Genomic DNA, 144,179 nt, shown 5'->3' on the forward strand with positions numbered 1-144,179 from the left:
AACAAATAAAGTTTAGCCATTTGAACAAGGCTTATTTTTTCAAAAATATAGTTTTGATCCAATAGTGTTTTATAAACTGGTGAGTTTGTATTACTATCTCATGACCAAAATTCTAAAATAAAATGCATGAGATTGTATTTGTGTGTGGATATATGTTTACATCCATTTGCACATATGTACACTGCATTTTGTTATATATTGTGTCTACATTATAAAAATCTGATGTAGTTAGCCAGAAATCCCTTAAATAATTTTATTCAGATTGGCAAAGATAAGTGAGCACTCATATAAAATATATAATAATAAATAAGCTGGTTTTTAAATTATTTTATTTTGTAAAATAAAAATTAAAATGTCTTTAAAATTGTCAGCATGCATTTTTGCCTGGGTTTACTGGTTGGACAGTTTTATATTTGCATCTTCAAGATGTTTTAAGGTCAGAAAATGATAAACCCAGCCTAAGTCTTTTGCTTACATAAACACCTAATATTCACAGACTATAAAAATGCTTAACCAGGAAATAATTTGAATTAATGACTAGCTTAATCTAACATCTCAGTTTTTATAAGTATTCTGGGTAGATTGTTAAAAATAAATTAGGTAAATGTAAATGGAATAAATACTTATAAATAAAATTTAATGTAATTTTAAGTATTAAAGCTATGTTGTGTTAAAATGGTACTCGCTAAATGTCTGGGTCACTTCCAAATAAGATTACAACTGAAATTACTGAACATAAATATGTTTGTTCTTCACTTCTAAAACTTTATAGATATCTTATATATATTTGGGTCTATTAATACATATACAAATTATGTTATGGAAAAACATGATTCTCCAAATTATTAACAGATTCTCATAGAAAAATTACTGGTATGCGACAGACAGTTCAAAATATCTTGCTTCCTAGATTGTCACTAAAAATTAAGATAATACTAACAGTTAAAATTATTGTTAATATATGTAATTATGTATACAAAGTGTGCCAAAAAAGTAAGATGTGTTTTGATGAGAAAATTCAAAATAAAGGCAAAAAAAAGTGATGATTCTTGAGAATTTTTTTCCAATTTGGAGGTTTTTTAAAGGTTGTTTCAAAAAATAAAATTAGAAAGAAAATAGAGACAATATAAAAAGGAATAAGTGAAAGAGGAAATTATAAAGAATGTCATAGTTATTATAAAGACATATTTTTGTTAAAAAAGTTTAAAAAGAAAAGAGAATAATTTTGTCTGGAAAAGAATCCTGTGTAGTAAATCTTTGTGTAAAGTAAAATGACTGGTTATTTTTTTAAGAAAGAGGAAGACAGAACAAAGCAGAAAGACTAAGCATAATGTCAAGGCTTTGTGCAGGTCACAAATGGTTTGTGAAGGATGAATTGATAAAAAATGTTGTGTCCTCAAGTTGGGTATAATTAGAAGGGAATTTATAAATCTTTCTGAACATTGAGCTTTGATATTGAAAATGTAGTAATACTGAACTAAAAATTTGATTCCCTCTGTAAGAACAAGTTTTTCTTAAAATATTGGTTTCAATACAATTAAAAGAATTTCTTTAGTCTAAAGAGATTTTGACTTTTAATTCTCTGCAACTTTTTTTTTCTGTTTTACAATCACTAATTTCTTTAGTTTCTGGTTAGAAATGCTGTCTTTTTCATTTAAAATTATAATTTCATTTCTCAAGGTAGAGTTTTCCTTTGAAAACTTCTCAGATTCCTATTTCAGAAGTTCGATGTTTACTGTATCTCATCACCTGTAATTTTCAGGTTATACATCTGCAATGGTTAATATTGAGTGTCAACTTGATTGTATTGAAGGATGGAAGGTATTGTTCCTGGGTGTGTCTGTGAGGGTGTTGCCAATGGAGATTTCCGTTTGAGTCAGTGGACTGGGAGAGGTGAACCCACCCTCAGTCTGGTTAGGCACTATCTAATCAGCTACCAGTATGGAATGAGACTTCTGGCCTTTGTCTTTCTCCTGTGCTGGATGCTTCCTGCCTTCAAACATCAGACTCCAAGGTCTTCAGCTTTTGGACACTTGGACTTACACCGGTGGTTTGTCAGGGGCTCTCAGACCTCAGGCCACAGACTGAAGGCTGCACTGTCGGCTTTTCTACTATTGAGGTCTGGGCACTCAGACTGTCTTCCTTGCTCCTTGGCTTGCAGACGACCTATTGTGGGACTTAACCTTGTGATCATGTGAGCCAATTCTCCTAATAAACTCCCTGTCAAATGTACATATATCCTATTAATCCTGTTCCTTTAGAGAACTCTGATAATACAACATAATTGCCTTCAGCTCTTCCTCTATTTTCTCTTGAGAAGGACTGGAATGATAACTCTCTCCTTTAACCGTTTTTCTCTTCTAACTCTGCTGTGATGACCTGATGCTAAAATGTTTATATTGAAGGTCTAGAAAAGCAATCTTTTTATCCAGTATAACTTGAGTGTGTACTTGGCTTTTCTTGTTGTGTCTAAATATTTCCATGTAACCAGGAAACTTCCCATGCTGTTACTAAAAACCATGCCTTCTCCTGCTCAAAGTACTGGTTTTCCTCTAGAATGGTGTACACTCATAACCTTGGATGCACTCATCCTGTGTCTGATTAAATCCAAGTAGTATTTTCAGCAAGTCAACTTTCAGCTTATTGAAACAGGCTTCCCACATGGAAAAGCAATCACTTATGAAGGTTTCTCTCTACCTTTTTGGAAACTGGCCCGAGAAACAAATATTTTATGTTTTAGCAAGGTAATTTTCTGTGTTGTTTTTATTAGGTTTTTGATTATTTAGGAACATTGAGCTTTAAAAGGCCTAAGGTTTTTACATCCATGTAACCTTCCGTATTACTTTAGAAATCTCTTGATTGTCACTCTGGCTAAATGAATGACTGTGATTTCACAGTGATTTGTAATCCTGTTTTGATGAAGTGTTTTAACCTTTTTGCATCTTTGACAGGCTTCTCCAGTGTCAAAATTGTAAATTAAGTCTTTGTGACCTAAAATTAATTTTGGGATTTTCCTACTGGATCCCTCAAAGGTCTCAAAGAATATATCTCTCATCTTATAGAGATATGAAATGACAAGGCTTATCTGGTAAACTGTATAGAAAAACATTGTCAAATATTAAGTGACACTGTGTCTTCTTCAGTTAGGTTTATCATATGTTATTGGTACGAATGTTTGAAGTTATATATAATTCATAGAAATCTCATATATCATCCGTCATAATTCTGATTATTATCTTATATGCCACAAAATAACCATATTTTACTGTTAATTGCTGATTATAATGAAATTCCATTAGATTTCTAATAATGGTTACTGTAAGTCTCTGTCTTCCACAGTTTTGATTTTCTCTAAAGGCATCTGCAATCAGATTCATGGAAAAGACATCAACAAACATTTTAAAATATGATTCACTAATAATTTAAAGATCAATGGGCTAAATTAAAATTTTTCAATATGCTAATGAAGAAACTAATAAATTCATAAAACTGCTAATGAAAATCATGTAGAACAGAAATGTATCATATAAGGTTAAATAACTGATGGAGATTTTTAAATAAATTTTATTTGATGCATTATTGGTTATTTACTTAAATGTTGTTTTTCAGATATTTAAAGCTAATCTATAGCTAACAATAATTGGTAAAGAATACCTTTGGTAACAAAGGTGAAAGAATTTGCTATTTCTTCCTACATACTTTCTCAAAATTCAAAAAGTATTTGTATTATTATTTTTATAACACTATGGTTATTTGCATAAGTTCTATAAAAATGTCCTCTCTTTATAACAGGATACAATTAAAAACATTGATTATATTATCAATGCTTTGACTAAAATGACGTATTTGAGGATGTGCACAGAATGCCTGGCTTCAAGTTCTCCCAGTCTGAGTGGTGAATAAAATTGCCAATTCATGGCAGCATCAGAAATCTTAAAACTATAGGTAGAATCCAAAGTCTGCCTTGATTTGGCCTCACCGGGTTTTAAAATCTGAGATTTTTATGCGATTAATGTGGAAAGAAAAAGCTATATTTCTAAAATATTCTCTAGTACACCCATTATCAGATTGTAGCTCTGTGAGTTTTGGTTATCTACACACAGACTAACTTAGATCTCTGAGTTCTAGATTCCTCCAACTGCCTTCCATGAACTTACTAAAAAAAAAAGGAGCTGCTCTGTTCCTAAAGCACTATAACTGAAACTAGGTGAATTTCTATGAGCAAGTGTCCGATGTATGGGCTGCACAGAAAGTTCACCAAATCACCCAAAGCCATTACCACAGACATTCAAGCTGCAAACCAGGACGAGAAGTTGATGTTTCCACACATTTTCCAAGATCTAAGAACAAGATTCCAAATCACAATAAGATACTTACCCCTCTTAATTTCTACTCTTTTCATTTGAAAGAATAATAGTTATCTGACTCGTTCAATTGTTTGCCTTTAAGACTAGGTTCATGGCTCAAAACCATTAGGCAAACTGGAATTATTATATTGCTATTAACTTTATTTTGCATTTTTCCCTTTTAAACTTTGTATCTGTTACTTGTTATATTTTTATTTTCTTTGTAGAAGTACAACTCCTAACAGAATAATGCAGGCCTAGTACTTTGAGATAATAGCAAAAGACTATAGAATAGACAAAATTGAACTTAAAAGTGGATTCCAGGTAGACTTGGCCTAAGAGCTGTTCCCTTTAAAGATCCTCTGTTGCTTGAATGCAGCTAAAAGAGCTTTGACACTGACTCTTAGCTACCATTGACTCCCTCTAACACAAGACCAGACCAGCAACCCAGGACAAGAGACATTCAAAACCTATTATCGATTGATCATTGGTGCTTTTGGAGAGAGATCTTGATCAAAAGAGGGAAATGTGAAGGTTGCTAGAATTGAAAGAGATCACCTGTGTTGAAAAAATCCCTGACAAATGGAGCTCGGGAAGACCATGCAGGCAGATTCTCATGCATAAATGCCTGATAACAAAACTATCACCAAGGACTCTGCAAAAACCACATGCTTGCACAAAGGCAGTCCCAAAATCATACAATAAATACTTCTGTAAGGACACTGGACCAGCAGCTTGCTGTCCCATCTCAGAAGGTTCTGTCCTTGCTATTGATCCTCATAACCAGGCATAATTATCTCAACATAATTATATAATCCTCCTCATTTTTCCTTTAGAAACCTTTGTCTTCCTTTACCTCCCTGATTATATACATAGCTTACTATGGCACATGTATTTCCATTACAATGCCCTAATTTCAAGTAAATGTGAGTTTTTAGAGATCCTTTGTCTATTGTTTTAAGATCGACAGTATTACATACATGCACACACACAGACATACACATGCATACACACTCACTTACACATGAATGCATGCATGCACACACACAGACACACATACATGGAAACACACACAGTCTCCCATGCACACATATATGCACGTATGCATGCACAAGGACATTCATTCAGATTACAAGATCTTTTGAAAAAAGAAGCAGGTTGTGTTATGAAAAGAATTTGGCTTTAAATTTAAATCCAAATGCATAGTACTTAATTATAATAGATACAGAAAACTAAGACATGCACATAGGAAAGGAGTTTGAACTCTGAGTAAACCCCACTATTCTTACAATGGTAACAGAGCCACTGTTACCAGTCAGAGAGCCCTAACCGTGGGCTCCAGTCTAGGAGCCTTAACATCCTTCAGCTGCACATACTTGAGCGCCATGTCAATGGATGGTTAATATGGAACAAGACCCACTTGGTCTCTTCTTAATGGAGCTCATGGTAACTAGGAGATGTTGCCCAGAAGGCATCACACTAGCCCTGTGATGTGCACATGAGGACCTGAAACTCAGGATGAAAGGCCTTTGCTGGCGACCACACAGCTATGAGGTGCTATACCAGGGATTCAAACTGAGGTCTGATTGCTTCAAGCCCCCAGTTTTCTCATTATGCTGAACTACTTTTCAGTCTGAGGGAAGGTGGCGGCACGTTAATTGCTGAGCACTAATTTCCCTGTTGTGCCTCCCATGGCCGTTGTGATTTCCAGCACATGTGGAGCTCTGTGCCTGGTCCTGGGCAGTGCATATGTGACGACTCCCCTTAGATCAGAGCCCCCCTTTTTTCCTCAGCACTATTAACACATCATCTGCAGAAAATTTATACGTTCCATCTGTTTTCACTTCGGATTCTTTCTCAAAATCTGTTTTCACTTCAGTTTCTTCCTCAGTTTTAATACCTTCATCCTTTTTAATGGAACCTCCAGGTATCTTTCCCAGATGACTGGTCACAGTGAAATGCCACTACCCATTCTCTTTTTCATCATTAAACACTCATATGTCAAAGTGGCTATTTAGATGAGGAGCCTCAAACTGACTTTATCAGCTTACAAATGAGCTGATGGGAGTGGGGAGCAGAAGACCAGGAATACAGACCAATCCAAGCAACTTGAGAAACTTTGCCTGGAAAAGTAGCCACTCAGAGGAAAAGGGCCAGTTTGCACCCATTTGTTGGACACTGAAGAGTCTCTGACTCATAGAATGATCTTCACTAAGTTTTGAAGGAAATGCTCTAGTAATTGACTGACTGGTTCCTTCGTGGGGGCATCACAGCCTCAAACGGCAACTGGGGCACCGGCTCCAGAGCCCCGCTGCCCGGGTACAGAGTACACGTCTGCTCTGCAGAGGCTGAATGACTTGAGATAAATTACTTCCGAGTGCTTCAGTTTATTCATATCTAAAAAGGGGGTCAGAGTAGCTACCTTGTAAGAGTTTGGGAAGAGGCCGGGTGTGGTGGCTCTCGCCTGTAATCCCAGGACTTTTAGGAGGCCGAGGGGTGCAGATCATGAGGTCAGGAGATCGAGACCATCCTGGCCAACATGGTGAAACCCAATCTCTACTAAAAATACAAAAATTAGCTGGGTGTGGTGGCACATGCCTGTAATCTCAGCTACTCGGGAGGCTGAGGCAGGAGAATCACTTGAACCAGGGATTCGGAGGTTGCAATAAGCTGAGATTGCGCCAATGCACTCCAGTCTGGTGAAAGAGCAAGACTCTATCTCAAACAAACAAACAAAAAACAAAAACAAAGAATTTGGGGGGGGGAATAAATAACTTCGTCCATGAAAATGCCTGGCGTCCCGTGGTATTCAATGCATGTTTGCAGCAGCAATAATTGTTCTATTGTGAGGAGGTCCAGTAGAACAGTGGAGGGTACAGGGATGGAGGGTGTGTTGGGCTGATGGCACGTGACGCCCTTGCAACTCCACATCTGTGGGTCTGTGAAACAGTGTGTGAAATTCACGTCTTTTTCCTTATCAGTAAATTTATTATTGTGTGTGTAATGCACATGGATTAATGTAGACTGAAGGAAATGCAATCCTTGGCCTTCAGAAACTTCCAATTTTATGTCAGCAGTTTCAGAAACACTTTAGCCAATTGATTTAGCTTATAATATTGTATCTTTCTATATACGGGATGGGATGAGAGGAAAACTATTAAATTATTTCCCACTGCCTTTTTGCTGCCCCCATCCCCTGTAATCTGATAAGCTGATGTGTGGGATAAAATCGCGCTCTCTCTGCCTGGATTTCCCATCGTCACCCCGTGCGTTTGCACCAGAGTACACTACAGAACTAATGACTTAAGCCATTGCCAACATCTCTCATTTGTCCATTCCTTCTGCAAGGATACTACAGAAAGGCCAAATGTACATTTGCAAATGTTTCTAACACCAAACCCAGACCACAGAGGCATAGTTGTAAAATGATGCACTCAATTCTTTGGCTTGAATTTAAAGGCTATCTGTCAGCTCAGTCTGGATGTATGAGTGACTTATTTAAGGCTGCAAGTGGCAGGGCTTAGAGAGGAGGGCGGCTGATCAAGTCCTTAGAACATTTACTAGGAAGTCACACTTAGGCCAGTGTGAGCACAGAACATATTTTCTTCATGCAATGCTGATTACTCACAGCTATAACCATAGCTACTATTTACCGAGCGCTGCTCTATGCCAAATGCTTAGTCATTATCTCACTGCATCCTTCCCACCATCTAGGGAGGTTGTGTTACTTTCTCAGTTTTATAATCAATAAAAGTGAAGTTCAAAAATATTAAATGGCTTTCCCCAAATCAAAGAGCAACTGAGTGTCAGAACTGGGGTAGGTGGCATGTTCAATCACTGTTCGGTTATTCAATCATTATTTCTGAAGGAAGAATAAACAACAAAAAAGGCCAGGTCTGTATGATTTTGAGCCTTAGCTCTTAATAATTCATTTTGATTTTTTTATATGCTGAAGGTACTTTGAAGAAATGATGGCCAACATATTTCCTCCAGAGAAATCCGGGTGAAGACATGGTAGGTTCCAAACTCATCGTATTTCAAATAATTTCCACCTACCTCTTACAATTACAGAAAATAACCAAATTCAGGCAACGGAGACAAAAGTTACTGAGATTTTGTAACGTCTCTGGATTGCACTAAGTTGTTCTATTTGCCAAAGTGGTTTTGTTTCATCGTTCCTGTTGAAGATAATCAAATATGATATTCCATATTAATTTATGCCATGAATCTTAAGTGGTCATTGGCCAACTAGAGATACACTTATTGTTTTCTTGGCTAAAGTCTCTCTAGAATTCACTCCTTACCTAGAAGTAAAAAAAGAGGACACACTTTTGAACTGCTCACATGACCACACCATCCTGCAGGGACGTCACTGTGTTGAGGGGAGGTCTGAAGTCCACGTTAGAAGATGCAGTGGCTGCTCCAGCTGGTGGGGAGTGAGGGGTCCCCGGAACTCCAAGCGCAGATGAACTGTCGGTGGTAGGAAAAATGGTGGGCACATTTTTAGAATGACAAATGGGAGAAGCAATTGTGACAGCTCCAGGTGGGGGAGGCACTGGAGGAAGAGGGTGTTCTCTCGGGAAGTTGCCTCCTAGCCTCTGGCGAGCACTTTCCCATCACAGCTCGTTCTCTTCTGTGTGCAGAGTGGATGCTGCGGTCACCCAGGAAAGCCGGTGCACACCACGCACACAAAGGGGGTCATCCTCGTCTCATTCTGACTCACGCGTGTGTCTTGATCTTTAAACTCAGAAGGGCAAAGCTTTTGGTTGTCCATGAGACAAAATGGCTAGTTTTTGGAGGATCTGGGACATTACATTCTGCAGATTAAGATTTTTGCCCGATATTGGCCAAGTCAAGAAAATGGATGCTATAAGTGCCCTGAAAAACCACAAACTACTGTTTCTGTGGGAAATGTTTGCCATGTTGAGTCAAACTCAATACAGAACAGTATTGCTAAATCTGCTATTTTAAAAAATTTTGCTTTTGTAGCTGGTTGCCTTTCTTTGGAAAACCCTATAAAATTCCTATGTAAAATGTATTTATTTCTTTTAGAAAGAGATTTTGCCACAATGAATTTCAAACTGTCTACAACAAATTGATTTATTCTACAGAAATTTCAATAAAAAAGAGTTTTTTGCCCCTTCCATAGCTATAAGAGCTATACTGTAAAACATAAATATCTCTGAATATTTAGAGTAGGTTTTAAATGAAATCATTGCACAAAAAGAATGTACTTCCCCCGCGCCCCGCCCCCTGCAACTCTTAGGAACAACGGGTTTTACATCTTTTTCCTGGCTCTCATTTTAGTTCCTAACTCAAGATCTGGGGCTTTTCCTAGCTCTTATGAACCCAGTGATTTTCAGCGCTTTTTGCCTGCCTTAAGCAAAGCTCTGGCCTTCCAACGAAGCTTCCAGCAGCCTGGAACGTCGTTTCCCTCAGCTGGGCACTAGGTATGGGTTCTTCATGATCAATAAAGGCCTGCAATAATTCAAACTGTGTTCTCTAATTATTAGATCAATTATATCCAATTTGCCTGATGAAAGCTTATGTTGTAAGAGAAATGACTCTATTCACGAAAGGCAGAAGGCTGACATTTCAACATTTTAACATTCTTAACATTTTAAACCTCAGCCTAGACATCTTACTAATACATTTTTACTGTTGTCTTTTGATACAACTGTAAATCTAGAAAAATCATATGACCTTACACAGAAATTGAAACACCCCTTTACAACAGGAATGTAAAAGTTTCAATCACTTTGGTCTATCTCTACTAGAATGAAAAGTAGCCTATTCAGAACGTGCTTACCAAGCCATACGGGCTGATGTTTCTGGAGGTCTTTATGGTACACATATCCATCCCTGGGGAGAAGAAGCCATTGACAACAAGCTTTACTTTACTTTTTAGGCATTGCTTATTTCCATAAGCAGAAGAAGCCTCTCTCTCCTTTCTCTTTGCTCTTCCGGACTTGCTTTGCCTTCACATCTTGATTTCGGGATTCGTCTATGCTCTGCTGTATCTGAGCACTGAGGGGTCGACAGCTGCGTACTCAGGACTCTCATTAGCCTGGAATCACCATTAAACTGCAGGCTTTCTTTATCATTCCATCTTTATTAAACCAAAAATGTTTTAACTGAATGTTAAGCAACAGAGATGATGTGGACTAATTCTTTTCATACTGTATTATTAATAATTTTACAAAGTAACTTACAAAAACAAAACAAAAAATTATGACACCCGATTAAGCTGTTTGAGAGTGTTTGAGTCCCTTAGAAAATAAAATGATATATTATTTAAAACAGTAATCTCTAGTTAGTTAAAAATTCAGTGCAAATTCAATGCAATGAAGATTTATTGAACACCTCTTTGGTAGCTGCAGGGAGGATGCAAAAAAATAAGAAGTGTGAATAGCGACTGCCTGCAAGAGTGTACTGGAGCAATGCAAAATTTACAACATCCCAGAGAAAAGTGCCAGCTGCCATTTTAATGGTGTGTGTTAGGACCCAACAGTATGATCTCGTTTAACCTTCACCGTACAGGGATGGAAGCCCTAGTTTTAGTCCCATTGTACAGACAGGACATGGAACCCTATCTGTAAAGATCTGAGTTGGTGCCTAGTGGAGCTGTCCCCTTGCTGCTGTGGGAGACAGGGTGGAGGCTGATCACCACTGAGCTCTGTTAGAGGTGGGCTGTTCCACTGCCATGTGGGTGGCGTTCTCTGCAGTGGAGAAAATGGAGGAGAAGGCACAGAAGTCATCAATTAAGCCGTAATTTCTCCACATCTCTATATATGTACCAAGGCTAAAAAGTAGTGTTTATTCATTTCCTTATTAGGAATCAATTTTACGTGATGCTTATTGGCTGAGTTAAGTTATTCGAGAAGCTAAGGTTTGAAATTCATGGCTTTCGTTCTTCACTTGTACTGAAGCTGGTCTCTTCAGAGGCTGTGCATTTTGTTGGTTTTAAGAGTGACAGGTTCACAGTGAAGGATGAAGGAAATAGACTTTGTTCACCTAGAGTGAGATTTCCTGCAATCCCTATGGTCCTTGACCATTTTTTTAGGAGGCAGGAATTTAACAGGCAAAGTTAAAGGGCACAGATGAGAGGCAGTATATTCTATACTTCTGATTATTTTGAAATACTGAAGTCATGTGGGTTTAAATATGGCTTAATCCAACTTGCCTTAATTTTTCTATAATTTTTTTTCTTTTTAAATTATTTTAGAGACAAGATCTAGCTATGTGCACAGGCTGGTCTCAAACTCCTGGCCTCAAGTGATCCCCCGACCTCAACTTCCTAAAGTGCTGAGGGTACAGGTGTAAGCCACCATACCTGGCCTTGTCTTGTTATTGTTACAATTGTGATTACCCTTTGTAAGTAAACCTTTATGGTCTGTACCTTTGACTGGCAGATTTGTATGCCAGTAGTGCTGGAACAAAAGAATGAAACTGTGGAATAACTGAATCTTCAGTTGGCATTCTCAGTTTGTCAAGACATTCTGATGCCTCAATTTGATTCAACCAAAATGTGCTGTCTGGTGGCTGCACTTTGGAATCAGAAGGAAGACTTTAAAAAATGCAGATGCCTAGGCCCACCCCCTTCACCCCCTGATATTCTGTTTTAATTGGTCTCCTCAGATGATTCTAATAAGCAGGAGAAGGTGGGAATCACTGGCGTTAGAAACAGAGTCTCTGCCTTTAAGGAGCTTGTAATTGCAGTGCCCTTTCTTTGAAAAGGATCCATTTTCATTTTCTGAAAACAGAAATGTGTTTTTTTAAAATGTAAATTATTTCTGCTCATATACATTGCCCACTGGATATCAGGAAGACTGTTGATGCAATTGATTTTAGGGCAGTTAGGTATTAAAAATCTTGTGGAAATAAATGAAACCAGGTTACAGAAACATTTTAAAGTCACTTGTCTGTAATGCAGGTATGCACTAGAGAAGCCTACTAGACAGTGTCTAAATGGCTTCCTTTTCCCGGCAGTGACCTGAAGGGGTGTCTTCTGGCACGTGCTCCCTCTGCTTTGGAGCAGTAGTCGCACAGATTCTTCAGCGTGGCCGTCTCTGCCTGTGGCATGCATCTAGCCCCTGCAGGGCCTGTGTATGCAGTGGAAACAGGCCTCCCTCCACCTGGGCACATGCCGCACAGCACCAGGGTGCAGGCCGAGTGCCAGCGGGGGTCTGGACCTAGGCCCACTCACCTGGAGATCCCACGCCCTGTGCTGTGAGCAGTCAGCATGTTGGGCCCTCATGCTTGGTGTGGTGCATTTGGACTGGGTCACCTTGGCTAAGCTGGGAGGATGCTTCCTGGGATCCCTTTGGCTGTATCTTTCTAGGAAAGCAGGGCCCAAAGCAGCATCTGTGCAGTGTTTGGAGAATGCCAGTGGCGAGGCTGCTGTGTCTGCAGCGCAGCAGACCTGGTGCTCACCGTGCTCCCGTGTCAGCAGCAGGCCTCCCAGTCCCTCCTCCCTGGCAGGCTTCTCTGCAGCTTTTCCCACTGCTCAGCTAGGTGCATGCTTGGGGGAAAGGAGGCCAGCGTGCCTTCAGATCACACATCCCATGAGGTCAGGGGCCGGGAGGTGTGAGAGACCACAAAGGCCCCAGTCCCCTGTTGTGTGTTGTCCTGTGCCTCGTCCTTGCTCTCCCACCTCTGGCCATCTTTCCTGTGACCTCAGGCCCAGCAGGAACCACAGCTTCGTACAGAGCATAAGCAGTGCTCACACCTGCATTAGGTCGCAGCCCTAGAATAAATCCGTCATTGTACGTACGTCCCAGTGCATCTGACGCTGATGGAAGGGCCCCTGCTTGCCTCCCCAGCACGACATCCACGGGGATGACACACTGTCTGTTCACCTGCCCACTCTTCCTGTTGCCACTCTTTCGGAAATCCAGCGTGGCACCCGTCATAATGGGCTCGAATTTGCTGCGAGTAAGGCCAGGCACTGAGTTGTTACTGCTGTTTGCCTGCTTTTGTGTGTTGGTTGGTTGTTTTGTTTTCAGGGAAGGGACCATTTTATGATCCCTGGCACATAGAAGGTGACAACCAATAAATGTTTGTCGAATGAGTATGTGTTTGCCTTGTCAGGCTCAGATTCACTGAGATGGGTCTGATGCTGTGATGTTACATGTTCAAACCACACTCCATTCTTCGGGGTTTTACCTGCATTTCCCTGAGGGGTTTGGAGTAGGGTGTGGGGGAGGCACTGAGCTGCTGAATTTTTAAAGAGGGACCTTCCCATTTGACTTCTTGAAAGAGAATCTTTGCCGTTTGCATGTCCCTTATTCTAGTTCTTGGGTCGTACCAGGCCTTCAGTCAAGTTTTTTCAGTGAGTTCATATCTGTGCTTGTCGCAAAAGTCACAGGGGAGAAGAGCAGCAAGTCCCTGTGACGGCCCCGGGCTCCACAGCGCTTTGGGATAATCTGCCATTTTTAAACAGCTCTCAACTGTCTATTAGCCCTGTTGGCCTAACCTCAGTCTCTGCTGGCCTCAAACATGGCTTCTTTTTCCACTTCCCAAATAAATGAGGTAAGGAAACTCAAACAATTACTCTGGAAGGCTCCTCTCCTGCCTCTGCAGAAGGCTTCCCTTAGAAGCAGGAGCACAGACCCAGGTCAACTTGCACAGCCAGTTTAGACCATGTTCTTTTCTCTCTTCAGGGCTGCACCTCAGATCAGTGATGTCTGTTCTGTTTTAAAAGATGTTTAGGATGTGGGCATTTGAATGGAGCTCTTTGAAGTAGAAGCACCATATAAATCTAAGAAAAGAAATGTAAAATGCAACTCCAATCATCTGCAGCTCTCCTCCTTCGCTGGGGAAAGAAACCCCATCTGGCAGTCATTATTCTTCTTTGGTTGTTTTCCAACCATAGCTTCCTCCATTTCATCTAACACTAAACTCCATCTAGATCAGTTGTTGTAAATGTACATTGAAAATATAGGAATGCTTCATTTAATGAAGCCGCTGCGTTCTAATGAGTCATGACTTTTTTGAAGTCATATTACAGAAGTAGAAGTAACACAGAAAGCAGAGAGATGCAGTCACACCTATCAATTAAGGGATGGAGCCAAGGGCAGAGACTTGATAACTCACGAGGAATCCGCTAACTGGGGCGCCAGCCTGCTGTCAGCTCCAGATGTATGCCCGGGAGGGAACCTGTGGCTGGAAGCTCTAACCTGGGCTCAGGTCAGAAGACAGGTCACAGAGAGGCCATCGCTGGAACTGTCCCACCCTGGAGCTGTGCTTGGACATGAGCACACTGTTGACACTAGAGAAAAGCCAGTGAGAAGCTCATCAATTCTGCCACCCTCAGCAAGCCCTGGACATAGCCTTACTGGAGGTATCTCCTCCTGCTCCTCTGACCTGGGGTGAGGTTGTGCAGAGCTGGTTCATTTTACTGCTCCCCACAAAGTCACTTTCATATATCCACTCCAGGACTGGTGTCCTTCTGAGTTCTCCAGAGAGGTAAATAATATTTAAGTACTTTCTAAGCATCAGGCGCATTATCTCATTACATCTTCTCAACAATCCTGTAATTTGAGTGTGAGCCACAGTGTTCTATGCAGGGGGACAGACGCGAGAGTTTTAGGGTGCACAGCTAATGAGAGCTGAGACCTGAACCCACGTCTGCTGGTCTTGAAATGCAAGATCATTAGCTTCCCTTGAAAGAAACCTAAGCTTCCCGCAGTAATTCCTTCCCCAACAAGTATTTCTCCACTTATTTGTAGATGCCTGATGTTTCTTTTACTGATATCAGAAGAGGAAATTTCTGTTTCATTCCACGGAAATAAAACAAAAAAATAAAATACAGATTAAGTTAAGGCAGTAAATAAAAGCAAAATTTAATTCAGCAAAAAGTGCCAGCACCCCTAGAGACAAATACCTACTACTAGTTGTTTGCTGATTCCTACTGAGGGTGGACGTCCTTGGCGAGGGAAGGAGGCTCAGATGAAAAGGGGAAAAAAGGCAAAAGAAACAGATGCTGAAACACAGACTTTCTCTGTGGGCCGTGGCCAAGAGAGGCTGCACCTGGAGTCACCCACTGTTCTGCTAATTGCTGTGGTTGAACCTTGCAGTAACTTGCATATGAGCTACCGTCTTCAGTCTGGGAGACTCATCAGTGAAGCCGGACACTGAGTTTGCTTTCTGCATTTTCCTTTTGCTCTTATGGTGTTGCCATCGATGGCTGTAGAATAATTACGCTTTCTAGATGACGAAATATCCTTTAAAGCTGGATCTGAGAAACCCAGCTTCAGTCCTAAGGTTCCGATAGACCTAAGTACATAGAGTGCCAGCGTAGACCTAAGATTCAGGAAACTGTTTTTATGTGCGGGAATCTGAGCAGTTTCCCACACTGGATTTCCATGTAACGGCACTGCAGGATGGCTGGCTTACGGTCCATCCCAATGCTTTCGCAAGGAGGAGTCAGGTGCAGACATCGGATTGGTGTCGTCAGACACAAGAGAGTGTTTGAACACAGATGTGTGTCTGTGACTGGATTTATTTGCCCCCTTCCATGCATTTGTTTCTAAGCTTGAAGTAGGGTGGATCCTTCTAATAAAATTCAAAAATGTTACTTACATTAAAATACTTTTTTAAGTGCAAGAATGTGTAAGAGTGTAATAATTTACCTGACGGGAAGAATTTTTTGACCCTGTGTATTAGTCTGTTCTCACGCTGCTAATAAAGGCACACCCGAGTCTGGTTAATTTATAAAGACAGGCCCTTTCCAGCTCGTCTTGGGAGTTTCCGTGGACCCTTGTAGAAGTGAATACACTGATAATCAAGGTCAGTTTGAAGGTTTGCTCATTGCTGGCTCACTTTTCTTGGTGAGGATGGGTCCCTTAACACAGAAAACAGCAGTCAGTGGGCAGGGAAGCCTTCAGATGCTTCTGGTACCCATGTGCAGTCAGCTTCATTCAGGAATGGGAGTAAATGCTACCTTTAACTTGGCTGCTGGGGTTATATTGAAGAGTTGAAGGTTGGTCAAGCTGTTTCCTGATCGATGTGTGTTCAGGGGCCTTTGCCATATCTTGAAAGAAACAACGTTGAGGGCATGACAAACACATTGAGCCATTGATTGACTGATTGTGGGGTTCAAAGAAGTGCTTCACTGTGGCTCACCAAGCTGGAGAACATGAAGTTCTTGGAGGTACATCTGCAGAAGCACAGCCAATCAAATATTCAAGTATTTTGATTTCACAAGTGAAATTATCACATTGCCGAATGCTTTACCAGTGGCTTTGCAGAGCTGATCCGAAGCTGTTGGGGCCATCCTTAGTTCCGTAAGAGGACAAAAGGCAGAGCTGTGGCTGGAAACTGCTTTGTGTGTGAGCTACAGCTCCTCTGCTCAGCACCGGCAAAAAACCACGCTCAAGCCTCTTCAGAGTGGACCGATTTATCACAGTCCCAGAGGGTCACATCATCAGAAGAGGAAATTGTCAACACATTTTTCCAAGGTATTTTACAAGGAAGTCTGAAATTGCATGGAAGGTGCCATTGCGTTTGAAGCTAAAAATGGAGTTTTATTCAAAGGAAAAATATATGAGGCGCTTCAGATCCAATTAAACAAAGGACCCTTGATTCAATTGTGCACATGCAGTGTCTACAGTTCTGGTACTGAAGACTAATGCTTTGCAGGCCCATGTAAATAATAATTTTAAATGCTTCCACCAGCATCTCACATCCATCAAGGCTCTGTCTGTATCTTGTAAACTCTCCCGTGGGCTGTGCTCAAGCCACACTGGCATGTGACTTGACCAGGACAGCAAGAAAGAAATCCATCCCCATGATCTGCTCACCTCTAACCTGGGTTCTTGGTTATGAGCCCCGCCCAGGTGTTCTCATTTCCGACCTTGGCTCCAGGCGCTTTCTTCTCCTTGGAAGATCTTTTCTTCTCCCTGGCCTTGCTAACTCCTCTTGATGTTTTGGGTCTCTAGATAAATATCTTTTCTTCCAGAGAGCCTTCCTGGACCCTCAGGGTCTGGTGGAGTTGCCCCTAAAGCACCTTCTCATCAGAGCATTAATTATACTGTACTGTTCAGTGCTTGAGTTTCCTGTCGGCTATAGGGGCCTGGAGGTAGGGGCCATAATGTTCCCAGTTAGTTACACTGAATTCAGACAGTAGACATGTATCACAGGGATGGTCTACATGCTCACCCAGTAGTTCTCCTATTCAGAGAACATAGGAGGAATATATTTTCTCAATGCATTTGTAGTTAGGTTGGGACTAGGTTATGAGCTTTAGTCAATGGAGTGTGGGTAGAAGTTACAGAAACTTCTTCTAGCTTGGCCAGAGAAACCTCTGCTCCACTGTCCTTCTCTGTCCACTTTTCCACTGTGATCACGGAGGCCAGATAGGTGAGGCGGCAGCACCGCAGGTGGGGAGGATGGAAGGAGATTCCAGTGGGAGCTGTCTGAGTCACACTGGACTGTGACACAAGCAAAACAAACCGCCACTTTCTTTAAACCTCTGAAGATTTGTAGGGGCTTGCATTTGACGGCAGAGTCTCACCCATCGCGACCCATCCAGGACTCAGTGAATATCTGTTCAGTAAAAGAATGAGTGATGGCTCAGCACCATTGCTCTCAGTGGTCTGCAGGACCCTCCCTGAGTGTGATGCACTTCCGTTCACGAGCGTGGGGAACTTCCTTCAAGCAAGGGGCATGTGGATGCAGGAAAGTCACCAAAGACACCTAGGAAGTGTGGATGAGCAGTATGGACAAGCCATCCTGCTGTGTCACAGCTTGTGTTTTGAAGGACATTGTTCACACTTCCTCTAATTATTCGTCTACGCCTCCGGGGATGGTTTGGCTCCTTGTCCCATTCACATGTCATGTTGAATTGCAATCCCCAGTGTTGGGGAGGGACCTGGTAAGAGGTGATCAGATCATGGGGATGGATTTCTTTCTTGCTGTTCTGGTGATAGCAAGTGAGATCTCCTGAGATCTGGTTGTTAAAAGTGTGTGGCACCTCCACTTTTGCTCTCTCTCTCTCCTGCCGCCATGTGAAGAAGGTGCCTTATTCCTCTTCACCCTTCCGCCATGATTGTAAGTTTCCTGAGGCCTCCCAGACATGCTTTCTGTACAGCCTGTGGAACTGAGTCAATTAAACCTTTTTCTTCATAAACTACCCAGTCTAGGTAGTTCTTACAGCAGTATGGGAATGAACTAATACACCTCCTTCTGTTGGAGTTAAGGAGCCAATAGAAGGAAGTCCTCTGTTTCTATAACTGAGGCCATGGGGTCTGGGCTATGCAAAATCTAGAAACCACACATGTACCAGAAATGGTGCTAGCTGGAGAGTCACACTGACCAGGTTTAAAGAAGCGTGCTGCCTACAGAACTCTGTGATCCTGGGCAAGTGACACAACTGCATGAAGCTTGTGAAGGAAGGAAAAGTTATTGAATAAGGTATGTATAAATCTGCACAGTGGGGGATAGTGGTATCCTCCTTGTGGGACTGATGTGAAGATTAAATCATTAAATTCTTGTAGAGGTTATTGGCGTGCAGTGTGTATGGTCAATAAATACTTGATATTTGTGGGTACAAACTATCCATATTAATGCTTTTCTTCTTGGCATCCCTTGGTGCTGATTTAGGGTGGAACTTGCAGATTTGACTCTGTAAAAGGTGATCTATGACTTGGTCTTTCTCCGTCCATTTGCTGATAACCCTGACCAACAGCCAATGCAAGTTAACTAAAGGATGCTTCTAAACTGTTCTGAGAAATTTTGAGCACTCTGGCTTATTGTCTGAGACCATAATAATATTAATTTAGTATAAGTATAAAAGATCAATGCTATCAAGATGCTCCTATAAATTGTCTGGTCAAAGCCTTGCTCCCCCAAGTTCTACATGTATGACTACACTTTCATTGGCCAACCTATATTTAATAATGTCATTCTTATGTCTTTGTCAATATCATAAACTGATTGATTAAGTCACTGCTACTCAAAAAGGTAGCCTCTGTTTCTACCATGTCCAGAGTTCTCATTAAAACATTCTCATAAAAACAAAACATGTAATTAGTAAAAACAAATGAAATTATGTAGAATCCTCATTGTTTTATATACCACTTATGCAAACTCTTATTTTTTAATCTACTTTGCTGATAGAGTGCAATTTTCTTTTTTTTTTGAGATGGAGTCTTGCTGTGTCACCAGGCTGGAGTGCAGTGGCACAATCTCGGCTCACTGCAACCTCTGACTCCCTAGTTCAAGTGATTCTCCTGCCTCAGCCTCCTGAATAGCTGGGATCACAGGCATGCACCACTACGCCTGGCTAATTTTTGTATTTTTAGTAAAGACGGTCTTTCATCATGTTGGCCAGGGTGGTCTGGATCTCCTGACCTTGTGATTTGCCTGCCTCAGCCTCCCAAAGTGCTGGGATTATAGGAGTGAGCCACTATGCCCAGCCTAGAGTGAAATATTTTTGAGAGATGAACATATTGTATATTGTTTTACCAAGAAGAAAGTTTTTTTTCCCTTCCACTATTGTTTGGAAGAACCTATCCTGAAGTATCTGATCTGGAGTCAGAAAAAAGGAAATGAAGATTGCTAGCTTCCAGATCTCAGCATAGGCTCACAGGCAGTGCCTCCTGTGCACTGATGGTTTCTGATGAAATGTAATGCAGAATATGGGATTAAACAGCCTGAGTTTGTCATTTCCCTATCACTTTCTTGTTATGTGAGCTTGGGCAAGTTATGTCTATTCTGTTCCTTTTCTCATTAACTATGAAAAGGAAATAAAAAGAACAACCTACCTTATGTGATTCTTAAGAGGATTTAATGAGATAATACATTCCAAGTGTTTTAGAACAGAGCTAGGCACAGTGTAAGGGCTGAATGAACATTAATTGTTAGTAACTATTTTTCCTCTTTCATAAACATTGTAATAACAAGTAACTTTTGCTCTGCTCACAATTTCCAGTAAAAGAGCATTTGGATAATCTAACGGAGTTCTACATTTTATTTTGAACTATTTTAGCAATATTCATAAAAATTCCATCACAGTATGTACTATCAGGCAAAACAGTCAAATGCCAATCAGATTTAACAGCTAGTGGATTATAAAGTTTACTATTACCATCTTTTTCTTCAAATAAACAGTTGAATTATTGTTCTATAATTAAACTTGTGTAAAATGCTCCATTGATAATGACAGTTCCATTCTGCTTTTATGAAGCAATAACTTCTACCCTGACTTGATAAACTTTAAACTTTGGGGATTTCTTCTGTTTTGAAAGTGAACATTGCTTACTAGAACTATGCAATCTTGATAGATTCTGCTGAAGCCCTTTAGAACTGTGCTTAAGGAAAATGTCTAACATTTACACGATAATGCTAGAGCCTATGTGGTTGGATATGGAGAAGAGATGGGATTAAAATTAAAGAACAGGTAGATTGCCAGTGAAATCCAATTGAAAAAAACTATTTAAGAATCTAGACAGGGATTCACAGACTCTAAATATATAATTAAACATGTAATTAATACAAAGAATGTTTATAATTCTTCTTGAACTGCATGTAAATATATATCCATATTTATATTATATTGTGAAGAATCAAGGTAATAGAAAAAAGTCTGCATGAAAATTTAGTTAGTTGGACACTTCAGGGTTGCTTTGCCAGAAACCATAAACTTATTATTTACAGTGAATTAACCCCCTTTATCCAGAGGCACACAGTGTGGGTTTCACAGTGTGTCCTCATGCCCCGAGTAATTAGACGTGAAAATTAGGTGCCCATTCCTCCCCTACCTCCTTAATTGCAAGAAGATCCCCCTGGACTTGGCATCTCCTTTGGTTACATTACTCTTAGTGTTAGGAGGCCGAGAGGATGTGCAAACATCATAGATCTTTGCTCATCTGTAATTCCAAAACGAAGCTTGGTCCATTCGCTCTCAAGGCCTTTCTGTCAAAACTCACCCGGTTTGAGGTAAAAATGCTACTCTTTAATTTGATATACTTGATAACTCTGCTTTCAATAGGATTCCGGGTTCACAAAAGAACCTCTGCCACACCATTACCTAGTGGCCTAGAGCATAATCCTCTCAGTACGTAGTGTGGGGATGGTACCCTTTGGCACAATTCCTATGCCCCTCATCTGGAGATGCGACACGTGTAGCACTGTAGCCAGAAAGCTGCTGCTGGCTGCCAGACCATCCATGAGAAGTCTAGTTCTATGAGAAAACAAGTCCAACAAACACAAATATACTCTTTGAGGGAGACATGAAATTGCAACTCAATAAATAAAATCTCTTTTATGAAAGAAGTAATTATATGTATTGTGTGTGTATACAGATGAAATTCTAAACACTTGGCAATTGGTGTGGTAGAGATGCCAATCAGAGGCGTTGCCGGCTTGTAAACCACTGGGCTGGTCCCACTGGGGTTTGATAACCAAATATCCCCCATGAAGATGCATGACTAAGATACTAACAGCTCATGCAAAAGTGCTTTGGAGTACAAAAGAGGAAACACATTTAATTATGATTTGCATGTAACATTTGATGTAAACTTCATTTAATTCAATAAATCAAAATCTCTCAGAATCAAATTGCTTAAAAATACAAACCCAAGGCTTATTTCAAAAAATAATACATACTCTTTAGATAAGTGTAACAAACAGAGAATTTTAAAAATGTGACTTTCCTGTTTTAACCCTTGTGACATGGAGTAGGCAGCAGATCACTTGAAATCAGTTAGCATTTATTGAACGAATGCAGCAATGAAAAAAGGTATCATTTAGAATACAATATTTGATAACACAGCTTTTAAATGGGAAACAGTCTGTAGAGCTGGGTTTCTTTCGAATCATTCTAATTTCCTTCTAACATTTAAGGCGAGCCTAATATGATTCTGCACTCTCAGCTAAAATTAATCAGGAGATGATTTATTAGGTTTTTACAATGTTTGCAGGTTGCCTTAATGTTTAGTTAATGCTGCTTCATATACCTACATGCCTGCTAGTGGGGGAAGCTGCAGATATTGGGCCTTTGAGGAGATTTTGTAGGAGGCCTATCCACAAAAAACATAATTATTTATCTTGATTTCCTTTAAGGGAAATTCATTCTCTCTCCTGTACTTTAAGACTCCAGTAGTGTTGTGTTTTGGGTGTGAAGTGTTTGCTGCAGCAAGAGGAAACCTGAGTTGAGAGACCAGCCGGAAAGGGGTGAGATGCTTTAGATCCCATGGGCTGAAGATGTTCTTCGGAGTGTCCTGTGGGACTTTCTCTCTTCCTGCAAAAAAGGCAAATAGCCAAGGAAGAATGATGAGTGATTTTCGTGCAAAGAACAATACATCAAGAATAGCTAAATTAATTTAACAATTACAAGGAATATTCTTGGCCATATCAATTTAAGATAAGCTTGCAAGTGGGGAATGATTTTTAATTTATATATGTCATTCTGGTATTTCTTCAGTGGCTAGGGCCAAAAAAGAAGAGAATTTTCAGATTTCTGTTAAATTGACTCATAATAATTTTTTAAAATGGCCTTTTGTTGGCAAGGGTCATCTAAAGGTCAGGAATTTATCTCAAAAAGTGTGCCAGCCTTCTCTATGAAGTGAGCAAGTAATGAATGAAAGAATAAATAAATACATAAAATTTAGAAGTCAGTACAGTACAAAATACTATTTAATGATTGATTATAATGAGAAATGGCCATTTATAATATAATCATTTTATGGTAGAAATGATGACTGAAACGATGATCTGCTATAGAATGGAAATAGCATCTGTGTTTGGTATTTTGACCAGGGCGTGGCATGACCGGATGTCCTTTATTGGGGTGAATCTGTCTTCTTCGAGACAGTATCACCAGAAAGGCAAAAGGGAACCCTTCTGATTTCTGAACGATCAATAATTGAAGGTGGGATTTTGAAATCTCATGCTCTGATGGGTAATGTAATCACCACTGTGTATCATTTGCCAGGGCTGCCATAGCCAAATACCATAGACTGGGTAACCTATTCAACAGAAATTTACTCTCTCTCAGTTCAAGAGGCTGGAAGTCTGAGGTCAAGGCATCAATAGGGTTGATTTCTCCTGAAGTGGGCCCATTTTAACTTATATCTTTGAAGATCCTATCTCCAAATACAATTGGGTTCCGAGGTAGAAGGCATTAGGACTTTAACATATGAATTTTGGGGCAGACACAGTTCAGCCCAAAACGCATAACACATTGCAAAATAGCAAAGCACCAGAAAGTAAGACCCTATGGTGGAAGTCCAGTATAACGGCCTGTTTTTCATTTCCTGCTTGTACCTATCACAGTATTAAAAATAGATTCAATGTTTGTGTTCAAAACCTCAGTTGAATATTTAAAAATTGTCTTTCATTTGAAACGAGAGGTTGGGAGGCAGGGTCGTTTCCGTATGTAAGAGAAGAAGAGGATGTCAGTGCTGGAGGCAGCATGTGCATGCTGGTTTCTTTGTGTATTCATTCACTTACTGAATTCTGGCTGCCTGCTCTGAACTACGCCCTGTACTAAAGGCAGACACAACTTAAGACCCACTTTCTTTCCTCACAGGGCTCACAGACCAAGGTGAACATGTAAAAAATGGTAAAGAAAACATGGTACATATACAGCATGGAACACTATGCAGCCATATAAAAGAACAGGATTATGTCCTTTGTAGGGACATGAATGGAGTGTCGGCCATTATCCTCAGCAAACTAATGCAGGAACAGGAAACCAGATACTGCCTGTTCTTACTTGTAAGTGGGAGCTCAACGATGAAAACACATGGACACAAAGGGAAACAACACGCACTGGGGCCTCTCCTCTCTTACACGAATAAACTGTCTCCATCCTCTTGTTACAAAATAAGCAACAGAAGTCGTCCTTTAAAAAATACCGAACCGAGGCTTTGGGCACAAACCATCGAGTTCATTTTTAGTACTGTTCATTTTAAGAAATTAAAACATTAGAAAAATAATGAATGGGTTCTAGGCTTAACACCTGGGTGACAGAATAACCTGTGCACCAAACCCCTATGACGCAAGTTTACCTACGCAACAAACATGCACGTGCACTCCTGAACTTAAAATAACAGTTAAAAAAGAATGAAAGATGTTAACTCATTTAACAAACCTCTCATAACCGCCCACTGGGTATCATATCTTCTGGGGGCTTGGGACGTATCCCTACATGGGAAGGACATGGGGCCACTTGGATTCTCGCTGAGGGAGACAGTCGGTGAATAATAAAGGCCATAAATACGTATGCCATAGAGTGTCAGAAGATGTTGAGTCAATGGAGTTAGGAAATTGAGCCAGGAAAGGGCTGAGGAGTGTGACAGCACCGTTGACAGTAGGGTGGTCACAGAGTCCCCGTGAGGGGGTAACTAATGCAGAGAAACTTGAAGGAGGCAAGGGAGGTGAGACAGAGAAAGGAGGGGGCTTCCAGGCAGCAGGAAGAGCCAGTCCAGACGCCCCACAGGAGTGTCCCTGATGTGTCCCAGGACCCAAGGATCCTGGTGTGGAGGGAGCTCAGGGCGAGAGGGCAGAGGAATGGAAGATTGTCTAGGAAGTGATGGGAGTTCATAGCAAGCGGAGCTTTTTTTTGGTTATTGTGAAGAATTTGGAATTTTTTTTTCTTCTGAATGAAATGGGAAGTCATCGGAAGGTTTAGAGCAGAGTAGAGCTGTGGAATGAAATTGGCATTAAAAGGGTCCATTTAACCACCTATTGTGCTGAGTCTAGACTGGGGATGGGGACAGAGATGCAAGCAGGGAAGGCAGTGAGAAGGCACCAGCAGCCACCCCGGAGAGCGGCCTGGAGAAGCACGCGGGGTGTTGGGAGGGGAGGCGGGGAGATGTGATTGGATTCTTGGACACACATTGAAACAGAGTCAACCTGGTTTGCTTGTCGATTTAAGGAAGGGCAAGAGAAAGAGAGGAGCCAAGGATTATGCACAGGTGATTATTTTTTTCTCCGAGCAACTTAAATAATTGAATTTCTTTCAACTTAGACAGGAAAGTCTGTGTGAGGAGCAGGTTCAGGCTGGACACGTTCAGTTTGCAAATCAATTAGATATTTCGATGGCCATGGAGGGTAGGCAATGGCTAAATTCACCTAGAATTCAGGAGAAATGCCAGGGTTAGAGAGAGAAACTTGGAAGTCACTGGTCTTTAGATGGCATTTAAATCCGTTGAGATGTGATTGAAAGGCCAAGAGGGTAAAGTAGACACCAGCTCACTAAGGACAGGGCTCTGGTGAATTTCAGCATTAGGAATTCCAGGGGACACAGGGGAGCTGGCACAGGGGCCAGTGGGAAGTGAAGACGGTCAGTGGACTGGAAGCTGATGACAGTAGGTGATGAGAAGTGCTCGTTTGTTCTCATGTCAGGTAGGATGTGGGCTGGGAACAGACCTGTGGCTCCATCCACAGCCAGGCTGCTCTAGAGGATAGAAAATTGCCGTTAAATTAACCAGGTAAAGAACTCACTGCAGAGGCTGCTAAGATCCAAATTGTCTGGGGGTTTGCATTGCTCACTACCATCTTGAATTTAGTTCCCAGGAGGCAAAGGAACTTGTGGAAAGCACTCAGCTTACAGAATAATCTGCCGGCCCAGCCGCCCACGGGGGGCCTTCACGTGCCACTGTGGCCCCAGTGCAACCTGGACGTTTGAAGACATAGACAATTAAGTGAGGTCAGGATCAGAGCGAAAGCTTCCCATTGAAGGCCCTGTTTCACAAAATGATTCACCCATGGGCTGTCACAGATGTCAGGGACAGGGTTCCCTCCAGGGGAGGGAATGCATTAGGAAAATGCCTCGCTGGAAATATTGTCAACATCCTGACAGGTGCGTGCAGGGGCCAAACACAATAGATACAGAAGGAGAGAGGCCTTGTTCTCAGGGACAAAGCCCTTTTCTTGTGATTGCCTAAAGAACAGCGCTAAGATGGGGACAGAAACATCCAAAGGTGTTTCTTGGGTTTTATGGCCCTTAGAAGAAAGTGCCTACACGAGATGCCCTCGCTTTGTGCTGGTCTCCCACAGAGAAGGCTCACCAATTTTCAGATTCTCAAATTCCCCATGAAAGGAGTTATTTTTGTCAGAGAGGGAATTGTAAGTGGGTCCTTGAAGTCGAATCCGCCATTGTTGTTCTCCTCTGACCTGGCCCTGCCAGCAACGCTGCAGAAAGACGTGATTGAAGAAGGGGCAGGAGATCCCAGCACAGGAGCCTGTGTGTCTTAGAAGAAAGCAGTTTGGTAATGATTTTCAATTAGAGAAGTTTTATTGGACAGACGTTATCCTCCTTCACCTAGTTAGAAACTTCATGGGGTGTGGGTGAATCCAAAAGTCAAGGGAAATAGGAATCCTGCTTTTCCACTGAACACAGAATGGCCTGCGATTTCTATGACTTTGTTATGTGCTCTAAGTAGGGTCAATTATTTTGGTAACCACTATTTAGCCCCAGGACTTGAATAGCAATTGTATTTGTTCATTGTTGCATTTAGAAAAAAAAAATGCATTGGCTGGAATTTTTCTGTGTTTCAGAAGAAATGAGTGCTCCAGACCTGGGAATTGTTTGTGGCTGATGAAGAAATCGCTTAGATGCCTGAATTAATCTGTGTGGTGTCAGCTAGGTAGGCACGCTTTTATAAATCTTTATAAACCTTAGTCCTGAGTCTGTGGCCCCAGCTCACAGCCTGGATCGGGGTGGTGGCCTCCTCTGGCCTTCGCTCTCAGCCAGCTTATCCAGGGAGGAGAGACCATAAAACCAGGGGGATGGCAGGCTGTCCCTGCTCTGTGATCAGTGGTCAAAACACTGGGGCCTGACCTTCTTCTGGTGATTTATTCCTATGTGTCTTCGGGTCTGAGTTGTGGGCCTTGTGCGTCATTCCCTGATGCCCGGGTTGCCCGTGCCTGGCCCTTCTCTCTCTGGGTGTCTCCTCTTCCTGATTCTCAGATCTCTGAACTGGCTTGGCTACTTAAGTTTCCACTGCCTGCTGCCTTCTCTACCCAGCCTGGGAAGAAGATTACCTTTCTCCCTGGCCTCTGCTGCCGCCTGCCTCTCTCTGCCAGGCTCTGCCTCCTCCCTGCCTGTGTCTGCACTAGCTCATGTCACTGTCCTTGCCACCTCCTTTTCCACAATGCCTTTCTTGTTCTTTAGCCCACTGGGCTGTTGACCAACACCTGCTGTGATATTCCCACCAGAGTCACATCATACGGTGCCACCTTCAGCCTCACCTATAACATCTGGGGTACCATATTCCATGGCCTGCAGCAGCTGGGAGAGAAATGCTGATGGGTGGCCCTGGCTGGGTACGGCAGGAGTGGTAGACACCATGCTGGGGAGGAAAGAGTTCGATTCATCTAAAGGACACAGGATCTGGGGCTTTAAAAATGTTTCCCAAGTAGGAAAGTTGATCTACCTTGTCGGGGGAAAAAACGGTAGCTCACACGTAGATCAGGCTTTTCATGTCCTAGGCCCTGTTCTACGTCCTTTATGCATGTGAATTCACCTGACGCACACAGCAACGCTGAGGTAAGTACTTTCACGATCTTCACGCTGCCTGTAAGGCAAGCACAGACCACCTGAGAAAGTCACTGAAATTGCACATCTAGGGTTTCATCTCCCTGGGATTTCACCCCAGGTCTCTGGCTCCAGAGTGTCCTTCCAAGCCCTACCCTTTGCCAAGCTTTTGAGAGAAGTCAAATATGAGTATTTATGAGAAATCTAGCAATATTTGAACAATGTCTACAAATTTGAACTAAAAGATGAAACGAAGCATGGCTGACCACACTCGGTCCATGGTCCTGGGTTGCTACCTGGGTCATAAACCATTAGGGTCAGTCCACAAGAGAATCAGTGCAACTGCCAGTCTTCAGCCTCACATGTGTGGTGCGGAGGCGGACTATGTGCTTGTCTCTACCTCCCTAGCTCTTCTCCTGTTAGGCGCCGGCCCGGGCAGCCCCTCTCTGAGGCTGGTCTTCATGTGATGTCTATGGAGAGTGAGTACGAGCCCTGGGCGACCCCCTGTCTGTGAACTGCTGATCCAGCAGAGTTCCAAGGAAGCTCCTGTTTGCTCATGATTTATCTTCTGACATCTTCCACCAAGACCTGCAGACATCAACATCTCTTACATGTGGACTTTCGGGTGCTGAATTGTGGTGTCAAAGTGCACAGTCCACCTAACTGAACATTTTTTTTTCTTGTTTCTTTTTAAAGCTTCTTAGTGGCCTGTAATTCCAGCACTTTGGGAGGCTGAGGCAGGTGGATCACAAGGTCAGGAGTTCAAGACCAGCCTGGCCAAGATGGTGAAACCCGGTCTCTACTAAAAATACAAAAATTAGCTGGGTATGCTGGTGGGTGCCTTAATCCCAGCTATGTGGGAGGCTGAGGCAGAGAATTGCTTGAACCTGGGAGGCAGAGGTTGCAGTGAGCTGAGATCATGCCACTGCACTCCAGCTTGGGCAACAAAGTGAGACTGTGTCTAAAAGAAAACTTCTTAGAAAGCGATTTTCCTATAATTTGAAAAAGAGCAGTGAGTCAAGAAGTAGCTCTTACCATTAGAGACTTCCCCAGTCATAGGACTATTAGAGTAAGTCCCAGTTCTGTTATTTCAGAAGGTTCATTATTGGCGGTTAGCAGACACTTCTCAGGCTTTTTAAAGAAACAAAGCCAAAGAGCAATACAAGACCGGGCCCACTTCAATCAGCCCCTCAGCCCAGCTCGACTGAGGCCCCTCCAGGGGGTGCTCCCCTGGGGTCTGGGGGAGGCGACCAGGTTCCAGACACAGGCTCTGTGGGGAGTGAGTTTATGAACGAAGAACAAGCCAACACCCATGACATTGCAAAAGAAAAGTTAAATACCTTACTGGCCATGAGTAAAACAAGAACTTAGAAAGTCCGATGTCAGTGTGAGCTTGAATGAATGGTAGGGAAAGGCTTCTTGGAGGAATAGGATTGCTGGGATTTTTCCAGGTTGAGAGGAGAAGGCTATTTCTGTGGCTAGGGGTGGCCAGGGCTTCCAGAGCCCTGCTCGCCGCTGGGCAGCCCTGCAATGTTTGCATAGAACCTTGTTTCGGTGCTTCCGCCACACTGCAGGACTTGCCCGTTTTCCAGATACAATTCTCTGCATCTTCGTTTCTCCAATTAATTTACACAAAGCCGTACAGAAGAAGAAAGAGCAGAGTCATGGTTCCCACAGTGGGGTCGAGAACGAGCCAAGACACCCACGTGTGTCTGAGCTTTGCAGGAGGAGGCACCTGGCCTGCTGGAGTTGGAGGCTGAGCGGTGAGGAGACGGGGGAAGCTGGCTGCTGGTGTGGAACCTACTCCCAGAGGGTCTGAAAGGCAGGTGGTGGGGGGTTGGATGTGTACTTTTGAGAAGACAGACATGAAACCTGTTTAAGAAAGACACACCCATGGTATCAACGTGATGGGGAAAGGGACGGTATGAGGTTTGGAAGACAGCGAGGAGGAAATTATTGTGATATAGAGGAGGAGACACTTTGGGCTGGGAATGGTGATGGAAAAGGAGAAGCAGCCGGAAGACAGAAGCTGGTGACAGGCTGGGTGTAGGACTCACTGAGGGAGGAGTAGGAAGGGTGATTCCCTGGACAACTGAGCCGGGATGGGGAGTCCACTTGTCTGGGAAGCGGGCACTGCAGACACTATGTGCCTGCTCCCCCCCACCAGGCCCACCCCTGGGGTGCCCGCAGCCAGACCCCATGCACTGCACGGGATCTCTCCACTAGGAAGTTGTCTGGCTCAGCGCGGAGAGGTTGGAGATGCAAAGGAGTGAGGACTCAGGAGCAGCCCTCAACCCAAGAGGGTGGGAATTGTTAGATACCATCCCGAGTATCTGGGCCTTCCCTCCATCGTCAACTCAGAGGGGCCCCGGGAGGGGTCACCCCCTTCTTTTTATGCCACTGGCTGCCTTTCCCTTCCCTGCTCACTCCTCTCCTCCCTCCCTTGCTTCCTGGGATCCTAAGTCCTGTCTGAGAGTCTGAATTTGGAAGAACCCAATCTAAGAGAGAAGAGCTCCTGGTTAAGACATATGCAAATTCATGTTCGGGGAGTAAAGAGAATCCGTTTTAAATTTACCAGAGGTGTTTCCTGCTGAAAAGAAGGTGGTAATGATTCTCTATTCATCATGGATTTGCTTTCCTTTCCCTCCATCCTCTGCTGAGCCAGTGCAGGAGTGGAGAGAAAAGGTATTTCCTGAAGACATCGTGGTCTTATGCTTAGAGTTGTTATCCAAGGGAATTTATATATATTTTTAAGTAAGTGATAGAATGTTCTTTTATCTGCTTCCAATATAAAAAAAATTCTTTCACCTTTGGCTTCAGGATAGTCCAATCCCTTCAGAGATAAGCAATGTAGGACTTTAATGTTTGAGTTTTGGTGTATGCCTAACCCTGGTAGAAGAAATGAGGAAACCATGCTTATACTGATCAAGGAGCATGGCGTTTAGAGACCTTTCCGTGGCACCCCTATTTTATTTTTTTGAGATGGGGTCTCCCTCTGTTACCCAGGCTGGGGTGCAGTGGTGTGATCTCTGCTCACTGTAATCTCCACCTCCCGGGTTAAAGTGATTCTCCTGCCTCAGCCTCCCGAGTAGCTGGAACTACAGACACCCACCACCATGCCCGGCTAATTTTTGTATTTTTAGTAGAGATGGGGTTTCACCATATTGGCCAGGCTGCTCTTGAACTCCTGACCTTGTGATCTGCCTGCCTTGGCCTCCCACAGTGCTGGGATTCCAGGCATGAGCCACCGTGCCCGGCCAGCACCCCTATTTTATGCCTCTGGGTACACAATATTTACTGACCAGCCTGTGTGCTATATAAAGTTTACAGTGTGGTCTGCCTCCTTTTAAAAGGTAGTGTCTTTATAGAGGGAAAGGAAGTAGCTAACGTGGGAACTGCGAGTTCGTGGTGGGTTATTTTCTTTTCTCCACTCTTTCTATTGGAATGTCTCCTGCTCGTCAATGTTCTGGGAGAACTGTGGAGCTAGTTTACTAGGACTTTTGAAGCTCCTAGTCAAATCTAGAGATTTCATAACTTCAAAGTCAGATTCAATTAGACACAAGAGAAGTTAAACTGACTTAAAGTTTGGGGATTTCTTTTAACAGTAGTGATGTGTGTTTAAGACGTCTGTCATAACACATACAGCCTTAAACTACACGTGTTGTCTTTTTCTCCATAGATATGGGTGTGTCACTTTCTCTAAACCAAAATATGAAATAATTGAATAATGGTTGAGAGTCCTGTGTTGAAGGGCTCGGAGTCCTGGCTACATGTTCTGTTTGTGCTCCTGGTCACACCAAAGAGCATTAGCATAAATGAAAGGAAGGACCCTTTCAACTTTTGGTTACTAAGTCAAAACAGCCTGTGATGAACGTGGAAATTTTAAGTAAAATCATTGACTTGGGGGTGCCTGTGTGTACCCAGGATGTCAGTTTCTGAAGGAACACTTGCTTTACGAGTGTGTTGGAGGCCTCCAAGTTGGGTCATTTCTAGAATCTGTGCACTCATAAGAAGCATAGAGATGACAAAGTCCCCATAAGGATTATGGAACGCTTTATCCCAGGCTATGAGGACGGGGGCGTAATAAATGCGTGTGAAAGCCTGGCTTCCGAGTTTAACTTAATTTTTAAAAACCCAGGCCCTCAGTGTTTCTTGTCGGAAGGATCCTGTCATCTTTGAATGGTCTGCTTGTATTTTTTTCTCTCTTCTGCACTTAAATCCATTTATCACCATTACTAAGTTAGCTGTTCTTAAAACAATATTCTAAACAAATCACTTATACACCAAAGCCTCCACAAATTTCCCACTCCTATGTGTTTCACCCACGCCTCCACTCTGCCTCTGGTGACCCGCCCCCACACACCAGCTGGCCGCATTTTCAGCCACACTTTGTTTCCCAGGGTTCCTGTGCTCTAGTCCCACGGGGACTGACGGCCCCAAGGCACAGGCTGCATATTCCTCCCTGGGCAGGGGCTCCGCAGCCTGTCTGCCTGCCCCGCCCACCTTCCTCTCATTCTGCTCCCCAGTCCTGGAGCCTGTCATGTAGGTCTCAGACCGCCTCTCTGGGTGTGCTCGCACCCCCACTTTGAAGGAGTGCCACACTTTGGACCACTCTTCAGCTCAGCCAGTGCGACTGTACCCTGCAGTGTGCTGAGCCCCGGGGATGTGAAGTGGGTACCCCAGGCTTCCCACTCTGAGACGCTGGAACTCCAGGAGCGGAGACGTCACATGAGGCATCCCTGCAGCTCTGGGGGGTGGCAGCAAGCACTCACCGATTTCTCAGGGCTCAGGCAGATGGGGATGACCCTCCTGAGATGGCTGAGGAAGACTCCTGGGCGGGGGGCTAGCTGATGGTCTCTTAACAGCAAGATCAGTTTCAACATGAAGAGAAGGTAGAGAAAGAGAGAGACCAGAGGAGCGCAGGTGTGGAGCTGCACTTCCCACGTGGACGCTCACTGCGGGGAGGGCGGACTGAGTTGAGGTTATTGATATAGACGATCCATCTCCCCAGTGATCCTAAATTTTGAGGTCGGGGTTATGTCTGTGTGTGTGTGGTTAGCATCACTGTTAAGATGTGACCGAAAAGTCGATGAAGGAGCCTTTCCTAAGGTTGACTAGAGAGTTCTCTTTGACTGTAAGGTTCATGGAGATTAACCTGAATGTCATTCCTTGCTGGGGCCTCCATGGTTTCAAGTCAGCTGGACTTGGGCAGCAGGAGTCAGCAGACCTGAGTGGCAGCTCCTACATGGTGAGCCCCGCTCTCCTGGGCACCCTGTGGGGATGGGCTGGCTGGGGCTGGAGCAGGCCTGGGTTGTAGTTGTGAAGGTGGGGGTGATGTCTAAGGAGAGCTACTCAGAGATTCAAGGGAAGATCTGTTGAGACTGGGAAGGGCTTCAACCTAGATGGAAAATTACTTGTTGGGAAGTAGCCCCAATACCTGGATGTGCACAGCCACAGCCCAAGCACCGTCCTGAGCGTGGGTGACTCAGAGTCCTCCCCGAAGTAACCACACCCTGTGGTCCACCCAGGACCTAATGTCCAACTGCTGGGCACGGCACGCTGCGTGTTCTGCTAGAGCTCATGCTTCTGAAAGACTTCCACCTCCCTAGCGTCTGGGTTTCCCTGATTAGGACATGGCTTCCAGCTTGCCTGGGATTTTAGAATGGACCAAATGCTTTTCACACAGGAGACTTCATTTCCCTCCTCCTTACTCAAACGGGGGGCTGGAATCAAAGTTTTCATCAGTGCGGCTGGCGAGTCATCCGAGCTCTTTAGATGGTTAAGAGGACAGAAGCTGATGTAAACGTCCCTTCCTCATCCCATCACCCTCCACCAGAGGCTCCCTTCAGCACACATGGCATGTGTGTGTGTGTGCATGTGCGTATGGGTGTGGGCACATGTGTGGGTGTGTGTGTGCATTGTATCTATTTCAGAAACCAGGTCTTACAGTTTTACACACATGTGCACACACACATGCACACACATGCGTGCTCTCATATGTGAATTTAATTGAATGGACTTGATCATGTGAAGTTGTCATTTTGGGGTCTTCAGAAGAAAGGGGATGTAAAGCTCACAGAGGTGAAGGACACATGCTTGATCATGAAATAGGTTTGCTTAAAAAAACAAAGCAAAATAAACTGAACGCATTCCTTCCTAAGCATTTGAAGGCCCCTTCTTTCCCGGGCTGCTTGCAACACTGTGCCGCCCCAACACTGGGCGTTTGAAGAAAATCACAGAGTAATCCTTGGGTGTGGGCAAGTGTCCCCTAATGACAGGCATTGCATCTGCACAGAACCATAAATCAAATCTAGAGGCTGTTTCAAATAGGCTGCAGATGCAGAGGACACCGGCTTCCTAAGGGGCACTTTGCAAAGGAGAAAACAGAGGGAGATGCTCTGAGAACCACGCCACCATCGCCAGCGAGCGCGGAGGGCAGTGGTGGAGCCCAGGGCACACCTGCCTGGCACTGGGCAGTCTTCACAGGCAGAGCAGTCCTGGAGATGGGCAATGCTGCTTCATGACTCCTCTAAATGGCTTAATTAGGATGTAACTGTGCGACATCCCCTCCCTGTGTGGGATCTGGAACAGTGTTTACAAGGTGTGCCATATCCTCTCAGCCCTCACCCACATCCCCCCATGCTCCCCCTGCAGCCCCACACCTGTCCTGCTTTTAACATCCTGGCCAAATCAGCCCAAGGATTCTTCAGAGGCGAATGTACCCCATGAAGCCTGCAATTACTGTCCCTGATTTCACTGTGAAAACTTTACAACACCGCACTGAAAAATCTCCCCTTACCCTCCCATTCCTTCTAAGAGAACGAAAAAATCCATCAAATTAACACATCAATGAGTTGATTGTAATCTCCAGGGCTCAGTGTGGCACTCTCTAGCCTTCCAGACAGGAGGCCAGCATGATTTATCAATGCAAACCTAATAGCATCAATATGAATCTAACTAAAAATCAATATTTCATTACCAAATTGTTAGTGAGAATGAAGAAAAATTGCCGGAGTCAGAGCATTCTCTAGGGCAGGAGCATCCGGAGTTCAATGTGACAAGATGAGTGATGCGTGACTCCGGGCCTGGGAAGGACGCGGAGGACACGGGAGGACGGGCCACCGCGGCGCCCCAGGCGCGGGGAAGCGGTTCTCATAGCCACTGTGGCTTCTTCTTTTCTCCTTTCTTTTTACTCCCTTCTTAGAAGGCAAAGACCGGTGCAAGAAGGAGAAAATAAAGAAGGCATGACCTTTAGCTCGTTTGCAACAGGACCACCCTCGTGGGAAGGTGCAGGGCGGGCCCCTTGCCGCCGGGGCCTCTCGGAGGACTGCCCCTGGGATCCGGACGAGGGCTTTTCTTTCTGAAAACTCCACGGGGTGCAGCATACTTGGTTTATGTTGAGCCCTTTTGCAGACTGTAGAGGAAAAACAAATAATGGTCTTGTAAATAAGTGTCCCAGGTTTGTGCTGAGAATGGCAACTGGTGATTGTGTGAGAAGTGGAGTCTCCCCTCACTGACGTGGGCAAAGTCAGGAAGGCTGTAGCTTGGTCAGCAGATGTTTCGGTCCGAGCTTAGGAGCAATTTATGGCCACAGCGTCTGCGTTTCTGTTAGCACTCAAATATCGAAGGGCATTTGTTGAAGAGGTGGGTTATCAAGTGGGAAGAAGGAAACAGCGTGAAAACACGTGGAGGTGAGTAACACGGGGCGCGGGGCCAGGCTGCACCCTGCGTGCCCCAGGGTTAGAAGGGGTCCTGGAAAGTGACATGCTCACGTCCTCCCGGACAGTTGCCGGTCTTCCCGGCACACAAGGCTGACCGCATCTCAGGCTCTGGTGATCGGCTTTGAGTTAAATAACAGCAACATCTCTGAGCCTTGCCAGCAGGGAACCCCCTGGTGAGCCCTTCCCTCCCATCACAGGAGGAGGCCACCTCGAGAGGCGTTGGCTTGGACCGTCGCTGCCAGTTCCTGTGAGATGGAGACGTGATGCCACACACGTCTTTCTCTGTTCTTGTTTCTTTTTCTGCAACCGCACCCTGATTCTGCTTCTGTGAGGTCTGGTGTCTGTAGCAGGATGGGGAGAGGATACAAGACCAGGTTTCACAGAGGACTTTGCACAGGGTTTGTTTTATCAAAACAATCATTTGCGTATGAGGCAGTGTAAAAGCGTGATTAGAAGCTTGGGCAGACCTTGGTGAAGACCTCAGGTTTGCCACCTAGCAGTGTGGTGATGATGGGCACTCTTCTATTAACTTCTGTAGCTCTCACTTTTTCTGTTTATAGGGTCATTCTGAGGATTAAGTTAGATATGCATGTAAAGGATTTAGCACCCTCACTAAAACACAGTAAATGTCAGGTAAATGTTAGCATGGCTACTGCTGCTTTTTTTCTCTAGTGGTGGTGATGATGGCGATAAAACACACTGACGTATTAGGTTAAGTTCTTTAAATCTCTGAGTCTTCTGCTGCAGGTTTTACCTATTCTGTTGGTATGTATAATGTTAATGCTTTTTGCTCTATTAGAATATTAGAATGTTATGTGTAGGTGTGCATAGTAAAACTATCTGTAGTGTATTTTTGCTGCTGTGATACAGTCTGACATGCGGTGTATTAAATCACATCACATTCCCAGGGTGATTTGAGAGTTTTGCTGGGCGCTGAGCTCATCTTCCGAAGCCCAGACAAAATGCCTCTCGCAGGATGTGTTAAGACCAGTCCTCGTCCTTGGCGGTCCTGGCTGGAGGTGCATCCAGCACTTGGTCTGACACTACTGGGAAGCTGGCTGTCTTTCAGACATTCCCTACTGGCCTGGTGACCTTATTTTTTAACCCCTTGCTTAAAAAGGAGTTAAAGGAAGTGTTGATGTTGATTAGTTTTGTAACAACTCCTCTGTCTGATAGGCCCTGAAATCACCAAAATCACCACCAGAGAAGTGGACACACATTAATGGAGAGAACCGGTGGGGGGTCCCTGCTGGCCGATGAGGGGCATCAGAGAGCTGGATTTGTTCAGTGCACGTGTTGGACAACTGTGCAAGGTGAGAAGGGGTCCATTTTGACGCCTCTTGTGCTGGTGGTCTGGTGCGCACACCCAGCTGCACTGCACTAACCTGATTCCGAGGTGTTTTCCTACCTCTCATTCCATTTGACCCCTGTGTTGAGGCTGCGAGGAAGGCAGCCACTGCCATCTTCAGTTGGTCATTCCTGCAGAGGTCTCGGGGAGCCTGAGCATGTTTAAGGCTAATGTCTTCTTCCATTGAGCTTTCAACTCCCTTCTGCCACACTGGCCCTGCAGAGCACACTGGCCGGAGCACTGCCCGCTACACTGCACGGTTTCCTGGCTGTCGCCTTGCCAGGTGTCCCTGGCCAGTGCCAACAAGGACCTCTTCCTCCATCTGCCGTCTCCCTCCCTCCACTCACCTCAGAGGAAGGTGAGGCATTTTGCCGTTCCTCTTTCTGAGTGTTAAAGGGTCTATGCATGCTGTGTAGGGTGTTGGGATGAAAGAACTTTAAAAGAATCTTCCTGTCGGCAGCACTGCAGGTGACTAGTAAGATCGCACCCAAGGCGCCGTTTTCTGGACTGGCTCTGCTAGACTTCATGCTTTGCGGCTGCCTTAGGGAGCAAGGATGTTTTTCCAGGACGCCAAACATTTTCCAGAGAGCAGAAGCTCCCACCACTACGCCAAGAGTGCCACCAGAATAGTCATTGTTTTGCATTTCTCTTTTCTTGTAACCCGTTTAGTTCCCTTTGGTCTTTCCACATGTACAGATGAGAGGGTTATAAAAGGGTACGTCCAGAGAGCAGAGGCAGAAAGACTCCGGAAGAGGACTTTCAATCCTGGCATCATCCTCGCAGAAATGGTAGAAGTGGCGGAACAGACTTTGACACCGGGTGGGGGGACCCGACTCTCAATGGGCCATTCAGAGCAAATGAGGCTTGACCTCACCAAAAAACAGTGTGGAGTGAAAACGGGAATCTTGGCTTCTGTTGCCAATCAAGCTTACAGGCGAGGCTGACTTATTAGAAGAAGAAATCTTGCTGTTTTTCACTTCTAGTCCTTCCTTCGTTCCTGCTGGATGCCACCACAAACTCCCAGCCTTCCCTAAGGTTACCATGTATAGAAAGCTTCAGTTTCGAGGGAAGGCTTCCCTTGAAGGCTCCTTCCAGCCCAAGCCTCTCCTCTCATTACTATCTAATTCTTTAGTAGCTCACTGGTTTCCTTCTCTCTCTCATCAAAAATATCACCCTGATGATTCTCCTTCCATTCGATTATTGGCAGTCTTGTGTGCCATCTGTATGCCAGGATCACCTTGATATTCTGGTCTTTCTCCTGCAAGTCTAAAATTACTGCCTTCTTCCTGGATCCTTCCTTTTTACCCTTTGATCTGCTAATTGGGATCTGATCCTCTGATCTCTCCTTGACACCACGGCCCTTGAGGAGCCTTTTCTGTAGGAGGGCTGTTTCATGGTCTTTGAACTCTGCTCGATAACACAAGAACTTCAAGGCACCTTTGCTTTGGGCCCCAGACACCAGGGACTGGACTCCGCTTTGCACTCTCAGTCTGAAAAGGCTGCAGACCTGACATGTTCTGGGGCACTTCCAACTCCAAATGCCCTTTAAAAATGGTCTTCCGCTCCTTGGATTAGCGAGCTTGTGCTCCTTGCTCATTTTACCACCAGCAGTTTTGTTTCCACACTGAGCAGATGTCACTGGGCCTTGGAAGCCAAGCCGGGCTGTGCAGTTGTTCCTGAATGCCTCTCTGCCAAGGACCTCCCTGGTTTTCAGAACTCCCCAGCTGGCATGTTTCAAGCCCAAGGTTGTCTTCTCGTCCCGATCCTCAGAATCGCATCACCTTTTCTTGGTCTCTGCCCCTTTTCCTCACCCCGAGCCATATCCCATCTGCCCCGCTGATGCCTGTACCAGCAACCTGTTAAAAATGCTTCTTTTTTTCTTCTCTTTCTCTTTTCCTTATCTTCCCCTTCTCATTCTTCTTTCTTCTTTCTCTGAATTTAAAACATTCTCTTATTGTTTCTCTTTATCATAATTTAAATATTTCTGTTATTCCTTACTCGGCTGGTCATATGCGGTATGACAAATCCTCGTAAGAAGAAAACATGCAAATTGTATTGGCAGCGATCATATAACTCAGATTGTCTTACACAGTCTCCCTTTAATTCTAAGTTTCATTGACCCCATTATGCATCCTGGACTGTATTGCTTCATCCGGAAAATATTTTTACCATCACTACAGTTGACCTCCAAGGGCCCTACAAACACCCTAGCTTCAAAGATTAACTCACAAAGAAGTGAAAAGCAATCTTATCACATTGGCTGCTGCCTACTCAGAAGGGTCCTGTCCTTATGCCTGGAACTGCTGCCTTTTACTCTCTGCTGTCTTTCTTTGCTTTCTTACATTTCAGATGCAGAATGCTGTATTATTTTGCCCAGGAATAAATAAAAATTGCGATAGCTTTTCCAGGGTACCTCCCCCTCCGTGGCCTATCTCAATGGATGGATGTTTTCCACCTGCTTGCATTGCCTGGTCTTGCAGTCCAGCTTTGAGTTTTTTTTCTCATTTTTAAAAAGAATGCAGAGCACTCTGTGTCGTTTTCATTACTATTAGCATAAGGTTGACAAGGATTTGGAGGATGACATCATTGCCGATTGTAAAAGACCTAGCACATGTACAATTACATGGCTGTAGGTCTCTACCTATTATGACAAGATCAGGAGGCCTGGAATTGGATGTTACCTTTGCCTCTGACTGTGATAGATGTATTTTTGTCTATCTCAATGTTTTTCTACTTTTCATTTTCTTTCAAAATTGTTAAATGGTGATACTCTACCTCTTTGTGTGTAATAAGTAGAACTCTGTCTCTAGGATTGAGTATGTTGCCCTCTTCTCTCTGTCCCCTTCTGAGAATGAGCCCCATCCCTCAAGATGACCCTGTCTTGACCCTCATACTTCCAAACATTTTTACTTTCTCTAAGTACAAAGATTTCAGCTGGTGTATTAGTTCATTTTCACACTACTGATAAATGCATACATGAGACTGGGTAATTTATAAAGAAAAAGAGGTTTAATGAACTCAACAGTTCTGTGTGACTGGGAAGACCTCAATTATGGCCGAAGGTGAAAGGCACGTCTTACGTGGCAGCAGACAAAAGAGAATGAGAGCCAAGAAAAAGGGGAAACCTCTTAAAAAAACCTTCAAATCTCATGAGACTTACCCACTACCACGAGAACAGTGTGGGGGAAACCGCCCCCATGATTCAATTATCTCCCACCGGGTCCCTCCCACAACATGTGGAAATTATGGGGGCTACAATTCAAGATGAGATTTGGGTGGGAACAGCCAAACCATTTGTTGTTCTAAACTAAATCATCCTAAGAGATCCATGACCACCAATGCAAGCTAATATTCCCAGAAACATTTCTACTTTCAAATAGACATTTGAAAACAAACCAACAGAAGCTTCTTAATTTCCAACCATGGAAGTAATACAGAAGGCCTTCTGACCACGGGTCCTTTCTCAGTGTGGAGCTGTTCCTAGTGCCAGCTGCAGGTGCTGTGGTCAGCCCCACCTGGGCGGGGGGGGGGGGGGCGGGTGGTGCTGGCTTCAACGTGGGCAGGTCACACACCTGGACCAGCAGTGCCCAGGATGCCGACATCCAGAACCTGAGCTTCGGTCTCCACCCTATCCGTGAGACATCAGACAGAGTCTCACTTCAGGAGGAAGTCCCGCCCCTCTGTTGCAGCCCTGGTTCACTGCAGAAATAATAAATCATCCCAGCTTCCTGCCCTTATGTCTGAAACTGGAGGTCTCTATGTGAAAGCTCATCTCAAAAGTTATACCTGAAAGACGTCAGTGCAGGACTAATGAAAGGACTGTTCCAAAGGGCTTTGCTTATTACTACTATTGGAAAAATCAACACGTGATTCTAGGAGCATGTCTGCTCCTCTGCACACTTGCTTGATAAAACAGATCCCTTCTACTTTGTATACGTACCACTCAACTGGTGGTAAAAGATTGTTCTCAGGTTTACCCTTTACAGCTGAACAACTCCTACAGAAATTTCCCATTTCCATTTTGCTGTATGATTGTCTCACAGGAGGGTTCCTGAACAGCTTTATTTGTGGAAAATGACAGCACTCTTGTATGCTATCACTTTGTGCTTTTGGGGTTTTCACTTAATAGAATTCAGGTTTGTTTTATCTTAGGCTATTTTATATTTTAAAGTTTTTGTACAAATTTGGTAAATAAAGCAAGAGGATCGAAAAGGAGAGTGGTTCATGACATCACTGATGCAGGAGCAGAAGTTTCTAGAACATGCCTACATGGCTAGGTCTTGTTCTAACTCACAGAGGGCTGAGAAAGAATTTCATCACCCTTGGTGTTTCTCTAGTTCCTTCCCTATGATGACTTCAGCATGTCACATCTGTTTTGTTCTTGGTCGTAATAAGATCCCTGTAAATGCTGGCGTATGGTGGTTACACAAAGAGCCCTGAGAAGAAGTAATCAGGGCTCACTCCTGGGAAATGCTTGCTACAGGGATATGCAAAATGTTTAGGCCTTTTAATCTGCAAAGGGCATGGAAGAGAACATGCAGATGTGAAATGGACACTAGGTCCCATTTAATTTATGTGAACTGGTGGGTGAAGATTCCCAAGTGATGCTTCCTTGGGGTGCCACCTATGTGTACCCCAGCATGGGCTGACACACTGGGAGTGCTGGAGGCCTGGGCTGCACCCAGGACCTGCCAGACAGAGACTGAGCCATATGCAAACCAGAGGTCCTAGTGCTACCAGAGAAGGTGGGAGAATCGAATCTAGAGGTTAGGTAAGGATTGTCACCAGTCTTAATATTTGTCATTTTTGAAGTGTTGAATCTAAAAGACAGAGAGTGAATTAGTTGCCCAACATTTTGCAGTTAATTAAGAACAAAAATGAGGGCAGAGGATCTTCCCACTCCCAGTAGAGTGAACCTTAGGGGAAGAGATTTGAATCTGGGTACCCTCTGGCCACCACTGCACAAACCTGCGTATCAAGCGAGTTTCTTCTCTCAGAAAATAAATGAATAATTATGTTTTATGCAGTAGAAATAAAAGGAATGAAACAAAACAAACCCCTTAAAAATGAAGGAATGTGTAATCCCAGCACTTTGGGAGGCCGAGGCGGGTGGATCACAAGGTCAAGAGATCGAGACCATCCTGGTCAACATGGTGAAACCCCGTCTCTACTAATACAAAAAAAAATTAGCTGGGCATGGTGGCGCGTGCCTGTAATCCTAGCTACTCAGGAGGCTGAGGCAGGAGAATTGCCTGAACCCAGGAGGCGGAGGTTGCGGTGAGCCGAGATCGCGCCATTGCACTCCAGCCTGGGTAACAAGAGCGAAACTCCGTCTCAAAAAAAAAAAAAAAAAAAATGAAGGAATGACTCTCTGTGACTGCCATGCAAGGCATCCAAGCAGCTAGTGAGGATTCAACGGGTCCTTAAGATGCTAGTTGTCAGGACACTGTGGAATTGCTTTCAGATGCGAGAGTAAAATTTTTAAATGTCATTAAAGGTACCCTAGGGATGTTTGTCGTAAAGGAAATCATCCAAGTTTCAAGACTAAGTATGTTTAAATTGATACATATGTGTTAGGGTTTGAGTTCTGCTGTAGAATTTGAAAATGACCTCTGCCATGCCTATAAAAGTTCATACCATGCCTGTTCTTACGAACCATTCAAAGGAGCTAACATTCCAGCATACCACCCTCTCTTGAGTTTTAAGTTTTAAGAGTGAAATTGGCTTTTGCAAAGACAATATAAGGCATGGTTCTTTCTTCATGGTCAGTTATAAATCTGGGCAGTTAATAATCAATGTTCCACCTTAATTCTCAAACAATTTTAAAGCCATGGGGACATTGCCCTAAGTTTTATCTTTATAAGGGGAAAATTTAAAAAGTGTGCCAGGCACAAACAAAAGACACACAGATTTTAAAATTAAAAATAGTACACTTTCGTTGTTATTAATCTGCTCCAAACTTTCTGGAGACATTGTCTAATTTAGGAAGATTGATTTCCAAAAGAATTCATGCACTTTCCACTCACATTCCTCAATTGATTTCAAAATTGCAAAAGAAGAAAATAAACACCTCCTGGCTGGTCTTAATTACCAAGCTTCAGGGGGCATCTATTTTTATTACCCTGAATACTCACTCCAGCAGCCTAAATTAGGAGCTGAGGTGCCGGCACAGGAGCCTTCTCTGGGCTTGTTCTACACTGCTTTGAATATTAGCAACAAGACCTCTATATGGATTCATCTAAAGGGAGAAAAAAATTAGCTAAAGCCATAAAGATAATTAATCTTTGTTTGAAATGGTATTTCCCTTTCTGCTGCCGTTTGTCATGTGGAAGGATTAACAAACACTTTCACTGCAGTGGAAGACAAGGGATGTGATTTGAAACTGCTCGAAAATATTCCTTCCCCTTTTCTTGCCTCTGCGTCTCCCTCCTCCCTTGCCTCTGTGAATTTGCTCCAGTTTCAAAAGCCATCACCCAGGGCTTCCAAATATGTGATTGAAATCCACTACTGCCCAAGACTAATCCCAGAGATGAGAGCCGGCCATCAGATAGCCCCGTAGCTGTGCTGGTGACCAGAAGGGGCTAACTCCCACGCTTTTTAAAATTTGGGTATTGCCTCTTTCAAACGGTTGTCATGATGGTTTCTTTATCATCAATGAGGCCGTGTTGGTGAGGGTCTACAGATGGCGTCTCCTCCTCCTCTCCCACTGAGCTTTCTTTTATTTTTTTATTATTGTATCCCGATGAGTTCTTTATATCTAGTGAGGGCCTGGCTTAATTAGATATTTAAATGATTTTGAGCAATGCTGTTTCTTTAACTCCTAACTGCGACAAACACATATGAAACATACTGTTGGCGGCATTTAATCAACAGCAGTCAATTTATCATTTTCACAGTTTTAGTGAGCGGTTATGAATCACTAAAATCACAGGTATTGTAGACGCAGCGTTGTGGCACTATCATTAACAAATACACCATGCGCAGAGGGATGACTTCGTAATTGAGTGGGACTAATAAGAATACATCATTTAGCTGCGTGTGACAAACTGTGCCTCCAAACACAAGCATGGAGAATTCACGTTTTGCTTAATAAATAAATTACACAGCCGATGTATTATACATAATTTGTGTCCTCGTGGATTTGAGTGATATATAATGCATGGTCCAAGTCATTTATTTATTAAGACTAACTATATATATTGTGGGAAGGGAATTTTAAACTCCAGGGTAAGGCCTGCCTGGCTAACTGCTACAACCACTGAGTTTGATTGGGCAGTAAATGAGGTGTGTTTGGGGAGTTAGAAACCGAGGGTAGTGCATCCGTTGTTCCAGCTTCCGTTCTGTCTGTTGATAGCAGAGAGGAGGAAAGACAGCCGGAAGCTTTCACAGCATGGCAAGAGATGCACGATTTTCAGAGATGAGAAAAATGAAAACATCTTTAAGAATACTTGAGGTAAAAAAAAAAATGTAACGTTCATTATATCAAACACATTTTGGGAGTGCTAAGTTTCAAGAAGCTTAGCAATTTGCTTTCAGGATGATTGATACAAAGAGGGAACTGTGAGGTATTCTAACATGTGGCATATCCAGATGGAAAAAGAAGGTGGTAAGAGAATGTCCTTAGGGTGTCCACATTCCTGCTTTGCGTAATTTAGGAGCCAGGATTTGACTGTAGTCATGGGGTCCAATACTTGGGGAAAGGTGTTATAGCTTCAGAGTGTTTTCAGATGGCCTCTGTATTTGGGGACAGGGACCCCATGTCTCTCCAACATGGACTATCTCTGTATTACGATTTATGAACGTAATCACAAATGCATGCAACTCCAAAAATGGAGGCATGGGATCTGACACAAATTTCAGTTCTTCTTCTCTGAGCAACTGGAACCCAATGTATAAATTCATACAGACAAACAAATGCAGACAAAACCTGCCCCAAATCCCAGAACCCTGCAAGAATTATTGAAAGCTGTGCCTCTTCCTTGTCTCTCACAAAGCTCATCCTGGGAACCTTCTCTGGTATTGCAACCCTCTTCTATCAGAGCCCTAATTATGGATTCTGATTATTCCACATCTCTAATCACACAAATCACCTGAAGATCACTTTAGGTTTAGGCGAAAGCAATTGGTTTCTATAAAGGCTTCTATCCTTCCATAGACTAAAGCCTGTCTACAGGATTTATTTATTATGTGCATTTGCCTATCCCTCTTTCTAACTGAAGAATTGTGTGTCACAGATGCTTGGTGATATCGTTTGGATGTTTGTTGAAATGTGATCCCCAGTGTTGAAGGTGGGGCCCGGTGGGAGGTGTCTGCATCATGAAGACTTGCTGCCCTCCCCACGGTGATGAGTGAGTTCTCACCCTATTAGTCCATACGAGGGCTGGTTGTTTAAAAGAGCCTGGCATCTCTCTCGCTCCCTCTCTTGCCATATGACCTACCTGCCTATTCCCTCTTCACCTTCCACCATGAGTAAAAGCTTCCAGAGGCCGGAGGCCTCACCAGAAGCTGAACAAACACAGCTGCCATGCTTGTACAGCCTGCAGAACTGTGATTCAAATAAACCTCTTTTCTTTGTAAATTACCCAATCTCGGATAATCCTTTATGGCAACACAAAACAGACTAACACACTTGCTGAAAAAATAAGTCGGTAGCCATGTTATATGTCGTTTCTGTATGTGGAAAGTCACTTTCTGACTGGAGCATAAGGGAAATCAAGTCTCACGTGGTTCTCCAAGGCTTCCGAGTAAAACCCTCACACTCTGCATGGGCAGTGGGGCCCAGGGTCTGCTTTGACTATCTCACCCAGCAGGACCACGATGATGGAACCCCATTTCTCTGCTTCCCTTGACAGAAAGACTAGAAAAACTGCACTCACCATGGCCTCCTTGACATGTCTCCCTTGAATCCATTACAGATCTGACCCCCTGCTCCAGTGGGGTTGCTCTTTCCAAGGTGCTTCCCCGCCTCCATGTTGGCAAATCCAGTGGTTGGTTGCTGGACTTGCTCTTGCTTGACTGTTGGCAGCTTTGATGTGGTTGATGACATGCTTCTCTTTGTACCATTTTTTCACTCAATTTCTGAGACATCACTTCCTCCTTGTTCTCTTTCTACCTCACTTGATTTTACTTCCCTCTACTGAATACTCCTCTTTTTCCTGCCCCTGGATATATGAATACCCCATGGCTTTGTGGTAGGACCTCTGTGTACACGTCCTCCTCTTACGTAGGTCTGTATTCTATTGATGTAACTATCATTTGTAGGTGATATCTTCTGTTCTATCTATTCTAGACTGTCTATCCAATGGCCTACTTGGCCTGTGCACCTCCGTGCCTAATTTGAACTTCAAATTTAATGTGTCTAAAGCTAAACATTTGCTCATTTTGCAAAAACCTGCTTTCTTCCCAGTTTTACCCATCTCAATAAACAGGAATTAAATTTTTCTGATTTTTAGGATCCGAGCTTCAAAATTACCCTGAGTTCATTTCTTTCTCTCATTCTTCACATCCAAATATTTGAGAAATTCTATGGACTCTTCTTCAAATATACCTTTACCATCTAATCACTTCTTGGAGGAGGGACCTTCAGAATGGTGGAGTGAGGACTTCCATAAATCCACTTCTCCATAAAGGCAATGACAATACAGGCAAAATTATCAATGCCAGCCTTTTTTCAACAACATCCAGAACTCTGGAAATTGATCAAAGGCTTACAACAACTTGAAAAGCATTTATTCATGAAAGATGACTGAACGTTGATAAGAACAGCAGAGCTGTGTTTTAACTTGGCCTACTCCCCTCCTTCTGTCCTCAGTCCTGCAGTATCCTTGAAAACCAGGAGTCTCAAAATCATAGCAATCATAAAAACCAACGGCCTCACAGCTACTGGGCAGGGCTGAGTGGATTTGGAGAACTCAAAAAGGTCCATCCCCAAGGCATTGTCCCCATTGGATCCACCTCACAGCTCCCCGGGAGAAGTCCCACTCACAGAGCATTGACCTGACTCAAAGCTCCATGAGAAAAGTCCCATCTCAAGAGCGTTTGTTAAAAATAATGAGCTGCATTTAAAAAAAATCTGGGGATCAAGATGTTCATAGAGGGCTTTGAAGAGCTGTGCTTTTCTTTTGGAAGGGCTTCAGGCTTTTCACATGTATAGGGTTACATCCAGGCTCAGGACAGATCTGAAGGAGTCCCAGCCACTCACCTTTGGCTGACCTTGAGACCCTGCACAAGCAGGAAGTAAAGGCTAAGGAAGACTTGGGAATGGCCTGGGCACTGAAGATGTGCCTGACACAGAAAACGCTGTTAAAGGGCGCCTGGAAGCCTTGCTGTCTAAGACATCTCAGGAAACCTCTGACTGCTAAGCTAACTAAGCAGAGACTTCAGTAGATCCATATAACAGGGAATGCAGACTTTGTGGAATTAAAAACAAAACACAAAACAGCCGCAATGAAAAACCCTGGGGAAGGGATAGGATCAGAGTTCATTCTATTATCTACAATGTCCAGTTTTCAAAGAAATACTATGGGATGCACAAAAGAAACAGGAAGGTGTAGCCCATATATAGGAAGAGAAGCAACCACTGAAAAATATCCCTGAGGGGGCCCAGATGTTGGACTTATCATACACTTTAAATCAGTGATCGCACAATCGCACATATGTTGAGAGAACGAAACTCAGATCACTCCTCATCGCCTCTGCTGATCCTCCTCTGGTGCGTCATCTGACCTGGCCTGGGCAGTATCTTCCTGTCTGGTTCCCTGGATCACAGCTGCTCCTTACAGTCTGCTCTTTGTGCATCAGCAGCAGTCAGGTCACGCCATTCCTTTCAATTGCTTGCATTGCACTCCTGTTAAAAATCCAGAGTTCTTAGCAGAGCACAAGTGCACCTCATGATATGATTCCAGCCACTTCTCTGACCTCCATCTTATGACTCTCCTGCTTTCTCACTGCTCCCCGGGCACACCAGCCTCCTGTGCTTCCTGCGGGCGACTTCAGGTCTCAGGTCAATTATCACCTTTTCTAAATGACTTTCCTGATTTTTTTTTCATGCCTTCCCTTCTGTAGAATATAGGCTCAATGAGATGAGGTAAGGTGCCTCTTATTCCAGTGCAGTTAAATACCTGGTTTAGAGTAGATAATGAATATTAGTTGAATGAATGAATACAGGCTGAAACAGCTTAATGGTTATACTAGGTGTTTAATTTCATTAGGAATGTTAATCACAAGGACGTTGTAGTCATCATGTGGTGCTCATTGGCGCTCAGTGGCAGAAAACTGTACAATGCTTCTCCTTTGCCACTTTCGAAACATCAAAATCAGTAATTTTAAAATGTTTACTTTAAAAATTTTAAAAATGCAATAGGCTAGCCTGGTGCAGTGGCTCATTCCTGTAATCCCAGCACTTTGGGAGGCCAAGGGGGGCAGATCACAAGGTCAGGAGTTAAGACCAGCCTGACCAATATGGTGAAACCCCGTCTTTACTAAAAATAAAAAATTAGGCAGGTGTGGTGGCGTCTGCCTGTGATTCCAGCTACTTGGGAGGCTGAGGCAGGAGAATCACTTGAACTCAGGAGGTGGAGGTTGCGATGAGCCGAGATCGCCCCATTGCACTCCAGCCTGGGTAACAAGAGTGAGACTTGGTCTCAAAAAAAAAAAAAAAAAAAGTAATGCAAAACCACTGAATGATTCAAATGAGGGATCTTGCATAATCCAATTTGTGTTTTCCCAAGATCACACTGCGTGCTCTGCAGAGATCAGATTGGGTGGAGGCAAGAATAAATGTGGGGAATCCCTTGGCGAGCAATGTGAAGGTCCTGGCGAGATTCACTGAGGCTTGAATGGTGTCCATGGCAATGGAGAAAGGGAAGTCTAATTTCTCACAGTTCCAGAGGCCAGAAGTCCAAAGTCAAGTTGTGGGCAGGGCCTTCTTCTTCCGAGACCTCTCGGAGATTTCTCCTTTCCCCGCCTCTCTCCCAGCTCTCGGTGGCTGCAGGTGCTTCTGGCTGGTGGCTGCGTCCCTCTGCGCTCTGCCTTCATCGTCCCATAGTTCTTCCTCGTGGGGATCAGAATGTCCTCTCTTCTTCTTACAAGGACACCAGTCCTTGAATTTACAGCCCGATCCTGATCGCATCTGCAAAGACTCAATTTCCAAATAAGATCGTGTTCTGAGGTTCTAGGTGGACGTACATTTTGAGGGGTGCAGTTCAACCCAGGACAGAGGGTGAGGGCAGTTTCCAGGATAACCAACAGGTGTCCATGTAGATGGCAGTGCCTGCAAGTATCAGGGTGGAGTCTCTGGAAGCAGGTCTGAGGTGAGAGGTCGAGAGCTTTGACTTAGTCATGTCAGGTGAAAGGCACTGGGAGGCATCTGAGAGGCTCCATCCAGGGTTCCGTTCGATGTGCCAATCTGAAAGGTTCAGTTTGAAAAGGAAATTTTGGAGAGGTGATACCAAGATGGTGTTGATAGCCACAGGACTGGACGAGTTGACTGGGGAAAGAAAAGACAGTAGTGTCAGGATTTGTAATATCTTTAAGAAAGTTTGCTCTTTGGAGGAGAATCACAGCCCAGCCCAGCATGTTCCCATGCTTTCCTGAGTGTTGGTAAGCCGATACAAGTTTTGAAGCGAACTTCCTTTCTAAACTTCCTTGGGGTCTGAGAGGCCACAGTGACTCCTGATTCTGTTGCAAGATGTCTGGCTAATCAGAAATAAAAACCTGCATGGGTTCTAGGAGGTGGCACAGTCTAGGGTCCTAAGGCTATAGGCTGGGCTTGGAATTCTCTGTAGGGTGCTAGGCTGTTTGTCCAGGCAGTGTGTGGTGACCTGGGGCCACATAGAGGGAGAGGAGGAGCAGCAGACTTGGCTGGGGCCCCAGGAATCTGAGGTCCGCTCATGGGTCAGCTCAGGTTTTCTGAACTTCAGCCACTGACCCTTACCGTTACCAGCCTTGGGATCTCATCTGTGGGATGAAATGGTACCAGTGAATCTTAATTCATGGGGTTGTTTTATTTATTTATTTATTTATTTAGAGACAGCTCCTCACTCCATCACCCAGGCTGGAGTGCAGTAGTGCAATCACGGCTCACCACAGCCTCAACCTCACAGGCTCAAGTGATCCTCCTGCCTCAGCCTCCTGTGTAATTGGGACTATAGGCATGCACCATGATGCTCAGCTAATTTTTTGTATTTTTTATAGAGATGGGGTCTCTGTATGTTGCCCAGGCTGATCTTGAGCTCCTGTGCTTAAGCAATCCTCCATCTTGGCATCCCAAAGTGCTGGAATGACAGGCGTGAGATCCCACACCTGGCCTCATAGGGTTGCTGTAGGGACAAACGGGATAGCGCATCTGAGGGCCTAAGCACAGGTCCCGGCACAGAAGGAGCCACTAAGAAGCCTTGATAAGGAAAGCGAGAGGCAAAACATGAGGCCAGATATTGTTTTTCAGCCAATCTGCACTTTTCTGTTCAAATGAAAGGAGCAAAGCCTCATGTTTTTGCAGGCCATGGCGATCTGACTAGGTGTGAGGAAGAGCGGGTTGATGTGGCGATTTCAATGGTAAGAGATGGGCCAGACACGGAGGGGCTTCCTTCACTGCCACACCATGCCCAGAGAGGGGTGGACAGATTCCAGAGAAAAGTTGTGGGTTGAAAATGTGTCCTTTTATAGCAGAAGAATTAAATATCATTATTCCTAAGCATTAGGATTATGGGCCTATTGTATTCAAAATTCCTATGACACAAAGTCACAGATGTGATGCTTCAGCTGGTTTCTTCTCTGGAGCAACATACAATGGGGATTGCTAGGATTTCCCGGCAGACATACTGAAGCCCAGGGGGCTGTGTGCACGGGAACTTGTGTGGAAAAGCAGCCAGTCAAGGGGCTCCAGAAAATGCAACAGCAGCCTGCATGACCTAAAATAGAGCTATACTAACCTTCACAAATGAGGTGGGGCCATTCCCAAGAAATCTCAGATTTTAAGTGACGTCATCCCTTCTCCTCACCTACTGACAGCCCGTGAACACAAAAGGTACCATGACTGTGTCAAGGTCAAAATCAAAGTAAAATGCAACAAGTAAAGCTGCTCAGCAGGAAAATGCCCTTGAACTGATCTGGGTTGATTCCCTTTCGTCTCAGCCATGAACCATCTAAAGCCCCAAGCAGGAGAATTTCGGATCTTCCTCCTTTAATTTTTTCTTTTCTTTTTTTTTTCCTTCTGTCATCTCTGATCCCCTTGCACTAAGCCCATGCTAACAGGACAGAGAGATAAAGAGCGAACACAAACACGTCTTGGCCCCTGCGGCCACTGAGATAAGTTTAATAATTTAAATTGACCCAGGGGCCTACGTGTGGAATAATCCTCCATGTAGATGACCCGGTGATTCCTAACTCATTTTCGAGTCCATATCCAGCGTGTGAAAGTGTTAATGTCTCCCTCCATCACATTGTGCTGGGTACACTTATCTTTTGCATACCCAATAACCAGAGACAATGATTATATTATTCATAAGATATTTTTACCTGACGTGATAAGGCATACAGCTTTAGTTATTATTTTCTAATCTTTTTTTTAAACTGGCACCTTCTTGTGTAGCCCAAGGAATAGCCTTAATTTTTATATTAAAATTGTCTTTTCCACATTTTTAGTTGTTGTTGATTTTTAAAAAATTAATATTATAGAATCAACAGTAGGAATTTAAAAATGAGAGCCTATATTCTATTTGTAAAGAAGCAGAGGGAAATATGGCAGGAGTCATATGACAAATGCTTTTGGTCCGTACCTGCTGCTGACCTCCTTTAGTTACAAATCCCCTAGAGAAGGATGAATGCTATAGACTCTGTCCTCAGACAGTGGGCATGTTCACACACACCTGAATTTGGTGGGTCGAAAGCCTTCCTGAAATCTGACTTCCCTGTTATCTTCCTTGCAGTATGACGCCTTCCTACCATGACAGATGTGACATCCAATTGTTTTGGGGCAAAATAAATGACAGATATGCTCTAATATGTTTCTCTGCTATTCTGCTAATGCGAATGGATGTTGATGAAAGTCCTATTGCCCAAGAATTTCCTTCAGTTTCCTCCTGAAGACCGAGTCTCCCAAATAAAGTGCATGCCTTAGACAAACATCACACGTTCTCACTTATTTGTGGGATCTAAAAATCAAAACAGTCGAACTCATGGACATAGAGAACAGAAGGATGGTTGCCAGAGGCTGGGAAGAGTAGTGGGTGTGGAACAGGGGAAGGTAGGGACGGTTAATGGGTACAAAAAATAGAAAAATAAATAAAACCTACTATTTGATAGCACAACACGGTGACTATAGTCAATAACAAAATAATAACTTAACCGTACATTTTAAAATCACTTAAACAATGTAACTGGATTGTTTGTAACTCAAAGGATAAATGTTTGAGGGGACAGACACCCCATTGGCCATGATGTGATTATTATGCATTGCAAGCCTGAATCAAAACGTTTCATGTACTGCATAAATATATACATCTACTATGTACCCACAAACATTAAAAATAAAAAAATTAAAGTGCATGTGTTTTCTGAAGTTTGAAAACAATTGAACTATTAGAATTTTCCTAAATTCCAGAAATCTCTAGAAATTCTAGAACCTCTCTCTAGAGTAAAGGGATTAGCACATTTGGAAGAAGATTAGATATTAATAGGTTGTGCTATGCTTCCTTCATTAATGGTTTAGAATGAGGTGATTTCCTGATGGAATGGAGAGGTCAGAATACCCATGTTTGTACCCATCTGTTTCACTTGACCTTGGCTGAGTCTTGTTACCTCTTTTTTTTTTGAGGCAGAGTCTTGCTCTGTTGCCAGGCACCAGGCTGGAGTGCATGGCGTGATCTCAGCCCACTGCAACCTCCGCCTTCCAGGTTTAAGCAATTCTCCTGCCTCAGCCTCCTGAGTAGCTGGGACTACAGGCCCGTGCCACCACACCCAGCTAATTTTTGTATTTGCAGTAGAGACGGGGTTTCACCATGTTGGCCAGAATGGTCTCAATCTCTTGACCTCGTGATCTGCCTGCCTCGGCCTCCAAAAGTGCTGGGATTACAGGAGTGAGCCACCCTGCCTGGCCATCTTATTACCTCTCATAGTTTCCTTATTATACAAGAGCAGGATGTGTTGATTTCTATGCTCCTTTCTAGTTGTGTTACCACATCATGAAATTCCTTCCTAATGTTCATCTCCTTAACAAAACCTTTGATTCATTGGGCTCTTATTCTTGACCACCAGGTCCCTTCAGTTTCCTGAGTCATGGGGCTGTTTCTGCAGTTATGTGAAAATAACAGAAGCCTTTGCAAACCCTTCCTCATATTGGGGTGCAAATATGGTCACCTGTTCTTATTTTAAACAATTGCCCAAGGACCTCAGATGCCACATTAGCAGGAAGACTCACCATATCCAAAATCCTCAGGTCATCGGACAGCCGGAAGGCAGTGACTGCTTCAGCCTGTGAGCAGCCACAGGATGGGGTTTAGAGTTCTTCCCACTACACTGAGTCTCCCAGGGTGCTCGATCCTCTCCTGCCAAGCTGAGGCTGATCTCAGCTGCAGAATGCCTCTTGTCCCCAACCCTGTAAGCACCGTGTTTCTCAGAGGAAGGACGACCCTCTGCTGTCAGTGCTCGGCTTGCTCCGTGCTTGGGCCCCGATGCTGCAGATCTGAAGCCTCATGGTCTGTGTTGCCAGACATGGCTGCATTTCAGACCTCTGGGGGCGCCTGGGCCCAAGGCAGCCAGGAAAGGAGGGCATGTGTGTGCCACACCGTGGGCCAGGAGCCCATTTGCTGCCCTCGCCTAGGACCCAGGACATGGAGTAGCCATTTGTTTTGCTGCCAAACTTTTCAAACACAATGCCTGAATTTACATCTAAAAAAAAAAAATAGAAAATAAGATGCTGGAAAGGAGACTATGAACTTCATTCCTTTCCAGGGAGGCTGACTGCGTCATTCTGGGCAGTGAGCTCTGTGATGCTAAGATCATCCAGTGTGGAAGAGAAGCTCTCCAGGGGATTCAAGGACATTCACACCTGTTCTTCTGAGACGGGCATTCCAAGTGATTTCTCACACTTCCCTTCTAGATAACTGTCTTTCAACTTTTGGGCACCTTCTTCCATAAATACTTTGAAGCATTGATCTTTGACGATGCATGGCAGCACGCTTTGAGGACAGAGACTGTCTCCACTCTGTGGCCCAGAATCCTCATCAGAAAAGTCTGGAGTCAGCCAGGCTCAGCGGCTCATCCCTGTAATTCCAGCACTTTGGGAGGTGAGGTGGGTGGATTGCTTGAGCTTACAAGTTTGAGACCAGCCTGGGCAACATGGAGAAACCCCATCTCTACAAAAAATACAAAAATTCGCTGGTCATGGTGGTGCTTGCCTGTAATCCCAGCTACTCAGGAGGCTGAGGTAGGGGGATGGCTTGAGTATGGGAGGTGAAGGTTGCAGTGGTCTACGATCGTGACACTGCACTCCAACCTGGATGATAGAGCCAGACGTTGTCAAAAAAAAAAAAAAAAAAAAAAAGCCTGAAGTCCCATGTCCTGTGAGCACACAGCAACTAACATCTTTGTGACCGGCAGAATGACATTGTGCCATCTGTCTGTGTGAGAATTTATTATTTATGCCCTACATTTACTGTGAGAACTAAAGGGGAAAAATGCATATGATTCTTGGCTGAGTACTTGACACGTTTTCAGTGTTTAATAAAAATTAGCTATTATTCTTGTTTGCTATTACTTTTTATTGTAAAAGGCACCAGTTTAGTTCTTAGAGAAATAAAATAAGGCGTTTAATACATTCACATTAGGAAGGGGTTAGTTCTATCATGGTTATTTGTGGTTTTGGAACAATTTGATCTCTTTACCAATAATTGTACATTTGAATGCTGAAACTATTAAAGTGCAAAGATTCCAATTGGACTGATAGATTTCTCTTTCTGCTTAGCATTTTTTTTTTTTTTTTACTATATTAGGATGAGAGAAAATGAAACAAATAATGAATTAGCAAATGATATTTTCAAGGGAAGCCAACGGAAAACTTACCAAGTTTAAATTCAGTGGATATAGGTGCACATTAGCTCACTTGTAAAAAGAAAACAAATAAAATGTAAAATGTGAAATGATCATGCTGCTTATATGATTTGGAAAAATAACTCACAGCTACACTATTCTAAAAATTCTAAATTGACTTTAAAGGTTGTTAAGAGGGAAGGAAGATGTGACACTAATATTTACATATTAAGTTTTGATGGAGACCATGAAAGAAACTTAGCATTAAACGTAAATGCTCATATAAACATCAGCCATGGTTAGATCATCTCCTTACAATCACATGGGCGCTCTAATTTGCCATCGTAAACAAAAAGGAAAAGTGGGACCTACATTCTTGTCCCCAGTGACTGATAAGCAGCCTTGAAATTGTCTCTTTATATGAGGGTGAACATTTAGTTGGGGGAAATGCAGAGAATCCAGGTACTACAGAAAACTGTAATGGAGAACTTAGAAGGTTTTTCATTGCTTTTTGCTTTAGGAAATGGAGGAAAGAATTTGTTGTGGTTGATGATGTTTCAGGTCAAGGACTAGCATGTACGATACTGAGCTCTATCCTACCTATAAAACCATTAATTTTACAGTATCATCTGGTTGCACAAAAGATGAAAATGGAATATATAGGAGCTGAAAGGTAATATTGTGGAAATTTGTTTGTTTCTTGATCATACAAAATAAGGATTGTGATTTTATAGCTAAAAAATCAATGCTATTTTTATCTGATGCTTATCAAAGGAGAAAAGTTCTTAGTTTTATCCAAAGCCAACTTTCCCCATTGTGAGGTCTCCCATCATTTCCCCGCAGGAACTATAAATTTAAAACTCGTCATTGGCCATATTATGCCCTGTATCTCTATTTATTATTAGTGCATATTTTAGAGTGCCGGTGAGTATCGGCACATTTTATTATGCTGATAAACAATGTTGGACTGCTAGGTAAAATGTGTTGTCAACAGCGATTTCTCTCTTCTCTTCCATACCTTTTTCATTTTATTCTGGGCTTATAGAGATGAGACTGCAGGATATCAAATCATACTGGGGTCTGATCCTTCTTCTGTGTTTTTTAAGTTGATGAGTTAGGAATAGAATGGAAGAGATTATTCATTATGCAGAAATACACAAAAATATTTACACAACATAATTCTCTTCAGATGTTTAGAAAGCATATTAAATAGTCATTGACTCAAAGTAAGAAAATATTCTTCTCTCAAGACAATATTCTTTTCTCAAAGAAGAAAATATTATTCTCTTAATTTTGACCCTTGGACTTTCAGAAGCAACAATCCCACAGGGAGTTTAACTGATCAGGGGTGTAGATCAGGCACTTACCTAGGGTCCAGGAGACTGAGGATCAGCAGAACCAGGAAAGCTCAGGTACATTAGATGTCAATCACCCACAAAGGTTTAAGGCTCCCTCCACGTTCCAGGAAATTCCACAACCCTGAAGCAACTTGTGAAGGAAATACAGTGTAGCCATGTGGAGTTTCTGAATGGCCAGTTGACCATTAAGTTATTACTGACTATAGTCACCTTGTTGTGCTATCAAATAGTAGGTCTTATTCAATCTTTCTATTTTTTAATATCAATAATTAAAAATAAAAAAAGAGAGATGTTTAATATCATAGGTCATGACCTCAGTCCAGAGGCTTATCAGTCTCCTCATCTATAAATTACAGCTGTGAGCATAGGATAATCTCTTAGGTCCTTCCTAGATCTCATGTACTTAAATTCGTACCATATTAGACATTAGAATTGGAAGCGTTCATAGAGGTCATTTTACCCTATGATGTCCAAAACAAGAGTGGCTTCCACAGCAACCCTGCAAGGGACCATTGAGCCTGAGTGTTCCTGTGAGGGTCCAGAGTCTCTTGAGACAGCTCTATTTTCTTTAGAAAGTTCTTATGCTGGTTATTTGGTAGTGGTGGATTTTTGACCTCGTGTGTAAAACAAATGGTTTCTCCAAATAGTAAAGAGAAAAAATGATGAACTCGAGAACTTTCTGAATAGTACAAGAGCCTTCTCCTTTTTCTAAAAGAAAGTCCTCTAAATACTTGAAGCCACCACCATTGATCCCCCCAGCCCTCTCTTCTCTGCAACAAACACTTCAAATCACTTTCAGTGCTCTTCCCAGAGCACTCCTGACAGAATCCTCTCTATCTTCTTACTCATCCCTAGACACACTCTTGGAGTCAGTGACACAAATCAAATAATATATGGGCCTAGAATCAAATATAACACTCTAAGTATGGAAGGAAGGAGAAGGGCGGGACTGTTACTTGCCATTATCTAGAGCCTTGTTCATATGCACATTGTCATGGTTAACTAATACACCTGGTAGAGTTTGGCTGTGTCCTCACCCAAATTTCATCTTGAATTGTAGCTCCTGTAACACCCACTTGTTGTGGGAAGGACCCGGTGGGAGATAATTGAATCATGAGGCTGGTTTCCCCGCTACTGTTCTTGTGGTGGTGAATAAGTCTCACAAGAACTGACGGTTTTATAAGGGGAAACTCCTTTTGCTTGGGTCTCATTCTCTCTTGTCTGCTGCCAGGTAAGATGTGCCTTTCATTTTCTGCCATGATCATGAGGCATCCCCAGCCATGTGGAACTGTGAGTCAATTATACCTCTCTCCTCTATAAATTACCCAGTCTCAGGTATGTATTTATTAGCAGTGTGAAAATGGACTATTACAAAAAATTGATATTGGTGGAGTAGGGTGCTGCCATAAAGATACCCAAAAATCTGGAAGCAACTTTGGAATTGGGTAGCAGGCAGAGGTTGCAATAGTTTGGAGGGCTCAGAAGAAGACAGGAAAACGTGGGAAAGTTTGGAACTTCCCAGAGACTTGTTGAATGGATTTGATCAAAATGCTGCTAGTGATATGGACAATGAAATCCAGGCTGAGGAGGTCTCAGATGGAGATGAAGAACTTGTTGGGAACTGGGGTAAAGGTGACCCTTGCTGTGTTTTAGCAAAGAGACTGGTGGCATTTTGCCCCTGCGCTAAAGATTTGTGGAACTTTGAACTTGAGAGAGATGGTTTAAGGTATCTGGCAGAAGCCAGAAAAACATTTGAGAGGTGACTTGGGTGCTGTTAAAGACATTCAGTTTTAAAAGGGAGAGCATAAAAGTTCAAAAAATTTTCAGCCTGATGATGTGATAGAAAAGAAAACCCAATTTTCTGAGGAGAAATTAAAGCCAGTTGCAGAAATTTGCATGAGTAATGAGGAACTAGATGTTAATCCTCAAGACAATGGGGAAAATATCTCCAGGGCATGTCAGAGACCTTTATGGCAGCCACCTCCATCACTGGCCTGAAGTCCTAGAAGGAAAAAATGGTTCCCTGGGCAGGGCCCCCCTGCTGTGTGCAGCTTAGGGACTTGGTGCCCTGTATCCCAGCTACTCTGGCCATGGCTAAAAGGGACCATGGTACAGCAAGAGGCATGACTCCAGAGAGGGCAAGTCTCAAGCCTTGGCAGCCTCCACATGGTGTGGAACCTGGTTTAGACTTCTGCACAGAAGTCAAAAATTGAAGTTTGGGAACCTCTGCTTACATTTCAGAGGATGTATGGAAATACCTGGATGCCCAGGCAGAAGTTTGCTGCAGGGGCAGGGCCCTCATGGAGAACCTCTGCTAGAGCAGCATGGAAGAGAAATGTGGGCTTGGAGCCCCCACACAGAATCCCCAGTGGGACACTGCCTAGAGGAACTGTGAGAATAGGGCCACCGTCCTTCCAACCCCAGAACGGTGGATCCACCGAAAGCTTGCACTATGCACTTGGAAAAGCTGCAAGCACTCAATGCCAGCCCATGAAAGCAGCTGGGAGTGAGCCTGTACCCAGCAAAGCCACAGGGGCGGAGCTGCTCAAGAGCATGGGAGCCCACCTCTTGCATCAGCGTGACTTGGATGTGAGACGTGGAGTCCAAAGAGTTCTTTTTGGAGCCTTAAGATTTGACTTCCCCACTGGATTTTGAATTTGGATGGCGCCTTTAGCCCCTTTGTTTGGCCCGTTTCTCCCATTCGGAATAAGTGTATTTACCCAATGCCTGTTCCCACATTGGACCTAGAAAATAGCTAACCGGCTTTTGATTTTACAGGCTCACAAACAGAAGGGACTTGCTTTGTCTCAGGTGAGACTTTGGATTGTGGACTCCAATGTTAATGGAATAAAATGAATTAAGACTTTGGGAGACTGTTGGGAAGGCATAACTGGTTTTGAAATGTGAGGAAATGAGATTTGGGAGGGGCCAGGGGCAGAAAGATGTGGTTTGGCTGTGCCCTCACAAAATCTCATCTTTGAATTGTAGCTCCCGTAATACCCACATGTTGTGGGAGGGACCCAGTGGAAGCTAATTGAGGCATGGGGCCAGTCTCCCCCATACTGTTCTCGTGGTTGTGAATAAATCTCACAAGATCTGATGGTTTTATAAAGGGAACCCACTTTTGCTTGGTTCTCATTCTTGTTTGCTGCCGTGTAAGAGGTGTTTCTCACCTTACACCGTGACTGTGAGGCCTTCCCAGACATATGGAACTGTGAGTCTCTTGAACTTCTCTTTCTCTGTAAATTACCCACTCTTAGGTATGTATTTATCAGCAGTGTGAAAATGGACTAATGAGTTAAATTTGTGGTTACTTAAAATCAGATTCTTCTGTACTCTTATATAGAAAGTTTGATGGTTGACCTCATTTATTAAAGGAATTCAGTCTAGTTTTCTAGCCTACTAATAAAACTGCAATTTTTTTGGTCTTTTTTTGCTCTTACAATGACATGTTTCAACCTTTTTACAGTAAAAAGTACAACCAAAATTTGGATTCCTGTAAATATGTGATTCAACTCTTTATACAGATTACTCAAAAAATGTTGAGTTCCTTCAGTTTTGAAGTACACGTACCAAAAAATGGAACATGGCTCAAAACTCTTAGCACTCCTCTATAAACTATTCCCCATGCTGGCTCCATAGCTCAGGGGTTAGAGCACTGGTGTTGTCAATGATTCCCCATGTCTATACAGCCAGAATAACTAATTTTTTGCCCAATCAGTGGTGAATACATAAACTAATGATTGTTAACCCGAGATTGTTAACCTGAGGTTTATCATGAATCATGGCAGAGTGATAATTCTGGAGATGGAGGTGCTCTGTATCGAGGCGATCTATTGCTCTACGTGTTTAGTAAACATATCAGAAAAGAAAATTAGTTTGGCATGATTGGTCTTCATGGATCTTTCTGTCTAATAATTTTAGGGATTGTGTTTTTTTCCCCCAGATGCATATAAACAACTTGTTAATTTGATCAGCAATGTAGCTTGAGTCATCAGCTCTGTTCCCCTTTTGTATCCATGCATCCTTTGTATACTCCTCCAACAGAGCTCCCATTTCTCATTTCTCTGTGGCTCAGAGGTCTCCTCTCCACATGTAAAAATTATTTTGAAGTGTATTCACTTGGGGTTTGAGCTTTGATTTTTGTTTAAAACTTAGTTTGAAGTATTGAAAAGGAAAAACAATTGGTTCATCTGAACTCCTCACAATACGTAGTGTTTCGCTGCAATCCATAATGTTTCGCCACTTGTGTATCTTGTATACAAAGTGTATACAAGGTGTAACACTTTGATCAGTTCTTCCTTCCATGTATGATTTTGACATCTGACAGACATATTATTCACCCAACACACACTTATCAAATTAACATGGTAAAAATCTGGGAAAAATTATTTACTTTAGAAATTTTACTAGCTATAAACTCATAGTTTCAAATAGATCTCTCTCCCCCCACCGTGTGTGTGTGTGTGGTTACTATAAGAAAATATTCAAAAAAATTAGAAAGGATGATGAATATTTGAACAGTATGAACAACCAAATTGACCAGGGTGACATTGTTAGAGCAGTACACTTAACAGAGTGGACTCAATGCACTTTTCACGAGCACATGCAATGTTCACAAAGATAAAGATGGTTATCTTGGGCCATAAACAAGACTCAAAAGTTTTAAAACTATTGGAGTTTTATAGATGATATTTTGTGATCACAATAGATTTAATTAGAAATCAGTAACATTAGAATATCTAAACATACTCAAAATTAGAGGTTAAGAAAAACTTATCTTCCCAACCGAGGCAGGGGAAAAAAAAAGAAAAAAAAAAAAAAAAGAAAAACATATCTAAATAACCAAAGAAGAAATCCAAGCAAAGACAGTAAAACATACTTAAACAGACTGGTAAGCAAAATGCAAGATATCAGAATTTGAGGGATGCAGTTAAAGCAGTGCTTAAAGGAAAATTTACAATTCTTAATACTTGACAAAAATGCTTAAAATCAACTTTCTAAGATTAAAGCAACATATCAAAATTTGAGGGATGCAGTTAAAGCAGCGCTTATAGGAAAATTTATAATTTTTAATTCTTGATTTAGGAAAAATGCTTAAAATCAATGTTCTAAGATTATAGCTTAAGTTAAAAAAAAGAGCAAATTGAATCCAAAGTATGTAGGAGAAAGAAAATAATAAAGAACAGGAATCAATAAAATAATATATAAAACACAAATTCTTCAGAAAGTCAGCAAAATCTATAGTTAATTATTTGAAAAGATTAATACAGTTGGTAAATTTCTAGTACACCTAATACATCAAGAGAAAAAGCATGGTGAGTGAGAGAAAGTGAGACACAAGAGAGTAAGTACTTTAAATTTCATTTGCATGAATTTCAGGAACAGGGAAAAGTAACCTGCGGCGATAAAAATTGGAAGAGTGGTTGTGTCTAAAGGTAAGAGACGGACTAGGAAGTGTCCTGGGGTGGAGAAAATGTTGTCTGTCTTGACAATAGCTTGGGTTAAGTGACTGTATGCATTTGTTAAGATTCATTCAACTCTATGCTTAAGATGATTTATTTCACTGTATGTAAATTTTACCTCAAAAAATCACAGCAAAACTATAAATTTATATTTAACTCTAAATATTGGGTTTGTATTTTCCAGTGGCATGAGTTCACCATTCTGTAATACTTCCTTTACATGTTCACCTTGTACAAATGAGTAAACATATCGAAGGCAATGGTAGTCAGGTTTCTCAGCGTCGGAGAAGGCAGTTACAAATATGCAAACAGGGAAAACTGGGCAGTAGCTTGTGTGCTTCACTGGGACCTGAGGTATCAGTATAAACTCATAGTTTTAAATAGATAAATAAATCTCTCTCCCGTGTGTGTGTGTGTGCACGCGCGTGTGTGTGTGTGGGACACATGCATATGCCTCTGCATTTCCTATCTGTCTGCTAGAAAGGCCTAGAAGCAATGACATTCTTGTGCTTATTTCTTGGTTTCTAAGATCACTCTCCATTTAAATGAACCAGAGATCTTTGAGAAAAGTCTACGCTAGGGTTGGAGCAGAGAAATACAAATTGAATCTGAACATTCCATTGTGCCAGAAAGAAAGGAAGCCCTTAAGAATGGTTTAAATGTAAATATTTATCTCAACTCCCAAACAGAATCATCCATTCAGTTTGGAGGCGCTCCTACTGGTCAAATCTGAGGCAATTTGACTGTGAAGCAGATAATGAGCTCAGTGGATCAAATGAGTTTCTGTAACTCTAATGTATGTACATAGACACATGCATATATACTTCAATGCAACTACATTATCATACATCACATTTAAACACATAAACAGGAGAGGAGGGAAAGTCTCTTCCCTACAGTAGAATGTCATCTTACAAATGCAGAAAGAATAGTGAGTTAGAAAATTATCAGTGGATGCTAATTCTAGTGAGTGAAAATTTGATGAGAAACAGAATATGCACATAGTAACTATCTATCTCCCTACAAATGACTTATAAAGCATAAAGAAAAAACCAATAATATCAGAATGCTGAAACCTGGCAGAAATCAAAGGATCAAACTGACATAATTTATGCTGCAACAAAGGCGTGGATTCCCAAACTTAGAGAGACATTTTTCTGTATTCTTCCTATTTATTAATGATGAACAATCTGAATCTTATCATGAGGAAACATCAGATAAACCCCAATTGAGAGACTTTATGCAAGATAACCAGCCTGTAATCTTCAAAACTTTCAAGGTTATGAAAGAAAGAAAGGCTGAGAAACTCCGTGTAATGGAGGCTAAAGAGATTTGGCAATAAAATGCAAAGCATGGTCCTGAATTGGACCCTGGACTGGGAAAACATTGTTATAAAAGACACAATTGGGGTAAGAATAAAAATCTGAATATGAACTGTGGGTTATATATTGTATCCATTTGAAATTTCTAATTTTAGTAATTGTAGTGTGTTTTTGTAAAAAAAAAAAGAGGTCTTTGTTCTTAGGAAATGTACACTGATGTATTTAGGGGTAAAAAGCAAATTATTACCAATTCACTCTCATATTTTTCATATAGAAAAAATATGCACATATAAAAATGTATAAATAATTGGTTAGTTGGGTTAAAGGATACGTGAAAGTTCCTTGTATTATTCTTGATACTATTCTATAGATTTGAATTTATATCAAAATCAAGATTAAAGACCCAGCTAATTATTATACTCCCTTCGAGTTATTTCAGAATTAAAAACATCATCTTCCGATGCACAGTCTCACTCCTTGCCACCTGCTGCAGTAGCGAGCTCTCACGTCTTCCTTGTTTCCCCAGAAACATCTGTTCTCTGGTTCCCTGGTCTCCATAATACCAGTGGGGTTGAAGTTAAGTTTCTAGTTTCAAAAATCAAACTGGGGTTATTCAAAGCCATGAGGATAGGATCAAATAACTTCTTTAATCATAACGTTCTTGCCACAAAGCCTTTCTGTAACGGTTTCATTTTCCAGCCCTTTTATTGTATTAGGTCCTGCATGATTGTTTTAACTGCTCAGCTGCATATTGTCTGTCATATCTCTTAAAAATACTTTAAGGATATTTCATTCCATCCAAGTCCTGCTACATCTAACCTTCCTTTAATTTCCCTGCAGGATATTGGGAAGCTTGAAGGGTGTTGGAAGACTAACCTTTCAGCAGGACCAATTTGAAATATTAATGCTGCATTCATCATTGTTCCTTGAGAAGAATTTGGCCAATATGTTTAACACAGCTGTTTTAAGATGAAGAATTTGCTTGTTTCCTCAAACTTAAGATTATTTTTTCCTTGAAAACTCTAAGATCATGAAAATCTTAGTATTAGGTACATGGACACACATGAAACGCTCGAAATAGCTTCAGCCTGAGCAGTTGTGAAGAGTACAATTTTGAATGGGGCATCCTTATAAAAAAATGATGAAGTCCATAGTCAGTTTTTTTTTTTTTTTTTTTTTTTTGCTGTGGAAACGCTGCCTAAGAAACAACTCCTCAAATCTTAGTAGCTTGATGGGAGCTGGTTCTGAGTCTGTGGCTGTGGTTCTCTGTAGCTGTGTTCCAGGCTGTGGGGACACGACACACCTGCTCTCATTCCAGAGGGCAGGAGGAACATGTGTCCTGGATCTCTCGTATCTCATTTTTTTTTTTTCATGGCAGAGTGTAGGAGCAAGAGAGTGGCAGTCACAGAATGCAATCACAGGTTAGGCTTCTGCTCAGCCTTGGAGCGTGAACTATTTGCTCATGCTCCACAGTTCAAAGCTGGTGACACTGCCAAGCCCAAAGTCAACTAGGTGGGACAGCATGCCAGACGCAGGGGAGGATGAGGGACTGTGAGCAGAAAGGATCGAGCAAAGCAGTTCAGATTTGAACTGCCCTTCCTCGTTCTCACTCAGTACCCCACCTGGCACTCCTTGGCACCTCACTGCCTAGGATTCAGACCTCAGTGCCTCCAGTCAGCCTGGCTCCACATTGGGATATTTCCATTTAGATCTGACCTCCAACATCCATGTTCTGTGTGTCACCTATAGGTTGTTCCTGCTGTGACCTGCCACGTTTTCTTCCAAAATATGAGGATCCCCCCAAAACAGGTTATACTTTAACAATCTAATATCTAAATCCTTTTAGAAGTTTAGATTTCCTAAAGATAACACTTGGCATTTCAGATAATCTACAAATACTTTACCAGCATACTCTTGAAAACTATGTTTGCCTTTGCTGTCTTACTTAAAGAGGTGATTCTATTATATTGATCCATTCATTCTAGCCTATTGATTCTATTGATGAGGCTGTATTAGTAGTAGGGTTCTACCAGAGAAATAGAACCAGTAAGACACACACACACACACACACACACACACACACACACAGAGAGAGAGAAAGAGAGAGAGACAGAGATAGAGAGACACAAAGAAAGAGATTTATTGTAAGGAATTGATTTATACAATAATGAGAGCTGGCTAGGCCAGTCTGGAATTTCTAGAATGAGCCAGCAGACTGGATAGTCTCAGGCAGGAGCTAATGCTGCAGTCCACACATGGAGTTTCTTCTTCCCCAAGGAAATCTTGGTTTCGTTCTTAGGTCTTCAACTGATTGGATGGGGCCCACCCAGACTATAATCTCTTTTACTTAAAGTCATTTGAGTGTAGTTGTTAATGTCATCTGCAGATATATTCACAGCAAAACCAAGATGAGCGTTTGATTAACAGGGTGTGTGTGTGGGAAGGTGCTGCAGCTTAGCCATGCTGGCACATAAAGCTGATCATCACCGGGGTTTTCTGGCACAGAGGAAGTAAGCGTCTCCAGGAGCGGTTTGTTCAGAGACGGGTGGAACGTAGAGCACTGTGGAAGTCACGTATGTGGCAGGGCACTTGAAACTCCTAGCAATGTGGTTTGCTATTCTGGAAAGGAGAGGAACAATTTGAAATGAAATTTCTCAGAAATGATAGTAGAAATGTGGTAATTTGACTAAACTGTGGTGGTAAAGAAGGCCCAGAAAGACTTCAGTAGTGTTAGATTGGAAAATGCTATAAAAAGTCAAGTAGGAGTCAAGTAGTTCTGTGCAATAGTATGTCATTCTTTATAGCGCGTTAAAAGTTGGTAGGTGCTGAGGTAGCTAGTCTGCAATGAGGGTCACACAACAAGTCACACGTCTCAGGACCGTTTGAATTCTCTTACACATTCAACCTAGCCTGGCCTATGTAACCGATAAAATGCAGCACAAGTGATCCTAGATCATGAGAAGCCTCAACGCTTCCACCTGTCTCTCATAGGACACTGGGGATGCTAGCTGCCATGCGAAGGGTCTGACTACCCTTAGGCTGCCACGCTACGAGGAAGTTCAAGCTAGCCACATAGAGGGGCTGCACAGAAAGAGAGAAAGAGAGAAAGGTCCGGCCAGGCCCTGCTGTTCCAGCCACCCCAGATGAGATGCCAGGGATGTGAGTGAAGAATCCAGATGGACATCTTACCCCACGTGGCTTCAAGTGACCCATCCCAAGTCATTCTCTCTATGCAACCACGTAAGAGACCCCAAATGACAACTTCCCAGCTGAACCCATGCAACACATGGATCTATGTGTGCTGATCCTAATAAATTATCATTTTAAGTTATGGGGGTCTGAGAAGCATCAATGGATACATTTAGATGCTTTCATGAACATGCTCTAATTTGTCCTTCATAGCATCCTGAGAGCTGAGTATGGTGGACATCATAGTTCCTTGTTCATGTGCATGGAAAGTGAGTGTCACAGAGATGTGTCCAAGAACACATAGAATTGTATTTGTTATTCTGGAGACTTCCATGTAAACAGTTTAGTACTAGAGCTTCTATAATATGGCATGATCCACATTCCAGGGAACATTTTGGAATCTAGTATTTGGGTTGTAGTAAATACAGAATGAAATATGGTCTGTTTTGTTAACCCAGAAGAAACGGTGATCTGTTTAAGAAATGTCAGTGGTGTCAAGTCTCAGGGCCTCCAGACAGATGGCGGGGTAGTCTATTGACTGACATTTTCTACCATCACTCCCCGGATCATCACAATTCCGAGTTCTCGGCAGCGTGCCTGCGACACCGAGGTTGCCTTCCTCCCTCTTGTCTACTTCTCAGCCACTGAGCGACTTGCTTGCTGAACTTTTACTTTCTTCGGACAAATTTTCACATACAATTGTGATCACAGGATAATAGGAAGTAGGGCACTACTTCACAACAGCTTTTCTGGTTTACACACCTTTGTCGTGTGCATTCTGGCTCTCATAGAATGATTCACTTACATGTGATCGCCACACCACATTTTAAAGACCCCTTCTGTTCTCTACCTATTACTTTTTTCCTTAGACACAGAGAGAATATTAATTTAAAAAACACTTAGTGCTAATCATTTATAGAGTCCTTTTCCACCTCATTCAAGAATGAATAACATGTAATAGATATTCCCTTAACCATACTAACTTTTAGAAAATAAACAACACTACGTTTTTATTATTAAAAAATCCCAATACTATTGCTCTAAGATTAGTACTTCAATCAATTGAAATAAAACAAATCAAAGTCAGGAATTAACTGGATTTTATCACTGAATTAGAGGATAAAACGTAACCAAAGAAAGGAAACTATGTTGATAATTGTAGAAAAACATTACAAACTTCCAGAGATGTTTTAAAAGTACATTTAGCTACCTCCTATTAAATTGTATCCCCAAAGATTGTTCAATTATTAGGACCTTGGCAGTGTGGTACAGTCAGCAGCTGACAGCATTCAGTGGTGCTCAGTTACTTAAAACGGTTCAAATGGACACTTGCCTTTTAGGAAGGTTTTCAGCAGCATGGGTTGAAATAACAAAAGCCCTTCAGGGTAAAATTCAGGTTAATGGATGCATTCACTTATCTAGAATGTTTGTTTTCTTAACTCTTCTGTTAATTAAGGTTTTGAGACACATCAGTGGTTTACAACTTTCCCTAGAAATTAGAATTACTTGATGTGAGCCCCAACCCAGATCAATTCAATGAAATGTGTTGAAATCGATTGAAAGTTCTCGCTATATTCTGAATATTCATGTTCCCCAAATTTATATATCAAAAGTCTCACTCGCAGGGTGATGGTGTTAGGAGGCAAGACCTTTGGGTGGTGATTGGATCATGAAAGTAGAGCTTCATGGATGAGATGGGTGCTCTTACACAAGAGACCCCAGAGAACTGCCCCGTGCCTTCCACCATGCAAGGGCATGGTGAGAAAATGGCCATCTATGGACCAGGAGGCAGGCTCTCAGCAGACACCAAAGCTATCGGCACCTTGATCTTGGACTTCCCACCTCCAGAACTCTGAGAAATACATTGTTTATAAGCCACCCAGGCTATGATATTTGGTTACAGCACATCAAACAGACTCTGGCATTTCTTTAGGTCTAGAAAAATAGAGTAGATATACCTTTTCCTATTTTTCTCACTAAATACAGCTAAAAATGGGTCAGTATATATACAACCACCAAGAGAAGACTCTGAAATATGGAGAATAGAAAACAGCAGTGAGAGACCTTGGGGCCTATGGAGCTGTAGGACAGTGAGTCCCTAGGTTTCGTTTTGTTTTTTCTTTCCCTGGGGTTGTAGCGTCATAAATCCCAGGCTAGATACTGGCAAAGATGGAAACCCAGAAATACCAATGGGTACAGACAAAAGAAGCTTCAACAAAAACCTATTTCTCTCTAGCCAAAGCACCAGGAAAGGGCAGCTTAGCAAGGCAGAACACTTTCAGCCAGTGATTTCTCTGCTCCATCTAACAGAGCAAGAATACTGTGGTCCCATCCATACCCTTACCTGTCACCAAGGCCAAATGGGGAGCCCAGATTCCCACCCCTGCCAGGCTGTAAGGAGGCTCTAGTTCCCCTGCTGGCTTGGTGGTGTCAGAAGAGGATGCTCCATGGAGAGTTAGTGTTTCACCACTGAACAGCCATAACGAGCCTTCCTGAGCCCCGGGGAAGGTCATGAGTGAAAGTGACTCCTGCCCTCCCAGCCTGGAGGACATGAATGAAGGCCTGATGGGAAGTAGAACTCCTACCTCCACCATGTGGTAAGAACCCATCCTTTGATGTCAACAGAGGCCAAGTGGGAAACCTGGATTTCCATCCCACCTAGCAGTCGTGAGGTGGCGCTTCCTCTTCTGAAGGAGTGTCAGAGTAGGCCCACTAAGATAGAGCATGTCGATAATAACCGGGGTCTCATAACATACTATCCTACATTTCATGTCCAGGTTGTAACACAAAAATCACTCATCATCGCAAGAATCGAGGAAATCTCACATAGAATGAGAAAAAGCAGACACTAACCCTGAGATGGCAGAGATGTTAGGATGGCTTACAAGGGCTTAAAAACAGCAAGAGAGATGCTTCAGGGAACAATTATGAGCATGTCTGAAGTACAGTCATGCATTGCTTAATGACAGGAGCGTGTTCTGAGAAATGTGTTGTTGGAAGAACAGAAGAAAGTGCGCTTACACAAACCTAGGCTGTAAGGCATGGTCCATTGCTCCTAGGCTACAAACCTGCACAGCAGGCTACTATACTGAATATTGTAGGCATTTGTAACACAATGGTAAGTACTTGTGTATCTAAACATATCTAAACGAATACAGGAAAGCTATAGTATGATGGTCTTATGAGACTACCACTGTACATGCTGTCCTTCATTGACTGAAGCATTGTTGTGCTTCACGTGGCTATTAAAAATCACACGTCTCAGCAACGCAATAGAAAGAGATGGGAGGAGAAAAGATTTTAAAAATATAACTACTGAAATAAAAATCATCATAGATGGGGCCAATAGGAGAAGGGAGAAGATAAAGGACAGAATCATAGTACTGGAAATAAAACAGATATAATCCCATCTCAGTAACAGAAACTAGGTGAGAGACAAATTGAACAGAGCCTCAGAAACATGTAGGGCTGTAACAAAAGTGCTAACATTTGTGTCACCAGAGTCCTGGACAGAGAGGAAAAGAGAGGGCCTGACAAAGTATTTGAAGAAATACTGGCTAAAATGTTTCCAAATTTGACAGAGACATAAAAGTACTAAGTTCAAGAAGCTGAGTGAACCCTAAACAAGATAAACTCAAAGAAATTTGTACCAAGACACAGCATAAGAGAAACTACTGAAAACTAAATAAAAAAATCTTGAAGCAAACAGATATGTCTTTTCTATAGGAGAAAACAATTCCAATGACAGCAGATTTCTTATCAAAAACCGTGAAGACCAGAAGCTAATGGCACATCATTGTTTAAGGCCTGGAAGAAAATAACTGTCAACTCAGAATTCTACAGTCAGCAAAAATATCTTTAGGAATGAAGAAATCAAAATCTTGTACGATAAAGGAAATCTAAAAGAATTTGTTGTAGCATACTGGCCCTAGAAGAATCACTAAATAAGTTTCCCAGAACAGAAGGGAGATAATAAAAGAAGGAATCCTGAAACATCAGGAAGATAAAAAGAACAATGGAATGAACAAAAATATAGGTAAATACAACAGACTTTCCTCTTCTCTTGAATTTTCAAATTATGTTTGATGGGTGAACCAAAAGTAATATTCCTGCCTGATGTGGTTCTCAATCTATGTAGAGAAAATATTGATGGAAATTCTAAATGAGGGAGGGTGAAGGAACTTACAAGGAAGTACATTTTTTACGCTTCATTCACCACTACCCAACTGGTAAAATGAGGACACTGGGCGAGTGTGATAAGTCATGCATGTGTAATATAACACCTAAACCAATCACTAAAAATTAACTAAACAGATACACTCAAAAACACTATGATAAATAAAAATGGAATTCTAAAAAATGTTCAGCTAATCCACAAGAAGGCAGGAAGACTAAAACAAGGAACCCACAAAAATAGAAGAAACAAGCAGAAAATTAAAAAAAAACCCAAAGTGGTAGAATTAAGCCCTAACATATCAACAATGACATTAATTGTTAATAGTACACCCATTAAAACACAAACACTGAAAGAGTGGGTTAAAAAACTGACCCAACTATATGTAAGGGTAATATGTTGAGTGAAAAAAGCCAATCTCAAAAGGTGACCTAGTGAATGATTCCATTTATATTATACCTAAAAGTGACACAATTATGGAACTAGATAACAATCAAGTGATGCCAAGGGTTAGGGACGGGGGTGACTATACAGGGGAGGCGTGGCAGACATTTCTGTGGTGAAACAGTAGTTCTGTGTCTTGATTTTGGCTGTGGTTACAGAATGTACAGGTTATAGCATGGCATAAAACACTGTGGTATAGAATTACTATGCACTGCACCAAAGTCAGTCTATTGTGTTTGATATTGCATTGTAATGTGTAACATTTTGGGGAATCTGGGTGAAGGGTCTGTGGGATTGCTTTATCTATCTTTAAACTTTCTGTGACTCTACAAAATATTTTTTTAAATCAGGTGATTTTAATGAGTGCCACCGCTGTACACCAGTGTAATTTCAGCAGAGCGCACACTGAAGATTTTGGTGCAGAAATAAAGAATCTATGGTGCTTTTCATTTCTTCACATCAGCCTCTTGGTTCATACTGGGGCTCATTCTTCCCTTGGACTGCATGAGAATGCCTCTGTAAAAGTGGTTCCCAGACTTAATGTTCACACTATGATCAGCTGCAGAAAATTAAAGCAAATAAACAAGTATCAACAAAATGTGCATAGGCATCTCCCCTGGAGGTTCTGTGTAATTGGTCAGGTGTCTGCCTTGACACAGGGTTTTTTGTGCTGAGAGCCACAGCTCCCTAACACCAGCACTGCACCGAACACAGTGGTACATTCATACTCATAAAGGCTGAAGAATCTTGGAAAGTTTTATTTATTTTGGTTGGTGGGATGTCAGATGTTAGTTAACTGTAACTCCTTTAAAAGTATTGTCTTGTTTTCTCTTTTAAGACTTTTATCTTTCTCTTTGGTTTTCTGCATATTGTCTATGATAACTTTGGATGTGGATTTCTTTTTGATTTATCCTGGAGGGGGTTAATTGGGTTTGTTGAATCTGTGGATTGATGTCTTGTATGGGATCTTGATATTTTTCTGTCCTCATCACTTCAAATATTGCCTGACTACATTTCCTTTCTCCTTGCCTTCTGTGGGCCAATTCAATATTTCAGACATTGTCAAATTATTCTAACCCTCAGTGACTCTAATTTTTTCTCTATAAATTTTTGGTCCATTTGCTTTCTGATTCATCCCTTAATGTTTCTCTGTTATGCTCTATCCCAAAATGTTGCTCACTACTGCAGACTGCAAATTACAGACTTCTGTGACTTCTGGATAGGTTTGGCTATCTTTGGCAAATGAGAGACACTGACAGAAGGTTGAAAGGTGAAAGCATGAAGGAAGGCAGGCTATTCACCTTCCTTAGGGCACAACTCTGGCAACAACTGCATTTGCCTCTTTGCCTCTAGCTCTTGCTGGAAAAATATGCTGTGCTTACATTTTCTGTTGAGTTCTCACGGCCCATGGACTCAGTAATTCCACATCTTTCCTTTCGTCTCCTATCCTGGAGGAAAGCCGGTGGCTTCCTATTATTAATCTCTGGGGGGATCTCACTATCTCCTTAAATTCCTTTAAAAGATATTCAAGAGGGATTTCTTGTTTTTTTTGGTCAAATCTTTTCTCTTTTAAATACATTTTTTAAGTCCACTTTTATGATACATGGAAATTTGCTTTTTAACCATCTTTCTGGCTCTGTCTAATCAGCTATTAAAGTCATCCATTGAGTTTTTCACTTTAATTATTTGATTTTTCATGTCTAAAATTTATAGTTGGTTCATTTAAAAAAATCTGATGTGATTTTTTGTATTTTCCACTTTTGTATCCCAGATTTACAATTCAGATCTTATCTTCTTGAACAGAGTGAGCGTCGTTATTATAGAATCTTTGATAATTCCAGTATCTGCAGTCCTGATGCTGTGGGTCTGTTTCTGCTGCCCATTGTTTCTTTTGGCTCTTTCTTGTGAGGGGTTATGTGCTCATGTGCCACTTATCTTTGATTTTAAGCTTCAAGTTTGTGTTTAGAAATTATTTATAGAAATAGTATGAGGCATAGGATAAGGTTATCTTCCTCTGGAGACAATTCTTTTTACTTCTGCCAGGTGCTTTGGGCCACTGATTGTCTGGAATCATTTTAAGTACTTTGGGGCACCAGGATGATTAGAATTTGACCTGCAGCCCAGGAATGACATGGTTTATTTCTGGTGAATTCTAACTCTCAGAAGACAGTTATTTGGAGTTCTAGACCAAGGCAGGGGTGGTACATCTGGGTTTCTACCACGGCAAGACTCAGGCTCTAAGTTGTGTTTCATGGGTACCACGTAGGCATTAAAAACTCAGCTCAGACTCAGCTGTGTCTTCCAGCTTAGTACATGCTCCTAGAGCAGAAGTAGACCCACATTTCTATTATATCCAAGATGTCTGTCTTCACTGTGTTGTTAGCTCTTTGTTGCTTATAAACATAGTCTTTCCTTTTTTGTGTGTTCTGTTGCCCGAGGGTTGATCCAAATAATCTAGTCCTTCACTACCCAAAATGGAAGTCCATATCTTGTCCTTCAGTAAGGCATTCACCAAGGTAAGCCTGCATCCAGAGAAATAAATGTGAATGAAGCATTTGTGTGGTCATGTGAGTCTACTTTGGTGATAGATGTCACAGGAGAATTGGCTTTCTGCGAGCCTTGGGCATACAACCTCTGAAACACAACCCTCTGTGAAATGAATAAGGTACTACATGATATCTAGGTCCCATTGGGTTCCAACTTCATATTATTCTATTATTTTAAGTTGTAAAATATTTCAGTTGTGCTATAAACCTATGGAAGCTTCAGGAAGATCCTAAAGATATCTACTGATAAAAATATGAGTAAATTCTAGATTGCATAGTGTGGCATAGTACATGTTTACAGCCTCTCCTGTATGGAATAGAACACTATACCTAAATTTGAAATGACCCCATGTCCTGAACTATGCAACACAGCTGGCCCTCTGGCCTCCATTCCTAATTTTCCTTTTAACTGAATAAAATTCATGCTTTTTCCAATATTCTATTCAGAGTCTGGCTGAACGTATACCACAAGCTTTATGCCAAAGAATACTTTTTCGTAGTTCAGCAACAGCAAGAGAAAATAAAGGATTGACTTGATACTAACCCATATGGCCAGTTTATTGTGAGCCATTAAGAAGGAAGTACGTTTAGAGCAGCTGGGAATGAGCTAAATGTGTGCTGAAGAAGTCCAGGCAAATGTCCAAACGAGCATTAGGTGTACAGAAAATCAGGGAGGCTCCTTTCTGCTGAATCAATTGCTGTATCCGGGTTACATTCCTTTTATGGTTCTTCAAATTTATGCAGAAGTTAATTTATTTAAACTATTGAGAACACTCAGTTCGAGGTAAGTTGGTTTCCTCAAATGTCTCCAAGCAAATCTTAGTTTATCTGGTATGGCTTTTCTTAATACATGTGGCATCTTCTTTTTTTCTTTCTTCAAAGAAAAACACATAATATATTCAGCAATTTCCAGGGAACACTGTGGTTGAGAAGCTAATGGACAAGCTGACTCGGACACACAGCTGGCTAACCTCAAGATATTTCGGAAATGGTGCATGTCCACAACAACAAATGTGGCTGTTCAGTGATAAATTTATTCCTCCATCTGTGAAGAAATTGATATCTGATGCCAAGGCTTGATGACCTCTGCTTTCATTGCCAACTTCCAGCCTTATTTTGGGAACACTGTGTTAAAGTGTACAGCAAACTTCTAACCTTTGAAGACTGAGGATTCCAGAAAGCACATTTTAAGCTTAGCTGTAGTTTGAGAGTGTATTTTTTTCTTTCCTTTTTTATAAAAAAAAGCCAGCCTATTATAGACTTCACTTTGTATGGGAGCAGTTTTAGCCAGTCAGCAATCTTGCCTTGCATTTTTTCCTTAAGAAAGTAACTAACTAGTGCTTCTATTCCTAGAATAAAGAGGGGATTAGAAAGTACAGTCACTGCAAATAAGGCAGGTAGCAGGGAGAGGAGAGAGGTGGGTGATACATTAAGAAGGAAACCTTTCTGTTAGCCATCATGCCCCACGCTGTTGTGTATAATTATTAGCTGCAAAATAGCACAGCTTGAACATTATTATTGCACATTAAAGAACATTTCACTTATAATTATGGAACGAAAAGAAGCATTTACAACTCACCTACTGCATTAACTTTGTGTACGTAAGAAGATATTTTAAAAACCTCTTCATTAAAAATCTGCAAATAGGTGAGTTTCGTTTTTCCATCTCACGGATCCTTTCTACTTTTCTTCTTTTAAGAACTGACACAGTGAATTACATCTTAAAGTTTTCTTTTAATTAAAAAGCAGCACAAAACTGTAAGGGGGGCGGAAAACCTAACCAAGAAAGGAGGGTGTCCTGTGTGTTCGCCAGCTGAAATAAACATTTCATAAATGAGGCGGATTTGGAAAGTGAGAGGTAAGGCAGAAATGCGTTCTTAACAGCAATAGGACGGCCACTGATGCTCAGGAGCAAAAGCAGATTATTTTTTCTGATTGGTGTTCATAATTTTTGAAACAGAAAATACTGTGAAAATCCCTATATGTCAGCAGTGGTATAAACTTTGTCAGTAATATTTCAAGATCTATGGATGTAGGATTTAACTGCTCCATGCAATCCATTTTGCCCGGTTTTTGGATAACATCTACCATTTATCAAATCTCCACACTGTTGGGACCTGTCTCTCCATCTCTGTGTATGTGTGTTTGTCTATGTGTTTTTACACCATTTGTGAATAAAGACATCCTTTCAGATAAACACATTTGGCGAGGGGCTCATGTCTCAAACTGTGCTAGTCTCTATCTAGGGAAACCACTAAGAATATATTAAATAGCAGCATTGATTTAGATGCTTTGTCCAAAGCATGGATTGTGAGACAATTCAGGTGTTTTAGCAACTGCATAAAGTTCAAAGGTACAAAGCAGGTAAGAACAGAATGCACCATTGCCCTCCCAGCCCAGGACAACACACACAAGCTCACGTACACACATGTACATGTTTGTTTGATGCATTTTGCTCCCCATGGTTTAAATACCCTGATTCCAGAATACTCTATGATAGGCCAGTGTTTGCTCCTCGTGACGGCAATGGGTGTTCTGAGAGGCGAGATTCGGTGATAAAGTCAGTTTGAGACATAGGATGTTCTTTCTGATTCACAGCACATCCTATCCCATAACAAGCGCTCCGAACAGTTCAGCACTAAAGCACTCAGTGTAGCTGGCAAACCTGTCTGCGCAGCACCCGTGGTCTTCAGAAACGCTCCTCTAGGGTTTAGGCGACCAATCCGGTACCAAAATCCTAGGGTCTGGGTCTCATTCTGTGCCCACGGAGTTTCCCCTCACTTCTTCTTCTAAGGCCTGGGTCTTTCTGGACGCACATACCCGGTCACCACCCCGCTCTCTGCAGAGTTAATGGCATTTGAAAAAGGCCTTGCCCTTTTAGACAAGAGGAAACGCCAAGGAGAAGCTGTCCTGCGTCCTGCCCCCAAGGCCTCCGCTCCACGAACTCCCTCTGAGCAGGTCCGTGGCTGCGCGTCCAGGCCTGCGTGCTTAGTGTCCAAAGTCCTGTCACAGTCTTGACTCAGCGCGTTTAGGTGCTCACCTTCCGAATGACCTGTGCTCTCCGATGTGACTCTCTCCAAGGCGCCAGCGCCCTAGGACAAATGAACGTGTTGAAAGTAAACGAGTGCCTTTCTCCTGACGGGGTGGGGCGAGCACGGGCTGTGGCGTCAGAGGATCTCACTCCCCTCAGACAGCTGCAACAAAACACCACAGACTGGGTGGCTCGTTAACAACAGAAATGGATTTCTCACAGGGCTGGAGGTCCACGATCAAGGCACTGGCAGAGCTGGTTTCTGGGGAGGGCCGGTTCCTCCTGACCCCTGCCTTCTGGCTGTATCCTCCCACGATGGAAGAGGCAACGCAGTGTTCAGGGGCCTCTTATCAGGGCACTAATCCCACTCGCCGGGGCTGCACTCTCATAATCTCATCACCTCCCAAGAGTCCCCTCCTCCTTATGCCATCACACTGGGTGTTAGAATTCAACATGGGAATTCTGGGGAAACACAGGTATGCAGACCACGGCAAGTGAGTTACTGTCTGGAGAACTCTTCTTGTGTGCTAAATACTGAACGAAGCACTCAGAATATTTCATTTCACTTAATTCTTGTAAAAACCCCTCCCTGTGAGAGAGGCATCATCCTCTTCAGTGTACAGATGAGGAAACCTAGGTTTAGGATATAAAATGACTTATGAAAGCAGGAGCTGTCTCGGTGGCATTCCTGAAGTCACTCTGCCTCTAAGTACTGTGGCTGGGAGCACTCCCCAGGTTGTAGAGAGAAGTTGGTTAGATCTGAGGCTGGGGCTGGGCATGGTGGCTCATGCCTGTAGTCCCAGCACTATTTGGGAGGCTGAGGCAGGAGGATTTTGAGATCAGGAGTTAGAGACCAGCCTGGCCAACATGGTGAAACTCCATCTCTACTAAAGATATAAAAAATTAGCCGTGAGTAGTGGCAGGTGCCTGTAATCCCAGCTACTCGGAAGGCTGAGGTAGGAGAATCTCTTGAACCCAGGAGGCAAAGGTTGCAGTGAGCTGAGATTGTGCCATTGCACACCAGCTTGGGCGACAGGGCAAGACTTCTGTCTAAAAAAAAAAAAAAAGAGACCAGGAGTGGTAGCTCACACCTGTAATCCCAGCACTTTGGGAGGCCAAGGCGGGTGGATCACGAGGTCAGAAGTTCGAGACCAGCCTGGCCAAGATGGTGAAACCTCGTCTCTACTAAAAATACAAAAAAAAAAAAAAAAAAAAAAAAAAAAAATTAGTTGGGCACGGTGGTGGGTGCCTGTAATCTCAGCCACTAGGGAGGCTCAGGAACCCAGGAAGTGGAGATTGCAGTGAGCCAATATCTTGCCACTGTACTCTAGTCTGGGCGACAGAGCAACTGTCTCAAAAAAAAGAAAAAAAAAAAAAAGAAAAAAAAGAGTTTCTCTCTCCAGAGTCACAGGGAGGTCACCCCTCCACTCTGGTGCACTGAATCCTGTGCTAAGGCTGTGGGAGCAGGTTGAGTCTGTGACTTCCAAATGTCTTCTACTGTGGAGCATTCAAAGGGTCAAGTGGCATTTCAATCTGAAGGTCTTTGACTATCAGCAACTATTTTTCATCTGTACTTAACTCTAGATTATATGATTTCCAGCCCTGCTGGGGAGACAGGACTTTCATACAGAGAAGTTCTCAGGAGCTGTGAGAGGCAGTCTAAAAACTGCCGAGCAGTGACGCAGACGGTAGACACAGCAAGAGTCAGGAGCAAAGATCCGCTCCCGCTGCGGGCATGAGTTGACACGGGGAGGATGCTGTGCCGTGTTCAAGAGGCTTCATGCCTGGTGCTCACTCAAATGAGTTCCAGACTCGGCATCTGTACTCTCAGTAACATTTCCACATGTAAGTCAGATCATTGCACTCAGCAAAAAAATAGTATTTTGGCAAAGTCTTGAAGAGACTGCCACACAAAAACCCACTCAGTAGTTCCAGGAAGTGTGTGGGAGCTCCATGCAGAGGGCCAACCATTGGCCAGAACCTCATTGTGCCCTGACCTCTGGGATAACTGGTGGCTCGGTGGTAAACACTCAATAACTTCGTGTAATGGACCAATTTGAATCGAACTTCCAGGCTGCCTTTAAGTGACCTGTGAGTGCAATGTGCCTGGCTAGATAAGGTCAGACATGTGTGGTTATGGGCAGACCACCCTGTGGTTGGAAAGCAGCAAGTCACCGCCACATACTTCACTGAAAAATCAATTACACCTTTTCTAAGTGGGTTAACACACTCCAGGGAGTGCAGTTGTTTGCCTGAGCTGCATCTGTTGGGTTACAAAAACAGCCAAACATGCAACGTTAGAGGTTTCTAAATTATGCAGAGGACAGACCTCTGTTCCAAAAGGGAAAGACTCCAAGGCAGGGCTGCCCCGGATTGGCTCTGACCCGAGAGGGTGAAATGCAGGCGGGAGCTGCTTTCCAGATGGCACAGGAATGGGCGTTTTTGGTGCCTTGGTTTTCTACCTAACTGTTGTCAACCAAATTCTCCAGCAACTGGGATTACCTATGCACGATACGGAGCAGTATCTTTTTATTTGTAGGAAAACCCTAAGACCCAGATCTCAAATTAGAAAACATTAGCAAAAGAAAAATGTGCAAATACACTGTCCCGTTAGTCACTCATCAAGCCAAAAATTCTGTTCCTCATCTTTCCCTCCAAACTTTGCCCCTTCTCCTGTTTTGCGTGGAGCACTTACCCAGTAGCCCAAGTTAGACACTCAGAAGTTGTCTTGGACTCCTCAGCATTTTCTCATCCCAATTTCCACCCTCATCCAGCTAGTCACCAACTTCTGAGGCTTCTTTCCTAAGACCTGTCTGCTCCCTTCTCCTTTCTTTTTTTTTATTTTTGAGACACAGTCTCACTCTGTTGCCCAGCCTGGAGTGCAGTGGTGCGATCTTGGCTCACTGCAGCCTCCCCCTGCCGGGTTCAAGTGATTCTCCTGCCTCAGCCTCCCGAGTAGCTGGGACTACAGGTGTGCGCCACCATGCCCGGCTAATTTTTGTATTTTTAGTAGAGATGGTGTTTCACCATATTGGACAAGATGGTCTTGATTTCCTGACCTCATGATCTGTCTGCCTTAGCCTCCCAAAGTGCTGGGATTACAGGCATGAGCCATCACGCCTGGCTCCCTTCTCCTTTCTACTCGCCTAAGGGGATCTCCAGTTCCGTCTTCATTCTTGAAGAGCTTGTGGTCTGCTGGCCCTGCCTCCCATTCATATCTTCCCACTTCCCCTTTCTGCTTGTAGCTAGAGTGAACTTTACGAAATGTAAGACTGGCCCTGTCCTCTGCCTACTTTGAGTCTTTTATGCATCCTTTTTGCCCACAGGACAAAGTCCAAAGTTCTTGCCAATGTTTAAAATCCCAGCTTGATTTAGCCTCTCTTTCTGTCACTGTAGTTTTGCCTTTTCTAGAATTTCTGTGTCACTTTAAAACATTTTTATTTTGCAATTGGTATGTAGTATTTTATAAAAGTTGCTGAAGTATGATAGAGAGTTCTCCCGTCCAGCCTCCCTCAAAGTCAGTGTCTTACATACGCAGCGCACAATCATGCAGGCAATTAACATTGATGCAAACGTGTTTTCAAACCTTATTAGAATTTTGCCAATTTTACCACTGCTTTCTTTTCTCTGGTGCTAATCCAGGATCTGATGGGATCCAGGGTCCCACTTTGCATTAGCCCCCTGGTCTCCTTACTCTCCTCAGATCTGTGGGGCCCCTCAGTGTCTTTCACTTGTGAGCTTGACGCTAGAAGAGCACGGGCCAGTTATGTGGTAGAATGTCCTAGAATGTCCCTCAGTTTGGGTTTGTCAGATGTTTTCTCCGGATGAGGCTGAAGTTGCCGGCGGGAGGTAGTGTGTCCTCCTCAGGGCGGCGCAGCAGGAGGGCGCGATGTGGGTCTTTATCACTCCAGCTGCTGTGAACTCTGATTACTTGGCTAAGGTGGTGTCTGCCAGGCTTTCCCACTGTAAAGTTAGTATTTCTCTTAGCCATTATGAAACATCTCAGGAGGTGAGATATTGGCATTTTGTCAACACTCGATTTCTCACTATACTTTCACTCAGTAACTTTAGCATCCACTGGGCCTGCAATGTGCTATTTGTCTAATTAATGATGGTTTTCTACTTACGTCCTTCCTCTGTCACGGATAAACTGGAATTCTGCCCTAAAGGAGAGCTATTCCTTCTCCTCCATTTACTTACTCAGTTATTTACGTCGCTATGAACTCACGGTCTTTATTTTATTCCTTAGGTTATGATTCATTCCTATCATTGGTATTGTTGTTGCTCGGATTGTCCCAGATTTGTCCAGGGAGCTTCTCCAAGTTGGATCTTTCAGGACTTTAAATTTTGAATGGGTGAGATTGATCACAGATGTGATTATCTGAGCAGTACAGTTTCACATGGAATTGTACTTCAAAACAAACAAACAGACAAGAAAACAGCCCAGAATTCTTTGAGGAAGTCTCTCTCTAGAATTGTCTTTTCTCTAATAAAAGAGACTTGTAGCTGGCTACTATCTAATGGCAGAACACTCTATGAAAGCCTTCAGAACATTCTAGACTTGCTGGGAGGTCTGTTGTCCTTCCGTTGTGTGCTCCTGTTGTGTGACAAGGAGAAAAGTCAAAATAAATTTTGCATAGTCTCCACAGAACTGTTTTTACTATTTTAAATTATTATTGCTATTATTACATTTAGGATGCCTTCCAAGCAGAATAATTTATTAAGCATTGAAAACATTAAAGCATTTTGGCTTGAAAAAGTTCATGTACAAAAGTGTATATATGATCTACCTACATACATTCATATATGTGCTATAGATAAAGACTACACACACACACACACACACACACAAACACAAGAAACACACTCTCTGTGTGCCCACTCCTGAACTTAAGAAATAGAACATCATCAGTACTGCTTATCCTTTTGTACACCTTTTGTGATGCTATTGCTCTTACCTTCTCTATAAGGGACTACCACCATACTGAATTTTGTTAATTTTTCTTTTCTTGAGTTTTACTGTCTTCTCTCTCTCTCTCTCTCTCTCTGTCTTTGGATAATTGTCATACACTTAAGTTTAGGTCAGCTTCCAACATTTTATTCTTTGTACTTTCATAGTTGTAAAATATGTCTGGAAGTTTCTCTTTTGTTTGTTCGTTGAAAACATTTTATTTATTTATTTAGAATCAGGAGGTGCCTGTGCAGGTTTGTCGTATGGCCATATTGTGTAATGCTGAGGCTTGGGCTTCTATTGATCTCAACCCAAATAGTGAACACAGAACCTGATAGGTAGTTATTAAAAACACTTTCCTGCCTTATTCCCTCGCCTCTCTGGTAGTCCCCAGTGTTTATCATTCCTATCTTTATGTCCATGTGTAGCCAACATTTAGCTCTCATTTGTAAGTGAGAACGTGGTATTTGGTTTTCCATATTTGTGTTAATTTGCTTAGGACAATGGCCTCCAGCTGCACCCATGTTGCTGCACAGGACATGATTTTGTCATTTTTATGGCTGTGTAGTATTCTATGGTGTATATGTACCACATTTCTTTATTCAATCCATGGAAACCTAGTATGATTCTATGTCTTTGCTATTGTGAATCATGCTGCGATAAACATACGAATGCATGTGCTTTTTGGTAGAATGATTTATTTTTCTTTGGGTATATACCCAATAATGGGATTACTGGGCCAAATGATAATTCTATTTTTAGTTCTTTGAGAAACTTTCAAAGTTCTACAATTTCTTTTGATGTGTGGCATCCATTCCTCTGACACATCTTCATCATGATCTCTTTCCTTATTAATGTTGATGAGTGACCTTCACTAAATTCCTCTGGTCTTTCAAATGGTGGTAGTGCCAGCATTCTTATGGTCAGCTATCTTCTAACTGCATCTAATATTATTATTTTTGTTTGTTTGCTGCATATAGTAGGCTGAATAACAGCTCCCCACAAGATGTACACATCCTAATCTCCAAAACTTGTGACTATTAGCTTACATGGCAAAAGAGCCTCTGCAGATGTGATTAAGACAAGGGTCTTGAGATAGGAGGAGATTTGGGGTTATCTAAGTGGACCTGATGGAATCACATGCATACTTATGAGAGACTGGCAGGAGATGAGAGAGGAGGTGATAAGAAGACAGAGCAGAGACTGAAGGGATGTGGCCACGAGCCAAGGAATGCCAAGGCAACCTCTGGAAGCTGGAAAAGGCAAACAATGGATTCTCCCCAGAGTCAGCAAGGTCCAGAAATGGCCAGAGCTGCCCACACCTTGATTTTAGCCCCATGAGATTCCTTCTAGACTTTTGGTCCCTAGACCTGTAAGCCAATAAATTCATGTTGTTTTAAGCCACTAAGTTGATGGTCATTTGTTATAGTACTAATAGGAAATGAATACACCACACTTTGATCTTTGTTGTACAATATTCTCCTCCATTGTCCATTTTTGTAAAATGACACGTGGGCTTATCACAGGGAGAGACTCAGGCAATGGTATGCTTTGCTCTCTGTGCATGAACTGAATAACAAGGTAGCAGCGACTGGTCTCTAGCAGACTTTGAAATAAGTGACGAGATTGATCACTGCTCAATATGCACATCTGCTATTTATATGGTGATCTGTGGATTAAAAAAATGGCAGCACAATTAGCACTCTATTCAGTTACTCATGGTAGGTAAGCCCTGGAAATTGCAACTTGAGCTGTGGGATAGATTTTATCTAACAAAACCATCATAACTAAGATGTGTTCATATGAGAAACATTTCAAGCAGGAAGGGTCTGTATTCAGAAAGACATTATTACCAATTTCCTATACATACATAAATACGGCATGTCTATATATATGTATTTATAGGTAATTGTTAACCTTATCTGTTATTTACATAATGATATATTTATTTAGATAGGTAATTGTTAACCTCATCTTTCAATAAAGTTTTTAATTTTCTCCATCAAATCTTGAACATTTTTTGTTTAATCTATTTCTAGTATTCTTATGTTTTTGTTAATATTTTAATGATGTTTCTTTTTAAACTGCACATTTGAAATTTTGATCATATAGAAATGCAGTTTACTTTTGTATATTAATTTTTGTCTAAGTACTAAATCCTCTTTCCCAATTCAGAAATTAATCTAGAGATTTCGGGAGTATTGCATGTGGTCAATGATATCATCTAGGAATAATAATTATTTTATTTTTTCCTTTTTTTCTTTATGCTTTTATTTATTTTTCTTGCCTTATTGTACAGGCTAAGATCTCTAAAACAATGTTAAATAGCAGGCATACTGTCTTATTCTTGATTTAAGGAAAAGTATTAAAGTACTTTTCACTATTTTAAATGATACTAACAATATATTTTTATATACTCTTTATCAGGTTAGGGAAGTTCCCAAGTCCTATAAATTAATATATAGTTAATTTTCAAAATATTTGATGCACTGTTGAAAATAATATCAGGTCTCCAGGTAAAAACTCTAGTATGTAACTGACATATATTCATTAGGTTAAACTTGTTAATTTTTCTGTTCAGATATTCTGTATCTTGAAGTTTCCTGCCTGATGGATATACTAAGAGAGATAAATTAGAACTGTCACTATGATGATAGATTTATAAATCTTCCCTGGTAGTGTTGCCAAAGTTTACTTTATATATCTTAAAACAATATTATTAGAGGAATATGAATTTAATTTTTTTTGGAGACAGAGTCTTGCTCTGTCACCCAGGCTGGAGTGCAGTGGTGCAATCTTGGTTCACTGCAACGTCCACTTTCCAGGTTCAAGCGATTCTCCTGCCTCAGATTCCTGAGTAACTGGAACTATAGGTGTGCCACCATGCTCAGCTAAGTTTTGTATTTTTAGTAGAGACAGGGTTTCACCATATTGGTCAGGCTGGTCTTGAACTTCTGACCTCTTGATCTGCCCACCTTAACCTCCCAAAATGCTGGGATTATAGGCATGAGCCAGGGTGCCCAGCCAATATTTTTATCTACCCAGTGAATTGCAATATCTAGTAAAGTTAATTTTTTTGCCTTATGATCTATATTATTTATGTTAATAAAACTACACCAACTTTTACATTTTCTTGGTATATGTTTAAATACTTTTACTCTCAACCTTTCAGCACCCCATGTTAAGTCTACCTCATGTAGGGAGAATATACAGATACATCTGGTTTTATTGTGCTTTGCTTCCTTGCACTTCAAAGGTATTGTGACCTTTTTCCAAGTTGAAGATGTGTGGCAACTCTGGGGTTGGCAACTCTATTCTCACCATTTTCCAGGTCTGAATTCAAGTCCTGGATGTCCTTGTTAATTTTCTATCTCGTTGATCAGTCTAATATTGACAATGTGATGTTACAGTCTCCCACTTTGGGCCTCTGTGTCACATTTTTGTAATTCTTACAATATCTCAACTTCTTCATTGTTATTATATCTGTTATCATGGAGATCTGTGATCAGTGATCTCTGTTGTTATTGGAATTGTTTTGGGGTGCCACAAACTATGCCCGCATAAGATGACAAACTTAGGATAGATGTAATGTGTGTTCCCACTGCTCTATCAACTGGTTATGCTCCCATGTCTTTTCCTCTCCTGGGGCCTCTCCTAAGTGTTTAAGCAAAAGAAAGAATCACATGTCTGCCACTTTAAATCAAAAGCTAGAAATAATTAAGCTTAGTGAGGAAGGTAGGTCGATAGCAGAGACAGGCTGAAATCCGAGCTTGCATGCCAGAGAGCCACGTTGTGAATGCAAAGGAAAAATTCTTAAAGGAAATTAAAAGTGCTACTCCAGTGAACATACAAATGACAAGACAAAAAAGCAGCCTTATTGCTGATATGAAGAAAGTTTTAATGATGTGGATAGAAGTTCAAACCAGCCACAACATTTTCTTAAGCCAAAGCCTAATCCGGGAGAGATCCAAGATGGCTGACCACTAGCAGCTTGGGATAGTAGCTCCTAGTGAAAGTGCAGAGAACGAGAGGATGCCACACTTCCAGACGAATTTTTGTTGCTCATGGACCAGGAGATGCCCAGCGGAGGAGCCCCATGGGTCGCTAGCTTGACTCTTGTGGCCGGCGTGGCGGTTTTGCTGGCGCTTCAGCGCGGCAGTTCTTGGTGCAGAGTGAGCAGGACTGGGTCCCCTTTTGGCCGATTCCCGGGCAGAAAAGCACCATCAATCTTAACACCGCTGTTTTGGCCGGCGCAGGGGACTGCTCAGATTTTGGCGCTGGGAATCAACAAGTTCGACATCCACTCAGAAACCTAATTTGAAAGTCGGAAATCACAATGATGACAGGTGGATACATTTACAATGATGGGAAGAAACCAGCGTAAAAAGGCTGAGAATACCCAAAATCAGAATGCCTCTCCCTCTACAGGTGATCACAGTTCCTCATCAGCAACGGAACAAGCCCTGATGGAGAATGAGTGTGTTCCATTAACAGAAGTAGGCTTCAGAAGGTGGATGATAAGAAACTTCTGTGAATTAAAATAACTTGTTCTAACCCAATGCAAAGAAACTAAGAACTTTGAAAAAAGGTTAGATGAAATGCTAACGAGAATAGACAATTTGGAGAGATTCCTCTCCAATACGTGAATTAATGGAGCTGAAAAACACAACACGAGAACTTTGCGAAGAATGCACAAGTTTTAACAGTCGAATTGATCGAGCAGAAAAAAGGATATCAGAGTTCAAAGACCAACTTAATGAAATAAAACGAGAAGTCAAGATTAGAGAAAAAAGGATAAAAAAGAATGAGCAAAGTCTCCAAGAAATACGGGACTATGTGAAAAGACCTAATCTACGTTTGATAGGTGTACCTGAATGTGATGAAGAGAATGAATCCAAGTTGGAAAATACTCTTCAGGAGATTATTCAGGAAAACTTTCCCAACCTAGTAAGACAGGACAATATTCAACTCCAAGTAATACAGAGAACACCACAAAGATATTCCTCAAGAAGACCAACCCCAAGGCACATAATCGTCAGATTCACTAGGGTTGAAATGAAGGAGAAAATACTAAGAGCAGCTAGAGAGAAAGGTCAGGTTACCCACAAAGGGAAGCCTATCAGACTTACAGCAGATCTCTCAGCAGAAACCTTACAAGCCAGAAAAGAGTGGGGGCCAATATTCAACATCCTTAAAGAAAAGAACTTTCAACCCAGAATTTCATATCCAGCCAAACTGAGCTTCAAAAGTGAAGGAAAAATAAAATCTTTTGCAAACAAGCAAGTACTTATAGATTTTACCATCACCAGGCCTGCTTTGCAGAAGCTTCTGAAAGAAGCACTACACATATAAACAAACAACCAGTATCAGCCTTTCCAAAAATATATCCAACTAGCATCAAATGGCAGTATTAAACTCACATATATTATTAACTGGATAAAAATCCAAAACCCATCGGTACGCTGTATCCAGACCCATCTCACATGCAACGATACACAAAGACTCAAAGGGACAGAGGAAGATTTACCAACCAAACGGAGAGCAAACATAAATAAATAAATAAAAAGCAGGAGTTGCAATTCTCACCTCTGATAAAATAGACCTTAAAACAACAAAGATCAAAAGAGGCAAATAAGGACATTACATAATGGTAAAAGGATCAATGCAACAAGAAGAGCTAACGATCCTATATATACACGTACCCAATACAGGAGCACCCAGATACATAAGACAAGTTCTTAATGACTTATAAAGAGACTTAGCCTCCCACATAATAATAGTGGGAGACTGTAACATCACATTGTCAATATTAGACTGATCAACGAGATAGAAAATTAACAAGGATATCCAGGACTTGAATTCAGACCTGGAACAAGTAAACTTAATAAACATTTATAGAACTCTCCACTTCAAATACACAAAATATACATTCCATATCACACCTATTCCAAAAGTGACTACATAATTGCAAGTAAATCACTCCTCAATAATTGCAGAGAATTTCCTAGGTTTAAATGAAATATTGGTTGGTTGCTTGTTTGTTATTTTCTTCCCTTATTTCTTCCTGTCTCCATTGTTAAGCACAATTATTGGCATAAAAGAGGTTTTCAATTCTCATTTTTAGACTGCATTCTAGCCTGGGCAATAAAGCAATATTCCCGTTCTCTCTCCCTCTTTCTCTTCCTTTTTCTTCCTCTTCTTCATTCTTTTTTTTCTTTCTCTTTCTTCCTTTTTCTTTTAAAAAAAAAAAAGCCTAATCCACAGCAAATCCTCAACTCTCCTCAATTTTATGAAGGTTAAGAGAGATGAGGAAGGTGCAGAAAGAAAGTCTGAAGGTACAGAGGTTGGCTCATGAAGTTTGAGAAAATAAAATAAGCCACCTCTGTAACATAAAAGTGCAAGGTGAAGCAGCAAGTGCTGATGTAGAGGCTACGGCACGTTATTCAGAAGATCTAGCTGAGATCGCAGATGAAAGTGACTCCACCAAACAACAGATTTTCAATGTAGATGAAACAGAAGGCATCTATTGGTTCGAAGATGCCTTCTAGGACTTTCATAACTATAGAGAAGTCAATGCCTGGCTTCAGAACTTCAAAGGACAGGCTGACTCTCTTATTGCAGGTAAATGTGGCTGCTGACTTTAAGCTGAAGCCAGTGTTAATTAACCATTCCTAAAATCTCAGGAACCTTAAAAACTATACTACATCTACTTTGCCTGTGCTCTGTAAATGGAATTCAAAGCCTAGAAGACAGAAAATTTGCTTGTTTGTTTGTTTTTGAGATGGAGTCCTGACTCACTGCAACGTCTGCCTGCCAGGTTCAAGTGATTCTCCTGCCTTAGTCTCCTGACTAGCTGGGATTACAGGTACAAGCCACCACATTCAGCTAATTTTTGTATTTTTATTAGAGACAGGGTTTCACCATGTTAGCCAGGATAGTCTCGATCCCTTGACCTTGTGATCCTTTTGCCTTGCCCTCCCCAAGTGCTGGGCAAGGCAAAAGGATCACAAGGTCAAGGGATCGAGACCACAGTGAGCCACAGTGCCTGGCCAAAACATTTGTTTACAGCATGGTTTATTGATTATTTTAAGCCCACTGTTGAGACCTACTTTTCAGAAAAGAATATTTATTTTAAAAATATTACTACTCATTGACCATGTACCTGGTCACCCAAGAGCTCTGATGAAGATGTACTAAAAGATTAATGTTGTTTTCATGCTCGCTAACACAGCATGCATTCTGCAGCCCATGAATCAATGAGTAATTTTGACTTTTGAGTCTCATTATTAAAAAAAATACACTTCATAAGGCTACATTGCTGCAATAGATAGTGATTTATCTGATGAATTTGGGCAAAGCAATTTGAAAAGCTTCTCGGAAAAATTTACCTTTCTATATGCATTAAGAACATTCATGATTCATGGGAAAAGGCCAAAATATCAACATTAACAGGAGTTTGGAAGAAGTTAATTCCTGCCCTGATGGATGACTTTGTGGGGTTCAAGATTTTAGTGAAGGTTGTAAGTGAAGCCTGGCAATGTGTTTGAATTGCTGCAGTCTCATGGTAAACCTTGAACAGATGAGGAGTTGCATCCTATGAATTAGCAAAGAAAGCGGTTTCTTGAGATAGAATCTAATTCCGGTGAAGAAGTTAAAACATTGTTAAAATGACAACCAAGCATTTAGAATATTACATAAACTTAGCTGAGAAGGCACTGGCAGGTTATGCGAGGATTGACTTCAGTTTTGAAGGAAGTTCTCCAGGTAAAATATTAAAGAGCATTGCATATATTGAGAAATCTTTCTTGGAAGGAAAAGACAATTGATGGAGCAAACTTTATTGATTTCTTATTTTAAAAAATTGCCACAGCAGCAATCACCACCCTGATCAGTTGGCAACCATCAGTGTCTAGGCAAGACCCTCCACCAGCAAAATTATGACTCGCTGAAGGTTCAGATGATTATAAGCATGTTTAGCAATAAAGTATTTTTAAATTATGTAATGCTATTGCACACTTAATAGACTGTAGTATAGTGTAAACAAAACTTTTATATGTACTGGGAAGCCAAAAAAAAATCTGTGTGACTCATTTTGTTGAGATACTCACTTGATTGCAGTGTCTGGCACAGAACCTGTAATATCTTCAAGATACACCTGCAGTTGAATTACCTAGTCTAATCTCACATACATTGCCATTTCATGGAGAGTTCAGTTCATTCATGCTGATTTTGAGTTGTGGTATATTCAGATCTACTTCTCTGTAGTACTTTAAAATGTTTGGACATTCCTTTTTTTAATCTTTCCTGATGTTGTTTTTTGATTTAGATTTTCCTTATCTGTCTCTTGTTTTTCTTCTACTAGTTTAATATAGTTGCATTATATATTATGTATATAAAATAGTACATATATAATATATAATATTTATATATTGTACATATAATGTGTATACATATGGTATATATAATATATAACATTTATATATTGTACATATAATTGTGTATATATGGTATATATATGTATAATTATAAATATATAATATACCTATTATATACATATATAATAATAGCATTATATATAATATATTTAATATGGTAGCATTATAGATATTATATAGCTAATATATATGAGTATGTGTGTGTATAAATAAGTATACAGTTTAACATGTATATTTAACCTAAGAAAAATCTAGTGTTAGTTAATACATTTTCTTTTATCCCCCAAAACTTAAGAATTTAGGAGGTATTTAAATTAAATTATATGCTTTTATTCACTCCTGTATACCTAGTTCCAGAGTGCCTTGTATACATGAATAATTATTGAATAAATGCATTAAGATATTTATAGAGGGAGATCCAAGATGGCCGCTTAGGAGGAACTCGGGAATGCAGCTCCGAGAGAAAGCACAGAGGGTGAGTGGACGCCGTATTTCCAGACTGATTTTTACTGCCCACAGACCAGGAGATTCACACGCAGAGAAGCCACACGGGTCGCCAGCGCCGCTGGCGCTGCTGGCTTGAACGGCGCAGCCGCTGGGCCGGCACCCTGAGGCAACGGCTCACTGTACAAAGTGAGAGAGTCTGAGTCCCCTATAAGCCAGCAAGGGGAGCTGAAACGGGGAGCCAGGCCAGTGCCACGAATCTCAGAGCCGCGGCTTTAGCCAACGCAGCGGCTCCGGAGGCAGATCAGATGAGACGGTGTCCCCTCTTACCCAGCAAGAAGACCTGAAACACAACTGAAACCGGGACGGTCCAGCTCTGTGGAGGAGGGGCGTTCTCCATAGGCACCCTGCTGTTCCCAGGGCAATCTACTAAGGCAATCCGCCACTACAGAGACTCCGTCACTACAGGGGCGGGCCAACATAGCGGAAGCAGTTCTAACTACACCCAGAAGTTCACACGGAAGCTGGGTGGAGCCCACAGCAGCTTAGCGAAGCCTCTGCAACCTGAGTGTGACTAGGCTGCCACCTTGTGGGCAGGGAAAACAGCAACCGCACAGGGGAACATCATAAAACCGTAACTCCCTGGGACAGAACACCTGGGGGGAAGAGCAGGGGGTTTATGAGTTCTGCCACAGCAGACTTAAAATTACCAAAATCAGAAAGACAACAACTACAAAGTCAACAGGTGGATAAATCCACAAAGATGGGAAGAAACCAGCGCAAAAAAAAGGATGAAAACACCCAAAACCGGAACACTTCTCCTCCTACAAGGGATCACAACTCCTCACCAGCAAGGGAACAAGACTGGATGGAGAATGAGTGTGATGAAATGACAGAATCAGCTTTCAGAAAGTGGATAATAAGAAACTTCCGTGAGCTAAAAGAACATGTTCTAACCCAATGCAAAGAAACTAAGAACCTTGAAAAAAGACTTGACGAAATGCTAACAAGAATGGACAACTTAGAGAGGAATATGAATGAATTGATGGAGCTGAAAAACACAACACGAGAACTTCGTGAAGCATGCACAAGTTTCAACAGCCGAATTGACCAAGCAGAAGAAAGGATATCAGAGGTCGAAGATCAACTCAATGAAATAAAACGAGAAGGCAAGATTAGAGAAAACAGGGTAAAAAGGAATGAACAAAGTCAACAAGAAATATGGGACTATGTGAAAAGACCTAATCTACGTTTGATAGGTGTACCTGAATGTGACGAAGAGAATGCATCCAAGCTGGAAAATACTCTTCAGGATATTATCCAGGAAAACTTCCCCAACCTAACAAGGCAGGCCGAGATTCAAGTCCAGGAAATACAGAGAACACCACAAAGATACTCCTCTAGAAGAGCAACCCCAAGACACATAATCATCAGATTCACCAGGGTTGAAATGAAGGAGAAAATACTAAGGGCAGCCAGAGAGAAAGGTCGGGTTACCCACAAAGGGAAGCCCATCAGACTCACTGCAGATCTCTCAGCAGAAACCCTACAGGCCAGAAGAGAGTGGGGGCCGATATTCAACATCCTTAAGGAAAAGAACTTTCAACCCAGAATTTCGTATCCAGCCAAACTAAGCTTCATAAGTGAAGGAAAAATAAAATCCTTTGTGAACAAGCAAGAACTCAGAGAGTTCATCACCACCAGACCAGCTCTACAAGAGCTCCTGAAGGAGGCACTACACATAGAAAAGAACAACCAGTACCAGCCACTCCAAAAACACACGAAAAGGTAAAGAGCATCAACACAATGAAGAATCTGCATCAACCAAAGGGCAAAACAGCCACCTAGCACCAAAATGACAGGATTGAATTCACACATAACAATATTAACCCTAAATGTAAACGGACTAAATGCCCCAATCAAAAGACACAGACTGGCAAATTGGATAAAAAGCCAAAACCCATCAGTGTGCTGTATCCAGGAAACCCATCTCGCATGCAAGGATACACAAAGGCTCAAAATAAAGGGATGGAGGAAGATTTACCAAGCAAATGGAGAGCAAAAAAAAGCAGGAGTTGCAATTCTCATCTCTGATAAAATAGACTTTAAAGCAACAAAGATCAAAAGAGACAAAGAAGGACATTACATAATGGTAAAAGGATCAATGCAGCAAGAAGAGCTAACGATCCTAAATATATATGCACCTAATACAGGAGCACCCAGATACATAAGGCAAGTTCTTAAAGACTTACAAAGAGACTTAGACTCCCACACAATAATAGTGGGAGACTTCAACACACCATTGTCAATATTAGACAGATCAACGAGACAGAAAATTAACAAGGATATCCAGGACTTGAACTCAGACCTGGAACAAGCAAACCTAATAGACATTTACAGAACTCTCCACCCCAAATCCACAGAATATACATTCTTCTCAGCACCACATCACACCTACTCTAAAATTGACCACATAATTGGAAGTAAATCACTCCTCAGCAAATGCAAAAGAACGGAAACCATAACAAACAGTCTCTCAGACCACAGTGCAATCAAGGTAGAACTCAGAATTCAGAAGCCAACCCAGAACCGCACAGCCTCATGGAAAATGAACAACTTTCTCCTGAATGTTGACTGGATAAACAATGAAATGAAGGCAGAAATAAAGACGTTCTTCGAAACCAACGAGAATGAAGACACCACATACCAGAATCTCTGGGACACATTTAAAGCAGTCTCTAGAGGAAAATATATAGCAATAAATGCCCACATGAGAAGAAAGGAGAGATCTAAAATTGACACCCTATCGTCAAAATTGAAAGAGCTAGAGGAGCAAGATCAAAAAAACTCAAAACCTAGCAGAAGACAAGAAATAACTAAGATCAAAGCAGAATTGAAGGAGATAGAGACACGAAAAACCCTTCAAAAAATCAATAAATCCAGGAGCTGGTTTTTTGAAAAGATCAACAAAATAGACAGACCACTAGCCAGACTAATAAAAAAGAAAAGAGAGAATAACCAAATAGATGCAGTAAAAAATGACAAAGGGGATATCACCACAGATTCCACAGAAATTCAAACCATCATCAGAGATTATTACAAACAACTCTATGCACATAAATTAGAAAACCTGGAGGAAATGGATAAATTCCTGGACAGCTGCCTCCTGCCAAGCCTAAACCAGGAAGAAGTCGAAACCCTGAATAGACCAATAACAAAGTCTGAAGTCGAGGCGGCAATTAAGAGCCTACCACCCAAAAAAAGTCCAGGTCCAGATGGGTTCACAGCCGAATTCTACCAGACATACAAAGAGGAACTGATACCATTCATACTGAAACTATTCCAAATAATCCAAAAAGAGGGAATCCTTCCCAAATCATTTTATGAGACCAACATCATCCTAATACCAAAACCCGGCAGAGACTCAACAAGAAAAGAAAACTACAGGCCAATATCCATGATGAACATAGATGCAAAAATCTTCAATAAAATAATGGCAAGCCGATTACAACAGCACATCAAAAAGCTTATCCACCATGATCAAGTAGGATTCATCCCGGGGATGCAAGGCTGGTTCAATATACGCAAGTCTATAAATGTAATTCACCACATAAACAGAACCAAAGACAAAAACCACATGATTATCTCAATTGATGCAGAGAAGGCCTTCGACAAAATTCAACAGCCCTTTATGCTAAAAGCCCTCAATAAACTAGGTATCGATGGAACGTATCTCAAAATAATAAAAGCTATTTACGACAAACCGACAGCCAATATCATACTGAACGGGCAAAAACTGGAAGCATTCCCTTTGAAATCTGGCACTAGACAAGGATGCCCTCTCTCACCACTCCTATTCAATATAGTACTGGAAGTTCTAGCCAGAGCAATCAGGCAAGAAAAAGAAATAAAGGGTATTCAATTAGGAAAGGAGGAAGTCAAATTGTCTCTATTTGCAGACGACATGATTGTATATCTAGAAGACCCCCTCATCTCAGCCCAAAAGCTCCTGAAACTGATAAGCAACTTCAGCAAAGTCTCAGGATACAAAATCAATGTGCAAAAATCACAAGCGTTCCTATACACCAATAACAGACTTAAAGAGAGCCAAATCAAGAACGAACTGCCATTCACAATTGCTACAAAGAGAATAAAATACCTAGGAATACAACTAACAAGGAATGTAAAGGACCTCTTCAAGGAGAACTACAAATCACTGCTCAACGAAATAAGAGAGGACACAAACAGATGGAGAAACATTCCATGTTCATGGTTAGGAAGAATTAATATCGTGAAAATGGCCATACTGCCCAAAGTAATATACAGATTCAATGCTATCCCCATTAAGCTACCAATGACCTTCTTCACAGAACTGGAAAAAACCACCTTAAACTTCATATGGAACCAAAAGAGAGCCCGCATAGCCAAGTCAATTCTAAGCAAAAAGAACAAAGCAGGAGGCATCACACTACCAGACATCAAACTCTACTACAAGGCTACAGTAATCAAAACAGCATGGTACTGGTACCAAAACAGAGATATAGACCAATGGAACAGAACAGAGGCGTCGGAGGCAACACAACATATCTACAACCACCTGATCTTTGACAAACCTGATAAAAACAAGCAATGGGGAAAGGATTCCCTGTTCAATAAGTGGTGTTGGGAAAACTGGCTAGCCATATGCAGAAAGCAGAAACTGGACCCCTTCCTGACACCTTACACTAAAATTGACTCCAGATGGATTAAAGACTTAAACATAAGACCTAACACCATAAAAACACTAGAAGGAAACCTAGGCAAAACCATTCAGGACATAGGCGTAGGCAAGGACTTCATGACCAAAACACCAAAAGCATTGGCAACAAAAGCCAAAATAGACAAATGGGACCTAATCAAACTCCACAGCTTCTGCACAGCAAAAGAAACAGTCAATAGAGTGAATCGGCAACCAACAGAATGGGAAAAAATTTTTGCAGCCTACCCATCTGACAAAGGGCTGATATCCAGAATTTACAACGAGCTAAAAAAGATTTACAAGAAAAAAAAAACAAGCCCATTCAAAAGTGGGCGAAGGACATGAACAGATACTTTACAAAAGAAGACATACGTGAGGCCAACAAGCATATGAAAAAATGCTCATCATCACTGGCCATTAGAGAAATGCAAATCAAAACTACATTGAGATACCATCTCACACCAGTTAGAATGGCAATCATTAAAAAATCTGGAGACAACAGATGCTGGAGAGGATGTGGAGAAATAGGAACACTTTTACACTGTTGGTGGGAGTGTAAATTAGTTCAACCACTGTGGAAAACAGTGTGGCGATTCCTCAAGGACCTAGAAATAGAAATTCCATTTGACCCAGCAATCCCATTACTGGGCATATATCCAAAGGATTATAAATCGTTCTACTATAAGGACACATGCACACGAATGCTCATAGCAGCACAGTTTACAATAGCAAAGACCTGGAACCAACCCAAATGCCCATCGATGATAGGCTGGACAGGAAAAATGTGGCACATATACACCATGGAATATTATGCAGCCATTAAAAACGAGGAGTTCGCGTCCTTTGTAGGGACATGGATGAACCTGGAAACCATCATTCTCAGCAAACTGACACAAGAACACAAAATCAAACACCACATGTTCTCACTCATAGGCGGGTGTTGAACAAGGAGAACACATGGACACAGGGAGGGGAGCACTATACATGGGGGTCTGTTGTGGGGGAGTGGGGGGGACAGCGGGGGGGTGGGGAATTGGGGAGGGATAGCATGGGGAGAAATGCCAGATATGGGTGAAGGGGAGGAAGGCAGCAAATCACACTGCCACGTATGCACCTAAGCAACAACCTTGCATGTTTTTCACATGTACCCCAAAACCTAAAATGCAATTAAAAAAAAAAAAAAAAAAAAGATATTTATAGTCCATTATAGATTTGACTCATATTTAGCCATGTTCCTGAGAAATTCCCATAAAACTTGGGATATCGTCACTACAGGTGATTTATTTTGAAATCGAATGTTGTATTAGAATGTCTCACTGGAAAATTAAGTATACTGATTATAACACTTATATTTCTATCTAGATACAAGAAATATATTGTTAATTTCAGTTTGTCACCGTGGAGACCTAAGTGGCCGCTGAGTGTTCATTGCTTTCAATACAGTATTTAGCCCTTGTTCCCAGAAACTTGGAGTAAATAAGATCTTGAGAGATACTCTCTGGTAACCCCTGCCTGTGAGTCTGTACAACTTTTGGCAACACTACCTTCTCCCATGGAGGAAGGAAAAGAATGGAATTCAGCAGCTGTTTGGCTTCCCTTCCCCTCACCCCCACTTCTCAGGGCTGGAATAGAGTGGGAGAAGCTGCCCTCATCCCCAGACCTCCTCCCCATGGAGGCTCCAGCCACATCTGTGCCCCCATGACCTGGAACTTGGTGCGATTTGTGGGTCATCTGTCTTGCAGTGTGCCTAGGGCTCATGTTGCAGAAAGGCTCAACACAAAAAACAACTGTCAAGAGTGCTAGCAATTTAATACTGGTGTAAGTCTGTCTTTAGGGCTGTGTTTAGCTCACATCCTGCCCCATCTGGAAACTGTGTTCTAGGTCTCCCAGGTCATGGAGATGCCACCTTTCACGGAATTCCCTTACTCTTAGGGCTCACAACTTGCTGTGGTTTGGCCAAACCTTTCCTGGTCTAAGCTCTGAAAGTCATCTCTGGGAACCTCTCACTCCCTGGCTGACCATCCCTACTCATTGTGTCTGTCATTTCTTTAAGAAGGGAGCACAAAGCCTTGCTGGAATCCTCTTCTTTAGGCTGAGCTTCATTTCTCATAGGTGAAGCTTTCTCTCTGCTTCTTCTTTTCTGTTCTTGGGAGGGGGGGAGACGGAGAATGGGGGGAGGTTCAGAAGAATACGGAGAAGTTGTGCTTTTCATTGCCTTGTCTTCTTTCCCACATGGCACCCCCATCCACTTCCCAGTCCCGCCCAAGGACACCCCTCATTGTGAATCTTGGCTGCTTCACCACTGAAGGATGCTTGCCCTCCACACTGTGCCTGGTCCTGGAGGAAGCCTTGGATTGACTGGGCTGGCTACAAGGCATGTGGGCCTGAGCCTGCCCTTCCCACCCCTGCATACTCACCCTTCTAGCATCTTCATTGACTCTGCATCCAAACAGACTTTCCATCCTTGCTTTTTGTTTTTCTTTTTTTATCTTTTCTCATCTTCCATCTAGCTAAGTAGGACCCTCGGTGCATTTACTTCCTTTAATATTAAACGAATTTTTCTAAGAGTTTATGCCAGTGTTAGGCATTGTCCTGGTTACTAGGCATAAAAGACAAAGATCTTTACATCAGAATCTCATGGGACAGGCAGGGACAGAAACAAACACAACAGCATGATGAACGTTGTGAAAGGGATCTGCAGAGTCCGGGGTCCAGGGGTGTTCCGTGAGGAAAGAACTGATGTCTTATGCTTCTTTTTCCTTCTCAATTCTTGCACCGAACAAAGTATCTTAAACAAGATAGGTACTTCATAAAAACTTGTGATGAGTAAAATAGTTGCAGTAGACATTCTTGAGATATATCTTGTAATCATGTATTTTAAAAAAAGTTGATGAGCAATTTGACTAATTTAAAAACCATTTATGAAATACCAATATGATGGTTTTGTTTTTGCATCAGACTATTAAACGTGGCTATTAAAGGGATTTGATATGATTCTACAAGTAGCACTGAGTAAGCACCAAATACCTGCTTATGAAAGATGCAAACATATCCCACATTTCCTCAGATCAGCTCCTGGCCTACCTCTGCATTTGATATTTGGAGTAGCTTTATGTCTTAATTAATGATCCAATAGAAAGAGTTAAAAAATTCATGAAGTTTGCAGATGGTACTGAATAAAGAGATATGACTAACTGGAATAAAGAGTGGTAAGCATTCAATTGCCTTCAAGATACTGGAAATACAGAAAAATTTAAAATACCAAATAAAGGTCAAAGTTCTGTTTGCTAGAAAATGAACTAAAGAGGTTTTAGAAGTAGAAATACCAGGAAGAGAAGACATGGAACAGCAGGAAATTTGGTATTAGTCTAAAACATCATGGTAATGAAATTAGTTATAATATACATATACATAATTTTATATAAAATGATATTTTATAATGTATCATATGCATGCTTTTGAAATAATCTCACGTTTTATTTTAATCTAAAATTTATTTTATTGGAAAACTGATGATAAATCACTGGACTGAACTGTTATATTGGAAATGATAAGTTCTAATTTACATTTTTTACTTTTTTATTTTGACATAATTATAGACTTTCAGAAAAGCTATACAAATAATTCATAACATACTTATATGTCCCTCACCCAGATTTCTTAAAGGTTAACATTTCATCATACTTACTTTTTCATTCCCTCCCTCTCTCTCTCTCTATATATATTTAAACCATTTGAAAGGAGAATGCAAACAGTATTCTCTTTTACCCTTAAACACTCCATGGTTATGCACTCAAAACAAGAACATTCTCTGTTATAAAAACATCGTACAAGTATAAAAATTAAAAAAAATCAACATTGTTGTTATACCATCAGCTAAGCTAATATGCAGATCTTAATTCAAATGCTGCTAATTTTCCTGTAATTGCCCTTTAAAGGAAGAAAATTCTAGGGCCAAAAGTTGTGCAATGTTCAATCATTATGGCTCTTTCTGCTTTAAATATGTAGTGGTCCATTGGTTTTTCCGTGACTATCAGGACTTTGATATTTTTGGTGAGCACGGGGAATTTGTTTTATAGAATAAATCTTGATTTGGTTTTGTCTGATATTTCTCATATTAGAATCTATGTTTTTTTAATATCACAAAAACAATATTTCAACATATATTATATCAGGAGGCACATGATGTTAGGTGTCCCATTTCTGGTGATGTTAACTTTATCTGGTTAAGGTGAATGCTACAAGTTCATCTACTGTACAGTTACTACTTTTTATAGCAAAGTTACTTTAAAGGCACTGTTTTTACCTTTGTAATCAGTGTCTCGTGGGGAGTTACTTTGAGACCATGTAATTGTCCTGTTACTCGTTAAACACTCACCATGGGTTTGTATCCACTCGAGGCTAAGTCACGAGTGATTGAGATATTGCTGTGATGGTTGCCAAATGGTTATTCAAACCCCATTCATACCCCAAAGGCTTGCTTTGCATATTTAGTCAATTTGGAGTGTTGATCTTTCTTTTGCTTGTGGTTGTTTCTTTAGAGAATTTTCATCATAGAGGTATTCTCATAGGGTCATACATTTATCTATCTTGTTTATTTTCCCTTTTATACTGACTATCCAAAGCATGCCTCACCACTCCTTTGTAAGATCCCCCCCACCCCAGACAAAATGTCTTTCAATCAAAGACTGCCGCTCAAACTGACTGCATTTATAGTTCCTTTTTTGTAGCATCTGATTGTTCAGGACTCCTTTCATTTTGCACATATAATGGATTTTCTCTTTCCGATGGCAATTTTGGATCAATCTTTGGCCTGCAGCTAACTCCTCTCTTTGCTCTCCCATGAAGTTTTTCTTGGACTTCCTTTTTTCTCCACAAAAACATGCAATTGAATAGTGGATAATGCTCTAGAGGTTATTTTTCTACTTACAGGCAATTTGAAGTTTGGGCATTATTTGAGTCTAGTTACACTGTAGGCATGGATTTTTAATTACAGGGACCTGCTTAAAATTATGAAAGCCTCCGTGTTTCTAGGATTTTGGAAAAGTGGGGGTCAGAGGTGGAAAGGAAGGGAGTGGTGTCTCAGTGAGTGAATGGGTGCTTATCTCACATATTTCTGGTTTTAGGTTTTTTGCATGATGTTTATGGCATTCTTTGCAATTAAAAATTTATATTAAGTCAATAAGCCTGTAAGGCTTAATGTAAATTTTCAATTGCCTTCAATCACACAGGTTTGATTTCTGGTGTCACAATCCTGAGTTCCAGTTCTGATGCCACCACTTGTACATTATTTGGCCTACTTGCAGCTGCTTCCTGTGTGAAAATGATAACGCCTGACTCACAGCGTAATTGTCAAGACAAGGTGAGATGACCCCCGTGAAACTCCTTGGTGCAATCCTAAACAATCATAAACACCTTTTAATATTGTAAAAAATCACACATGAGTAAATACCTAAAGAAGGTTGATAAATGATTGTTTTCATGAGGATGTTTCCCTGTCATTGTGTTTGTAATGTTTAGCATTGATCTTAATGAAGACTTAAAATTCACATTTATTAAATCTTCAGGTTGACCCAGAGTTAGAAGTTAAATATGATTACCAATTAGATGACAAATTGTTGTCCAAGTTTTTCTTTCTTTCTTGAATATATTTCATAGGATTTTGTTTTACCCTCTGTAATATCACTACCACAGTCCACAAGGGATATATTTTTATTTATGTGTCTTCATCCTCATTAATTTGTGAAGTTTTTCAGAAGAAAACCTCCTTATTCAGTTTGGGAAACCAAATGATGAATAGATATTATTCAGAGAATTATAGTACAGTGACATGGCTGAAATGCTTAGGTCCTGTGGAAGAAAATTAACTGAACTCAGCTATAAACAAAATTAAATCTAAGATTTAACAGATGCCTGAATGAGAGGTCTATAAGTTATATAAGAATATTTCAGCCACTGTGTCTAGAGTGGATTAGAGGGAGACAGGAAAGAAAGTGAGAATCCAGGCAGGAGATTATACAAGCCCAAGATAATCATAGCATGTGCAAAGGTCACCCACAGTGGTCAGCAGGATTAGAAGGGCTTGAGATATCATTGGGAAGTAGAATCAAGAGAGGCTAGTGTAGGGCTAGATTTTGTCATTGAGTTAAAAGTATTCTGAGGGGTAGGGGTTTGAATGTTGGTGAAATCCCTAGAGTTAAGACTCCATGGAAATATCAACACCCATGCCACACACACACAAAAAAACTGTGTATTTGCCATATTTACAGTTTGCTGATAAAAGTCATATAATCCAAGAAAAAAATAGTGACTCTTTTCTTATTTTATGTCTCTTAAATGCAGCTTCCTCCTTTCTCACTTACTTTCTGGGGGACTTAATTAGCAAGCTAAACTCAACGGAGTCAAGATGAGAAAAATAGTGACTTAGTGATGGATGAGTGCCTTCTTCTTCTAGTTGATCAAACACTACTGAGTAATTACTGTTGATGGTGGTGGTGGTCCATCTGGAGCTGCCTCTGTAAAGACACCAGCTGCAGCGAGGGAGGCATGGCTTTATGGAGCTGGTGGTGGTCAGGGACAGACGGGATCCCCATCTGCTACTGAGTTGGGAGGGTGGGAACCCTGTGTTCCCAGGCGCAACTGCAGCCACCCAGCTGCAGCTGCATACCCCGGCATCCCTGTGCTCTTAGGGGGCCTGGTAAGCCCCCCTGCCCCTGCTGACTCAGAAGTGCCTGATCCTGCTGCCTGGCCTCTCCCCACTCCCAGCTCCCACTGTGATTTCCGAGCAAAGTTGAGGTCAAAGCTGGGTGCTATCATGACCTGGCAGGCGTGGGTGCACTCAGGGAGACACTGACATGCCAGCCCTCTGCCATCTTGGCCCCCTCCAGACTTTGGGTGCTGATGAGCATGGGAGGGAGGCCAAGCGGGGGGGTGAGGGCAGTCGGTGCAGGCCTGCAGGTGCCTCTTGGCAGGAATAGCCTGGGAGCCATGGATGACATGATCGATGGTGGCAGAAAGCAGATAGGCTCCTGGGTAGAAAAGGGTAGGTCCTTCAAGTCAGGGATGGCATGAAGCCTGGGGCCTGGGTTGTCATTTTTGGTTGGAGTCTGTAGCCCAGGGTGAGAACTTATGGTGCTTTTCCTGGTCCGCCCATGGCCATCCCTGAACCAATCAGCATGCACTTTCCCCTTTCTGAAGCTCTTAGTAACCCTGGACACAGCCAGAATCACAGACATTGGAATGACCTGCCTGGGGAAAGGAGCTACCCACTGTGGGTCTCCTCTCTGCCAAGAGCTGGACACTCGTCAGGACAACCTGCCTGCAAAAGGAGCCACCCACTTCGGGTCTCCTGAGAGCTGTTCTGTCACTCAATGAAGCTCCTCTCTACCTTGCTCCCCTTCCAGTTGTCTTTGTACCTCATTCTTCCTGGATGTGGGACAAGAACTCAGGACCTGCTGAATGGTGGGACTGAAATATCTGTAACACAAATGGGGCTGAAACATGCCCCCACCACTCACCAAATTGAGGGCAACAAGAAGGAGAGAAGAGCTGTGGTCCTTCAGGGAGCCTAGACCTACAGCGAGCCTAGACCTACAGCGAGCCTAGACCTACAGCGAGCCTAGACCTACAGCGAGCCTAGACCTAGGGGCTCCCTGAGCCAGGGCTGTGACATCCTCTTTGGTGCTCTGTGGCTCCTGGCATCTACAAGCTTCTGGGCACCACTGCATTCCCCTAATTCAGACACAGGTGCCTGCAGTGAAAGCTACGTGAGGTACATCCGGCTTAGCTCCAGCCTTACACAAGGCCAGCACCTTTGTCGGCACCTAGAGCTGCCCACCCAGCCACTGCAGCCAGTGTGCTTGGCTATGTACAGTGGCTGGACCCTGCACTCACTTGCCCTCCCTCCCCTCACCTCTTTGCACCTGGCTTGCCCTTTGCAGGTGTGGGATCTGGGCTGGTAGTGTGAGCCAGCCTGTCAGGCCCAGTGGAACGAGCCCAGTGGGTATGAGCAGTATTCAGGCAGAAGGTTCTTCCGGCCACAGAGGTTTCCAACTGGTGAAGCAACACCCCAAGGATTTGGTGACACTGAGCTGACCCAAAGGATACTAGTGGTCTTGACAAAAATTGCTAAGTTGGTCATAAAATATTTGAACATGGTAATCAATAATAAAATTAGCAGAATTGTTACAGAGAAATGATTTTAATTAGCCTACAATTTCTAAAAATAGTATATGTTCATTACTTGCATGACAAAAACGAGGCAGAGCATGATTTTCTAAGAAAAGGAATTTGCTGGGGAAAATTTTGTCCAGTGTTTAAATGAGCCAGAAAAGTTCCAAGAGGCTTTTCTTTTCTTTAATAATCTGTAATCAAAACTACCGATTTCTCTTTTTTCCTTTGATTTTTTTTTTTGTTTAAACCATGTCCTTGTTTTGAATCTAGATAAAAAATAAAATATCTCTACAGTTATTCTTAAAGGCCATAAAGCAGTGACAGTTCCTCACTGATTCATGGAAACTTACTGCTCGCGAGTTGTATTTCAGGGCTAATCCTGAGTCATGGGAACCACCAACAATCTTTTTAGGAAATGGGGCAGTGTTTTGGCCCGTGCTACAGGGTCTTTCTAGCTCTTAGCTTCTTGAGATGAAGCAGAGGCCTACGGAACAGAAGCCTTCCATTTCTGGGGTTTAAAAGACCTTTTTGGAATCAAGCCTGCCTGGGATAAAGTGCCTTCAGCTGAGTTTGTATTAATTGAGTGAGATCTCAAGAGATGCTTGTCTAAAATCTTTAACAAATACTGAAACAAGAAATTCTGTTCACTTTTCTTAGAAACACACGCTGGAAGAGGCCTCTATGGGTCATTCTGTTTATTTCCTGGCCTCCTAGCGTACTTGATCTAAGCTTCCCAGATAGGTTGAGCCGTGCTGCAAGGGTTTTTCTGCAGTGTGCCGTGAACGAGGAAGGAGGTGGGTTGGCACCAGGACACACAGCACAGGGCAGTGCTACCCCTTTACACGCATCACGAGATTACAGCCGTGCACTCTGGAGTGTCTGATGTTCTAACACCTTCTTTTCCTGCTGGTACCAACTGTGGAGGAAGCCCTGAAACCTCACTTCTTCCCAGGTTGACAAGGACTCGATGTCCAGGGGGCTCACCATGGGCTGTCCACTATTTATCAGCGTTCCTTTTCTTTTTCTTTCTTTTTTTTTTTTAGATGGAGTCTCCCCCTATTGCCCAGGCTGGAGTGCAGTGGCGCAGTCTCGGCTCACTGCAACCTCTGCCTCCTGGGTTCAAGTGATTCTTCTGCTTCAGCCTCCCAAGTAGCTGGGATTGCAGGCATGCGCCGCCTACACCCAGCTAAGTTTTTGTATTTAGTAGAGACGGTGTTTCACCATGTTGGTCAGGCTGGTCTCGACTCCTGACCTTAGGTGATTCACCCAATTCAGCCTCTCAAAGTGTTAGGATTACAGGTGTGAGCAATCGTGCCAGGTCTTATCAGCGTTTCTTATTAATTTTTAGCAATGCCTCCTTTACAGACATTGCTTTTCTTCTGGTGCTTTTAACTCGGCCACAGAGACAGGTGTTCAGTCTCATGGGGGCTGTAGGCAAGGCCCCAGCATACCCGCAGTGCAGCTAGTGAAGCAGTCGGGGCAGGCAGGAGGGGCCGCGTCCCCTTCAGCAGGAATGCACAGGCTAAGCCCCATCAGCATCTGGAGCTGTTCACCATTGCTCCACGGACACCCCTAAAAATGCCCTGACACAGATGACTGACTGGACTCAGAGGCTCCATAGAGGAACCTGTGTTTGTCCATCCAGGGGCTGTTCTCAAGATCCTGGGTGCCCAGTCCATCAGTCCCTGTGTGCCCCCTCTGCCTCGACCTGCAGGATTGGAGGCTGCTGTAAAGACCAGTGAAGTCCTGGAAAAGTAGCCAGGGGCTGCCGACCAAATAGTTGCTGCTGCCACCCACGATGAATATGGCATCTGGAGAATTTTCTTCTGAAATGAGATTATGTTTCACAGATCAATAGCTTCTTCTTTATTTAATCTTCCCGAGGGTGATAGCAAGCTAGGGAGAGAAAGGAACACGGCTTTAAGAAACCTGCCCTGTTGTTTGCTGGCTGAGGTCTCTCCCACTTGCACACCAGTGTCAGGGACTGTATCTCCCTTGTTTCTGTGACTGCATGTGGCCGCTAAATGCATTGGTACCAGGCCTGCGACCAGGGCAGGATGGGGAGCTGGCTTGTGGCGAGGAGGCTTGTCCTGCATCCTTACCTGGGCTCCAGCTGCCTGCTGGCTGGAGGATGGAAGCACCAGCCTCCACTCTAGGCCTGGGCCCATGGGGCAGTGCCATGGCTGGCCAGCACTGCCCATCAGCAATTGCCCAGAAGTGACAACACTGTACTTTTAAGATGCGGGGCTCCCAGGCTGGAGGAGCACCTCCCCTCTGGCTTCCTCAGTGGTAGGCTGTGATTCGTTCTCATCCCACAAGAAAACATTTAAAAACTCAACTTTCATCCTCACCTTCAAGACCGTTTGCCCAAATCTGGGAGCACAACTTCCTCCCGGAGATGGAGAAGTGCAGTGCATGTGAGCGGTCGGCCTGCCGCTGCCGGCCCTTTTGGGTATGCTGGGAAGTGAGTCCACGGTGCTAGGGTCCATGCCCAGCAACCTTTACAGAAGCCAGTGCTCTCACATACTGGCTTAGAGAGGACAAATCAGTAATTTAAAGAAACATATTATACGTTGTCAATCATGGAAAGGTCTAGCCTATATGACTTTATAAGTTTGCCAAGTGTCATTGTGCTGTATGAGTTTAGGCTGAACGGTGGTTAAATCTGGAACTCCTTATTTATTGATATGTTCGTGTGAGAGGGTGACAGTGTGCGTGGACAGAGGCGAGAGTGTGTGGGTACAGATCACTGGTCTGCCAGGGTGAGGATCCTTCCTTCTGGCTGTCCCAGACCTTTGGTGACAAATAGACATTTCCACAGTTTGGACAGATTGAGTTTTCCCACCTAATGTTCCTTCTCCAGGAATGAGGAGCACCGGGCTCCAGGACCATGGGGTTAATCTGATCACTCCTTTGAAAAAATCTTTTATTAATTTTTTTATTTTTTATTGTGTTCATGTCAGAACTCCACACCCTCTCTCTTATGAGATCTGAGCTCTGTCCAAGGGAGCCTGGCGAGCCCAGGGGCTGGGGAGGTGCATCACGGCATGGCCTCTGGCATTTCTTTATGACAGTATCCTTCCACCATTGTGGTCTGCTCCATGCAGAAGCATGGTTTCAAATTCTGCCCTTGAAACATGGATTAAGCAATGTTGCTAATACGTATTTGTCCCTGTGCTGTCAAACATTTCACTGATTCTGGAGTCTGCAGACAGTTTAATAGCCAGGTCCTCTGTCAACGTGACTGTCACTGTGTCTCCTCTGCTTTAAGATGCCGTTGAGATTTATGGGAGCAATAGGTGTAGAATGATACCTACTTAAGAACAGCACCTGGTTATGTATATATCACCACAACTCTCTGACATCCAAAGTGACCAGATGAAACGGACAGACCCTGCTTGCTAGCAGACACGGGCCTCAGTGTGGGAGGTGAGAACATCAACCTCTGCTCCACTGTGCACACGGCCTATGGAACACGGGCACTTCTGGTTGCAGAAACTGAGACCAGCTGGTGATGGAACTCCTGAGATCATTGCTGTAATTGATTGATTTTACTTTCTTTCTTTTTCAAAATATAGTGTGATCGCTCTTCCAACAAAGCACCTCTAGAATAGTATTGGTTTACCTGTTACGATTCTCTAAGATACCCTGCCATTTATTCATTCTCTGTGCTGTTAGTATAAAAGAAATGGGTAATTAAACATTATTTTCATCAATTTATGGCAGAGAAGATTGGCAGAAAATATTCAAGAGAATATTTCCAAATACCTCAATGCAACTATGTTAGAAGCTGCATTTTGATTAAATAATTTAAGAGACAGAGTGGCATCCATTTATATATTTATGATGAAGGTGAGAGAAACTTAGCCACACAGAGCTGTGCTAACTCTTCTAGGTGCTACACAGTAGGCCTCATTTCTCTTCCTGTTAGCATCTCATACTTTTCATAACACAGTTGTTTAATAATTGTTTATTGACTGAATAAAAAAATGAATGGATACATAAATGCTTATACTGATAAAAATAAGTCAATTCATGGTTCACATGAGCTTTGATCTAGATGCATTTTCTATATATAAAAATATATGCATTTCTAAATGTATGCATTTTAATTCATATATTTCTACGTATATATGCATAGTTATATTTTACATATATCATTTGTTTTTTAGATACACGGGCCTTTTTTGTAAAGAGTAAAAGATGCTTAACTCTCTACCCAGGAGCTGTTTCCCCTTCTCCTAACAGAGGCCTTTAGGTTCAGTTCTCCTTACTGAATCTAAAATTCACTCTTGGGCCTAGGGCATGCATTTTAATTGATTTGAAACAGTCATGATGATTCCACCTCCCTTGTTCTGTAAAACAGGAAAACACAGTCTGTCCTATGAGACAGGAGGGAAAACCTTCAACCTGGGCTTCTGGGACAATTGTTTTAGCATTCAGCTTTAGCATTCATGAAGAAAAAGCACAAGTAAAATTAAAAGGATGGAGAATGACAAGTGCTGGCGAGTGTGGGGAGCAACTGTTACCCTCCCTCCTTGCTGGCAGGTGAGTGGAACAGTGTTCCACTCTGGCCGTCCGTGTGGCCGTTTCTCATGAAGTTAAATATACTCAGCAAAGAATCCTTCCATCCCGTTCATAAGAACTTACTCAAGAGAAATGAGCAGGTGTATTCACACAAAGCCTTGTGCACACTTGCACGTGAGTGTTCATGAATGCTCTTTTTATATTCACCCCAAACTGGAAACAACCCAGGCGTCCATTGTCAGGTGAGTGCGTAAACAAGTGGCAGTGTCCCCACTGAAGGACAGAGTGCTATGGAGTGGTCCCCAGGAGGGAGCTGCGCCGGGCACAGCAGCACGGGTCAACCTCCAACACGTGCTGCTGAGTGAAAGGCTGGAGCAAGAGCACCCATACTGTGTGATTTCACTCCTAGGAAGTCCCAGACCAGGCAAACTCATCCATGCTGACATTCACAGGTCCTAGCTTTGTAGGGGCAGGGTTGGAAAGGATGGTGGGGTGATGCAGACACTCTACATCTTGTGCAGGTGATTACAAGAGTGTAATCGCATTTGTCATAATGCACTCAACTGTACACATAAAATGGATATGACATTGTGTGTAATTTACACCTTGGTAAAGTGACTTTTAAAAGAAAATCACAGAAATGCAAGGAGAAGCCATGTCTTCTGCTGCCTGAGCGTGCTGTGGGCAGCGGTATGATGCTCGTGGCACCTGCCGTCCTGTGGCCGTGAGCAGAGCCAGTGGCGGGACTGAGGCCAGACTTGTGAGGTACGAAGGAGCCCATCTTAAGGACACCATTGCGCCACTGAATTTCCCAATCCTAGGTCGAGTGATTAGGTATTTTGGAAGAAAACAAATTTTTCTTATTGTTTAGTCTAATCTTCCTGATGTTTTAAAGTATTTTTATATTTTTTGTTCTCTCTGGTCACAATCCCTGCAGACTACATCTGCATGAGCCGTTGATTCCTCATCACAGCCCTAGGAAGTAGAATGGGCAGCGGTAACACTTTCGCTTTAGAGGGTGAGGGCACCTTTGAATCACAGAGGGTGAATGACTTGTGCCACATCACAGCATGATTTAGTAGGGTGCTGGACCTAACCTTCTGGTTTAAGAAGCCACTCTTCCTTCAGTTACACTGTTGTTAACTCACAGCTACCAATGACACTATTATTTTCTCCCATCTTTTCCTGGCATTCATATTTTTTTGGTGAACTATTGCTTCTCCATGAAGACAAAGTTGGAAAGATGTTGAGAACCAACCCTCCCCCCTACCCCACTCCAAACTCCTGCCCTGCAATGACTGTTTTATGGCGGTAAACATCTATGCAAAAATGGAGCCTACCCGCCAGGTACACGCTGCATTTCTTCATGGGAGAGAGAGGGGACAGACACTGTTCTCAACTCCTTCAACCCTACAGTGTCTGGAAATGAGGACAGGCTAGGAAACAGGTATATCGTGAGAGGTTCTCTAGAGCCCACTGTGTGACTAGAGGGTCCATTTCAAATAACCAAGTGGGAATTTAATACACGTTAACATGTTGAATTTCTGCCTACAAATCAACACAATTTTCAATCTTCACCTACTTAATCATCCACTGATTAATTCAAGTTTGAATTAATTCTTATTCAAAGACATTTCAGCTCATGCAGTATTTCAAAACACCCCTAATCAGTGGGGCGGAATGAAAACAGATATTTAAGCCTTCTGACTATCATATAAACTCCGGGTGAGAATCAGTCTTTTGGGTCTTGTCTGAATTTATCTTTCCTATTTTAAGCAGTTTTACTTGGACTTTTTTTTTCAGAAATCTTTGTTGATTTGTGCCTTTTAACATATTTCTCACTGCATACCGAAGGAAGGAGGTCCATTCTCAGTTTGTCTACCTTTGACGTTAATGATGATAACTCTTGAGTTATTTTGTCTACCTTTGACGTTAATGATGATAACTCTTGAGTTATCTTCAGTTAGCCTCGTGTCCACTCTGTCTGTAGAGTGGACACGAGGCTATCTGAAGATAACTGAACATTGAAAGTGGTCCCATGTAATTATTAAATGTTTTTATTTACTTTCATGTCTTTCCAGCTGAAGTAATTCATTGATGCTTTCAGACTTTCATCCCCAAACCCTGTGTTGAGTGTCTATCACAAGCAGAGCTTGGAGGAAGTCACGATCCTTGATGATAGTGAAGCAGAGGTGTTGACAACCTTCCTGCAACTACTCATTGGCGACGTTCACAAAGACTCGCCAGACTCACTGAAATTAAGCCTGTGAAGAGGCTGCCTCCTCGCTTCTGCCTTCTCGGGGATGCCCTTGTGACTTCCCCATCTGTGTTGGCTACATCTGTCTTCACCCCACCGTCCATGTTGTAAACCTTCACTTTGTCATAGATTTCCCTCTCTTTCTTTTTCCCAACAGGAACATAACTTCATTCCATATAAATTCTTCCTTATCAATGTTTCTAGCATCAGATCCATTGCCACTGCCTTCAGTTAGAACCAGTGCTCAGTACAGATTTCCAGTATCTTCTGTGTGCCACAGCCATGAGAATCCTCATTTAAACTTTCATCATATCAGCCTTCTAGTAGAAGATTTCAAACACATTCTCTTGTTTATGAGATAATATTCAAAGCTGCTTGTTTGGAATTCAAGGATCTCATTTCCCCGATTGACACTGACTTCAGCCTAAGATGACCGAATCGACACTTTGCATTATTGCACTCCAATAATGTTTAAGCCCCGATGTCTAATAGTAAGAAAAACTGGCTAATTAAATGCTGCTGATAGTGTTTCTATTTCTACATCTTTGTTTTGATAAAAATATTTTACTGAGGCTAATGGTTAAATAAAGCTTCTGCTTTTCAAATTAAGAAGTTTGAAAAATTGAGCAATTACACTCCTTGATATTATAGTGCATTATGTTGCTTCCGTCCTGCATGGAGTCACATTTCTGCTGGTCGGTAGCCTAGAAACTTCACCATTTTTTCTGAAGTCCTGAGGTCGCCTACAGAAGAATCTCAGCAGTTTGGAGGAATGGTTGGCACAGCCAGCGAGCATGACTCATGAAACCTGGGGACACCGCTGCGGATTCTCAGACACGCTGGATGAGGGAAATCCTAAAGGCTGAGCTTGCTGCAGTGCCAGGTATAGTGGCTGCAGTTATTGTTATTTGTAAAAGAAAGGAAACTATAGCAGTTGGAGGCACAGGAATCCGGGATGCATGGGTTAGGGGACCTTGCTAATTCTTGATTCTGTGTATCCTTCACTGTAGCCAGCTGATGGATGGGATTATTTGTGAACATGCCTAACACATGCTAGATTTTCTGACCTGGGTGACTTCCCGTCCTCTCTACATACCTGTCACATCTTTCAGAGCTGACTTAAGTCCCACCTGCTCCCCGATGTTGCCACAGGCTCCCAGGACCCCCTGAGCTGTGCTGCTGGTTTTTTGCTCAAAGTAGCAGAGTCAGTTCTTGCTGGAGCTATGGGACCTGGTAAGTGGCCTACTGTTTCCAGCGTAAAGCTTTTCATTTGGAGGAAGGAGTTCTGTTGAATTACTAGTTTAGTGCAGATTTCTCAGGGTGAAATAACTGGGTCAGAATATGAATGTCATCATAGTTGTAAACCATAATTTGGAGCAGTAGTGATTGGGTTTAGAGTTTGAAATAATTAAACGATCTATTTTATTTTATGCCAAAGTTTATTCCCATGATTTATGCATTCTTCATACTCACTGGAAATACTTCCTGTTGCTGCTATAACAGAATACTGCAGACTGCATGACTTATTAAAAAAACAGAAATTTATTTGGCTCATGGTTGTGGAGATGGGGAAGTCCAGGGCCAAGGAGTCTAGATCTAGAGAAGGCCTTCCTGGCCAGACCATCCCACGGCCGAAGACAGAAGGGCAAGAGATTGAACTTGCAGCAGCCCCAAGCCCTTTTATAATTGGCATTATCTCAATTCTGAGAGTGGAACCCTCATGACCTAGACACCTCCTGTTAGGCGCCAGTTCCCAACACTGTTGCTTTGGGAATTAACTTGCCAAAAAGTGCTGTGGTTTAAATGTGTCCCCCCAAAACCATTGTCCCCAAATGCTTTTGGGGGAGACACATTCAAACCGTAGCACTGCTCAGTTAAATGACCACTTCTGCTGTCATTATTATTACTCATTCTATTCCTACATGCAGTGGACACACACTAGGGTGATCACCCATGTGGAATACCCTGCATGAGTCCCATCTCTTGAGCATGCTGGAAACTGTGACTTGCCAGGACAATATGGCAAAGCTGAGGGGGATGCCATTCCCTTGACAAGGTTACATTATATAGGCTTTGTCTTGGCAGGCTGGAGAGAGAGATTCTTGTGTGCCCTAAAAATGTAAACTTTGCTGTGTGAGAGGGCTCTGCATTCTGAGAAAGGGCCACATGGCAGGGAAGACAGAGTGTCCCTGGCTGACAGCTAGCAGTGAAACAGAGGTCTTAGACCTATGACCGCAAGGGACTGAATTCTGCCAACAACTGTGTGAGCCTGGAAGAGAACTTTGAGCTCCCCAAGTACCTGGCTGATACCTTTATTGTCACCTTGTGAGACCCTTAGCTGAGAGCCCAGTTTAGCTGTGCCCGAAGTCCTGACCCATGGAAATTGGGAGAAGATAAATGTATGTTATTCTAAGCTGCTAATGTGGTAATTTGCTCTGCATTTTGGGAGGCTGAAAAAGATATCCACGTGTTAATATCTGGAATCTGTAAATGTAATCTTGTTTTAAAAAAGCATCTTTGTAGATGGAATTAAATCAGGGATTTTGAGATGAGGACATTTTCTTGGATTATCCCAAATATAATTACAAAAGGCCTAGTAAGAGGGAGGCAGAGGGAGATTTGAAAGACTGAAGAGGAGGAGGCAATGGGATCACAGAAGAGCTTGAAGTGATGTGGTCATGAGCCAAGGAAGGCTGGCAGCCACCAGAAACTGGGAAGGCCAGGAACAGGTGTTTCCCTTGAGCCTCCGGAGGGAGCATGGCCCGTACATGTCTTGATTCTGGCGCAGTGATACCAATTTCAGACTTCTAGCCTCCAGATGGAAAGAAAAAAATTCTGTTGATTAAGCCTCCAAGTTGGTGGCAGTTGGTTACAACCACAGGAAACTAATACAATGTCAATGGATAGCAGGTCCTTGCCAATAACCACTATTTGGTGAGCACTTAAGATGGGTCAGACTTTGTTAAATACGAAGAAAATCACGCCTGGGCACCTAGGCACTTCCAATTCAGTGTATGGAAACTATATGAAGATTCCTCAGAAAACTAAAAATAGAATTCCTGTAAGATTCAGCAATCTCACTTCTAAGAATATAGCCAAAGAAATTAAAATCATTATGTTGAAGGAATATCTGCACTCATATGTCCATTCCAGCATTAGTCACAATAAATAAAATATGGAAGCAATTAAGGGTCTGTCAAAGGATGGCTGGATAACAAAAAGTGGGAACGTGGCACCAAAGGTGGAGTGCAGACACCGAGAGCAGCGTCTGTGCAAAGGTGGGTCCGGATCTTCTCCTTGAAAAAGTGAAATTGAAGGCAGGGAATCGGCAAGTGGGGACCAGGATGTGCGTGTGAAAGGAGGAGTGAGAGGAGATTGAAAATAGTGTCGATGCAGCAGTTAGGACAAAATGACTTAGGCAGTTAGTGAGGGCAAGAGAGTCTCGAGTAAGGCTTCCCTTTCAACAAAAAGCAGCCCCCAAATCATTTCTTTCCTAACGAAGAGCAGCCTGTGAAATCGAGCTGCAGGCATAGATAAGCCAGCTAGAAGCTTGCATGGGTGAATGCCGGCAGCTGTGCCAACAGGAAAAGGCTACTTGAGGGCCAGCTGTGTTCAACATGGAGGCTTCATTTTCCCTTTACTTTGTTAACCGTGTGCGCAGTAAAGAAGCAGGCACCCGGGCACCAGCCAGGTAGAGAACCTATTTGCGCAAAAAAAGACTAGGGTGGGAAGCCAGCTTCTTTGCATGCTATGCAAATGGCACACCTGGTTCAACCAATCTCTCATGCCCTATGTAAATCAGGCACCACCTCCTCAAGCTCGTCTATAAAACCCTGTGCATTTCACCGTGGAACCTGAAGACCCACTCAGGAGCCCTCTCTTTGTAGGAGAGAGAGAGAGCTTTTGTCTTCTTTTTTCTCTCGCCTATTGAAACTCTGCTCTTAAACTCACTTCCTGTGTGTTCCCCTCCTTGATTTCCTTGGCGTGAGACAATGAACCACGGGTCAGTAATGCAGCTTCAGTGTTGAATGGAATAAAAGGAATAGGTGTTTTTCATTGGTGTGACTACAAAGATAGTAGTTGGAACTAGAAAATATATTATTTTGTGTAGCCAATGCCCTTAGTTTAGGACTTTCTCCCAGAAAAGCTATGCAAATAGAAATGCAAGCAGATAAACGAAATGAAAGGGTCTACCCACGTTTGTGGGCTGATACGCACAGACACCAGGAGGTGACCTGGAGCGCTGTTGAAACAATCATCGTTTTTCTCCTTCGGATAGAAAGGAGATTGAGACCCAGAAGCGATACTCATAGAGTCATAAGGAACAACAGTTTTATAACATTTCCTTGGCATTGTCCATGCAGCAATACTTTTCACAATAATTCTGATCAAGTTTACATTTTAAGTACATTTTATATTTTAAGTACATTTTAAGTTTTATATAAGTACTTATTTAAAGTAAACAATCTGTATTTATTTTAAACTCCGCGGAATTTGTGATCATATTGGAAAATGATCTCGTTCTATATATCAGCTCCATTTTATAAAGGTGGCAGAATGTAAATTCTTGTTTTCTAAATTATATTTTCATTCAATCATCACACATTTTCTGAGAGTTTGTCAGAGTCACTGCACTAACGCAGAGACAGTATTTGACACGTATTTTATTGAACACATATTTGCCGGGCATCCACCCTGTGCCAGGCACTATGCTTTAACCTAGATTGCATCAGCAAAAACAAATAGACTAGAAGTAAAAACTTATGGGACATTGATTCTAGGAGGAGGAGATAGACAACTAACCATAAATCAGTAAATTACGTTCATGAAGAAATGGTAAGCGTGTGGAAGGAGCGGAGGAAGACAGGAGGATGGAGCTTCTGGGGGGTCAGTGAGTGTGGTTTGCATTTTAAAACCAGCATGACCATAGCAGTGATGATGGAGGACATTGAGGAGTTAGTCAAGTGCTTATCTCTCTAGACCAAGGGGAAGGCAGGACAAAGGTCCTGTGGGAGGAGCGTGCCTGGCAGGTTCCAGGTGTTGCCAGAATCCTGAGCAGCCCCGTGTGGTGGGGGCGGAGTGAGGGCTGGGCGAAATCAGAGTCAAAGCGGTGAGAGGGGTGGGCAGACAGGTAAGCTTGCTGCCTGCGGGAAGGCTTTGCTTGTGTTCCGAATGAGCAAAATGGGAGGCCTCACAGGTTCTGAGCAAAGAGGGGGTCTGCCTTCACCTTCCTTAGGCCCTAAAACGGTTACTCTTGCTGTGATGCAGGACTGGGAAGGGATGAGGATGTGGACAGGAGCAAGTTCAGAGGCTTGTGATCTGCGAGGGAGCCTGACCTATATGATTACGAAAATGCTGGAGACTGGTGGTTCCAAGTTCAGCCAAATGGCTGAGTGACTTCCGGCACTGGATGTGACGTTTTCTACAGTTCTTTTGGCCTTTTCCTCCCAGCAGCAAGGCATCAGCTATGGTTTTAAAAAATAACATCTTCAAAGGCCCAGAGGAGTGAGCCAGCCACACACAGGAGGGAAAGAGAGCTGTCTGCTGGTGTGCATGTGTGTGCACAGTGTGAGCGTGGTGCCAGTCTGCTGGGTTTTTGGCTTTTTTAAAACAAGGGATGAAACAGCTTTTGTAGAAGTTGCAGCAGAACTCCCCTTCTGGCCGATGGGCTTCACACTTTCTCTGGCTCTCTGGTGACAAGGTGTGGAAACAGAGCATCTGACAGAGGGAAAGAGATAGTCCCGAATAGTCCAAACCCCTAGTGCTGGCCATGCTGCTGCCTAAACAAAAACCAGGCTCTGCACAGGGAAGAGGAGATGTCTGCTCCCCGGGAAACAAACGTGTCTGCCTTCCCTTCCCAAGGGCTCCCCATGTCTTCCCACATTGCAGGCCGGCCCAGCCCTGGCCCAGTCCCAGCGACGCTGCCTCCCCTGCACTCCCATAGTTCCTAAGATCTTTTTGTATCCACTTACTTTCTGGAATTTAACTTTTTAAAAATTAATGGTATTGAAACTGCCATGCAAATCAGTGTGCCAGTTTGTGAAGTATGGGAAACTGGCCGGGCGTGGCGGCTCACGCCTGTAATCCTAACACTTCGGGAGGCCCAGGCGGGCAGATCACCTGAGGTCGGGAGTTCCAGATAAACCTGGCTAACATGGTGAAATGCTGTCTCTACTAAATATACAAAATTAGCTGGGCGTGGTGGCTTGTGCCTATAATCCCAGCTACTTGGGAGGCTGAGGCACTAGAATCACTTGAAACTAGGAGGCAGAGGTTGCAGTGAACTGGGATCATGCTACTGTACTCCAGCCTGGGCGGCAGAGTGAGACTCCATCTCCAAAAAAAAAGAAAGTATAGGAAACTAGAGGAGAAAGGGTCTCCTACAGAATTTTTACCTACCTTTTCCCCCTACAATTATTTAACTCACTTTCCTGTAAAACAATTATTTCAACATATCAAGGAATTAAACACAGATCATGGACAACCTTCCAAGAGAGGCCAAAAATGTTCAGGAAACGTTGGTCTTCTGTAGGGCTGTTTTGGGATACGCCCTTGCTATCTGGGTGGCTGCATCTTGTTCCTCTGCTATTTTGGGCACTTTGGTGTATATTTTTGAAAAGCCTTGAATCCACAATATTCGTGACTGATCCAGATGCAGCTGCTGTTCATACTACTCTCACTGTAGTGCTAAAAAGAGCTGAGCCTGGAGAAGGCGTTTTTCCTGGAAAGCAAGTAGCTTTAGAAAGAAAGAAAGAAAGAAAGAAAGAAAGAAAGAAAGAAAGAAAGAAAGAAAGAAAGGAAGGAAGGAAGGAAAGAGAGAAAGAAAGAAACAAACAAAAAGAAAGAAAGAGAGAAAGGGGTAAGCTCTTCACTGGGTAGGCAGATCCTCTGTCGCTTATGTTCTCAGGGTCTTGGTGACTGTCACTGAGCTGTGCCCGCAAATGCCTGGTCACACACCAATGCTGAAGTTCACCCTCTTGTGTGGCGTTTCATCAGAACACCAGCCTCTGCTCTCTCTTCTTCCACCTTGAACTACCCGTGGATGCCTTGCAATTGACACCTTACTATATGGAATTCTCTAATTTCCTGTTCGGCAAAGTTTAGTCTTTCTATCTTTGAAAGGGTTATTACACTTGATACTCGATACTTTATTGTGGATTACTCGTTTTATTGCTGGACTGAGTTCTGTAGCTCTTTTTTTTTCTTCTTCCTCTTTTTAGGATTATAAAATCACAAGAGGAACTCAGGAAATGCCAATTCATAGTTTATTAAAGTTTTTGATTAATTGATTACGATTATGATGATTTATTTTCTTTCTAAGCCTCTAGTAGGCACAGAGAAAGCTCGCTGGGTATCAGGGATGCAGTGGGTTTAGCTACCCCATTTTACCCAGCTACAGCTTCATGAATGGCAGTTGCTGTTTACACTGTACTCACTGTAGCACTAAAATGAGTGGAGCCTGGTGAAGGAGGTTTTTTCCTAGAAAGCAAGTAGCTTTGGGAAAAAAAAGAGGTAAGTGCTGATATGTTGAAATGAAAGAAATAGTCGTTCTGACATAGAGACTGTGCTTTAGACCTGTTGCCGTAGAGGCTACATAAAAAATATGTGCCACATTTTCTTTATCCAGTCTAACATTGATGGGCATTTGGAATACCATGCAGCCATGAAAAAGAATGAGTTCATGTCCTTTGCAGGAACATGGAGGAAGTTAGAAACCATCATTCTCAGCAAACTGATACAAGAACAGAAAACCAAATACCACGTGTTCTCACTCGTAAGTGAGAGTTGGACATTGAGGACATATGGGCACAGGGAGGGGAACATTACACATGCTGCTGGGGGGCTGGGGGCAAGGGGAGGAATAGCATTAGGAGAAATATCTAGTGTGGATGACGGGTTGATGGATACAGCAAACCACCATGGCACATGTATACTTATGTAACAAACCTGCACGTTCTGCACATGTAGCCCAGAACTTAAAGTATAATAAATAAAAATAAAAATGAATAATGCAAGCATGCTAACTTGTACCTATTTTGAAAATATTTCTTCACCAAAAGTATGAATAGCTAACATTGTTTTCTTTATATCTGTTAAATGGCTCATCCGTGTGAACCTCACAGCAGCCCTAGGAGTCACACACTGTCACTGTCCCCAACATACGGAAGGGGAAATAGGATTAGCAGGCCCAGGAGCTAGCCCACAGTCGCACAGCTACTGAGACACGGAGCTAGAATTTACATCCCGGGGTCCATGCTCGAGGTTGCTGTTCTAAACTTATGAAGCTACTTTCCCTATAATTCCTCTTTCACCCAAGTCTTCACTTGCCTGTGATTGAAAGAAATATGGGGCCTGTGATGTCCACTTGGGCAAAAGACTTAGACTTTCCTAAGAGGACCCCAGTCAAAGCAGTCTGTCTAACAGGGAAGCAGGAAACTAAGCACAACATATAAAATAAAATTTTAATGAATCAAAAAATTAAAAGAGAACTTAAATAACGAGATAGAGTATTTGCAGATCACATGTCTGATGAGGGATTTATGCGTTGCATGCACAAAGAATTCTTACAACTCCACCACTAAAAGACAGTCCAGCTAAAAAAGGGCAAAGGGCTTGACTAGACATTTCTGCAAAGAGGATATCCAAGTGGCTAACAGACACATGAATAGATGCTCGACTTCATTCATTAGTCAATAAGAAAATGCAAGTCAAAGCCACAGTGAAATAGCACTTCATACCTACTGTGAAGTTGGTTGGTTGGTTGGTTGGATTGGATGGTTATAATTAACCAACAAACAAATCAACCAACCAGCTGACCGACTGACAAATCACCCAAAAAAAAAAAAAATGAAGGAGAAAATAGCAAGCAATGGAAAGAATGGAAAAAACGGAATTCTTACGCATTGCTGGTGGGAATGTCAAATGGTACAGCCACTGTAGAAATCTGCAACAAGTGAACGGAATTATAAGTTTGGCATCCTCAACAAGGTAAATATAGAATTACCGTATGAACCAGTAATTCTGCTCCTAGGTATATGCTGTGAAGAATTAAAAATAGGACTCAAACATCTTCAGGTACATGCATATTCACAGCAGCAGCATTCACAATGGCAAAAAGGTGGAAACAGCCCAAATGCTGATCAAGAGATGACGGAGAAAGAAATTGTCATATCCATACAATAGAACGTTTTCAGCCCTGAAAAGGATTTTGGAGTGATATACTCATACATGCTAAAACTTGGATGAACCTCAGAAACTTTTTTCTAAGTGGAAAAAAACAGAATAAAATGTCATCTATCATATGGTTCCACGTATATGAAATATTCAGAATAGAATAGTAGAGACATAGAGACAGAACAGATGAGTGATTTCCAGGGACTTGTGGGCAGGGAGAATGGTGATTAACTGAAAAATGGGATGAGACCTTTTAGGGTGATGAAAACTATGTTGGAACTAGATACAGGAGGTAGTTGCAGGACACTGTGAGTGTACTAAGTGCCACCGAATGGTCCACTTTGAAATGGTTCATTTCATGTATAAACATTTCATGTTGACTGGGTGAAGTGGCTCGCACCTGTAATCCCAGCACTTTGGAGGCCGAGGCCAGCAGATCATGAGGTCAGGAGTTCGAGACCAGCCTGGCCAATATGGTGAAACCCCGTCTCTACCAAAAATATAAAAAATTAGCTGGGCATGGTGGCAGGTGCCTGTAATCCCAGCTACTTGGGAGGCCGAGGCAGGAGAATGGCTTGAACCCAGAAGGCGGAGGTTGCAGTGAGCCGAGATTGCACTCCAGCCTGGGTGACAAGAGTGAGAATCCATCTCAAATAAATAAATAAAAATAAAAATAAAATAAACATTTCACTTCAATTAGAAAAAACAGTAACAAATATTTGAATGAAATTCAAAGAGAAGTTCACAAAATGTAAAATATCATAAATATGAAACAAACACAATCCCATACTAACAAAACATTGGAAATCAGAGCACTGCACAAAAATTATTGAGTGAAATTTAGCAATCCTAGAACTTAGATTCTCTCTGCCCTGGGGGAGTGGGTGAATCTTTCTTTCCTCAAGAATTTCCGAGGCTGTTGAACCAATGTCCTGAAAGTGTCATCAGATCCTGCATCTATTGAGGGTTCAGAGTAACCGCTAACTTTTATCGAGCACTACTGTGTTTGGGACACTGTCTTAGGGATCGGCATATAATGCCTCATTTAATCTTCACAATTATCTGCTAGATTAGTTGCTCTCATTCACCCCATTTTGAATACGAGGCTATCAAGGGAGAGAGAAGTTAAACAGCCTGTTGATCCTGCAGCTACAGAGTGAAGGCTCCAGATCTGCCACTTGGACCACTCAACTCTGCTTCTGCAGATAATTCCTATGGTGGGTTCCAGGACCCACGCTACACGAGACACGCAGGCAAAACACGTGGCACTTCCCTTTGCTTTCCACTGAACTCTCGTTCAGCATCATGAGGAAGTATATAGAAATCATATCATTTTTGTTTGATTTCTCAATGTATGCAAGCTTCAAAAACTAGTCATTTTTCCTTCCTCATGGCCATTCCACTTTTTAGGAACCAGCAAAGATTCACTTTTGACTCAGGGTTTTTGTTTGGGCTTAGCATCTGAGTAGGTTTATCATTGCAAATGGGTAGCACTGGCCAGTTTGTGTATTTAGGGAAAACTCCAAAATAATAGGAACATCGATATTTAAAAATGGGAAATTAAGATTTCCATCTGGAAACCTAAATTAGGTGTACGTTAGTGAGTGTCTTAGTGTTGATTGGGATGCAATAACCAAGTGTCATAAACTGGGTGACTTATAACCTTATAACCAACAAAAATTTCTTTCTCACAGTTCTGGAAGCTGGGAGGTCCCAGATCAAGGCACTGGCAGCTTCAGTGCTGGGTGAGAACTGCTTCCTGGTTCATATCCGGCCATCTTGTCACGTGGTAGAAGGAAGGGATAGGGATTAGGGTTCTGGGACTTCTTACACAAAGACACAAATTCCATTCATGGGGGCTTCACCCCCATCATCTAGTCACTTTCTAATACCATCACACTGGAGGTGACTATTTCAACATATGAATCTGGGGGCTACACAAGCCTTCAGACCATCGCAGTAAGGAGTAGAATGTTCCTGGTACGACCTGGGCTTTCTGGTTGCAAATTCAAAACAGATGTCAGCGTGTCTATTTGAGAATCATTTGTTTCCTGGGAAGGTGTCACAAATAAATCTACATTATGTTTGGGTATTCTTTTTTCCAGGTGAAATCTTAGTTATATCTATCGAGGTAGAATTTTTCTGGTAAAAATTATTGCCTAGGATACAGTGAGCTTTCTTACTTTCTGGGGTAGGGTATTCCTTTGCTATAGCTTCTGCGACATTACCACAACCTGGGTGGCTGGTGACAACATGAATTCATCCTCTCAGAGTTCTGAAGGCCAGAAGTCTGAGATCCAGGTTTCTGCAGGACCCAGTTTATTCTGGAGGCTCTAGGGGAGTGCCCTTCCTTGCCTCTCCCACATCTGGTGGCTACAGATGTCCCTTGGCTTGTGGCAATCTCACTCCCATCTCTGTCTCTGTCTCCGTATGGCCTTCCCTTCTCTGACTCAAATCTTACTCCACCTTTCTTTTCAAGGACACTCGTCATTGATTGAAGTCCTGATCAGAGAGTCCAGGATGCTCGGATTGCTAGATCCTTAACTTAACTACACCCGTGGAGAGGCTTTGTCCAAATAAGGTCCTTCTTTGCATATTTATAAGTTCTGGGGTTTGGGACATGGACACATACCTTTGGGGGCCTCCAGCCTACCCTGCAGGTGGTAACTGAGTTTAGAAAACCACTGGGTGTGTGCTCAGGCTGCTGCTTTCCCCCAGCCTCGAGGCCAGCACACCCTCCAAGAGGGCAGCATGCCCGCAGGCTTGGGGAAGCCACCTCACACGATGCCTCAGGAAATGAGGCCATTTCCAAACAGTTGCATCAGGGTCATTTTCTGAAACCACATTCTGGTTTCAGCTTTAAACATGTTAAAACTGTGGATTTACAACCCAGTAATAACTCCGTGGAGCGTCCAGGGACTCACAGGATATGAACTGAGTCCGGGAACCACAAGGTGCCTTGCAGTCACGCACTCCATGTCCTGTGTCAGGTGCCACCTCTGACAACCAGGGGATGAGGGTCACGGGACTTTTGAGAAGGAACAGCTACCAGCACAGAAAGTCTTAAAGGCAAAGGCTGCTCCTCACTCCCACACACGTGTGCGCTCGTGTGTGTATGCGTGTGCATGTGGACAGTGGACTCACAGCCATGCTCAGGCAATTCCTCCCATAGAGAAGGAGGTGTGAGTTCATTCTCTCACTTCCCACATTCAAGAACATCATTCTTTTTATCTTCCCCACATTTATTTTCTAGCACCTTCCAGAGCCTCCCTGCTTGGTGGTGGGCCTCAAGTGTTGCGCTCATCAGGGAAGCCTTCTCTTTTCCCTTGCTGAAATCTCTCCCCTCCACTCCCTGCTCTCCGGCTGCTTTTGCTCTTATATGAAGAGGGGACATAAGAGGCTGATCAAACAAAACAGCCCTTGATTTTATGTCGGGGCCATGTGTGCACTCGTCTCAACCGTAAGATGCCCTTCAACGAACTAGAGACAGACCTGGGGTGCAGGAGGAAATGGGTTTAGTTGTGAGTACATGCCAGTAGCTTTCAAATATCTGTATAGCCCCCACTCTATGCACGCACCCAGCTGGCTCCAAATGTCCCTCACCAAGGCGGGCATCACCTGCTTTCTTTATTAGCTACCTACCATCCTCTCAGCTGCTCTGGCGCAGCTCTGCACTCTGCCTCGGAGCCGTGAAGCTATTCCATCCCAGTCATGAGGATTTTTGTTCCCTCTCAGGGTGTGATTTAGCATCCAGGCTGTGATTTAATGCTAATGCCACTAACGTCAGAGACGGCCATCCTGGAAATGAATGAGGAATTCGAAGAACAGCTCCAAGATTTCCCTGGGTGGCACCGAGATGAGTGGATTGGCTGGAAGCGGAGGGGCCCGCTCTGTGTCATCTGGGGAAGAATGTCTTCTGACACTACACATGAACCCCCTAAAAGTCTAGGCGCTCTCAAAAGTATCGTGAAATATCTTAGTGATCACCGTGCTGACTGGCTGCAAGATTGGAGAAGAAGGGGAAATATTATTGATGTATTATTACCTAGCCCATACTCTGCTGCAATTATTAGATAATCTCTGAAAAGTGGACTTCCAGGGTAGAAATTAAACATCAGCGAACAGCTGTTGAAGGGAAATTGGTTTCTCGCTGGATTTCTTTTTCTTTTAATGAGGATGCTGCTTGGCTGGGCTGACTCTTTCTTGGTATTAAAGTTCTCCTATGAATGCTGGACTGGAAGGGATGGATAACAAGCAATAGCAGCAATTCGGATTTGCACGCAGCCCTCAGTGCACCCGTGTTTGCTTGGTACCAGGCCCGGGGTTGGCTTGGCTGGGGAAGATATTTCATTTACATGCTTGTGTTTAAAAAGGTAGCCATTCTGAGTGATGGAAACACGTACCGGCTGTTCCTAACAGTCCCGGTATAATATCCAGTAGATTGTGCTATTGGGAATGAATCAGGTGCTGGAGTGCTGACAAAATGCTGGAACACATGATCCTGTATTTACAGTACACTATCTCATTTTTAATAGAACTTGTCCGGGAAAGTCTTCCAAACAAGTTTCAATCGGCTGGCCTCCTTCTTGCAGCTGTGGCGATTACTATTCCGAACAGCTCTATAATTTCAGGTCTCCAGTGCAATTTGACTAACTCACCCCACCCTTCCTCCTCGTCCCTCCCCCGCACTCCATCAGGGACTCTGCACTCTCTCTTGTCTCCTTTCCTCCAAGTCTCTCCCACCCACATACTCTTAAATTACTCCTCCTGTCCAAATGGAATTCGATGAAGGATTTCTCAATATCTGTGACCGAGCCATGCTCCGGCTCCTGGCTAGCTTAAGCTGACTTGTAAGAAGTAAGATATGCACGTGGATTTTTCCCGAAGCACACAACAGCTTAAGATGTCTTAATTTTTTCTTTAGATGGCTTTATTTACTTATTTTTTATTAGTTTTGGGGAAGTGGTGAGAATCTCAAGATTGTGGGAATTTCTAGCTCGCAGATGGTGAGTCTTTTCTGTGGTTAACGTCACGATAATAATAACAAGAACGCTGATACTAATAATGACAGCCTTTTTCTGTTGGAAAATGCATAAAAATAAAGATAAACAAGGAATGGAGAGTGAAAACATGGTGAGTATCAGGGACAAGGCTCAGAGAACTCCCTGATAAAATGGAGCAATTTACAAAACATTTATGGGGGCTTTTAAGAACTGTGAATTTGTCAAGTGTTATGAAGCAGCAAGCAGCAGGCAGTAGAGGGAATGTCTTTAGGAAAAAAGGGCCCTGGTGCTCACCAAAAATCTGTGCAGGAGTTCTTCCTAATGCCTCCCTCTTTTAGCAATATGAGCACGGATTTGTTCACTCTTCCTCTTCCACAGCTAGCAGGGTAAGTAACGAGCTGTTTAGAATTATCAAATGTCTTTGAAATTTTCAAATATCCTTTTTCCTGAAAATAGCACATGAAATGACTCAGGTATTATTCTTTTTTTTTCCCTCCCCTAGGCACTGTCCCTACTGTGCTATTATCTGTGGCTGTGATTTACTTCAGCTGTTTCAAACAGGCAACTCTCTGAAAGACACAAGGATGTGGCCAGCACCCAAACCGACCACACTCCTCTGAAGCAGAAGGGCAGCCATCATTCACCAGTTACTCCTAATGTCAAAAATGTATGCAACTCGGACCATGGCACCCGATCGAGGTAACTAAACAGCACCGTGAACTCATAGCACAGGGAACTATCCACCCGGCAGTCGGAGACAAGCACATTTGCGATTTTTCTGAGATTTGTCGGCATTGGAATGACTCAATCCACGGAAGGTAATGGATGTGAAAATGGGAAACAGAGCCGTAAGAATGGAAGGCTGCATTATTTCCTCTATTCCCATGCCTGTGGGCTCCATGCTGTAATTCAGGAAGATGTGCCAAGGAAAGGCGCTGCTCTTGCTGATCCAGGTCCAGGGCTTGGGGCCACCGTTGACATCTCAGTGCACACCAGCATCCCCGGGGAGCTTACCTGGCACTGCCGGAGCAGGGCAGCTCTGCGCAATCGATGCTGACTCTGGAAGCTCGTGACAGCCCAGAGCACTTGGCTCTGCTGTCCTCCACCTTGCACTTTACAGAAGACTTGGGGCTGCACACACACGTGTATCTGCATGTGCCTACACTTGGGGCTATAGATACATGTGTATCTGCATGTGTCCACACTTGGGGCTGCAGATTGTAACAGACCAAGTGAACTGCAAGTGACCCTGACAGAGGATAGTGCAACTCTGCATTCTCATTTCTGTCTCTCTCCCTTCTTATTTCAACAGTGACTTCATTTGTGTGAAACAGTCTAATGTCTGCGTGGTTCTTTTATGACACCTGGTATGTTATTGTCACATGTCATCATGATCACATAAGAAAATGTCAATTGGGAAAAAGCTCTGCAGCTATTTAAAACGTTCTTTTAAGAGGCTTCCTTTCCATTGATTCTAATCCGTCTACACTTACAAGATCATTTCTCATGAGTAAGATGCTCCCATCCCTGTCCCACCTTGATGGGAGTAGGTGAGGGTCCCTGATGTCTCAGTGGTCACCCAGGCCTGTGCTGGGCTTTTATCTGTGGTATGAGCCATTCATTACTGCCAGGTCTCTGGATTAGTCCCCTGCTAACTTGGCATCTCTGGATTCTGTACACTGCTTCAAAATTTTCAGGTCAATTTTTGACTGAAGGGATGGTTATTTATGTGTTCATCTTTGGGAATGGCATTTACTTTAACTGGGGTCTGCAGAAACTTGAGAGTGGTCTTCCGGCCAGGCTCAGTGCAGGCCCTCCATCCGCAGGCTTGGATTTTTCAGGGTCTCAGAGTTGGTCTGGCTCAAGAACACTGACTCGTGTTAGCACATCTCAGAGGAGACTGACACAGGAAACCAGAGTGCCAGTTCATTAATTTACAGTGAGTAATATAAGTGTCAAGCGGACCAGATGTTGGCTTCATCCTGACCAACACATTCTCTCCCTGTAGGCAAGCTACTTGGGAAGTCAAACCATCAGAAGGATGCTTGGGGAACAGGCAGTCAGAACAAGAGCACGGAGTTTGATGATTCCGGCATCCAGTCACACAGTAACATACACCTGTTAGGCAGGGCAGGTGCTGGTGCCGGGGGCAGAGGACTCGCTCCCGGGGTCGGCACTTAGGTGGACTTTGCAGACGTTTCCTCACATAACTGTCCTTTCAGCTGCTTCCATTTCAGGCCTGCATCTCATCATGCCAGAGGGCCTTCCCCTTGCCCTGAGATGGGTTTGACAAGTCTGCTATTAATTGATGCTGGATGTGAAGGCAGTCTGTCTCATGGATGGAGTTTTGTTTTGTTCAGCTCTGATCATGCTGTGTTGATTGTGTAGCTTAATTCTCAGAGAGAAAATCGATTTCTAGGTTCTTAAAGATCACTCCTCCATGGCCTCCAGGGTGCCACGCCACCCCCATGCATCTGCACCTGCCCCTTCTCATTCTTTATTCCTTTACACACTCCCTGTGATTAACCTGGCGGCTATTCCCATGCCTTTGGCTTGGGTCCACCTTAGCCACTTCTGGCCCCGACGTCCCCACATCTTTCTCATCAGAGGGTGGTGGCACCTTTGCTGCTCACGGTCCAGGGTTGTCACAAAGATCAGGTGGCAAACAAAGTGGACAATGCTGTTAAATCCGTGCAGAGAGAAGGGACTCTAATTTCTTTTATTGTTTGAAAAATAGTGGCTGCTGGGCTTGATTTTCTTCATTTCAGAATGTCTTGGTGGGACCAAAGAGAAATGTGGAAAATTACTTTAAAACAATTTCAGCTGCAAACCCTTTTCCATGAAGTTACTCAAGACTTTTGTATGTTAGTAAACTTCCTCATGTGATCTCATTTGGCGTCCTTTTATCTTCTGGTTTGGTAGACATGCCTTTAAGATTTGATCACAGATGGCTTTTTCACAGACATCCTATTCACTGACACCCTACTGTACAAAAATGGTGTTTGGTTAAGAGACACTAGCCGCAAAATAAAAAGTATACCTACGAATTATCTGATATGACTGCAAATGCCGATCAAGCAGCAAAGTGTTACAATCAACACAGTTGTATAGTCACGCAGATCATAGCTAGCGTCACTCACAGTCATTCAGGGCTCGGGTCCCTAGGCTTTGACTTCAGCTTCCATTTTGGGAAACTTTGCTGAACTTTAACCCAGGCTCTGTACCCACCAATGCATTGCCTTGAAGCCTGTTTCGTTTTACTTAGCCCCGAAGGGGCGTCCACCTGCTTACTGTTCCTCTGAATACCAGCCTTCGCAGAAACTGCACCAGGAGATAATTAGTCATGCTAACAACCTCGGAAAGCACTGACGAGGCTGTTCAGACCCCTCTTTGGAAGCCGGTACAGGAGCCGCTGCCCTGTAATTAGCGTATCACGCGTAACTCCCAGCCGCTCACCTTCGGATACCTGGCTGCTCTCACCTTGTCTGTTTCCCAGCGCACAGTGGAAGTGAGCTCAGGGCCTCCTGTGGGTGTATGGGCTGTGCGGTGCAATATTTTGTGAATATCATGTATCTGCAACTCTCAATAATTAAAAAGACAGCTGTTACCCTTAAAAAAGAGGCACGATTCGTTTAATGACAGGTATTTTAAATGTGTATGCTAATTTCAGGTTTTTCCTTTCATTCCCCTGGAAGCACAGACGTGAAAGGACGCTGCTGGAAGGAAGCGTGTGAGATGAGCTTATTTGTGAGTGAGCAGGAGGGAAGGGGCGGTGAACTTTCCTCCCAGGATGAGACGTGTGCCTGCGCTTCTCAGCCGTGAGTGTCGGAACCAGTCCTGGAGAAGCATGACAAATCGCCTCCCTGCTAAGGTACATACCCTTTCCTTTAGGGACAGTTGTGTCCTATTCTCTGCTATGGAAAACCATCAAAGTCTTTTTGACATCTCTGACATGAAATAGTGAAGGCAGTGCGGAAGATGCTGTCTTGTACCTAATGACCTTGTGCGGAGAGGGGAACAGAAACAGCTCATTAGAGTGATTTAATGTGGTATTTTGTTAAAACTAAATCAAAATAATCTATGGAATGTGGCTGAGATTCATCTGAACTTGAAACACACAGGACTGCGCTTTATCTCTTTGTTTTCATTTTGCAGCTAAATGGAATTCTAAATTTGAAATACTACAGAACAGGATGCTTTCCAAATTAAAAAAAATTTTTTTTTTTTCCAAAACAGGCTCACAATCCTGGGATAGCAGCATAGCAGGAAATAAACAAGACTTGGCTCTATATTTGAAGCTTCAGTACAAACAGAACCTAAAAGACAGACAGAAGAAAAAGAGACATATAAATATATGCATGAAATGGGGGAGGAGAGGAGACCATCTCAGAAAGAAAACCCAGAAAAATTGTGCCCGGATGATCGCAAACCCAAATTAGCTGTGTCTTCAACGCAGTTAACTATTGTTCCCTTTTGGAAAGAATTTTATTCTTCCGTTGTCCTCATCTCTTCTGAAAGAAAGGGCTTCGAGCGGCATCTGCAAATTGCCGGTAGCGAAATCCTTGATCTTTACCCCTATTGAGATTGTCAAAAGATACCAAAAGCTGGAATCTGTGCTTTATGAAGTTAGTGTTTTCTGGAAATTGCAGCATTTCAGAAAGCAGCCTTTTCCCCACTTTCAACAGTGTTTGAGGGGATTCCGAAACTCTCTGTAGGCAGAAAAGAAGCCACCAAACGGACCCTGTTTTAAATCTGTATTCGAAGTTATTTCTCCTGTTTGTGTGAACCCTGGGACAAAACGGGTGTGTATTCATTTTAACTGGAGCTCAAATGGACTGATGCAGGTGTGTAGGTGGGTTGGTGGCGGCTGCCCAGAGAGGAGGAGAGATTTCAGAGTTGGTTTCTCCAAGCTTCCACCAGTTGTTGGTTGCATTCCATCTAAATTCTAATCCTAAAATACGTTTAATTGAGAGCTTCACACCAGCCCGAAGTGGTGGATGTGAATGTTGAATACAGCTCAACCTGTACATTCTGGGGGCCTTCCTGGGGCCTGGGTTTTCACTGCACATTGTTAATGTGATGAATTTCTTACCATTAATTAAATGTCATAATGAGTCTTCAATACTTTTAAAACCAGAAGGAAGTATTCTGTGAGAAAACTTTATATATGTTTAAAAAAAACGAAAGAATTCCATCTTTCTGTTGACACTTTCCCCACACCTTTGTGGGGCATTTTCTTTGGCGAGAAAAGAGTCTAAAAGAGAATAAAATAACAACAAAACATCTCTTGTTTCTCAAAAGCTAAGTTGCCTTCACACGTCTGTCTGTAACAAAGCAGTACTGAAAATGGATGAGTCAATTCAGGAACGTATTTAAATACACACGTATTTTAGGGTTATCGCAATGAATGAAATGTTTGTGTAGGATACTGTGTCTAACTAGGGGCATCTCCAGCTTTACTAAACATTTGCAGATAGTCGTGTTTGTGCACAGGTAACTGCTAATCTCAGAACAGTGCTCCTGAGCCAACTGGAGCAAGGACGTAGTGCCTTTCAGAAAGGTTTCAAGGTCACGGCTTATCATAGATGCCCTGCATGGTGATCGGTAAATCTTACAGATCATCCTAGGGTGGAAGAAAAAGAAAGTCTCGACATTTCGAGGGGCCACTGGAAATCACCCACTTGGGAGTTTGGGTTGAATTGGCTGTTTCTTCAATGAGCCAACTACTGTATGTTCGGCCTACAACAGTTAAATTATGAGGTGTAACGTGTCCCCTCCTGGGGTCCTCATTCCACGCCATGCCAGCCACGGCTGTGCTTTCGCACTCAGGAAGGAAAGGCCATGGCTATTTCTTAAGAGTGGCCCATCTTCTGACGACGTGGTGCAGGTTCTGAACTGGACCTGGTGAACATCACTGTTAAGCAATCCCCCTGGGTGTGGAAAAGGAAGGGATGTTAATCCGAGCAGCTGGCTTAGCACTGGGGACATCCTCCAGGAGGTATAAGAGAGAGAAGAGAGCGCAGCAGCCTGGGATCCCGCTGGTCCTTCGCACGGCTGCCTTCTAATCCGTGTGCATCCCACCGGTCATCAGGATGACCCATTTGTTATGCAGTCAATCTTTGTTCAATGGTGTGATTTTACAGGATATGACAGACAGGAAAACCGAAACGGCTCCACCTTGGGTCCTGAGGTAGGACCTATGATAATTGTTGAAAATGAAACTGTGGGACCTCTAATTTTGAATTTGCATGAGGTTAAAAGTGAGAAGGTGAGGGGATGCCTCACAGAGGAAAGAAGGGGCCAGGAAGAAAACATTCCCTGTTGGATTGGCTCATCTTTTTTTACATGACAGTCACCATTCTTGAGGTTACAGTGATTTTTTTCGTCTCTAGGCCTTAACGTGATTTTCAAGGACAAGTTAATTTTCAACTTTTCAGTCCTTGCATCCATCACATATGACTCTGCCTGCCAGGGTTTTAACAGCAGGGCATGATAGTAATAAAAACAACAGCAACAATGGCTACAACGAATAACTCTTCCATTCACCTCCTTTGTGCAGTCCTTGCTCCACGGCAGGCTCTGTTCCAGCTACAGGGAACCCACAGGGAAACAAGAAGGTCAAAGGGGCTTTCCCCGAGGAGCTTATGTTCTTGTGGAGCAGGTAACTGACTCATCAGCTCCTGCCAGTGCTGTGGCCCCGAGCCCTCGGACACCTCTTCAATCAAGGTATCTTTAATCCACGCACAGCTGATGTAGGTGCTGATGTAGGTGTGTCCCCTGTTTAGCAGATGAGGATGCTAGCATTTAGAGAGGCGAGGGCCAGTCCCCGGGTCACACAGAGAGAGCTTGGAGCCCTGTCATCTGACTTCAGATTGCATGCCTTTATAACCGTTTCTGTAAGTGAGCTAGCTGTGGTTTCTCTGTGGTCTTAGGAGTGGGTGTTCGCATTCCTGCCCTGGTGTCTTTATTGCTCCCCTCCCGCTCAAACCATGTCTAAAGCAGGCGGCCCTGGCAGTTGCTTCTTTTATTCCCTCCTGAACTTTCCCCGTGGGCTTTTCCCAGGCATCGCAGTGGCCGCGGCACTATGAAATGGAAATGCGCTTGGCTGGCTCCTGAGGTGCTCACAGGGTGGGAAGGAAGCAAGACAGGTAAGTGAACAACAGCACAGCTAGGTGATCAGAGCTCAAATGGGATGTGCGCACTGCTGTGGAGACCTGAACGAAGGTGTTCTCATTACCTTAATTGCCCTGGCTCCCTGATTCCATCACGCACTGTTGGCGGCAGGTGCCACATGTTTTACTTGTTTTTCCCCAAGTGCCTGGGATAGAATTTACACCCAGTCAGTGCTTAAGCGACCTTGGCAAGATGCACTTTCTTTTTCCTGCCTTTACTTCGTCTCTCTGTTTGAGGCTCTCAAAAATTACCCTGGACGCTGCCTTCCTCCCATTTTTTTGCCTTAGCGATAAATATTATTTCCATGAGCATACTCGTGTTGCCAAGGTCTTCTAACAGTTGGCTAAATTTCAAAAACTAAGCCATTCAGGGGATCAAAACACTGCAAAATTGATCGGCTGTGGGGGGGTTTTACTGTCTACCCCAGAAACGTAGCCAGGGCCACCACAATTGTTGTTCAGGTTGTTTGGTGGCCAAGAGGTCGGTGGCGACTGAAGTTTATATGGAGTTCTGCCAGTGTAACCCTGCATCCCAGAATGGGGACTGTACTTTGAAATTAGAGTGTTTTAATCTAATTTTCCCAAAGTTGCTATATGGGCTATTGGTTACCCTACACCTACAGCTTTATACGTTAATGTAAATTAACTGGAGTGTGAAAGACAAGAAGAATTGAAAAACTGTGGGTAACGTGGAATGCAGTCATAAGGCTACCATAGGGATCCGCTATTACGGCAGCGAGCCCCAGGCAGGGCCTGTGACTACCACCCAACACCATAAATGTCACTTTGGTAATGTGAATTTCTAGATGCTCCCCCGAACCAAAATCTTTAAGGACGGAGCCTAGATATGGTGCATTTTTGTGCAATTGCTGAGTAATTCTTAAGTATCTCATTGATTGAGAATCTCCCTGTCTTCCAGGAAGATAGGCTATCCACAGCAGACTTTCAGGAGAAGAATCAGTAGATGGGATGTTGGGAAAGGATGGTCTGGAGCTGAAGGAAGATTTGATAAAGAGAAATGTAAACAAGGCAGATGTTCTGGCTTGAAGCGAAGGGATTTTAATGTGGGGGCTTAGGATTGAGATAAGAGATGGGAAAATTTTCCCATATCTAGAGATTTGAAAGAAGGGTGGCATTGAAATATTGTGAAGTGAGGATTATTTACCAGATAATTTTCAGTTCCACAGAGCTTGATGAGAGCTTTATTTAACTTGATATGTTAGACTCTTTCTTATCAAAGGGCTACTTGTCCTTTTCCCAACATCAAGGGCCTTTTCAGTCATCTCAGAGCGAGAATTCTTCTTACAATATTGAAAAGAGGCTCCAGCAATGAAATCCTCTGACCTTTCCATGAGGTTCAAGGGCGGCTGTCATTTTCCAGAACCAACACAAATATTCTTACCTGTCTGGGACAACTAGCCGTGTGATTGGCAGGGTCAGAGAATTGCACGGGTCCAGAGAGGTGCTTTCAGGTGAGACATGTGGCCATCTGAGAGCTGGCAAGTGACAAAGTTGGAGCTGTTCCTGGTTGTGAGCCTGCAGAAGAGCTCAGCAGGAGCCCCTGTGCTCCCAGGCCCCCTCTGCTCTTAGAAGAGCCTCCATGATGGCCTGGATGCTTCCTCCTCTTCATCCACTTTCTTCCGGTTTGACCTGGGACACCTCAACTTTGCTTCAGCTAGTCACCAGCAGCCCACACAGGCACAGAACAAGTAGCAACCAGAAGCCTTTTGAGTCCAAGGGGAAGGGAGTTTGAAAATATTTTCCTTCTTTAAGAATCTTTTCTTAAAATGCTGTTAGATGAATCCACTTATTACTTCTGGTGTCCAATCTCCTGCTGATTCCAGGCTTTTCAAAAGTTTAGAAATGAATTGCAAGTCAAAGGCAATGCTCCTAAAATTGGGCTTCTGTGTGTGTGATTATGCACGTGTGTGTGTGTGTGTGACCCGAGACAAAGCTTTCCAGGTGGAGTTTACAAATGGCAATGACTTCCTGCATCCTTCAGCCTGGATTTGAGTGTTCCTCTATCTGAAACATCCCAGCATTTTGCATTTCTCCAAAGCTGTGAGCAACTTCTTGTGAAATGGTTCTTGAGGGTGTGTGCGTGGGGATGGGATGTGAACGGACCTCCACATTTTGATATTTGCATCATCCACCCTGGGAAGCAGTTTAAAATTCTGCATTTTAGGATTATGTTCTCTTTTTTGTAGTTGTGGTTTTTAAGTGGGAATTTTCCCCAAGGAAACAGTTTTGAGAAGCTTATTTTAAATTCTGTAATTGTAAACCAGCGCTTTAAAACACTTATGATGAAGAATATCCGACTGCCTGGATTTTCATGGCTGGAAACATGAGTTCCCATAAGTCAAACACACGCGCTGTGCCACGGGAAGATGAGGGCAAGTCCCCACGGGACGTGAGCCCTTTGTCCACATCATCCCTCATCCCTATTGTGTCCCCTTCACTAAAGGTGCTCCTTTGTGCTCAGTCAATTACCAGTGAGATTTTTCAGGAGCCTAGAATCTTCTGTGTGATCATAACCTTAAGCCTTTAGATAATTTTTTATTTCCAGTTAATCTCTTCAGCAAAAAGAACAATTCCTTAGTTGTCTCCACTTGCCTGGTCATGAGAACGCAAAGCCTGCAAGGCGGCTGTTTCCCTCCTCTGCTTCATCCTGCGATCCCATGCCTTTGCATTTTAGGTGATGGGCTGTTTCACCTTGGCTAATGGTGCGTGATTGCCACCATGGAAATGGCTTGACTAACGTGTATGCAGTTTATGAAAGGTTCAGCAACACTGCATGAATACATTTAAAAAAAAATGGAGAATGCCCTTTCTTTTCCCTTTCTGTGTGTGAGTGTTTTTTATTTTTTTATTTTTTAAGAAGCAAAAGGCAAATTAACAATTTTTTTTTTTTTTTTTTTTTTTTTTTTGAGACGGAGTTTCACTCTTGTTACCCAGGCTGGAGTGCAATGGCGCAATCTCGGCTCACTGCAACCTCCGCCTCCCGGGTTCAGGCAATTCTCCTGCCTCAGCCTCCTGAGTAGCTGGGATTACAGGCACGCGCCACCATGCCCAGCTAATTTTTTGTATGTTTAGTAGAGATAGGGTTTCACCATGTTGACCAGGATGGTCTCGATCTCTTGACCTCGTGATCCACCCGCCTCGGCCTCCCAAAGTGCTGGGATTACAGACGTGACCAACCGCGCCTGGCCCTACAACTGTTTTTAAACTTTATTTTGGTTCAAGGGTACACGTGTGGGTTAGCTACATGGGTACCTCGTGTCATGGGGGTTTGTTGTACAGGTTATTTCATCACCCAGTTACTAAGCCTGGTATCCAGCAGTTAATTTTTTTTTTTTGGATCTTCTCCCTCCTCCCACCCTCCACTCTCAAGTGTCTGCAGTTCCTCTCTTTGCGTCCATGTGTGCTCATCACTTAGCTCCTGCTTGTAAGTGAAAACATGCGGTGTTTGGTTTTCTGTCTCTGCATTAGCGTTCTAAAGCTGATGGCCTGAAGCTCCATTCACGTTCCTGCAAAGGATGTGATCTCAAAGAATGCCTTTTCAATGTCAGGCTCAATCTTAATTCAACAACTCAGTATGTCTCTTTGAAAATCTGAAATTTATTTAACTTTTAAAAAAGATCATCATGAATGTCACTTTTTAACAGTATCGTAAAATCAACTTAAAATGATAGAAACAAAGTGAAATGAAATATATTTCTATTAAATGGCATCAGTAATATGTGCTTCAAAAACTAAGGTACCTTGGCAGGGTGTGGTGGCTCACGCCTGTAATCCTAGCACTTTGGGAGGCCAAGGCAGGTGGATCATGAGGTCAGGAAGTCCAGACCATCATGTCTTGATTTCTAACTTCAGATCATAATGTTCTAATCTCACATCATTATGTTGAAATTAAGAGTATAAACATTGTTAATTATGACTTCATGTCAAGTCCACACACATAAATTTGGTGGTTGACGTTGTTTCTGGTACATGGCACACATTCATATCTAGAGGAGTTTCCCACTACGTGTTTATCTCTGTTTTGGAATCTAAGATTAGACACCTGAGTATACCTATAAATAAGACAGACACCTCAGTCAATACTGGGCTATTTGTGTATCTCATAGTTCCTATTAGAGCCCCATTTAATCTTCCTCTATGGTACTGCTGAGGGAATGTCACACAAAGCTCACTGCCATGGGGCAGGAAGAGAAACCAGCAGGTGGGTAAGTTCCTGTGGGCTCCTGAGCCATTGCTAAACAATAACTATGCTAGTGATGCTAGGAACAATAGCAGGACCAGCAGGTATTTCTTAGAAATGTCAGGCATGATGTGACCTATGTTATATGCATTATCTTGTTTAACTGTTATGACAACTAGATGAGGTAGGACATATAATTGTCCCCTCTTTACAGAGGTTAACTGATCAGAATGTAGGTTCGATGAAAGCAGGGATTGATTTTGGGGCTGGGCATTCCATAATCAAGTCGTTATTCAGTTTTGAAGAGTACCTGCACCAAACCACACCCTCATATGGATTTCCGTCTCAGGTGGTCTGACTGGAAACCCTGGAATGGAGGTGCTCCTCATCTCATCCCGTAGGCCCCTTTCCATCCAGAGCCAGGAGAGGCTGGGCTGTCTTATCTAATGATGGCAGTTGCCTCTTGTCAACCTTGACCCCAGAGCATTAATGACTGAATTGTAATTTTCTTCTCTAGAAATTAGGAACCTACAATCCTTCTCTCTTCCACTTCTACTAAGTAGAAAAAAAAGCAAGCCAAATATACTAACTACAGCTAATATTTATTGAGTATATATTACAAACCAGATAGCACACTGTGATTGTATTATATGCATCAGGAAATTAAATTTCTTCAGCAACTCATTTTCTCTCTTACTGTTTCTTTGAGGTCATCATTATTGTCTATATAGAAGTTAGGAAATTGTGTGTGGGAGGTAAGGAGGTTCTAGAGCCACTAATGGACCACAGCTTTATTCAACAGTAAGCACATACTCTTTGTCCTAAAATATATTTTCTTCCTATGCAGTGTGTTACATGCCCAAGCGGCTGACACTGAGTTTAAACAGCTATTTTTGCATGTTCTGATGGTATGATTTTATCTGAACCTTATTCCCTAGTTTAAGGAATAATGGGGTGTGAGGAACACAAATCTGAGTGTTGACCATTCTTCAAATCCCATCCTGCTTTCCAAAAATCAGATGCAGAAACCATATTTGTACAAGTAATTGCTCCCAATTTCTTTGAAACTTAAATTGAATAGAAAATACTAATCTGGAATAATAATAATGATGGCTAAAAATATGGTGCTTTCTCTCTACTATGTACTGCTTTAATTGCTTTACAAATGGCTAAGTCAATCCACCTCATGAGAAGCGTCCCAGTGTCATTCTTTTTTTTTTTATTTGCACATGAAGACACTAAGGTAGAGAGAGGCTAATTGATTTGTAGAAGGTACCGTACTAGTCAGTGGCATTGGAGGGGGGACTTGCCCCTCTGGCTCAGGAGGCCATGATTTGAGTAGTATATGCTTCTGTCTTCTAATCACTCTGCAACAGAAGCTCCAATGGCTTAAACAGAGATGAAGAACAACTAGGGCTCAGAATTTTCAGGCAACTTGACATTTATTTTTATTTATTTATTTATTATTTTTTTTATTGCATTTTAGGTTTTGGGGTACATGTGAAAAACATGCAAGGTTGTTGCATAGGTGCATACGTGGCAGTGTGATTTGCTGCCTTCCTCCCCTTCACCTATATCTGGCATTTCTCCCCATGCTATCCCTCCCCAACTCCCCACCGCCCCCGCTGTCCCCCCTACTCCCCTCAACAGACCCCAGTGTATAGTGCTCTCCTCCCTGTGTCCATGTGTTCTTATTGTTCAACACCCTCCTATGAGTGAGAACATGCGGTGTTTGATTTTGTGTTCTTGTGTCAGTTTGCTGAGAATGATGGTTTCCAGGTTCATCCATGTCCCTACAAAGGATGCAAACTCGTCGTTTTTGATGGCTGCATAATATTCCATGGTGTATATGTGCCACATTTTTCCTGTCCAGTCTATCATCGATGGGCATTTGGGTTGATTTAGATTAGAAGTTCATTTCTTCCCTTTCTCCCTGCCTTCCGATAGCTGCTTCAGGCACTATGCTAGGCTTCAGCAGGCATGAGATGGCAATGACCCAGCAGCAGTCCCAAAGAAGTCTCGAGTTGGAGTCTAGTGAATACTTATGCAACACAGAGGTGGCCAGTGATAGCGATTTGCACAGATATTTTTAGAGCAATGGATGGGGACTTCTCTTGTGTTCCTTGTCACATTCCCTTCTATTCCAGAAAGAGAGCCTCCACTTGAGGGTGATCTACACTCACCATTCATGCATTTTTTTGGGGTCAGCTGGGAACCTATATTCCCTTCCCTGGCACCTCCACCTGTGCTTGGCTGGCTCAGTCTAGGACCTACCTTCTTCGCGACTTTTAAACAAGGACTCAGGGAGTTGAGTCATTTTCATTGTCTTGTGGCAGAAGGTGAGAGTTTTCAGAGCCTGATAAAGTTAGGAGTTGCCAGCATTCACGTTTTTTGTCTGGTCAACGCATTTGCAGAAAAAGAGAGTCACACAGATTGACAGAGAGAAGCAGAGTTGTGAGATCACGTGGGTGGCATGAGTTCCTGGTTGAAAGCCTACCTGATATTCAGCCTGATTCAAACCCTCAGTATCCACCTCCACCTTCCAGCCTTGAACCCTTCCAGTTAATTTTCATTTTTACTTACTCTAGTGCATGTGGGGATGTGTTCCTTCCAACACAAACAGCCCTAATTCTGCTAATGTAAGTTTTTACCTAACAGAAAAATTCCTAGTTCTTACTTTAGTTTATTTGGCTTCTGAGAATAAAATGTTCAATATATCCTATATTAATTCTACTCTTACTCACTGGCAATTAGAAGTCACGTTCTGACCCAGTCATGCCACCTTCTGAATGCCTTCCATATAAAGTTCTGCAGTAAGAAAATTTTGCAGGTCGATCTAAGAAGTTAAATGATTATCAGAGATGCAATTTCACTGAAGAGACTTCACTTCTGGGCATAGAAAGAGGTTAGGAAGAGAATCTGGCAGCTCAAATTTAGGATTGTCAGCTATGGATAAATGTAAATTGATAAGTTTGTCACCCTTTTAGAGGGAATATGTACCATTCAAATCTTAAATTTAGTAGAAGTGTTTAACATTTTCCATCCGCTCATTTAAATATTTATACAAATGCTATTCCACATACACCACCAAATTATAATATTTATAGGTAAAAGATGGCTCAAATTACTTTTGAAGCAGTAAATTAATTTAAACTTGAATGTGCAGTTACAATTCAGCATTTTCTAGAGCAAAAATTGAAAGTATAATAAAATGATACATTTTAATTATAACTCAAAAAAGCATCGTGATGGCAATGCTTGATAACGATTCAAATCTATTTTAGAGATATACAAGTACAAGCCATGCAAACATATTTAAACACATCTTTCCTGCTATATATAAGATGTTAAGTAGTTTGCAGTATGTAAACACTATCAACCACAGTGTACTCAGTGTAATTAGGCTATGGAGACGAACATTTAACAGAATATCTTACTTTATGCTTGAGAAAGGCAAGATGAAAACAAAAATCAGATGAACAACAGATTTCTTTGCATTTTCTTTGAAATACATATCAATATTTGTCAAAATACAAATTGGGCCAAAATAATATGGAGATATCGCTTTCAGGGAACGGGGAATTCCAGAGGTCCAGGGTAGGTGAGGACAAGAAAGGCAGGAAACCTCTGTCTACTGATCTTCTTAGAGTAGACAGCATTGGGGCTTGGTGTAAGTGAAAGCTTAGCCTGCATAAAGTAATTGCAAAACTTTTTGTTATCCACCTCCTTTTCTCCTTCCCTGATTGCTTCTTCTTTTCAAGTCCTATAGTTGCTGATTCAAATTCTAAAATCAGGAAAGTCTTTCTGATTTGGTGAGTATTGATGAATTATTTTTAATAGTTTGTGTCAATTTTAACACTGCCATTTTGTAATTTTTCTACCATTATGGATTCCACTTGAAGGCCAAATGGAAAAGCAGACTGTATATCTGTAACCATAATAATTTGACGTTGGTGCTGAATATTAACAACTTAGCTGATATGAGCCTTGGGTGGACTTTGTTGTGCTAGTCAACTCACCTTCTCATCGCCATCAGGTTTTCTTACAGGTGACTGTGACAGCACATCTTAGTTTTCATAATTAAGGAAGCTGGACAGTATCATTTTCAAATAACAAATCCTGGAGGCTGGGGCAGAGCAACCCCTTCTCCTGACCCAGAACACCAATTGGCCTGGTGATCAGTCTTCTGTTGATTGAGAAGTTAATTCACCATAGTTCCTAAAGGTTTGGGATGCTTATGGACCATACCATCTGCAAGGTATTCAATGGACGGCCTAATAATTCACTACCATCTGTGATTTAGTGGGTGTTTGAAATGCAACGTCTATGGGGTTTTTAACTAAAGCCACACTAAGTCTGTTTTATTCATTAGGTGAACTCCAGAACCTGTTTGTTAAATTCATTTTTGTGTAATCATGACCAGACTTAAACTTGGGATTAATGTGAAATAAGCACTTTTTTTGACAGTAGGGATATTTTTCAGTCTATATTATCAAATTTTCCCCTAGTAGGTTACCATTTTATGTGTCTCTTGAGTGTCCTACAAACTCCCTCTCTTAATGGTGTGTTCGTGGTGAAATTGATGTGTGATTGCACTGGTGCTCCATGTGCTATTATAATGTTTTAGGGCTGTAAACCATTTTAAGCTGGTGTGTGTGTGAGAGAGAGAGAGAGAGAGAGAGAAAGAAAAAAGAGAGAGAGAGAGAGTAAGAGAGAACTCTTAAGTCCAACTAGGGTAACATAGCCCTACTAATTATATTGATCTAATCATTCTAATTAAATTGCAACTAGATATAATTTTGTGCCTGTCATTTATCTACATTAACATTATGTAAACCTATTCTGCCTGTCCATGCATTTTATATGCAGTATTTTTTTTTAGCATCGCAAGGACTTCAGATATTAGAACAGGATAGAATTCATTTCAGTAGCTTAGTAAAACAAGATGCTGGAAGACTAGAAGAATTTGGAAGATGAGCAACAAAAGAAAACACACTTCAGTTAAGCAGAAGATTTTGGATATTTGAAAGCACGGATATGTTCAGGAAAATACTCAGTTTCCCACCCCTACTTCTGTCTCACACAGTTTTTTTTTTTTTGCTTATGGCATCTATTAGGATAGTCCTTTGTTTTATTGTTGATGAAGTGTATAGAATACATCAAACACACACACATACACACACATATACACACAATTATACTGGATTACCATGTTTTAGATTATCTGCAGTAAAACCTATAATATTTAAAAATTTTAAACTACACTTTAAAAAATTAGGATGCTTCATTATGGAAAAATGACTGATGGAAATAATATCAAAGTCAATAAAATATTACAAACTTGACAATATTTGTTAACTGATAGGGGAATTACAATATATTAGACAATATTCTCAGAGTAGATATTAACCTACTTAGGGTAACCCCATGAGACAGGTATTGATATTTTTCTCATTTTACCAATGATGAAACTGAGGCACAGACTATTTAACTTGCCAAAGTCTAGGCTGCTACAAAACTGTAGACCTGAAATTTGAACCTAGACAGTCTGACTTCAAGGTCCAAATCTGAGCTCTTAGGTATAAAGATATGCAGCCTGAAAACAAAACATAACAAAACAAACAAACAAACAAAATAAACAAACAAAACAAAAAACAAAACAAACAAACAAAACAAACAAAACAAAGTCTGTTCTTTAAGCCCAGAATTCCATTTCATTGAGACAGTCTGCAAGTTTTCTCTTTTTCCCCTTCCCTTCTCTCCCCTCCCCCCTCCCCCTCCCCCTCCCCCTTCCCCTTCCCTCCCCTCCCTTCCCCTCCCTCCCCCCTCCCCCTCCCCTTCCCTTCCCCTCCCCTCCCTTCCCCTCCCTTCCCTTCCCTTCCCTCCCCTCCCCTCCTTCCCTTCCCCTTCCCCTCCCCCTCCCCCTTCCCCTCCCCCTTCCCCCTCCCCTTCCTTCCCTTCCCTTCCTTTTCCTTTCTTTTATTTCTTTTTTTTTTTTTTGAGATGGAGTCTCACTCTGTTGTCCAGGTTGGAGTGCATTGGCACAATCTCAGCTCATTGCAACCTCTGCCTCCTGGGTTCAAGCAATTCTCCTGCCTCAGCTTCCCAAGTAGCTGAGATTGCTGGCATGCACCACCACATCCAGCTAATTTTTGTATTTTTAGTAGAGATGGAGTTTCACCATGTTGGCTGCACTGGTCTCGAATTCCTGACCTCAGGTGATGCACCCACCTCGCCCTCCCAAAGTTCTGGGATTACAGACATAAGTCAACACGCCTGGCCACAATTATTCTTTAAATAAATTCCACCAGAATTATTTCTTTAAATAAGAAAGAATTATTTCTTTTAAAAATTCCACCAGAAAAGAAGCCTATGTAGTACATGCCTCTAGGAAGTGTCCTAACCTGAAAATGTAAAGTGTTTTAAGAATGAATTAAGGGACAGAGATGAGCAAGGAGAGCATGGATAAGGGATTTGATTTTTAATACTGTGACTTGGAAAACAAATGTTATTTCAACTTCTTATGAGTATAGAAATTACCTGGTAACTGTGAAAGCATGTGAGTGTTGAGAGATGGTATCAGCCCCAGAAGCTGTAAGAAAAGTCGGGCAAATATAGAAGTCTGGACATCTCCACTAGATAAATGACTATGGGAATAGGTGATCCAGGTATCCAAGGCAGCCTTGCAAATCAGTGTCCCAAGGAATGAAATAGCCTCAAGGGGAGTGAATGGAAGTCAGGAACTCCATTTGAAGTCTCATTTTTCTTTGCTGATGGAAGACATGGAAATTTGAGAGGCTCAGTGCTCACAGGACTGCAGTAATCAGAGACACACCAATGGTGTTAGGTAGAACAGCTGTCTACTGCTGTGTAACAAACCACCCACAACCTAGTGACTACCAACACCACCAATATTTGCTCGCAAGTATGATGGCCTTCTGCTCTGGGCTGTTCTCAGCTGACCCAGGCTGCACTTGTTCCTGCCTGTGCAGTGGGTTGGTGTATCTGGTGGAGGGAGGCAGAGTTGGGGGAACATCATTCATGTGGTGGTCAGCTGATTTCCAACGAGGGTGATGGGAGGGCTGGGCTGCCACCTCTCCACATCCTGCAGGCTAGCCCAGGTGTGTCCCGTGACATGGGGCTCAGGGTCGTTAGAGTGGATGCGGGATGGCTCCTGAGTGAGGCTTGCAGATGGCACATCCCTTCTGCCACAGTCTATGGATCCAAGCAAGTCACTGGGTGGAAGATTCCTGGCGTTGGAAAATACACTTCACTTTTGATAGGCGTTGCTACCCAGACTTGTGACAGTTTTTGTTACCCTTTCCCCGTAAACAATGCAGCAGGAGCACCAGCATTGAACTTTCCTGAGGCAAGAGATTTTTCCTTAGCAGGAGATGCACTTCAGCTGAACAACTAATCAGTCTGTTGAATATTCTTTCTGTTGAAAAAGATGATGGAATTTCACGGGTTTCGCTTCTTTAGTATTCTTTCTTCTGGTATGAAGAATCCCAGTGTTGAGAATTCCTTCTGATTTTACCTTGGTGGGGGGTCCTATCCCTCCCCAGTCTCTTGTTTTTATTATTAATAGAATGCATTGATTCCACCCTCTTATTCCAAAAGCGAGCACATTTCCCATGCTTGATAATAAACCTTGGCACTCCTGTAGTCACAGGGCCCAAGGTGGACCAATCAGAATCAATGCCAGGCTGCTTGGATGAAGAGTTCTTTCTGCTGAGTTTCCTAAGAATGGTAGACAGTAAACTTTCAAGTCAGGAGGGAGGGCCTGCCTGAGAAGGAAGAGTTTAGAAAGAAGTCCTCCCCAGGTTGCGTATCTGGACCCAGCATTCTTAATGAGCCTCCTGACATTTTCTGTGACAGAAGCCAGTAGGTTCCTTCTGTATGCTCGGTTCACATCAATTTCAGTTCTGTCACTTACAAATAAGAGTCCTACTATATGAGAAATAAAAGTCAGGAAGATAAGATAAGGAGGTAGATTAGATGAAGGTAGAAATATAAAAGGATACATATGAAACAAGAAAATAAACTAAAATTAAGGTAAACAATGATAATGAAGTTTAATACAGAAAAGATCGGAATGTAAATGTATCATCAGTCTATGAAGAAATATTTCTGGATGAAGAATGAAAGAACAAACAAGATAAATTAAATAAAAAAGAGTGGCAGCAATGAACAGGGCAGAAGCAGCAATCAGAAACCCAACTGTGGGAAAATAAGTTAAAGGAAAGTAAGGTCTGATCCCTTAAAGACAAGACACTTTTCGTTCCTAGTGCAAATTATTGAGAAGCTGAGTTTCAAAAGCAAAGAAGAAAAAGGCGGAGTTGAAGAAAGAGAAGAAGAAAATAATGCAAAAGTCTAGATAGAAAAACAACAATCACAAAGACCATCACTACCAAAACATTACCTACTATATAAAGGGAAGGCAGGGCTACCCTCCACGCATACACTCCCGGGAGAGGAGGGTACCGCATCTCCAAGACTCAGAGCTGGTGCACAAAACCTGGCCAGAGAAAGGAAACACTGCTATCCAGTAACTGGATGCTGAGCAAAGCTGTTCCATTGATAAGACTGAAGGAGGAAGAAATTAAATAGTTATCTACCACCGTTTTCCTTGTAAAAAGTAACTTT

Source organism: Aotus nancymaae, unplaced genomic scaffold (assembly GCF_030222135.1).
Source record: "Aotus nancymaae isolate 86718 unplaced genomic scaffold, 86718_ANA_hifiasm-v0.15.2.pri h1tg000020l, whole genome shotgun sequence".
NCBI classification, from domain to species: Eukaryota; Metazoa; Chordata; class Mammalia; order Primates; family Aotidae; genus Aotus; species Aotus nancymaae.